General features: G+C 45.4%; 3 protein-coding genes across 3 annotated transcripts in view; 1 reads left to right on the forward strand and 2 right to left on the reverse strand.

The window, feature by feature from the left end:
* Positions 1-13,235: 13,235 nt before the first annotated feature.
* Positions 13,236-53,771, reverse strand: LOC130474910 (1-phosphatidylinositol 4,5-bisphosphate phosphodiesterase zeta-1-like). Its single transcript, XM_056846602.1, has 13 exons — positions 53,650-53,771; positions 53,089-53,257; positions 50,647-50,878; positions 44,232-44,433; positions 41,700-41,844; positions 39,723-39,875; positions 37,022-37,216; positions 35,397-35,553; positions 32,602-32,718; positions 27,915-28,087; positions 22,017-22,149; positions 18,562-18,711; positions 13,236-13,324 (listed from the first exon to the last, which is right to left on the reverse strand). The coding sequence occupies exons 1-13, from the start codon at positions 53,769-53,771 to the stop codon at positions 13,236-13,238; spliced, it is 2,037 nt and encodes a 678-aa protein (XP_056702580.1).
* Positions 53,772-71,435: 17,664 nt separating this feature from the next.
* CAPZA3 (capping actin protein of muscle Z-line subunit alpha 3) lies at positions 71,436-72,323 on the forward strand. Its single transcript, XM_056846603.1, has one exon. The coding sequence runs from the start codon at positions 71,436-71,438 to the stop codon at positions 72,321-72,323; it is 888 nt and encodes a 295-aa protein (XP_056702581.1).
* An 11,567-nt stretch (positions 72,324-83,890) lies between these two features.
* Positions 83,891-144,179, reverse strand: part of LOC130474913 (1-phosphatidylinositol 4,5-bisphosphate phosphodiesterase zeta-1-like) — a 77,996-nt gene continuing 17,707 nt past the window's right edge. Inside the window, exons 5-14 of the mRNA XM_056846604.1 lie at positions 136,528-136,729; positions 135,030-135,174; positions 132,213-132,365; positions 127,654-127,872; positions 120,180-120,336; positions 117,590-117,706; positions 97,092-97,264; positions 90,725-90,857; positions 86,171-86,320; positions 83,891-83,979 (exon numbers count right to left, since the gene is read on the reverse strand). Coding sequence (XP_056702582.1) covers positions 83,891-83,979; positions 86,171-86,320; positions 90,725-90,857; positions 97,092-97,264; positions 117,590-117,706; positions 120,180-120,336; positions 127,654-127,872; positions 132,213-132,365; positions 135,030-135,174; positions 136,528-136,729 — 1,538 coding nt within the window. The remainder of the gene's footprint in view (positions 83,980-86,170; positions 86,321-90,724; positions 90,858-97,091; positions 97,265-117,589; positions 117,707-120,179; positions 120,337-127,653; positions 127,873-132,212; positions 132,366-135,029; positions 135,175-136,527; positions 136,730-144,179) is intronic.

The following is a 144,179-nucleotide window of genomic DNA, read 5'->3' on the forward strand; positions in this document are numbered from 1 at the left end:
TGCCCCGCCCCCCTACGGCTCTTAGCCCCAAACACCTCTGAATCCTAAACCATCATTGGCGAAAGAAAGAAAGAAAGAAAGAAAGAAAGAAAGAAAGAAAGAAAGAAAGAAAGAAAGAAAGAAAGAAAGAAAACAGACAAAGAGCAGAGATAATACAAGATTCTAGTCCCTATGGCTTTACAGGGGGGGAAAGTTAGGTCAGAGTCTCCGATGTACAATGCCTTCTATAATTTTATTCTTTCCCTTTGCTCTTATAACCTACTAGGGTTGCCAGCTCCAGGCTTGGAAATTCCTGGAGATTTTGGGGATGGAGCACGGGGAGAGCATGGTTTGGGGAAGGGAGGAGCCTCCGCAGGGTATAATGCCATACAGTCCAGCATCCAAAGCAGCCATTTTCTCCATTTCTGGAGATCAGTTGTAATTTCAGGAGAGCTCCAGGCCCCACCAGGAAGGTTGGCAACCCTACCCACCCAATAGTGCAGCAGCTTTGGGGCAAGGTGGGGCAATTACTTGAGAACACCTGAAGACCTGTCCCAGTGGGGCAGCTTTTGCTGTGCAGTGTTGTTCTACTAGGTTTATTAGTAGGGTTGTCAGGTCCCTCTTTGCCACTGGAGGGAGGTTTTTGGGGCGGAGCCTAAGGAGGGTGGGGTTTGGGGAGGGAAGGGAAGGGACTTCAATGCCATAGAGTCCAATTGCCAAAGCGGCCATTTTCTCCAGGTGAACTGATCGCTATCGGCTGGAGATCAGTTGTAATAGCGGGAGATCTCCAGCTAGTACCTGGAGGCTGGGAACCCTAAATCTATAGCATGCCTTGCTAAGGTCCTTCCCCTCCCCAAACCCCAGCCTCCCCAGCCTCCACCCCCAAATTTTCAGGAATTTCTTATCCTGGATTTGGCTACCCTGTTTCAGGAGCAGGTAGGCAATTTTTTTTCATCCAAAAGGACAAAAGAAGAGCAAAGCCCCCAAAAGTCTGAACAAATATAAATGTTTTGTTGTTGATTTGCACCAGTCTTGAATCTCCCAGGTAGTCTTTGTAAATGAATAGTTCATTGTCAAGCACAGAGACCACTGGTTTTGTGACCATCGCTCCTATAACAGAATATCCATGACGCTTAACCTCGTATAATAGACCTGACATAAGCTTGCAGTGTAGATACCCAAGAGGCGAGAGAGAACATGAAAGAAAAAGAATCTATAAATGCTGCTGTGCTTGAGTACTGAATTTCTCAGCAAGGAAGAGTGTTGTCTTGAGCAGTTTAGTGGGGAAAATTAAGACTCCTATATTGCAAGTTTTACTCAGAAGTGTGAAAATCCCATTTCTTCTCTGAGCTTTCTTGATGCACTGGCATGAAATACACAATAACGTAAAATTACTTTGCACGGCTTTGGGGAAAAAAACCATGATACATTCACGGAAGCATAAAACATGAATAGGAAACAGTGCTAAAATGCTCCTTCAGCAGTTCCGCCATGTGAATGATTGCAAATGGAAAAAGTTGTTTTCTTTGCATTAAGATTCAAAGGGCATTTTGAATGCCGTATTGCATTCCTGCAGTTATGGCTAGAGCGTTCTGTGAATGTGCACAGCAGCACACCCGTTCACGCACCCAAGTTTCCATACTGGCAGCTCACATTCTGCAAGCTGATTCTGCAACTAAGTGGTTTGGAGTGGTGGACTCTAATCTGGAGAACCGGGTTTGATTTCCTGCACCTCCAAATGAGTGGTGGGCTCTAATCTGGTGAACTGGGTTGGTTTCCCACCCTCCTCAGGCTCCCCCCACCCAAATTTCCAAGTATTTCCCAACCCGGAACTGGCAACCCTACATAGATTCCACCCTCCAAAGCAGCCATTTCATCCAGGAGAACTGATCTCTGTAGTCTGGAGATCATTTGTGATTCCAGGAGATCTCCAGGTCCTACCTGGAGGTTGGCAACCCTATCTTGAAAGCTCTGAGTCTTTTGCTGGCTGACACTACTCCATAAAACACACTAATCAAAACTACAGTAAGATACAAAAATTGTTTCCCTCCAAGTATCATGGATATGTAGTAGGGCTGCCATGTCCCTCTTCGCCACCGGTGGGAAGTTTTTTGGGTAGAGCCTGAGGAGGGCGGGGTTTGGGTGGGGAGGGGCTTCAATGCTATAGAGTCCACTGGCCAAAGCGACCATTTTCTCCAGGCGAACTGATCTCTACTGGATGGAGATCAGTTGTAACAGCAGGCAATCTCCAGCTAGTACCTGGAGGTTAACCAAACAAAAAAGGGCTCAGTGCTGTAAAGTTAGTTGGCAAAAAGAAAACAGCACACAAGTTGCAAATATATAGAATAACCACATATATTGGAAAAAAATAAGCAAAAAATTGTGAATGTGAAACCAACACCTAAGAAAGCATAACAACAGACGAACAAACAATATATCAGATTTCCAACCTATTGTAAAAATATATATACAATACAAAAGTAATTCATATGCAAAGTTTATGCTAAGAATCCACAAGTAGAAGAAAGAGTTGAGTTCCGTTGCGCTGTATAATTGACCAGTTCTGGTGCAAAAATGAACTAAGCGAAATATACAACCTTGTCTTCAAATTCAAGGTAACAGTAGGTTGGAAAAGAATGGGGATGGTACGTGTTGTCTAGATCCTTTTGATACACGTTTCGCAGTAGGCTTCTTCAGCACATGAACTGCTCCCTGGCTAGTTTCTATGTTGAGTGGAACATAAGCATTCTCTGAATGTGTGCTGTTTTCTTTTTGCCAAGTACCTGGAGGTTGGCAACCCTACTCTGTAGTGTGATAAGGATATTGAGAATTCTGTTAGATCACTAGCACATAGATGCATAAGAGCTCTGTGAGCGTCACCAAGGATATGATCGAGAAACTGGACCGAGTTTGAATCCCCACTGTACCACAGAAGCTTGCTGGGTGACCTTAGGCCAGTCACACATTCTCAGCCTCATTTACCTCACAGAAAATTGTGAGGATAAAATGGAGGAGAGGAGCACTATGTAAGCTGCTTTGAGCCTCCTTTGGGGAGACAGGTGGGGTATAAATAGGGTTCCCAGGTGCCCGCTAATGGTGGGCAATTGCCCGCTGATTCCTGCCACTGCTGGCCAATTGTCCGGCAGAAGGAGGCTGGCCAAAAGGGGGGAAGCTATAGAAACCATACAGTTTTTTGGGTAATCGCTATAGCGTGTGTCCCCCCCCCCCCCAGTGCAATGCTGGCGCTTCTGCATCGTACCAGAAGTGATGTCATCACGCGGGGGGGGCTGATCACCGCCCCCTATACCTGCCCCCCAGATCTCCCGCTAGTTGCCTGGAGGGACCTGGCAACCCTAGGTATAAATGAAGTAAATAAAAGTGGAAAGAGAACCTAAATTCAGAGATTTTCTTCCCCCTGTACAAAAACTGGTGCATGCACATTATTTAAAATTTACCTGACCATTCCCAAAGGGAAGGCTTTTTCTGTAACTGAATATAATCATGAAAGCCACAAGCTAGCAGTTTTTGGTTTCTCCTTGAAATAGCTTTTGATGCTTGGAGAACATAACTAGGCTTAATTATAAAATGTTAGCTCTGTATTCCCCAATATAAAAATCTGTAGAGAGTTGTCCGTGACAGCTTAGCCAAGAATGTGATGAATTCATAATAGGCCTCTCCTCACCTTACAGGTTTAACAAGAAAGAGCTGTGGTGGGAATCGGATGGCAATATTTTAAAACGTAATTCTCTCAGAGTTTTAGATCCTAAGTTTAGGATTCATTTGAGGATCGGCATCCCAGTTTTGGAGGTTGCTTGAAAAAGTAGGTTAATGCTTATCAGATTCTGGCAATCACAGGATGACTTTTTGAGCATGACTTCGGAGGACATTCCTTTAGAAAATGTCCTCCGCTGAGGATGGCTAGTCACCAGGCTCTCTGGCCCCACAAGGGTCTCTCAAGTGTGGGGCTTAAAGCCAACTGGTTTTGCCTCATCCCAATAGGCAACCCCTGGGTGTCTGTTTACCTCACCAGCTCCATCCTTGGCCTGTACTCTGGCATGGCTTAATTATGCCGGCACAGAGTATGCATGGCCCTGGGTTCACTGGGATCTCCTGTGCGTCCTCCAATTCCCTACCACCTACATTGCAGCATCTTGGCTGCCAAAGGAACTCAACCAGGACACCAGTTTTCCCACAGCCATCACTTCAGTGGCAAGTATTGCCCTGGCAGCCACAACTGTGCTATCGCAACTCGGTTGAGCAGCCCAGCTTTCCCTTGGTAGGGCTTCTGCTTACACCATTTGGTGTCCCGTTCTCATTTCTACACACAGCGCATAGTTAAATTGCGGAAATCCGTACCCCGGTATGTGGTGATGGCTTGGAAGGCTCGAAGAGGGGAGCGGACATGTTCATGGTTAGTTGGTGCTACTCGGGGACACGGCAAGAGCTGTTGTAGTAACCGAATGTGAGCAGCTCCTGCGGGGTTTGAGAGTGGGACTTGGAGTTCCACCTTTTCCTGGTCTTTTGAAAGTTGATAGAAGAGAGTTCTACGGATACCGTGGACCATTGAAAATACAAATCAATGGGTTCGAGATCAAATCAAGCTTGAACTCTCACTAGAAGCTAAATGTAGGGCTGTCAAAAAAAAATTCGGTACAGTTCGGATTCGGCCGAATTTGGCCCTTGTGGGTTCGGTACGTGCCGAAGTCCGAACTCCCCCACTTCGGATCCGTTCAATTCGGCGGGAATTCAAAGTTCGGAAAAAAAATTCGGCCGAATAAAGCCATTAAAAACACAACCGCGCCTTTCCGTGGCTCTGGGGGGGGCATTTTTGGGCTTAGAGGTCCCAAACTTTCAGCAGAGCTTCAAAGGACGTATATTGAAAGACTCCCCAAGTTTTGTAAAGATTGGGTCAGGGGGGGCTGAGATATGGGCCCTGAAAGGGGTCCCCCCCACCCTTAATGTGTATCTCTCCGCAGAGCTTGCCGCCCACGCACAAAGCTCCCGGCCCGACAAACAGCTGATGAGAGCAAGGGCGGGGCAGGTGCTAAGAACTTTGCAAAGCAACACAACGGCAGAGCAACCCCTTTGCAAACATGCAAAGGGCGGGGCAGGTGTGAAGAATTTTGCAAAACAATACAACTGCAAAGCAACACAAGCACGCAATGCAACACCTTTGCAACAGTGCATAGCAACACCTGATGCCTGGGAGTTTGCATACCATGGAAAGGGACAGAGGCAGCTAGCTATGCATAATGAGCAGGAGGGGGTGGAATTTCTCCTTTTGCATTGGACTTGGGACCAGGCAGATGCATTCTTTAAGTCACCATTTGAAAACCAGTTTTGAGCAAACATCAAAATAACCTAACTGATCTTATGAATGAGGAAAAACCTGAAGAATAAAAATGAAGCCCCCCCTCAAACCAGGGAGAGAGAGACTGAAGGGGGAACACACACCCCAGGCAGAACCGGCAAAAGCCCCCTTTGGCTTCCCCCCCCCACCCACAGAAACTGCTCCCTCCCCACACACACACACAGACTCTGCTTTCCCCCACACACACACACAGAAAAGAAAAAATATAGATTAAAGCCCCCAAAGGGGTCTTACTGTGGCTGTCTTCTGTTCCAGCAGGAGGGGCTGGGAGGCTGGGTAATCCAATATGATTCCATTTGTATCCAATATAAGATCCATACGTATGCATCTCTCGAGGGTGATCCATTCATCCCAATAGGGAAAAGGGAAAAGCCCATATCTCGGGGGGCCCTGACCCAATGTTTACAAAACTTGGATGGTATCTTAAAAAGCCTTGACTGAAGCTCCGCTGAAAGTCTGGGGTCGGCACACCCAAAAATGCGCCCCCTGCAGCCATGGAAAGAGAAAAAGGGGGGAGCCAATATTTCAGCCCCCACTGAACCCATCTTTACAAAACTTGGGTGGTCTCTTAAGAGGGATTCTCTAAAGCTATGACAAAAGTTTGGTGGCTGCACCCCCAAAAAAGCGCCCCCTGCAGCCACGAAAATGGAAAAGGGGGGAGAGGAAAAAGGGGTGGAGCCCATATCTCGGGGGGCCCTGACCCAATGTTTACAAAACTTGGGGGGTATCTTAAGAAGCCTAGTCTGATGCTCCGCTGAAAGTTTGGGGTCGGCACACCCAAAAATGCGCCCTCTGCAGCCATGGAAAGAAAAAAGGGGGGAGCCCATATCTCGGGACCCCCTGACCCAATGTTTACAAAACTTGGGTGGTCTCTTAAAAAAACCTGCCTGAATATCCCCTGAAAGTTTGGGGTCAGTACCCCAAAAAATGCGCCCCCTGCAGCCACGGAAAGGAGCGAATGTGCACAAGCACCCCCTCACACACACATGAGGATTTCCCTCTCTCTCTCTCTTTCCCCGGCCGGCCACACATCAGCTGATTCCTCCAGTACTCAATCCTGACTGATTGGCCAGAAGAAGACCCAGCTTGGCCACCGATTGGCCGGGGGAGGAGAATGCTGCTTACTGAAGGTTATGCTGCTTACTGACGGCCCGAATTGGCCGAATTTATTCGTGAACTCCCGAACTCGCTGAATTCGGCCCCCCCGGTTGCCCGCCAGTTTTGAGTTCGGTTCGTCCCGAACTAAAAACCGCCGAATCAAGGGAAATTCGGCTGATTTTCAGTTCGGGCCGAACCGAATTGACAGCCCTAGCTAAATGACAAAACTGAGGCTACTGTACTTTGGGCACATTATGAGAAGACAAGAGTCACTGGAAAAGACATTCATGCTAGGAAGACCTGAGCGAGGCTGTTAACCAGAGGACATTTTGGAGGTCATTAATTCATAGGGTCTCTGTAAGTCAGAAGTGACTTGATGGCACTTAGCACACGCACCCAGCGGAGCTCATCTTTGCATCCCCTCTGATGTCCTTCCTCCTGAATAAAGCTTCCAAAAGCTCTAGGCTTCAACTTGGGCCTTCCAACTTCTCTGCTGTTTGGGGGTGATGATTGCAGGGGGTCTTGAGAGGAGTGGTGAGCTCCAGTAGGTGATGATAGGGGGACATCTGTCTCCCAGGGTTGTGCAAACTCCATGGATAGTTGGATACCACTTCCCAAACTGGTTGTTCAGTATCCACCTCATAGATAGGGTCTCTAACCACCAGGTGGAGGCTGGAGATCTCCCGCTATTACAATTGATCTCCATGCGACAATGATCAGTTCACCTGGAGAAAACGGCCACTTTGGAAGGTGGACTTTATGGCATTATACTACACTGAAGGTGAGGCTGAGAAAGCTCGAAGAGAACTGTGACCAGCCCAAGGTCACCCAGCTGGCTTCACGTGTAGGAGTGGGGAAACCTACCTGGTTCACTAAATTAGAGTCCACTGCTCTTAACTACTACACCACACTGGTGTAGAATTATGTAAGCCACCCTGAGATTTGCATGAAGAAAGTACTAAATTCAATTTTCAGTTAAAAGGAGATCTGGGAAGAAGAAGGAGGTGGAGGAGGAGGAGAGTTGGTTTTTATATGCTGACTTTATCACTTAAGGCATAATCAAACCAGCTTACAATCACCTTCCCTTCCCCACAACAGACACCGTGTGAGGTAGGCGGGGCTGAGAGAGTGTGACTGACCCAAGGTCACCCAGCTGGCTTCATGTGTAGGAGTGGGGAAACAAATCCAGTTTACCAGATCAGAGTCCACTGCTCCAAACCACCGCTCTTAACCACTACACCACACTGGCTCTCTGGTAGCAGTTTATGTAAAAGACCTCTGCCTGAGGCCCTGCAGAGCTGCTGCCAGTCAGAGCAGACAATGTTGACCTTGACAGACCAATGGTCTGACTCAGTATAAGGCAGCTTCATGTGTTCGAAGGTGGGATAAAAGTGTAATTCATAAGAACAGATTGTGCATGTTGCAGTCAAAGATTGCCAAGGATCTGCTGTGCCTTTGATTGGGGAAATAAAAAAGATTGCTTGGGGTGGGGGTTAAGGTCGCTATTACCGTGTAGCGAAATTATGTCCAGTTAAACACAGGAAAGTGCTATCCACTGGGGAATGGTGTAATATGAACATTGTCATAGGCAATTGAATTATTTGTTCATTAGGACGTCTCTCCCCTTTTTACTCATGAGCCCTTCTGCCCCATTAACCGAAGCGCTTGCCTTAGAGAATATAAGCATACAGGAGGTTGCTAAGTGCACAGAGCAAGCTGCTAATCATGAGGAAATTATAATGGCTTTTTCACGGTCCATTGTCGTTTAGTTATCTTCACGGAATTACTACCCCTCTATTTGCAAAATGTCCCCATTAGCATGGGTGCAGACACGGCGTGTGCGTGTGTATATATTTTGCAGCATGCAATTGCCGCAGCGGCAAGGGCGCTAGGTACACATTGCACGCTCATCTGTATAACCATGCCCAGATACTGATCCTTAAACACAAAGCTGCTCCTGGAGTCATGGAGAAGTTAAAGTGGAGAGGCAGTGGGAGAGTATTCAACCGTATCCACACCTACTGGTTCTCCGTTCAAAATTGTGTGCGCACACAAACACATTGGCTGGTTCAAAAGGCATGTTTACTTTTCCAAAAACACATTTAGAATTTGCTGGAGGTAAGGCTGCCAGTTTTGGCAATAGGGTTGCCAGTTTTGGGTTGGGAAATACCTGGAGATTTTTGGGGCAGGGCCTGAGGAGGGCGGGGTTTGGGGAGGGGAGGGACTTCAATGATATAGAGTCCAATTGCCAAAGTGGCCATTTTCTCCAGGTGAACTGATCTCTATTGGCTGGAGATCAGTTGTAATAGCAGGAGGTCACCAGCTAGTACCTGGAGGTTGGCAACCCTATCTGCCAACCAATGAGAGACTGGGATGGGGGGACGGGAACATGGGTTCAGCTGTCAGAAGTGACATTGGAAAAACTGGAAGTGACATCAGCCCTGCCTAGAAATCACTGGAAACTCTAAGGTTTTACATACAGTTTCCAGAGAGGACTGACATCACTAAAAAAAAAAAGGGGGGGGGGGAGAAGAAGAAGAAGAGTTGGTTTTGATATGCCAACTTTCTCTACCATTTAAGTGAGAATCATGCTGGCTTACAATCCCCTTCCCTTCCCCTCCCACAACAGACACCCTGTGAGAAAGGTGGGACTAAGAAAGCTCTAAGAGAGCTGTGACTAGCCCAAGGTCACCCAGCTGGTTTCACGTGTAAGTGTGGGGAAACCAACCCAGTTCACCAGATTAGCCTCTGCCACTCATGTGCAAGAGTGGGGAATAGAACCCGGTTCTCCAGATCAGAGTCCCCCACTCCAAACCACCACTCTTAACCACTACACCAGGCTGGTTCTCCTTAGAGGGAAAACCCATAAGTGATGTCACACCAGAGGCTCAACCGCTATTTTTTATTTTATTTTTCTTACCTACTGGGGGATTGGCAATGCTACCTGGAAAGGACACCAAAGGGAGAAAACAACTGGGAAAGAGTGACATTCTCCATGATGCCCTAAATTCCAGTTCCTTTGCATTCAGAAGGTCCCAGATTCAGGGGCGGGTCAGCCATTAAGACCACTGGGAACACTAGCAAGTGCTTGATAAAAGTTTTTTTTTAATTGTTTGAGGGTACTGCTTACAATTGGCAAATAAATCATGAGAAGAAGAAGAAGAAGAGTTGGTTTTTATATGCCGACTTTCTCTTCCACTTAAGGAAGAATCAAACTGGCTTACAATCACCTTCTCTTCCCCTCCCCTCAACAGACACTCTGTGGGGTATGTGGGGCTGAGAGAGTGTGACTAGCCCAAGGTCACCCGGCTGGCTTCATGTGTAGGAGTGGGGAAAGAAATCCAGTTCACCAGATTAGCCTCCGCCGCTCATGGGGAGGAGTGGGGTATCAAACCCGGTTCTCCAGATCAGAGTCCACCGCTCCAAACCACCGCTCTTAAACACTACACTATGCTGATTAGAGCTAAGGTATGATACTACATCACTGATTTTGTTATGACCTACAGTCAAGCAATTAAAAACGTTCTGATTTTTAAAAAAATGGCTGGAAGTTGGAGACGTTAGACAGAATTGCCAAAATAATTGCCTTGAGTGCCATTGGCTTATGCAATGCAAAACTGTTGACATTGTAAAGATTAGTAAGCGTGGATTAGAAAGAGAAACAGAATTAAAATAAAGCCGAGTCCTTTAGCATTAACAAACTTGCTGGCTGCTTGCTACCCCCTGGACCTCTCTTGAAACAAAGCTGCCATCCAGCATGGAGAAATTAAGTTCCTGCTTGGCGATGTGGGTAAGAACCTACTTGAGCGTAGAGAATCTCTGTCCACTGATTTGAAAACACCAGGTTGCATTTCTGATATATACTTTTTTAAATCTTGCATATGTGAACAAACAATAAGATCACCCAGGCCGAAATTTCAATTACAGGTTTGGGAAGCAGGAAAGAAAGAATAAATTACTTCTAGAAATAAAGGGTGCTTGGCATCCAAATTTGGCTGTTTCTCAAAGTTCTTGCTCTTAAAGTTCAATAAATATTGATTTCAAATTCTTCTCGGTATACTGGGGTAGTGTGGGTTTTTCATTTTGGTTCCTTCAGGTGTGGTTTTCTTTCTTTCTTTCTTTCTTTTTTTCTTTCTTTCTTTTTTTTTTTTTGCTGTAAATAGTTATGGACATTTGTTTTCCAGTAGTGCCGTGGGCCTGAGACAGTTTCATATTGTTACTGCTGTATTGAGATGGAACAATCATTTAAAAACCAAAATAAGACACTGTAATTTTAGCCAGAGGTATGTGGTAAGGTGATCATATACATTGTGCCTCTAAATATCCTACTGCGGTAAAGGTAAATCACTCCTATTACAATTCATGCTAGTAACGGCATAAAGCCTATCGAAAATGTAATTCCCACCTAATGTTTTAACCATTTATTTTTTTCTTTACAAATCATGTACAAATTACCATTTAGTAACCAGTACACAATAACACATATCCTTCATAATAAATACACACAGCTTCCACGGGATTTAAATAAATAGTTGAGTCACCTGCTGTGTAGTATAGAAAGCCTGCTAGGTATCTTGAAAAGAGAAACTTTAGCCCATGCACAAGGGGTTTATTAAATGCTGAGCCAACCACTTGGGTGTCTTCCAACCAAACCTATTTTTCCAAGCAGTACCTGCTAACTGTTCCTTTTACTACCTACCATTTGCAAACTGTACCCATGTATTTAGAATATATTTGGATCCTTTCTGTGGCACTCTATCTTACATAGTTGTGTGGCACTTAAGAACTGAGATAGCTCCAAAAGGCAGCTCCAAGTAGTTTTGCCACTGACGCTTTCCTACAGGAAGGGCACTTTCACACAGTCCAAATAATCCACGTGCAATCCACTTTCAGTGCACCTTAACGATCATTTGCAAGTGGATTTTGCCAGTTCACACCGTAAAATCCACCTTCAAAATGCATTGAAAGTGGATTGAAAGTGCATTATTAGGGCTGTGTGAAAGTGCCCGAAGTGTTTTTTTCGTATCCTAATCCTGTTTTCATATGTTATCAATATTGCAATGGTCTTTTAAGCGTGAGGTGAAAGAAATGAGAACTTGAGAGAGAGTGACCACATAATTATGGGGTTTTTTTTCTGTATTATTTTATTTAAATTTTCAATATATAAAAGACAAACAAACTAAAATGCAACAGATCTAGGGTAACATTTCATCCTCCCAAGTACAGAAAGAAACAAAGAGGCGTTATAACAACCCATAAAACACACAAGGAAACACTTTCTGTCTTACTTTATTATCCCAAAACATTATAAATAATATTGTCGAAGGCTATTATAAATAATGCCCACATGTAAAAAAGTATCTTAATGGTGAAAACTATTTATCTGGGCCCTTTGATAATATGCTAATTTGGTTAATAAGGCAGTGTTCCATGCATGGCGGAATCACATTCACTCTTGGAAGGAAGGTTCTGACTTTTTCCATTTTGCTGTTGTTGCCCATTTAGAAGTGGTAAACAGGGTCAGCTTTGGTTAGTACTTGGGTGGGAGACCATCTAATGCAATGGGAAACCACTTCTGTTAGTCTCTTGCCTTGAAAACCCCGTAAAGGGTCGCCATAATCCGGCTGCGACTTGACGGCACTTTACACGTACACAAGTAGTCTGAAGACCAATCCTACATCTGAAAGGGCAGCATGACTTTTTACAGAACCCAACAGAATGAGTTTTAGATCGGGGGGGGGGGGTATATTACAACCAAACAGTGTGCTAACAAATGGAATTTTCGATTGCCGAAAGGGATGGATTTTAGACCATGTACAAAACATATGTCAAAAAAAATGTGCCAGTCATGATTCATATCACCAACACTGATCTCATGTATGTCTTATGGAAAGGGAAACACAGTCAGATTACTTCCTTAAACTTCATCAGAGCTAATTTTAACAAGGGAAAAGCTGGGTAGGATTCTACAGCTAAATAAACTATCCCAGGAAGGGGTCCGTGATGCAAGATGCCTAAAGAAGAAGAAGAGTCAGTTTTTATATGCCAATTTTTCTCTACCTTTTAAGGAGAATCAAACTGGCTTACAATCTCCTTCCCTTCCCCACACCAGACACCCTGTGAGGTAGGTGAGGCTGAGAGAGCTCTAAGAGAGCTGTGACTAGCCCAAGGTCACCCAGCTGGCTTCATGTGTAGGAGTGGGGAAACCAACCCAGTTTACCAGATTAATGTCTGCCGCTCATGTGGAGGAGCGGGGAATCAAACCCGGTTCTCCAGATTTGAGTCCACTGCTCTTGACCACTACATCATGCTGGCTCTCAAAGAAGCCAATGTGGCTGCATAAAAAAATGAAGTGATGAGCTCAAAATCAAAAGGGACATGTACAGGATATAGCCATTGATTCCTCTTCTTTCCCCCCTCTTTTTTAAAAGAGGGGTTTCTTTCATTTCTCTTTCATTTCTCTTTGTAGAGAAATCAATGCACCAGCCCTTGCAGCTGTTTTTATGTTACGCACACACAAACCACAGAGTGGTGATCTAGGAGGACAACAGCGAGGTTTGGGAAGAAATTGCCTGCCTCTGAACATCTAGAGAGTGAAATTCTGCAGCACCTTCCTTAGCTTCTGAGGTCTGATGAGGTCGGCCAATACCATGCCGCCTTCGCTCCCACGTTACTTCTATAAGCCCTTGCAAATATTTTCTAGCACAGCTCGAAACAGTCAGATGCCTGCTATTTTGATCATGGTTGCTTTATTCAAGCGCAGCTGGGGAGGAGAGCAGCGAGGATCTTATCGCTCATGGTACCACACATACACAAACAGAGAGGCTGGAGCGAGAGGAACGCCGAGTTTGGAACACAACGGGACTTGGCGGTAACCTGTGAACGAACCACGACAGCTCGGTTAGGAACAGTGGCAACAGGCAAGCCGCATGCCAAGCTTATCAAACACAACTGAAACGACGATAAACTCCGAGGAAGGATTCAGACATTTTGAAAAGTTTGTGCTATGTGCTTCTCTTTTTCTTAAGGTTATAGTTTATTTTCAAGTGCATCCAAGTCTGGTGAAACTGAATACTGTATGTCATGTCATTCCGTTCCATGTACATTTTAAAAGACTGTTTCCTTTTATAGATTCCAGGCTGGGGGGGGGGCTGCAGTTTCCAATGGGAAAGGAGTTGGGAGGTAAGAGTAGGGTTGCCAGATCCCTCTTCGCCACCGGAGGGAGGTTTTTGGGGCAGAGCCTGAGGAGGGCGGGGTTTGGGAGGGGAGGGACTTCAATGCCATAGAGTCCAATTGCCAAAGCAGCCATTTGCTCTAGGTGAACTGATCTCTATGGGCTGGAAATCAGTTGTGATAGTAGGAGATCTCCAGGTAGTACCTAGAGGTTACAATAACAGATACACCTGTGCCGTATTTAACTACATTAAAGAAAATGGCGGCACGAGGGCTCAAATACAAAACCACACTGGAACTGAACAGAAATCATGTATTATGCTGAATAGCATTACCTCATGCAAAAACAAAACAGAAAAGAAACATGCTCAGCACAGGCATTCAAAACAAACATTCAATGTAACATAAACCAAGGAAGCAAAGACGCAATGGGGCAGAATGCTCCCAAAGTTCTCAATTGCAATCAAAAGTAAGCGGGAAAATCCTGTTATCAAGGTCCAAGTCTCAAGTCCTAAAAGTCCGTAGTAACAAAAGAAAGAAACAAAGGAGAACGTGTGGCTAGTCGTTGGTGCACGTTTCAAAGGCTTTCTTCAGCTCCAAGGTTTGCAAAGTTTGCAAACTTTAAGACAATGTGCTATTAGACGATTGCTCTTGGCTGACGGTCTTCGGGACAACTGGCTCACATCAAATTTTGGATTAAAAGCCACAGTTGCCTTATAATCCTTGGAGCTGAAGAAAGCCTTTGAAACGTGCACCAACGACTAGCCACACGTTCTCCTTTGTTTCTTTCTTTTGTTACTACGGACTTTTAGGACTTGAGACTTGGACCTTGATAACAGGATTTTCCCACTTACTTTTGATTGCAATTGAGAACTTTGGGAGCATTCTGCCCCATTGCGTCTTTGCTTCCTTGGTTTATGTTACATTGAATGTTTATTTTGAATGCCTGTGCTGAGCATGTTTCTTTTCTGTTTTGTTTTTGCATGAGGTAATGCTATTCAGCATAATACATGATTTCTGTTCAGTTCCAGTGTGGTTTTGTATTTGAGCCCTCGTGCCGCCAGTACCTAGAGGTTGGCAACCCTAGGTGAGAGGCTTTTTATGTCTTCCATAAGTACCCATATGCATTTTCACAGCAGGTAAAAAAAAAAACCACTTGAGAAGGGCTAAAAAGCCCCTGTTCCCTCTCGATTGCTTGTCTCCCCCAGTGGCTACAATCTATAAAAGGCTAAAACATGATAGACATTTTAAATATGGTCATGGAACTGTACTTAACATGGGGCGGCCCCCTAACCTTCCTGCAGTCTACTAGCAGGTTTGCTTCAGAGCCAGATGGACTCTTAAGTCACTTAAGTCTCAGTGAGAAAGGTGGAATATATAAATGAAGTAAGTATGTAAAAATGGAAGGAGCCCCATGGTGCAGAGTGGTAAGATGCAGTACTGCAGTCAAAAGCTCTACTCATGACCTGAGTTCGATCCCGACGGAAGTTGGTTTCAGCTAGCCGGCTCAAGGTTGACTCAGCCTTTCATCCTTCCAAGGTCAGTAAAATGAGTACCCAGCTTGCTATGGATAAAGTGTAGACGACAGGGGAAGGCAATAGCAAACCACCTCGTAAAACATAGTCTGCCTAGTAAACGTCATGATATGATGTCACCCCATTGCTCAGTAATGACCTGGTCCTTTACCTTTAAGTAAATAAATACATACATTCAAAGTGTTAGTGTTGACCTACAAAGGCCCATCTGATCTTTCTGCACTTTCTACCAGAGGAGTTCTGCATCTCTGCCAGAGACAAAGTATTTGCAGTATTGGTGCGTATAATGTGGAATGTGCTCCCCACCGAGGCTCCCTAGATGCACAAATTATGGTTTTTAGGTGCCAGGTGAAGCTCTTTTTATTCTCCCAAGAGTTTGAATCCCCTGCAATAATTATTGGGCACCATGGTGGAGGACTCTGGGGAGCCACTAGGATCTTGGCTGCAGCAGTGGAGGAGTCGGGGAGCCGCTCCAGGCTCGGAATAGTTCCCAGTCTCCACTGCTGCTGCCGTCAGGCTCTAAGGTGGGTGGTGGGGCCTGGAGACTTCCAGATCTGAGGATACTTACCATAAATCTAGTGATTGGAGCCATGAACAGTCAAGACAGATCTTTCTACAAACCTGAAAAACACCCTGTCTGCAGTAAAATCTGAAATCTAAAAAACAACAGCTTTGGGGGTTTTTTTTAAAGCCCCAAAATGCTAAAAGGAGCACCTGTTGCTTTAAAAAAACTGATGTGCCCCGTTGGTGTTGATAGGCAACCACAGCATTTTAAGTTTGGTTTCTGTTGGTAAAAGGTAGAGGGAGAGGGCAGGACCCTTTCCAGAGCTATTTTGGCCTTTGAGGGAGGACTCCTCAGGGCCAGGCCCGGCAGCAAACACCATGTGACTTGCTACTATGCGACTTGTATGACTCACTTGGGCCTGGATGCTTGCTATTATTCAACAGCAGCCACCCTATGAAAGCCAGTGTGGTGTAGCAGTTAGAGCTTCAGACTAAGGTCTGGGGTAAGGTTCAAATCACCAGTTTGCCATGGAAGAAGAAGGAGGGCAGAATGATATAAACTGCTTTGGTCCCCGATATGGAGAAAGGCAGGGTATAAATGAAGTAAATAAATAATAAATAAAGCTAAAGATGGGAGGCAGATAAAAAGTAGCTTGATAAATGGCTCAGAAGGCAACAACGAGGAAGGGAAAGGGGAGAGGATACAGAGGTTGCCAGGAAGAGGAAAAGAGGAAATAGTGCAGGGATGCAGGGGAAAGTCACGTGCCCTCCCACATGTCCTTGCGGGTTCCCTACCATGCAAATTGGCCTGGCTTGCTTCACACAACTTGGCCATAGTTTTCCCAGGCAGAGGCTGCTGTGGGGAGGGAAGGCTGAAGATGGTGGGGCAGATGAAGGAAGGTTATCTGTTGGATGGGATGGAGTGAAGGAAGCAAGAAAAGAAGAGAGGCTATGGGAGCTTTCAGGGAAGGGAAAGAGAAAATAGTGCAGAAGGGGGAAAAGAGAAACCCCCTGCAAGTCCTTGTGGGTACCCTGCTTGTAAATATTTTAAATATTCCAGTGGCAGCCACTATCCAACAAAAAATGAATGTGTGTTTTTAGGGGCATTTAAATCTATTCTAGATTGTGGCCTCTCTGCATTCTGCAGAATATACAGGGCATTCCATAGAAGATAAACTTAATTTACTTTTTGCAAAATAGAAAAATAACCAAGTTCTCCAACTTAACTTCTTATTTGTTTGGTTTTGTGATTTTGACAGATTAATTTGATTTAGTGGTTCTAGGAAATCATCCCAGCGTGTTATTTTGGTAATCAGCTCCCTTTTGTATTGCTCACTTCATATTGGTAGGTTTGAATGCGTTGTTGTTGTTTTTGTGTGTGTGTGTTGACTGGAGCATTGATAGTGATAAATAGATAGGGTTCCCTTTGATAATAATGTTCTTAGGCGCCATCTGACAGCAGATACACATTGTCATTTCGTCAGAGTCTAAATATTTCATGGGCGTTCGCATGGTGGTGAAATACAATTTAATCATTCCATGGATATTTTATTGTGTACTGTATGTTATATTATACTCATATTTTATTAACTGAGCTTTATGCCTGTTGCAAATTTGTGACTGCAAAAAATGCAATGAAAGATATGACTGATTTCTATCACACAAACTTTTACATCCTCCTAAAATGTTGCCATTACTTAAGATGCTACTTTTATATATGGTTCGGTGGTCTAATGTAATTCCTCTAAAGAAACTCCAGCTATTTGTAATCTGATTAACATTCTGCTGGATCCAGAGCTTTGCAAGCCCTTTAACGGATGCACGAAATTCTCAGTGCATGTTTGACGCAATCCAGAGGGCAGATGATTCGCACAACTGGGGATATATGTGCGAAATTGGCTCCAACACTACACCAAACCCGCTCTGTATGCACATCAAAATTTAATCACACACTGCGGCTTGGTTCAGCTATCATGAAAACCATGCCCCCCAGCCTTATGATTAATTTGTTGAAGCCAGGATTCACCTTACATCGGCCATTTATGCATGGGAGGTTTTGCCTTGGATTTGCCGCTCTCTAGATGAACCCTAACCCTAACCCTATCCCTAACCCGGCTGGTTGATAGGGGATCAAATACTTATTTCACTCATTATAATGCACATCAGTCACTGACTTTTGTCTTCTGGGTTTCTGGGGTTTTTCCTGTTGTTATTCTGTCTCTCGCAGCTACAATAGACCTACCATTAAAATTATGGACTGGTCATTTCTTCGTCAGAGGGCAAACGGGCAAATTCAGCAGGGGATCAAATACTTTTTTCCCTCACTGTAGATGATAATTTTTTTATGTCATCTACACTCTAATAGATTTAATGTGGTTGGACTGAATATAAGATTTTAAAAACACAATAACTTGGATCCACAATAACTTGGCTCCACCCCTAGATTTCCAGAAATTTGAAAATCCAAAGCTGGCAACCCCAGCTACTTGTCGTACTTCCTAGCTGGTAACCAGGTAGCTAGACAGGACCCCTTCATGACCCGTAAAGCTTGCTTAGGGGTTGCCAACCTCCAGGTACTAGCCGGAGATCTCCTGCTATTACAACTGATCTCCAGGCGACAGGGATCAGTTCACCTGGATGAAATGGCCACTTTGGAAGGTGAACTCTATGGCATTATACCCCATTGAATCCCCCCCTCTCTAAACCCCACCCTCCTCAGGCTCCACCTCCAAAATCTCCAGGTATTTCCCAAGCCAGAGCTGGCAACGCTACCTACAAAGCAGCCATTTTCTCCAGGGGGAATTGATTTGTGGAGATCAGTTGTAAAAGCGGGAGATATCTAGGCCCTACTCGGAGGCTGGCCGCCCTTCCAACGTACCAGTTACAAACTGCTTCTCTTACCTTTATTCATACTTGTAAATGCCAGAGTATATTGGCCAAGGAAATCATTGGCAATTATAGACATCTTATCTTCCACCACAAAGCGTACCAAGGCAAGCTCTGGTACCTGGATGTTAAAAGTGAATGTTTCATCCCATCTAGGATTAAAAGCTGAAACCAACAGGAACAAATTCTGTTAGAGAGACACTATTCTCTAAGTAAAACATCCACTTTAAGCGTCAGCTGAGATTCAGTTTGCTGGTGACACAAACAGACCTGCAGAAAGACCCAACCTATCACTAGGGTCACCAACCTCCAGATGATGGCTGGAGATCTCCTGCTGTTACAACTGATCTCCAGGTAACAGAGACCAGTCCCCTTGGGGAAAAATGACCACTTTGGCAATTGGACTTTATGGCATTGAAGTCCCTCTCCTCTCCAAATCCTGCCCTCCTTAGGCTCCGCCCCCAAAATCTCCAGGTATTTCCCAACCCGGAGCTGTCTGCCCAACCCACAACAAATGCCCACCGCATGTCAGAGCTTTTGTGGCTCTTTAGCAGATTTTTACCAAATTTTACATCTAGGATTGCCAAATCCCTCTTTGCCACTGGCGGGAGGTTTTTGGGGTGGAGCCTGAGGAAAGCAGGGTTTGGGAAGGGGAGGGATTTCAGTGCCATAGAGTCCAATTGCCGAAGTGGCCGTTTTCTCCGGGGAACTGATCTCTGTCAGCTGGAGATCATTCACAGTGGGTAGCCGTGTTAGTCTGTCTGCAGTAGCAGAAAAGGGCAAGAGTCCAGTAGCACCTTAAATACTAACTAAAATATTTTCTGGTAGGGTATGAGCTCATACCCTACCAGAAAATATTTTTGTTAGTCTTTAAGGTGCTACTGGACTCTTGCCCTTTTCTACAGCTGGAGATCAGTTGTAATAGCAGGAGATCTCCAGCTAGTACCTGGAGATTGGCAACTCTACTTACATCACAATAGGAAGAAGGAAGCCTGCTCAATTCCAATTAATACAATTTGAGGAAGTTATATTAAATATTTTGAAAATTGAAGGTATGGATTTTTACCGAAATACAATACATGGGAATCATCATACCACTGGCTTGTATCTTACCACTCTGCTCAGTAATGGTTCAGGCCTTCCTCCGGCTTAAGGAGCCTTCCCCTGATGGAAGGGCTCTTGCAGAAGTGCCACTTCCATCATCAGAGGTCGGCCACTTAGAGACAACCACTTCTGTCAGAGAGGTTTGTCACTGTTGAGAGAGATCACTTGGCTGTCTCTCCTTAGACAAACCGGTACTAGCTTATTTGACACAAAATTTCTAAAGACTGTGGAAGCAGGAACTCACACACAGGTTCCAATTTTATTTCTTTAATAGCGTGGTAAAGTGGTTAAGAGCGGTGGTTTGGAGCGGTGGAGTCTCATCTGGAGAACCGGGTTTGATTCCCCACTCTTCCACATGAGTGCTGGATGCTAATCTGGTGAGCTGGATTTGTTTCCCAACTCCTCCACATGAAGCCAGCTGGGTGACCATGGGCTAGTCACACTCTCTCAGCCTCACCTACCTCACAGGGTGTCTGTTGTGGGGAGGGGAAGGTGATTGTAAGCCGGTTTGAGTCTCCCTTAAGTGGCAGAGAAAGTCGGCATATAAAAACTTCCTCCTCCTCCTCCTCCTCCTTCTCTTCTAGGAGCTATTTCCCTCAGGGAAGGACTACTATTTTCACTTCTTTATTTCAGGATCCTCCTTGGTCCTTCCCTCTCCTCTTACTCTACTCTACTCCCCACCACCACCACCACCTTCCTATCTGACATTAGGGTTGTCAGCGCCGGGTTGGGAAATACCTGGAGATTTTGGGGCAGAGCCTGAGGAGGGAGGGGTTTGGGGAGGGACTTCAATGCCATAGAGTCCAATTGCCAAAGCGGCCAATTCCTCCAGGTGAACTGATCTCTATTGGCTGGAGATCAGTTGTCATAGCGGGCGATCTCCAGCTACTACCTGGAGGTTGATGCAAATAAAACAGTAGTAGGCAAAATTGAATAAGACAATAAGCAATGGATAGCAGGCAGCAAAACAGCGAAGGCTGTAACTATATTACAAAGAAATAAATGTACAAATGAAGCTAAGCAACAAGGGTTACAAAGCAAGGAAATAACAATGTCAAGAAAAAAATCAGCTGGAGTTGCTGATAATAAGTGCAAAAAAGTTCATGTAAGACATAGAGTCATATTTTAGTCAATATCAATGTCAATGTGTCTTCAGGCAACGGAGATACAGATGGTAACGCGGCTCCGGATGTATTCCAGCGTTTTCACTACAAAAGTAGCTTCATCAGCCTGATATAAAGATATATACACACAATAATACCAAATTACAAAAATACAAAAGAACCTCTATGATAAACTACAATATGCATAAACGTGCAACTTACCAAAAGGCTTAATATTACTATTCCTAGGATTAAAGTGGAGCTCCCTGACGGGCTGCTATCTTGATAAATCTTGTGTGGGAATGACTGTGAAAACATCTAGCTCAAGTATCAGGCTGATGAAGCTACTCCGTTGCCTGAAGACACATTGACATTGATATTGACTAAAATATGACTCTATGTCTTACATGAACTTTTTTGCACTTATTATCAGCAACTCCAGCTGATTTTTTTCTTGACATTGTTATTTCCTTGCTTTGTAACCCTTGTTGCTTAGCTTCATTTGTACATTTATTTCTTTGTAATATAGTTACAGCCTTCGCTGTTTTGCTGCCTGCTATCCATTGCTTATTGTCTCATTCAATTTTGCCTACTACTGTTTTATTTGAATCATTACTATTTACAGTAGAGTGAGTTATTGGCATAACTACCTGGAGGTTGGCAACCCTATCTGACATGCTCAACTGCCATTCCCTCAGGTCAACAGTAGAATTCCATTTGAACCCCCTGTCCATCAAGTTTCCCAGACTGGCATAAGGCATCTGCAGTTAGCTTAGGGTTGTAATAGCAGATCTCCAGCCACCACCTGGAGGTTGGCAACCTTAAGTTAGCTGTCCGTCACACCTGTGAATGTTACAGAAGGACCTCGAATGTTGCTGAGCACAGCCGTAAGGTAGAAGCTTCTGAATAGGAATCTGCAGAGAGATGGTTGATATTACCAGCATGTACTGGATATTTGCAAGGGAAAAGCTGTGGCTCAGTTACCAGACAGTGGCATTGAAAAACAATTCTCTCCAAAAGAGGGAAGCAAAAATGTTAGCATATACCTTGTGAGTCCAGTCCATCATGTATTGTCCCCCTCCAACTAGGAGAAGCATTTTGGAGGGTATTTGGGGTTAGGAGCAGGAGGTGGGGGAAACTACACTCTATGGACAGAATTCCCGTCCATCCACAGAAATCTCCAGTGGATCCAAGCCATAAGCATTTAATGTTATTGAATTCAATTCTCGGACTTCTCGTCCAGCCATAGATACTTCTGCTTACCGTTGTTCTTTATTACAGAAGTCTGGTGCTTGGCCATATCTTCAGGAACACCATGGATTTCTAGCTTGACTAAAGGATCAGCCTTATTACTCTTGGAAAGATTACTAGGAGGCAGCTGATGACCACTAATAATCTGCATAAAGACAATCATACATAACGTTTAATCTCAGGGTAGAATGGAGGAGAGGAAATCAATATAAATTGGTCTAGATTCCCACTGGGTCGAAAGGTGGAGTATAAGTGAAGTAAACAAAAACAACAAATAATTTGTTGCATATGGCAGCTGTGCGTTGCAAGGGAATGAAGAGCCTATTGTTCTTTAAAAAGTATTTATTATATTTAAACTATATATTTAAATTGTAGCATTTTCTCCAAATGGGAAACCAAAGCAGTTCACAAACTTAACATATACATTAAAATCAGCCACAATCACAGCCAAAAACAGAAATGAATGTCTCAGAATTTTAATAGCAGCTCAATCCAAAAGCCCACCTAAAAACCTCCTTACATTACTTCCTAGGGTTGCCTTAGTAAATGTCAGGAGATTTTTGAGGGTGGTGCCTGGGGCTGGGAATGGAGTTTGGGGAAGATGTGGCATCACTGCCTGGCAACGCTCTAGGAATTTCTCCTAATTTCTATGGCAAAGATCATAGAGACACAGGGAAATTCCTAGAGTGTCAGTACGGAGGGCATTCTTTCTCCTATTCCATTTCCTCCATTTCTCAAGGGCAGGGGATTGGGGCTGAGCTAGGGTTGCCAACCCCCAGATGGTGGCTGGAGATCTCCTGGGATTACAACTGATCTCCAGACAACAGAGATCAGTTCACCTGGAGAAAATGGCTGCTTCAGAAGTTGGATCCTATGGCATTATATCCCACAGAAGTCCCTCCCCTACCCAAACCCTGCTCTCCTCAGGCTCCACCCCTAAAATCTCTAGGTATTTCCCAACCCAGAACTGGCAAACCTAGACTGAGCATGGGGTTTACTAACTACATGCAGGCAATGACAACCTTATCACCTCTGAAATTCTAGAAGAAGAAGAAGAAGAAGAAGAAGAAGAAGAAGAAGAAGAAGAAGAAGAAGAAGAAGAAGAAGAAGAAGAAGAGTTAGCTTTTATATGCCGACTTTCTCTACCACTTAAGGGAAAATCAAACCAGCTTGCAATCCCTTTCCCTTCCCCTCCCCACAACAGACACCCTGTGAGGTAGGTGGGGCTGAGAGAGTTCAGAGAACTGTGATTAGCCCAAGGTCACCCACCTGGCTTCATGTGTAGGAGTGGGGGAACCAACTCGGTTCACCAGATTAGCATCTGCCACTCATGTGGAGGAGTGGGGAATCAAACCCGGTTCTCCAGATTAAAGTCCACCTCTCCAGACCACCGCTCTTAACCACTACACCACACTGGCTCTTATAATAGAGAGGAGAGCTGTTTAAACTTCCCTTCTTGAGTCCCTTTTCAGAGAAAGGCAGCCTAAAAATGCTCTAAAAACATAAATCTCCAGAGCCATTACAAAGACGGCCTATACCCAGGCTGTGATTGATCTTACTGACCTAAGTGGGGGAACATTCAGCAAAAGGTGTCATAATTGGCGCACTGAGCAATAATATTCCCAGTGTGGCCCACTGATCAGCCTCTGAGGATTCCCAGGATTCCACAAAACACAGTCTGAAACCACTATTCTAAAATATTCCATAAATGCAAAGTATTATGATAACTGGACACAGCATGAACCAGTTAGATATTTTTTTTTTAACTTTACATAACACAGGCAACGATATTTTCCAGTACAATTCAACCCAGGGACAAAGGTGTTTTAATGCTGCATAACATGGCTCTTCATGGTGCCATAATCTATAAAGCTCCCCACATTTTTCAGCATTACAAACATTAGCTATGCCAAGGAGATTATTGCGGCAGTGCTGATTCCTATAGAGTTAAATCTTACTTTGAATGGCAGCAACAGGAGACCTGCATTAACTGCCATGGAAAGAAGGGGAAACAGTCGGTAATGAGACAGGATTTAAATGCTTGAAAAGGAAATTGCTTCACCTGAAAACAGAGGAGGAGGAGAGGAGGAGGAGCTGGTTTTTATATGCCGACTTTATCACTTAAGGGAGAATCAAACTAGCTTAAAATCACCTTTCCTTCCCCTCCCCACAACAGACCCGGTTTTCCAGATCAGAGTCCACCACTCTGTGGGGAGGGGAAGGGAAGATGATTGTAAGCCGGTTTGATTCTTCCTTAAGTGATGGAGAAAGTCGGCATATAAAAACCAACTCTTCTTCTTCCTCTTCTTCTTCCAAACCCCTTCCTCCTCAGACTCCACCCCCCAAAATCGCCAGGTATTTCCCAGCCCAGAACTGGCAACCCTATTCCTCAGACACTTCTCAGGATCCTCAGTCAGAAGATCAATAATAGCAGAGAATATAAGGCAAAGCTAAAGCATTACACTTCCCTCCCCCAATACTTTATTACGAGCAAATTATTACGTTTTGCAAAGGCAGGTATTTGATTCAAGGTTGGGGTTGAGAAAACCAAATCAACCCTCCCGGATTAGACCAAGGACCCATATACTCCAGCATCCTTTGGATCCACGAGGACACAAAGCCAACGGTTGTCTCCTGATGCTGAGTCTCAGAATCTGTTGCTTAGAGGTGTCCAGAGGTGTACCTCTGGACATAAAGGTTCAATTCAGCCATTATGATGGGCCTGCCCAGGAATTCCATTTAATCCCCACTGATAGACCAGCCCTCCACAAATTCTATTTAACCAACGCAGATGGTCCTGTCGGCCATGAGTCCTATTTAACCATTGCAGATTGACCTGTCTTCCCTGAATTTATTCAATCCCCCATTGAAACTATCAATGCTAATGACCGCCATTCCATTTTATGGTGGCAAATTCCACATGTCAATTAGGAATTATGTGAAATAGTGGTTCCTTACTCTGGACATACTGCCAATCAAACCCCACCCCAATTCTAGCATTAGCAGAAGTGGAGAAAAACCTTTGGCTTTAACACCACTTAATACAACATTTAACTAAATGTTGGCAAACATAGGGAAAGGATTCTTATTCTGTATCTAGGCCAGGAAAAAAAAAAGCCCAACTTCTACAGAAAAATAATCCAAGCCCTACACCCTTTGTATTTAATAACCTGTCAAATGTCTATGATAACTATTTGCAGCTAGCTAGCCCTAGAATTTATAGTATTCCTGGTATTTTCAACAGCAAGCATAGGAAAGTACAAGGAAATATTGCAGGTAATAAATCATACCCATTTGATTTATTTTTGTTCTAACGGGCAATTTTCCAAGACTGTCTCTGTACATGAACACCACAGCTTGCCCTGAAAGATTTAATTCAATTTGCCATTTTTTTCCCTTTACTCGTTCACGGTAATGTCCTAAATTGTAGCTGAAAAATTACCTAGGTGCACTGAGATGCACGTAAATAACAACATCTTATGATGCTGTCTTGTAAGCAGATCTCAAAACTGTCTGAAAGGTCAGCTCAGTTCATGCATGCTACATATTGGCTACCATTGTCCCAATCCAGCCATATCTTACAAATAGGAGGGGTGATCCAGTGGCCGTATAAAGCACTCCCAGTCAGCAAAATGTTTCCCAGTGTACAACTGCCTTCCTGGACCAAACTAACAGCTCATCCCATGACAGACAGCTTGGTATAATGGTTCAAGCATTAGAAGAAGAAGAAGAAGAGTTGGTTTTTATATGCCAACTTTCTCTACCACTTAAGGAAGAATCAAACCGGCTTACAATCACCTTCCCCACCCCTCCCCACAACAGAGACCCTGTGAGGTAGGTAGGGCTGAGAGAGCCGTGATTAGCGCAAGGTCACCCAGCTGGCTTCATGTGGAGGAGTGGGGAAACAAATCCAGTTCACCAGATTAGCCTCCTCCGCTCATGTGGAGGGGTGGGGAATCAAACCCGGTTGTCCAGATCAGACTCCCCCGCTCCAAGCCACTGCTCTTAACCACTGCACCTCACTGGCTCTCCATTAAACATCGCAGGGTTGTTGTGTAGGGTTTCCAGGTCCCTCTTTGCCACTGGTGGGAGGTTTTTGGGGAGGGAAGGGTTTGGGGAGAGGAGGGACTTCAATGCCATAGAGTCCAGCTGCCAAAGAGGCCATTTTCTCCAGATGAACTGATCTCTATCGGCTGGAGATCAGTTGTAATAGTGGGAGATCGCCAGCTACTACCTGGATCTTGGCTACCCTATTGTTGTGAGGATAAAATGGAGGAGTGAAGAACATTGTGTGCCACCCTGGGCCCCATGGAGGAAGGATGGGGGGGGGAGATGTGATTGATAAGATAGACCAACATTCTCTTTCCAACAGTGACCACCAGAAGGTTACAAACAGGAAATGAAGGCAACTAGGAAGTGGCTGGCAACTGGTGGGAGTACAAGTGGAGGGGCATCAGCCAACACTGTTATGTCACTTCCTGGAAAATGGGAAGGGCCATCAGTCCATTCTAGGAATTTCCAGAAACTCTATGATTTTACCATAGAGCTTCTGGTGATTACTAGAGCGGACTGATGTCACTTCCGGGTTGTCCCGCAAAGTGATGGAACACTGCTAGCCAATAGTGACTTTTAAACTTTTTTTTCTTCTGAACACATGAAGCTGCCTTATACTGAATCAGACCCCTGGTCCATCAAAGTCAGTATTGTCTACTCAGACTGGCAGTGGCTCTCCAGGGTCTCAGGTAGAGGTCTTTCACATCACCTACTTGCCTAGTCCCTTTAACTGGAGATGCCGAGGATTGAACCTGGGACGTTCTGCATGCCAAGCAGATGCTCTACCACTGAGCCACAGCCCCTTCCGCTGGCTGCCAGAGTGGCAGCAGGAAACAGAAGGTGGGGATGCCCTGCCTCCAGCAGGAACCTGGCAGTCCTAAAGGCAACAGAGAAGAAAGGCAGCAGCCGCACACCCTCGTATTGTACTTGGACACAGTCGTTTCTGGTTTCTTTTTCATTTTTTTGTTTGTACTGTCTTTTAATTACTATAAGCTCTTTTGGGAGCCAGCTGTTGTCTGAACGGTGGGGCCACACACATAACAACCAGCCCTTTCCTGTTCTTTGTCCCCAGCACTAACTCAGGCCTCGGAGGAAAAGACATTCTTCCTAGCTATCATAACGTGTGTGACTTTTATCCTAGTTATCCTAGCTATCATAATGCCCTCCATGACTTTTATTATGCCAATGGTAGCCTCCGTATCTAAACCAGCAGTCATCACTCCAACTCAAAATGCAGCTCTGGTGGATGCAGTTGGAAAAGTGGACACAACTTCTAACACCCCTGCAGAACTAAGCAATGTGTGGCTACTCCCTTAGCACTACACAGCCAATTCTGTCGAGCTTTTAAGCGTGCCAGGCAGGGTTGCCAACTGCCAGGTAGTAGCAGGAGATCTCCTGCTAATTCAACTGATCTCCAGCCGATAGAGATCAGATCACCTGGAGAAAAATGGCCGCTTTGGCAATTGAACTCTATGGCATTGAAGTCCCTCCCCTCCCCAAGCCCTGCCCTCCTCAGGCTCCACCCCAAAAATCTCCCGCCGGTGGTGAAGAGGGACCTGGCAACCCTAGTGCCAGGAGGTGTGCACAGCCAGTGTGCACAAGCAATAAAGGAAATGGCTGCTCTCCCATGGGGCAACACAGTATCTGGAAGGAAGGATGCGGCAATAGACTAGAACTGCTCCATGATATATCGCTAATAATCTCTCCAGCATATTAGTGAGAAATTTCATCAGAGTTGGGGGATAGGGAAATAAAACTGATTAGGTAGTAACTGCTTTGTGAGTGGTGAGAAGATCAGTCCATTAATTCCAAAAAAAAAAAAAAAGATCCATGGAAGTTTTGGCAAAACCACCTTACCTTTATTGTCAGGGTAATTGGATTGTATTTCCCAACGACATCAAAAGGATTGTACTGTGTATTTCTCTTTCTCAGGTACTCTGGTTTTAAAAGGTAGCCAGAACCGCCATTGTCCATAAACTTCCCATTTTGTAGGTCCATCTGTGTTCCTGGCGTCTGGAAATTTAAGGCCACTATTGAGGGGGAAAACATATTTATAATTACATATATTAAAACTTTTCTTCCAGGCTGTACTTTGAGAACATATACTCCAGAAACGTTTAAGGGCCTTTCTGCACATGCAGAAAGCGTAGGGTTGCCAGGTCCCTCTTCACCACCGGTGGGGAGTTTTGGGGTGGAGCCTGAGGAGGGCGGGGTTTGTAGGGTTGCTAGGTGCCCGCTGGTGGTGGGCAAACCCCCAGTAATGTGCCCCTCTGCCCGCCAACCAGCTCAGGGCTGGCGGGCAATCGTGTACACACGTGCCGCCTTGCGAGGAGCCTTAGACCACTCAAACTCTTAGTTTGCTGTGGCCCTTTACCACTCAAACGAAGAGTTTGAGTGGTCTAAGGCTCCTCGCAAGGCGGCACTTCCGGTTGTAAACCAGAAGTGCTGTGTCGGCACGCACGCATGGACACACACGTGCGAACACAAGATCTCCCGCCAAAGGTGAGTAGGGACATTGCATCCCTAGGGGTTTGGGGAGGGGAGGGACTTCAATGCCTCAGGGATGCCTCAGGGATCTGTGTTGGGACCGGTGCTTTTCAACCTGTTCATCAATGACTTGGAGTTGGGGTTAAACAGTGAAGTAGCCAAGTTTGCAGATGACACCAAATTATTTAGGGTGGTTAAAACAAAATCAGACTGTGAAGAGCTCCAGAAGGATCTCTGCATACTGGAAGAATGGGCATTAAAATGGCAAATGAGATTCAATGTGAGTAAGTGTAAAGTGATGCATATTGGGACCAAAAATCCCAACTTCACATATACACTGATGGGATCTGTGCTGGCAGCAACAGACCAAGAAAGGGATCTTGGGGTGGTAGTGGATAGCTCGATGAAGATGTCAACCCAGTGTGTGGCTGCTGTAAAAAAGGCAAATTCCATGGCTATAATTAGACGAGGAATAGAGAATAAAACTGCTGATATCATACTGCCCTTGTACAATCTATGGTGAGACCACACTTGGAATAGTGTGTACAGTTCTGGTCACCACACCTAAAAAAGGATATTACAGAGCTTGAGAAGGTGCAGAAAAGAGCAACCAAAATGATTAGGGGACTAGAGCAACTGTCCTATGGGGAGCAGTTAAGACGCTTAGGGCTGTTTAGCTTGGAAAGAAGGCGGCTCAGGGGAGACATGATAGAGGTCTATAAAATTATGCATGGTTTGGAGAGAGTGGACAGGGAGAAGTTTTTTCTCCCTCTCCCATAATACTAGAACACGGGGTCATCTGCTAAAGCTGGAGGGCGAGAGATTCAAAACAGATAAAAGGAAATATTTTTTCACACAACGCATAGTTCAATTGTGGAACTCCCTGCCCCAGGATGTGGTGATGGCTGCCAGCTTGGAGGGCTTTAAGAGGGGAGTGGACATATTCATGGAGGAGAGGGGTATTCATGGCTGTTAGTTAGAATGGATACTAGTCATGCTGCATACCTATTCTCTCTAGTATCAGAGGAGCATGCCTATTACATTAGGTGCTGAGGAATACAGGCAGGATAATGCTGCTGCACTCGTCTTGTTAGTGGCTTCCTAGAGGCACCTGGTTGGCCACTGTGTGAACAGACTGCTGGACTTGATGGGCCTTGGTCTGATCCAGCAGGACCTTTCTTATGTTCTTATGTTCTAATGCCATAGAGTCCATAGAGTGGTTTGGAGTGGTGTACTCTGATCTGGAAAACCAGGTTTGATTCCCCACTCCTCCACATGAGCAGCAGAGGCTAATCTGGTGAACTGGGTTGGTTTCCTCATTCCTACACCTGAAGCCAGCTGGGTGACCTTGGGCTAGTCACAGCTCTCAGCCCCACCTACCTCACAGGGTGTCTGTTGTGGGGAGGGGAAGGAGATTGTAAACTGGTTAGATTCTTCCTTAAGTGGTAGAAAAAATCGGCATATACAACCCAACTTCTCTCTTTTCTCTCTTACTATCCTACTACGTCATTTCTGCGTCATTTGAAATGCCTTGTCAATGCTTATGCTTTGTTTCAGCTCCATTTTTAGATTTCTGCGTTGCAAGCCTGCCTTATTGTTTCGTTTATTGGATGTCCCCTTCTAATGACTGTATTTGACACACACTGTGTAATCTGCCTTCTCAGAGAGAAAGGCGGACTATAAATAAGTAACTAAAATTTACAGAACATCCTTTGCTGCTTCACCCATTCCATTCTGGTTATTGTGATGACATTTAGAAAGCGTCCCGTTTTCTGTAATGCAGGCCATGAGAGCCTTGAATGGCACTCAGTTAATAATCCTTTCATGCCAGGAAGGTACCCACTCCCAATAATGCTTCCAATCACAGCATTTGGTGCTAAGGAGTTAATATCATAAAAATGGATCAATTTGTCTTTTGTTACTGATTACACAGATGCCATTAAGTATGACCAATAATAAATGCAAACAAATGTCACATATTGGAGGGAAAGAGATTATTTCCTTTCCCTAGCACTGCTGAATGAAACAAACCATGTGGTGGCATGTAATAGTGTTGCTGCTAGAGTTAAACTATGAAGTGGAAGACCCAGGTTCAAGTCCTCGCCCTTGCCACATAAGCTTGATGGATGCCCTTGGCCTAGGCACTTTCTTCTCGGCCTAACCTCCCTCAGAGAGTTGTTATTTGTGAGGATAAAATGGACAACAGGAGCATGTTTCGTTTTTCATGTGGGAGAAAATGTGTTTATTATTTATTCTTTCGTTCATTCATTCATTCATTCATTCATTCATTCATTCATTCATTCATTCATTAGATTTCTAGCCTGCCCTCACTCGCCCTCACTCAAAGTAGGGTGTAACTATCTATCTAGTATAAGTATCTAAACTGTCTGAATTTTCATGCAGTGAAAGGGAAGGGAATATCAAGTAGCTGACATACATTTCTGGAACCAAAAAATCTGTTTGAAAGGTTAGTATTGCAGAGTTGCTGTCGCAGAATCATGAAAATGGTTTTGCCAGTGGTTTCCCCCACACACACACACTCTCAACGGTCTGTTTGTTAGCATCACCACAATCGTTAGCCTGTTTCTCACGGGTGTCACACAGATTTTTTTAAAGAATATGTTGTTTAAAATATATGATATATATATTCCAAAGAGAAGCTGGCACTCCCTGATGGGGACTGCTGGAGAGTCCCATGGTCTCATCATTAGGGTTGCCAACCTCCAGGCAGTAGCTGGAGATCGCCTACTATTACAACTGATCTCCAGCCGATAGAGATCAGTTCACCTGGAGGAAATGGCCGCTTGGGCAATTGGACTCTATGGCATTGAAGTCCCTCCCCTCCCCAAACCCCACCCTCCTCAGGCTCTGCCCATAAAACCTCCCGCCGGTTGCCAAGAGGGAACTGGCAATCCTACTCATCGTGACTTTCCTCTGTGCATTTGTCCTACCTGTGGGTTGGCTAATGGCAAGCTAAATGGTACTTCTCTGGGGGGTGGGTTTTGGCCCAAGCAGTTCCAGTTTCTTCAGCCAAAATCCATACATAATGGCTTGTTACTGACTTTTTTATTTGGCTGTAAAAGTTGTAGTGCATTATGCTTTCATACCGTTTTTATTGTAAGCTTTTATTTGGAAACTGCCTCAGCTATCCTTTGGAGAGGAAGAGTTAGTTTTTATAACCCCCCTGCTGCTTTACCGCAAGGAATCTCAAAGCAGCTTACAATCACCTTTTCCTCCCCCCCCCCCCCAATAGCAGGCACCTTGTAAGGTAGATGGAGTTCTGAGAGAACTCAAGGTCACCCAGCAGGCTTCATGCAGAGGAGTGGGGAGTCGAACCCGGTTCTCCACATTAGCGTCCGCTGCTTATGTGGAGGAGCAGGGAATCACACATAGTTGTACAGATTAGAGTCTGCCGCTCTTAACCACTATACCATGCTGGCTCTCAGGGTGGTATGAAAGGTAAAGTGTGCCATTGAGTCAACTGGTTTTCAAGGCAAGAGATGAGCAGAGGTGGTTTGCATTGCTTTCCTCTGCACAGAAGCCCCCATTTTCCTTGGTGGTCCCCCATCCAAATACTGGCCCTGCTTAGCTTCTGAGCTCTGACAAGGTTACTCCGGGCTATTATGGCTGCTGCCGTGTACATGTGTATTAAATAAATACATGATCAAGTTCCAGGGCAACCAAGCAAAAAATATATAGATTAGGGTTGCCAGTTCCTAGTTGGAAAATACCTGGAGATTTTTGGGGTGGAGCCCGAGGAGGGCAGGGTTTGGGGAGGGGGAACTTCAATGCCATAGAGTCCAATTGCCAACGTGGCCATTTTCTCCAGGTGAACTGATCTCTATCAGCTGGAGATCAGTTGTAATAGTTGGAGATCTCCAGCTACTACCTAGAGGTTGGCAACCCTAATGTAGATTGAGAGACGGGAAGAATCTGCTGAAGACGAAGGGATATGTACAGAGCTTTTAAGTTCGTTGACATTCAGGATACAGCTTCAACTGACGGAGTTAAATTGCCAGCAGACTTCTGTACTATGACGCTTTCTGAAGGCACTTACCCATTTGACAACCAACATTCCAGAATTCTTGGGGATCGTAATTGGAAGAGTCTGCCCGCGTTCCTTTGGGGTAAATCCTTGTGATGAATCGAACCGTGTGCGAGACAAAATGTTGGGCTGTAAAGAGAAATTTTCATAATCCTGTTACTAAGTAAAGCATTAAAAATGGCTGATCCAATATTTTTAGAAGTTGTACTTAAATGGAGAGCTAATTCGATGCGTAATTCTGACAAATCCACCGTGCAGTATTTACGACTGCTTTCCCCCCACAGTTTTTCCTTTTGGGTCTGTTTTATAACTTCATATTCAAAAGCAATGGATTTAAAATTAATAGGAGTTGTGGAATGCCACAATCGTCATGGCCAGCCATGAGGAGCTGCAGATGCTGCAACATGATATCGAGCATAGAATGCCACAGAAGAAAACACAGCATTTATTTTTCAAGATGCAAGGTTGTAGTCCACATGATTACGGGAAAAACTTGACACATCTAAAAACACTAGGCTTGATCCAGCCTTTCAGTCCCAGGGATAGGGTTGCCAGCTCTATGTTGGGAAATATCTGGAGATTTTGGGGGTAGAGCCTGAGGAGAGAGGGGTTTATAGAGGGGAGGGACTTCAGTGCCATAGAGTCCAATTGCCAAAGCGGCCATTTTCTCCAGGGGAACTGATCTCTGTCGCCTGGAGATCAGCAGTAATAGTGGGAGATCTCCAGCCACCACCTGGAGGTTGGCAACCCTACCCAGGGATCATGGCTAGTATCCCTGATTCAGAGGGCACTCAGATGCCCACCATGATTTGTCATCAGTGCAGATCCTCCATTAATTCCAGTTAGGTCCACAAAGCGGGGGGCGGGGCTGTGTGTGTGTGTGTGTTAAGTGCTGTCAAGTCACTTCCGATTCATGGCGACCCTATGAATCAACATCCTCCAAAATGTCCTATCTTTGACAGCCTTGCTCAGGTCTTGCAAACGGAGGGCTGTGGCTTCCTTTATAGAGTCAATCCATCTCTTGCTGGGCCTTCCTTGTTTCCTGCTACCCTCAACTTTTCCTAGCATGACTAGTGACTCTTGCCTTCTCATAATATGACCAAAATACAATAGCCTCAGTTTAGTCATTTTAGCTTCTAGGGTCAATTCAGGCTTGATTTGATCTATAACCCACTGATTTGTTTTTTGGGCAGTCCACGGTATCCGCAACACTCTCTTCCAACAAAACGTTTCAAAGGAGTCTACTTTCTTTCCGTCAGCTTTCTTCATTGTCCAGCTTTCACACCCATATATAGTAATAGGGAATACAATGGCATGAATTAACTGGGGGGCTGGGGGTACAAAATTCCCAGGGCTCAAGTCAGCTTGAAGTGCTCAAGTCAGCGGTGAAGTTAGAATCATCCTGCATTCAAAGGAACACACTTTAGTGCAGTTCGGCACTGCAGCCACTAGGGGCACCGGCCAGGTAGAGCAAACATGCTCTTCCTCGTCAGAGTTGGAGGAAATGTCCAGGACGTGGGAACCCTACTTTTATTATCCTTAATGTTTCAAAACATCTCAGAGCCGGTGTGGTGTAGATTAGTGTGTCAGAGTAGGATCTGGGAAACCCAGGTTTGAACCAATTCTTGGCCATGGAAGCTTGCCGGGTAGGGTTGCCAGGTCCCCCTTCAGAACCGGCAGGAGCTTTTGGGGGCAGCGATCTTGGACACGTGGCTGTGCACGGCGCATTTCTGTCACTTTCGGGTTTATCCCAGAAGCGCTGCATTGCTCGAGACGCTCTAGCACTCTCACCCCCAAAACTCTATGCACTGTGCTTGAACTTGAACAGCTCTAGTAAGGAGAATACACTTAGCACTCAATCACTGGCCCATCCCCCTTGAATTCCTGCAAATCATCGAAGAGCAAATCAGGTTGTTCTGGGGACATTAAAAGGTATTTGTCTCCAAAATCCTGTAGTTCTTTACCTCCAGTGTTTGGGGAGGGCATTCTAGACCATCCCCATCATGATGAGGCGCTTCCGGGATAAACCTGAAATTGACATAATCGTGCCACGCATGGTTGCGCACACGGGATCGCCGGACTGAAGAACTTCCATCATGTTCGGCCCTGTTAATTGGCAGCTCATTGCCCGTCAGAAACAGGCATATGTTAAGTCTATTGCTGGGTGACCTTAGGCCAGTCACATCTACTCAGCTTAGCCTACCTCACATGTTTGTGAGGATAAAATGGAGGGGAGCAGCGTGCTTTGAGTCCCTATTGGGGAGAACATAAGAACATAAGAAAGGCCATGCCGGATCAGACCAAGGTCCATCAAGTCCAGCAGTCTGTTCACACAGTGGCCCAACCAGGTGCCTCTAGGAAGCCCACAAACAAGGCGACAATTTAACTATGCGTCATGTGAAGAAATGTGAAGAAAGGGGGGGTATAAACAAGTTAAGCATAAACACAAAGTCAACCTAAATTCAGAGATACACACACACACACACACACCCGTGCAAAACTTTGTAGAAAAGTTCGCATAACTTGTTGCACAAGTAGAAGCCTAAAAACTTGAGAATATGTTGACTAAATTCAGCAGTTCCCTGAACAGGACTGGACTGTGTGGGGCAATCTTTAAAAATACTTATTTGGAAAGAAGTTTCATTAACATCCATTAGTCCTACTCCCAAGTAAACAGACTTCTGATCCAGCTGTAAAATAATATTTTGGAAAGCTCTCAAACCCATTGCGTTCTAGTCTTGTGATAACTTCAGCAGCTAAAAATGACAAACTTTTATTGTTGCCAAGTATCAAAGGTTCTACATTACCCATCTTGTTAATGAGCTTCTGGCCTTTCACTTCTCCTATGGAATTATTTTCATAAAACTTCTGCTTCTTTTTTGAATCTTCAAAGCTGGAAAACTTCCGGGATCTGGTGTAAATCACGAGTTCTGACAGCAGCATCGCCACTTGGACCTTTAGTTCCTGTGAACAAAGGGCAACAACTGTCAGGGCCCTGAAAGGTGGACGTGGGGTTGCCAGCTCCGAATTAGGAGATTTGGGTGGGGAGGGGAAGGGAAGGCGATTGTAAGCCGGTTTGATTCTCCCTTAAGTGGCAGAGAAAGTCGGCATATAAAAACCAACTCTTCTTCTTTATGGTTTTTTTCTCCAACCACCTGGAGGTTGCCAACCTCCAGGTACTAGCTGGAGATCTTCTGCTATTACAACGGATCTCCAGCTGATAGAGATCAGTTCACCTGGAGAAAATGGCCTCTTTGGCAACTGGACTCTATGGCATTGAAATCCCTCCCCTCCCCAATCCCCACCCTCCTCAGGCTCTGCCCCCAAAACCTCCAGGTGTTTCCCAACCCAGAGCTGGCAACCCTAGTGGAGCCTGAAGAGGTTGGGTTTTGGGAGGGAAGAGACTTCAATGGGGTATAATGCAACTGACTCCACCTTCCAAAGCAGCCATTTTCTCCAGGTGAACTGATCTCTGTTGCCTGGAGATCAGTTGTAATAGTGGGAGATCTCTAGCCACCACCTGGAGGTTGTCAATTACAAAAAAAAAAAAACAGCACAAAGGCTCACATTTGAACAATCTATTAATGAAACAATAGAAATCCTAACAAATTCAATACAACATTACAAACACACATGTCATATTGCAAATAGTGACAGAAACACCAACAATCCAATAATATGTGCAAAGTCTGTCCCAAAGGAAACAGAAAGATGATTCCGGAATGATCACATATACTCCATCAGATTCCTTGGAAGAAGATTGTGTGTTTCAGAACCCTTAGTGTCTTCTGTAAATTGTGGATAGAAGATCAGGCTGACGAAGCCTTATTTTTGGCGAAAACGTTGAACCCAAACCGGTGTGCCGGTTTCCTGTGTTAGTATCAGTCTGTTGACCAGGCTATTCAGCTCTTGAAGAAGATTTAAATGGACTATATGTGGTCATTCTGGAATCATCTTTCTGTTTCCTTTGGGACTTTGCACGTATCATTGGATTGTTGATGTTTCTGTCACTATTTGCAGTATGACATGTGTGTTTCTAATGTTCTATTGAATTTGTTATGGTTTATATTGGTTCATTAATAGATGGTTTAAATGTGAGCCTTCGTGCTGTTTTTGTTGTTGTTGTTGTTTTTGTAATTGACAATACTCATTACGACATAGGTCTCCTTGAGAGCCAGCATGGTGTAGTGGTTAAGAACGGTGGTTTGGAGCTGTGGAGTCTGATCTGGAGAACTGGGTTTGATTCCCCACTCCTCCACTTGAGTGGCGGAGGCTAATCTGGTGAACTGGGTTGGTTTCCCCACTTCTACACATGAAGCCAGCTGGGTGACCTTGGGCAAGTCATTCTCTCTCAGCCTCACCTTCCTCACAGTGTGTCTGTTGTGGGGAGGGGAAGGGAAGGCGATTGTAAGCCGGTTAGAGCTATGTTTACCTTTTTCTTCTTCTTTTGTGGTGGCTTCTGACCCAGGCCTTTCTTGATCAACAAAGAATCGTCGTCCTCCTCATCTGATTCTGAAGTATTTTCAGCCTCCTCTACCTCACCTTTAATGGCCTTACCCTTTCGTTTAATGGTGTCTTCTAGTGGCCCAACCTTCTTATTTTTTATCATTATTTTGAACTTCATTTCCTGTGGATGGGGGGAGAGTGACAACATTCAACACAGTGAACCACAGAATGGGAAGACAACGTAAAAGAAATCTAGTTCAGTGTTTCTCTGTACTCAAACTGTACCATTGTACACTGTGCTGAAGAACCATTGGTCACCCATTTTGAAACTCTTGAGACCATTCACATATTCTTCTCTGAGTCATTGACAACATAGAGCATTCAACATGCAGGTATGAATTAACCAGTTGGACACACAAGGAAGCCATAACTACAAGTAGGGTCAACCATGCTTGCTCTTTGACTCAGGGTTAGTTCTGCAAATCCCAGCATGGTACACAAAAGTACTATGGTGTCCACCAATGTGTTCCCTGGAGGCTCCTTACTTCTCTACTGCCCTACTTCCTGATCCCTCCCACAGTCTTTCCACATCCCTTCTTCTCTTTGTCCTCCTTCAGCCCATTTGCACGTCTTTCTACTATTTCCTTTATTACTCTTGTTTGATTCCCCACTCTTCCACATGAGCGGTGGACTCTTATCTGGTGAACTAGGTTGGTTTCCCCACTCCTCCACATGAAGCTAGTTGGGTGACCTTGGGCTAGTCACAGAACTCTCTCAGCCCCACCTACCTCACAGGGTGTCTGTTGTAGGAAGGGGAAGGGAAGGTGATTGTAACCAAGTTTGATTCTTCCTTAAGTGGTAGAGAAAGTCGGCATATAAAAACCAATTCTTCTTCTTGGCTATACCTACCCTAATCCTTTGGTTTGGATTTTACTTAAAAGGTAGAGAAAGTTGGCATATAAAAATCAATTCTTCTTCTTCTTCTTCGAATCATAGAGTTGGAAGGGACCACTAGGGTCATCTAGTCCAACTTCCTGAATAATGCAGGAAATTCAGAAATATCTTCCCTCCACACCCCCAGTGACCCCTGCTCCATGCTCAGAAGATGGCAAAAAAAAACAACCCTCCAGGATCCCTGGCCCATCTGGCCTGGAGGAAAATTGCTTCTTGACCCCAACATGACGATCAACACTACCCTGGGCCTGCAAGAAAGGGTCACAAGAACTGAACATTGACGCACACCTTCCTGCCCTCCCTTTCATAATCTGCCTAAGTTCACAGAATCAGTATTGCTGACAGATGGCCATCTAGCCTCTGCCTGAAAACCTCTGGCCATCTAGACTCTGCTTAAAAACCTCATGTCTTCTTTCCACTTTTTCTGCCCTTCTTCCCTCTCTGCCCTCAAATCACATAACTACAAGGAATGTCCGAACTCAAACATCAAAATAGAGTCCAGGATACATGTAAATATACTCCTTGAGACCGGAAAGATCCGTCTGATCCGATATCCCCAGAGTGACATCAAAAGACGCTGGACTCTCATCCAAGGTACAATGACCCTCCGATGGACAAACGTGGTTCCTGTGAACCCTTCACTGGGAGAGAGGGAGAACATCCATGTTCCACTCAACATGTCAACTAGCTACGAGGCAGTCCACTGTCCTTGTACTTATGTGATTTAATTATTGTATTGTTTCTGCATGTATGTATATTATTAAACATTTCTAACACAATAGACAATTTTGATAAGTATTCTTAGTGAAGTACTTTCTAATTGTACTTGCGTGAGTACCTGGAAGTTGGCAACCCTAGCAGGGGATCACCAGTAAGTTGTTATTATATGATTGTAAGTTTCTCTGGGGAAATACCTGGAGATTTTGGGGGTAGAACCTGAGGAGGGCAGGGTTTGGGGAGTGGAGGGACTTCGATGCCATAGAGTCCAATTGCCAAAGTGGCCATTTTTCTCCAAGTGAACTGATCTCCATTGGCTGGAGATCAGTTGTAACAGGGGGAGATCTCCAGCTACTACCTGGAGGTTGGCAACCCTAATAGAGGAACAAGCCCTGTTGAAGAAGAATCAGCATGGTCCCTGCAAAGGGAAGTCCTGTCTCACCAACACTCTGAGAATGTTGACAAGCATGCTGATAATGGTGAGCCATTACCAAAGCTTCTGACAAAGTCCCTCACCAAGAGTTCTTGAATCGGGAGATACCTTGTGATTGTGAGAATTAATCAGGCTTGTGCTCGCCACAGACAAATTCAAGTTACTTTGCAAGATCATAATGCATCCTTAAATTTATGACGCATCATACTTGGCTGGCCTCCTCCCCCTGCAATGTGGTATGCAGAACAAAGACAAAACTCCCAGTAATTCTGTGGCGCAGAGTGGTAAGCTGCAGTACTGCAGTCAAAAGCTCTGCTCACAACCTGAGTTCGATCCCGAAGGAAGTTGGTTTCAGGTAGCCGGCTCAAGGTTGACTCAGCCTTCCATCCTTCCAAGGTTGGTAAAATGAGTGCCCAGCTTGCTGGGGGGTAAAGTGTAGATGACTGGGGAAGGCAATGGCAAACCACCCCGTAACCAGAATCTGCCTAATAAACATCGGGAAGTGACGTCACCCCATGGGTCAACTTTACCTTTACCTAATTCCATAAAGCTTCCTAGCAAACATGCAAAAATGGGTTTTTACCTCTGGGGAAGGTAGCTCTGTTGGCATCTCATCATTAATTGTTGAAGTAACCAGTTGGTCCTTGAGAATAGCTTGCATGTAAGCTGCCATGACTTCCTGTTGCTGAGGGCTGCAGTGATTCTCCAGAGATAAAACAATGGGATAGTCCGAGGCCTAAAAATACAAAATAAGAGCTATAGATCCTCTGCATTATACAAGACATGCAAATAAAATGATGCAAAAATAAATGCAGGTGAGGGGAAGGAAGGGAAAGTACCTGTTGGTTACACTGTTCATTACCCTCCAAATTAAAAAAACCCTTAAAGGTTTGTGTTTTTTTAAGTCACCTGACTGTAAATCAGCTCCAGATCATATATCGGAAGGCTGGACAACCAGTTTATGATTTTTGAGGCCAATTTGGCATAAAATAATATATAATATATATACAGGTAGAGTATCCCTTATCCGGACATCCCATATCCACACTTATCAGAAAACCAGACCCTTCGGCCCAGCATTAGGGTTGCCCGGTCCCTCTTCACCACAGGCGGGAGGTTTTTGGGGCAGAGCCTGAGGAGGGTGGGGTTTGGGGAGGGGAGGGACCTCAATGCCATAGAATCCTATTGCCAAAGCGGCTATTTTCTCCAGGCAAACTGATCTCTATCGGCTGGAGATGAGTTGTAATAGCAGGAGCTCTCCAGCTAGTACCTGGAGGCTGGCAACCCTAGCTGGCATGCAGGCAGATCCATGCTGACTGCTTTCAGTGTTTCCTCTCGCCTAAAAAAATGTTTCCTCTCACCCTTTCTATTTGAACTTCAGGATCACACCAACTTGATACTATTGGAGAAAACATATGAAAGAACTTTTGCTATGACCATGTAGACATAGGATATTGATGTATAGATTGTAGAATATTTTGATATGTGATGTTATTTTGGTAGCTCACTAATAGATTATTTTTGCACTTTGATTATAGGTTGTGTCGCTCCTGTACTAATTTCCTAACTATATAGTACCTGGAGGCTGGCAACCCTAGCCGGCATGCAGGCAGATCAATGCTGCCAGCTTTCAATGTTTCCTCTCACCTAAAACAAAAACAAAAACCAGCGTACACTGCAGCATAGGTGGAGACTGATATCCTGCCGCTATTTGTTTCTTGTTGCTGTTGTTTAACAGCTGATACAGGTATCCTGGTGAGTTTGTTACACCTTTGCTTTCTGATGGTTCAATGTACACAAAATTATTTTTAAAATATTGTTTAAAATTAAATTCAGGTTATGTGTATAAAATGTATATAAAATATAAATGAATACAGGTCCCATCCCCAAGATATCTCATTATGTATATGCAAAAATTCCTAAATATTCCAATATACGGAAAGATCTGAAATGCGGACCACTTCTGGTCCCAGGCAGTCCTGATAAGGGATATTCAACCTGTGATATATTGTCTTGCCCATCCCAGCAATATATATATAAAATAGAGTTGGAAGAGACCACCAGGGTCATCTAGTCCAACCCCCTGCACAATGCAGGAAATTCACAACTACCTCCCCCCCACCAGTGACCCCCTACTCCATGCCCAGAAGATGGCCAAGATGCCCTCCCTCTCGTCATCTGCTTAAGGTAATAGAATCAGCATTGCTGACAGATGGCCATCTAACCTCTTCTTAAAAACCCCCAGGGAAGGAGAGCTTTTCACCTCCCGAGGAAGCCTGTTCCACTGAGGAACCGCTCTAACTGTTAGAAAATTCTTCCTAATGTCTAGACGGAAACTCTTTTGATTTAATTTCAACCCGTTGGTTCTGGTCTGACCTTCTGGAGCAACAGAAAACAACTCAGTCAGCACCATCCTCTATATGACAGCCCCTCAAATACTTGCAGTTTCCAAGTGTTGAAGTCCAACACTGAAGAGGAAAGAAGGCATCATGGAGAGTACAAAGCCCTCCCCCATTCCCAAAGGCACACAACTACATGCATGTTTCCTCAATGCACCTACCATAAAAGCATGCCTATGGATCACATAGATGACACTCTTGAAGGTGATTTTGCTTGTTAAGGTATGTCCATGATATACCACGGGCTCGTTGTCTGCTCCATCCCAGCAATCAATTTCAAGACAGCGGCATCCCTTATCGAGGGCACTTCACACACACAAAAAGGAATATCAATACATTAATTTAATCGTAGAAAAGAAAACAAAGTTGCACTTACCTGTAACTGTTGTTCATTGAGCGGCCTTCTGTGCAGGCACACGTTGGGACTGCGCATGCGCAGGCCGGCCACGGGAAAAGATGCTTAGCTGCAAGAAGGATCGGCTCCATGGAGCGCTCCCTCTCCCCTCCGTCAGTGCGGCCTTTCCCACCCCCAAACGGTCACATGATGGAGGGGGGGAAGGAGCACTCTTCCCTCAGTTCTCCAACCTGCCACCATGGAGCACCTCTCCAATGAATCGGAGAGCAGTCCCACAGCGGAGGAGGAGGGAAGGATGTGTGCCTGCACAGAAGACCACTTGATGAACAGCAGTGACAGGGAGGTGCAACTTTTTCAACTCAGTGGCATTGTGCAATCCCGCATTGGGAGAGTAGCAAGCTTGCTCCCCAGGTGGTGGGTGTGGGACTGGTCACCGGAATAACAATTTTAAGACTACTCGGTCCACGGCTGCTCCCTTGCTGGAATCATCTAGTCCAATCCCCTGCACAATGCAGGAAACTCACAACAACCTCCCCCCGCCACACCCTCAGTGGCCAGAAGATGGCCAAGATGCCTTCCCTCTCATCATTTGCCTAAGGCAGGGGTGGGGAACCTTCAGCCCGCGGGCCGGAAACAGCCCACGAGCTCATTTTATCTGCCCCCGGCCTGCCTGCCAAGGGTGAGAGCTCCACAGCCCACCTACCGAGGCCGGGAGCTCCACGGAGCTAACTGTCGCCAGCCAGGGCCTCCTCTCGGCACGTCGGGCTTTGCTGGAAGAAGCGCATGCCGGTTGCCAATAGGGTTGCCAACCTCCAGGTGGTGGCAGGAAATCTCCTGCTATTACAACTGATCTCCAGCCGATAGAGATCAGTTCCCCTGGAGACAATGGCCACTTTGGCCATTGGACACTATGGCATTGAAGTCCCTCCCCTCCCCAAACCCCGCCCTCCTTAGGCTCCATCCCAAAAACCTCCCGCCGGTGGGGAAGAAGGACCTGGCAACCCTAGCCCTGAACCTTCCTCCCCCTCCCAGCTTGCCTGTGTCTGTGTGGCGGGGCGATCCCCTGGCCTACGGTTGCCAGGTCCCTCTTCACCACCGGTGGGAGATTTTTGGGGCGGAGCCTGAGGAGGGCGGGGTTTGGGAAGGGGAGGGACTTCATTGCCATAGAGTCCAATGGCCAAAGTGGCCATTTTCCTCCAGGTGATCTGATCTCTATCGACTGGAGATCAGTTGAATTAGCAGGAGATCTTCTGCTACTACCTGGCAGTTGGCAACCCTACCGAACCCCTATGCCGCAGCCCAACACTGAGGGGGCGGCCGAGACTCGTGCCGCTGGGGCCTCGCCGGCCTGTGCGCTGGCCGCACCGCTGGCTCAGTGAGACCATGTGTGTGTGGCCAGGTTACGGTTGCCAACTGCCAGATAGTAGCAGGGGATCTCCTGCTAATTCAACTTATCTCCAGCCAATAGAGATCAGATCACCTGGAGAAAAATGGCCACTTTGGCAATTGAACTCTATGGCATTGAAGTCCCTCCCCTCCCCAAACTCCTCCCTCTTCAGGCTCCGCCCCCAAAATCTCCCGCGGGTTGCAAAGAGGGTCCTGGCAACCCTAGGCAGGAGGGTGCGTGCATGTGTGTGTGTGGGGGGGGAGTCGGGAAGGCTTCTCTCTTTCTCTCCCTCCCTCCCCTTGCTTTCCTTCCCTCCCTTCTCTTCCTTCCTTTTCTGCATAGCCTCTCCTAGGGTTGCCAACCTCCAGGTGGTGACTGGAGATCTGGCAACCCTAGCCTCAACCCCTCCCTCGCCGGGAGATCTACGCCTGGTATGGCCCCCGAATGATGTTATAAATATGCAAATAGCCCTTGGCAGGAAAAAGGTTCCCCACCCCTGGCCTAAGGTCACAGAATCAACACTGCTGACAGATGGCCATCTAACCTCCTCTTAAAAACCCCAGGGAAGGAGAGCTCACCACCTCCCGAGGAAGCCTGTTCCACTGAGGAACCTCTCTGACTGTTAGAAAATTCTTCCTAATGTCTAGACGGAAACTCTTTTGATTTAATTTCAACCCATTGGTTCTGGTCCGACCCTCTGGGGCAACAGAAAACAACTTGGCGCCATCGTCTATATGACAGCCCTTCAAGTACTTGAAGATGGTTATCATATCCCCTCTCAGTCTTCTCCTCTTCAGCCTAACATACCCTGATGGTAACAAAAATGAGGGACAGTATGCACGTCTCTCATTTTTGTTACCCAGATGTAGAACTTGGCTCTTATCCTTGTTGAATTGCATCTTGTTCACATCCTCCCCCCACCCACACCCACCCCAAAAAAGATATAAATACCTTGAATAGCCCCAGAGATGACTTGGTCCTACAAGCTGGTCAGATATCAGGTAGGTATTGTGTGAAGATGAAATGAAGTAATCACACAGTGGGTAGGTCATGTCTTGATAAACCTTTTTGTGCAGGGATTTAAACAGGTGGCATTCTTCTGAAAGCAAATATCGGACAAAGCCCTCGAAGGACATCTCTTTTTTGTTCTTTACTAAAAAGGAGAATTTTGCATGTTCAAGAGTTAACAGCATTAGGTTCTGGAAATATGCATTTTTTTGGCACTAAACCCAGTTTGGAAGCGTTGTTACATATATATATATGTCCCTTACCTCTAAATTAGAGCCCCGTGGTGCAGAGTGGTAAGCTGCAGCACTGCAGTCCAAGCTCTGCTCGCAACCTGAGTTTGATCCCAATGGAAGTCAGTTTCAGGTAGCCGGCTCTAGGTTGACTCAGCCTTCCATCCTTCTGAGGTCGGTAAAATGAGTACCTAGCTTGCTGGGGGTAAGGGGAAGATGACTGGGGAAGGCGCCGGCAAACCACCCCGTAAACAAAGTCTGCCTAGTAAACATCGGGAAGTGACGTCACCCCATGGGTCAGGAATGACCCAATGCTTGCACAGGGGACCTTTACCTTTTTACCTCTATATTGGCTCAGCCCCATTCTGAAGCTTAAATGTCATAATAGAAGGCATTAACCGCATTCCCTCATGTGCTCGTGACATTTTTTGATTCAGTGGATTTTGAACTGGGCTCCAAAGAGTCTCGTAGTGACTCAAAACCTTACCAGAGATTCCTCCATGAAAAGGACAATGAGAGAAGGCACCCAGAAAGATGCGGAGGGGCAGTGGCTCAGTGGTAGAGCATCTGCTTGGCATGCAGAAGGTCCCAGGTTAAATCCCCCGCATCTCCAGTTAAAAGGACTAGGCAAGCAGGTGATGTGAAAGACCTCTGCCTGAGACCCTGGAGAGCCGGTGCTGGTCTGAGTAGACAATACTGGCTTTGATGGACCAAGGGTCTGATTCAGTATAAGGCAGCTTCATGTGTCCAAAGATGGTTGGCTCACCACTGCCAATTGTCTTCTGTGATGTGCAGAATCATGTCTGTATTTATGGTTGGGTGACACAGTTCAAGGCAGCATGTTATAGCCTGGTCTCGTCAGATCTCGGAAGCTAAGCAGGGTCATCCCTGGTTACTATTTGGATGGGAGATCACCAAGGAATACCAGCGTCGCTAGGCAGAAGAAGGCACTGGCAAACCACCTCTGGTAGGCAGTCTCTTGCCTTGAAAACCCCATGTGTGTGTGTAAAGTGCCGTCAAGTTGCAGCCGACTTATAGTGACCCCTTTTGGGATTTCCAAGGCAAGAGACTAACAGAGGTGGTTTGCCAGTGCCTTCCTCTGCACAGCAACCCTGGACTTCCTTGGTGGTCTCCCATCCAAATACTAACCAGGGCTGACCCTGCTTAGCTTCTGAGATCTGACGAGATCAGGCTAGCCTGGGCCATCCAGGTCAGGGCTGAAAACCCCATAAGGGAGTGCTATAAATTGGCAGCGATTTGACAACACTTTACCCACACAAGCATCTCTACAAACCCCTTTAGTCCCATAACAACAACAGCAGTTGCCTTATAGTGTAGTGGTTAAGAGCAGTGGCTTGGAGCAGTGGATTCTGATCTGGAGAACCGGGTTTGATTCCCTACTCCTCCACATGAGCTGCTGGGGCTAATCTGGTGAACTGGATTTGTTTCCCCACTCCTGCACATGAAGCCAGCTGGGTGACCTTGGGCTAGTCACAGCTCTATCAACCCCACCTATCTCACAGGGTGTTTGTTGTGGGGAGGGGAAGGGAAGGTGATTGTTAGCTGGTTTGATTCTTCCTTAAGTGGTAGAGAAAGTCGGCATATAAAAACCAACTCTTCTTCTTACCTTAACTTACAATTTCATTTTCTTTGTTAGAGCCATATGTGGTTCTGTAGAAACACAGGATGGCGATCCCCTACACTAGAGCGTTGGCAGCTAGCTAGAGAAAAAGATCCTGTCCTGTTAAAAGTGGCTTAATGTATGGAAAGAGGCAGCTGGAGCTTTTCATGGGGTGGAGGTAAATAACCCCACCTGGTAAATTATATCCCTTTAAGCCTCTATGAAAGAGACAGGGTACTTTTCTTCTTCTTCAGGAAGCTGGCAATCCTGAACAAGAACCCTGTGAGGTAGGTTAGGCTGAGAGACTGGCCCAAGGTCACCCAGAAAGCTTATGTGACTGAGTGGAGTTTCAAATCTGGTTCTCCCAGATCCTAGTCCGACATTCTAACCTGTACTCTATGCTACCTCTTGAACCATACCAACCATACTTTTTTTGGAAATAAATCCCATTTAAACCAGCGGTACATGCTTCTGTGTGAATATGGATAAGATCAGACTGTTAATTTCTCTCTCACGCTCTCTGTCTTTCGCATTTTTTCCCTTGCATTGCAAAACTGAATTATAAAAATATAGATTTAGTAACTGTAATTTGAATCCTTGAGTACACGCTTCTCATTTCCCTCCATTTCCTCCATTCGTTGTGATTCATGTCTGCCTAAGCCGCTTTGGGGTCCGAGACGTGTTTATTTCCGCCTTTCGTAAAGAGCTTAGCATATTTTTGCTGCTACCTAAGTACATAGTAATAATAACAATAACATAGATCATACGCAACACAGAGCTATTCAGGACTATTATCCAAGGTTCCACCTCTTACAACCATTGCAATGATGTATTTAACCTATAAATATCATTCAAAGCCTAGGGAGGCCGGATTGTTTCCAATGCTATTAGACACTCAGAATGCACAGGCCAGAGCCTGGGAACCTCATAGGGTTGCCAGGTAGGTCCCTCTTTGCCACTGGCAGGTTTTTGGGGGCAGAGGCTGAGGAGGGTGGGGTTTAAGGAGGGGAGGGACTTCAATGCCATAGAGTCCAATTGCCAAAGCAGCCATTTTCAACAGGGGAACTAATCACTATCAGCTGGAGATCAGTTGTAATAGCAGGAGATCTCTAGCCACCACCTGGAGCTTGGCCACTGGGGATCATAACTGTTCTTCAACCACCATTTTCCCTCTAAAGTTTGAGGCATGTATACAATACCATAATGCAAGAGGCTGCTACTGAGCCTTCTATCGACCATGCTGGGGATGTTGGCGATGATACCGGTGCACTGTGCAGACACGATGCCGGCGCACTGTGGAAGGCCAGCCATGACACCGCAGCCCATCCCCTCCCCCCATTATGTTCAGCAAGTGGAGCAGCATGGCATGGCATGGGTGTGTAGTCACCCATTCTTCCCATCCTGGACACCCCCAAACTTGCACTCTCTTGCACGGACAAGGCTCACACCCTCCCAAAGGTGAGTGGTTTGGACTCAATTCAAAATGTGCACTGTTAGGGGGAAACGGCAGCAAAATAATACATGTGTGTGTGTTTTAGCACTAGGTTTCTCTATATCTGTATGGATGTAGGGCGGATGAAATGTAACTAAAATGAACATTTGTAGAAACGGGTCCCTTGACAAAATTCACATTGATGTGAAACAAAGAGACGTTTATAGACATGCAAGTAGTTCTGCTAGGAGGGTGAGGACTAATAGTTCTGAGAGGAGAGGGGTATTCATGGCTACTGGTAAAAATGGATGTTTGTCATGATGCATACCTGTTCTCTCCAGGATCACAGGAGCATGCCTATTATATTAGGTGCTGTGGAACACAGGCAGGACAATGCTGCTGCAGTCGTCTTCTTTGGGGCCTTCCTAGAGGCACCTGGTTGGCCACCGAGTGAACAGCCTGCTGGGCTTGATTGACCTTGGTCTGATCCAGCTTGGCCTTTCTTATGTTCTTATGACTGTGATACCCAACTGGTGCTGCTGTGCCAGTCAGTTGGCTGCTTTCATATATGGGTGATACACTGGCATCGTCAGCATGCCACTCCATGTTTGGTGGGCTTGGGCAGCAGTGCTGTGGATGCCACTGCAGTTTCTATGTACTCAGCACCTTGGAGTAGGGTCTGTTTTCAAAAATATCTGTTCTCTGTCACAGACAGAATAGGAAGCTGATCAGCAATGCTGGCAATATGCTGGTGAGGGTGACAAGTTAGCATCTGGCATTGGGATGGTTCTGCCCCATTTGACTAGCCTTTGCATCTGGAGAATTTAGTTAGAAATAGTGACCAGGTGCACTTGAAGCTCACTTATCTATTTCTTACTTTCTTTTGTTTCAGCTATTGGTCGACATGGAATATGTGGATCACTGACACAGTAGTGTGAAATGAGGAACTACAAAGATTAAGACTGCGGTAATAATTAAGAGCCCTGACCTGGATGGCCCAGGCTAGCCTGATCTCGTCAGATCTCAGAAGCTAAGCAAGGTCACCCCTGGTTAGTATTTGGATGGGAGACCACCAAGGGAGGCCAGGGTTGCTGGGCAGAAGAAGGCACTGGCAAACCACCTCTGGTAGACTCTTGCCATGAAAACCCCAAAAGGGGTTGCCTGTGACTTGACGGCACTTTACACACACACACAATAATTAAGAAATTCAAACAATTAAAAATAAATAAACGCAATTCAACAAAAACACAGAACAGAACATGCCAACTTACAGAAGAAAGAACTCATGTTAAACATAATGAATGTTACATGGAATGACAAAGATAATGGCAAAACAAACAGGAACAGCTGGGAAGCTGCTAATTTTTTTTATTTGGATTTGGTTCATGTCTACATGTTATGTAGAACACACAAGAATTCAAAGGCCATTTATGCATGGCTGTTTCCTGGCGGTCACCCTGCCGACTACTTCACGGCTTTGATGCATACAAAGTAGTGGGGCCTGACCCATATGCCTGCTTGCTCAGAAATAAGTCCCACTGAGTTCAATGTCATTTACTCCCAAATACAGCATGTGCAAAATTGCAGCCTCGGCTGAATATAATTTATTTATTACATTTACAAATCACTTCTCAACTTAAAAAAAAATCCTAAAGTGGCAAAAAAAAAAAAAAAAGTAAACATAAAGCCAACAAAGAAAACACAGTGAAGCCCGGCAGCCCATTCCTGAAAGGGGGGGGCAGTAAGGCAACAGGCTGGGAGCAGAGGCTTCCCAGACACCAAAAATAAAATAAAAGGAATTCCCTACTGGCGTGGCTGCGCTGGCAGTGGGGTCAGCACAGCTCCACAGCTCACCAACGCCAGCGTGTTTGCCCCCGCGATGGCATAAGTGCCCCTTATCCCAGATTAAAGGGGCACTTATGCCAACGTGGGGTCACACCGGCTCCTAAGGAGCTTCGCCCCCCTCCCTTTAGGGTTGCAGCCTTAATCCTACACAGGTTGCAATAATAGCTGAGGAAAGCAACACTGCTTTTTTTTTTTTTTAATGTAGGTCACTTTTTCCATTGTTTCAAAGAGAACAAACAACTTGACAATTTATCACAATTTGAAGAATTCATACGCCACGTATGGATTAGGATTTCAGGCTGCCTTTATATATAATGGCCACGATCCAGGAGAACAGCACAACAAGGTGTGCTACGGCAGGCCACACGTCTCCCGCACATGATGTGATCCGGAGGAACAATACAGGAGGGAGGAAGGATGCCTGCACCAAATAAATACAACAGTGGCACCCCTACTTTTCCCTAAGAGGTGACAGCGGCTGAAAAGAGAAGGTAGCAGTGGCAACGTTCATCTTGTTACATGTGCCAAAGCGGCCCACAACCACCAGATACACATTACACTCCCACATGCTAAATGCAAGGCCTATTTCTCCCTCTTGCTCTCACTGGACATTTCAGAAAATGCTTGGAGTTGAAGGGAGGGGTTTACACAGTATAAAAATACATCCTAAAGATACATCAAACAAACAAAAATATCCATATTTACTACTATTTTTACATATTTTAAACAAATATTACCCGTCTATACTTTTTTTTAACATATTTTAATACATTAAAAAGTTTTACAACAGGGGTCCCCAACCTTTCTGAGCCGGTGGGCACTTTTGAAATTCTGACATAGGGTGGTGGGCGCAGCCACAAAATAGCTGCCTCGGGGCAGAGCCAGCCACAACATGACTGCAACGGATTACCTTCAGCCACACAGTGAAGATCCTTGTGTTAGGCTGGCAGCTGATGCCAAAGCAACGTGGAAAAAAAAAATCTGCACAGCCAATCAAATCAATGGCCAATCAGAAGCCTTGCTGGGCAAAAGCCACACGTGAGCCCACCCACTCTCTTAAAACACTTTGGTGGGCACCAGAAAAGTTATCGGCAAGCGCCATGGTGCCTACGGGTACCATGTTGGGGGACCCCTGGTTTACATATTTGCTTAATCTTCAAGTGATCACAATAGTTACTGACCATAAGATGCCAGTATCAATTTAATTATGACATTAAAGTTTTAATGTACCTTCTGCTACAGGTTCGTAAGTGTTAATTAGTGCAATGGCTCGTTTTTCACCAGCTCCAAGTTCAAACTGTTCCTTTCTAAGAAATTCAGCTAGTTTTTCTGCAGGTAGGGTTTTCTTGTTAGGCGAATAGGTACAATAGAGTTCATGAAATTCAGGCCTGTGCATGATCGCTCGATAAATTGCCCTGAAATCTTCCATGGTAATAACTCCAGACTTCAGTTTGTCATTTTTCTAAAGAAAAAAGAAATAAGTATAAATTCAATTGTATTTATTTTATTAAAATACTCACAACCCTGCCTTTCCTCATGTCTCAGTGTCGCTTACAAGTCATGTTTAAACATTTTAATAGGCCTTGACAAATTTTCTTTGGCCCCAGGAGCCAAGCCAAAAATTTAGATGCCATTTTTCAGCCTTCGGGTTTTGTATTTTAATGGAGAAGAAGAGTTGGTGTTTATATGTTGACTTTCTCTACCACTTAAGAAAGAATCAAACCGACTTACAATCATCTTCCCCTCCCCTCCCCACAACAGAAAAACTGTGAGGTAGGTGGGGCTGAGAGAGCTCTAACAGAGCTGTGACTAGCCCAAGGTCACCCAGCTGGCTTTGTGTGCAGGAGTGGGGAAACCAACCCGGTTCTCCAGATCAGATTCCACCGCTCTAAAGCACCACTCTTAACCACTACACTACGCTGGCTACTGCAACTCAACTCGTTGAGATGGCTCAATGAAATTTCTAGGTGCCACAGTGACCTGGGATTTGTCAAGCCCCAGATTACAATTTAAAACCAGTACAATAAAACACCAGACACCCTCCCTCCCGGACCAAAATTGCATATGGCAGTATTAATTTAGAACTAAAGGGGTGAGCAGGAGAATCCCTGAGCTTGTCTAAGAAATTAAGCTTTCATTTGAAAATAAAGTTGTCACACAAAAACATGAATCTGCCTTATACTGAATCAGACCCTTGGTCTACCAAGGTCAGTATTGTCTACTCAGACTGGCAGCGGCCCTCCAGTGTCTGAGATGGAGGTCTTCCATATCACCTACTACCTGTTCCTTTTAAAGGGAGACGCCAAGGACTGAACCCTGGGACTTTCTGCATTCCGAACAGATGCTCTATCATTGAGCTACGGCCCCTCCATTGCAAGCCCTCATGACTATGAAGAGAAACCTATACAGCAGAAGAATGTTAGGAAGGGAGAAGCCAGTTGGGAAAACAGAGAACTCTAAATTACAGCTTGGAACTCAACTCCATCTTGTTCCTACAACTGGAATTACACTTGGGAGCAAAGGTCTTCCCAGGGGGAGCTCCCCCCGCTTCAAACCAGAACTTTTTGATGTTGTGAATGGTGAAGGCATCCAATGACCCATCTGTCTCCAGGAGTAACAGAGCACCCACCATCTGATGCCCACTGCCAAGCCAAATCACCCTCCCTTCTGCTTTCTATCTTTCAACCACGTGCAGGTACAGCCAGGGCTCACGTGAAGCTGCCTTCTACTGAATCAGACCCTTGGTCCATCAAAGTCAGTATTGTCTACTCAGACTGGCAGCTGTTCTCCAGGGTCTCAGGCAGAGTTCTTTCACATCATTTGCTTGCCTAGTCCCTTTCACTGGAGATGCCAGGGACTGAACCTGCGACCTTCTGCATGCCAAGCAGAGGCTGTACCCCTGAGCCACAGCTCCCTCCCAGCCCCTCCATCTGAAAGGTTTTTAACTGTCTCAATCATAAATTGTTTCAGAGCTTAGCCATGCTGTTCTGCAGTAGAACGGCTAGATTTAAGTCCAGCAGCACCTTCGATACCAACAAGATATAGGGCAGTATGAGCTTTTGAGAGTCAAAGGCATCTGACAAAGGGAGCTTTGACTTTGAAAGTTTACATCCCAAAAATCTTGTTGATTCCTGAGGTGCTACTGAACTGGAATCTAGCTAGCATAAACTGTTTCATAAAGAGGAAACACTACCAAAGGGCAAAAATAAACCAAGGAGACAGATGTGTCTCATGGCAGAGTAAGTACTTCTAATTGAACAGTAATGGGGAAATTTGCCCATGCAAAATAACTCTCTGTTCAGGAAGAACTGAGAATTTTAAATTTGGCATGTGATAAATTTACTTTAAAAGCTATGGAGCACTGAACACAAATGTGTGTGTGTTAAGTGCCGTCAAGTCGCTTTTGACTCATGGCGACCCTATGAATGAAAGTCCTCCAATATGCCCTATCTTTGACAGCCTTGCTCAGATCTAGCAAACTGAGGGCTGTGACTTCCTTTATTGAATCAATCTATCTCTTGTTGGGTCTTCCTCTTTTCCTGCTGCCCTCAACCTTTCCTAGCATGACTGTCTTTTCAAGTGACTCTTGTCGTCTCTTGATGTGACCAAAATATAATAGCCTCAGTTTAGTCATTTTAGCTTCTTGTTTAAAAAATATAAAGCATTTCTCACCTTGAACAGCTTTTTCACGTGAACATAGTCATAAGAGACATTAAAGTTATTGAGCAGTTGCAAGGTCTGGTCTATATTGATCTTGCCACACATAAACTCAGTGGTGATTTTGTCTAAGAACCATGTAAATAAGAGGAAGTTGAGGAATTTTTGAACAAGCAGAGGCTGTCTTCATAATGCAGATACCCGTATATACTCGAGTATAAGCCGACTTGAATATAAGCCGAGGCACCTAATTTTACCACAAAAAACTGGGAAAACTTATTGAGTATAAGCCTAGGCTGGGAAATGCCGCAGCTACTGGTAAATTTCAAAATAAAAATAGAAACCAATAAAATTACATTAATTGAGGCATCAGTAGGTTAAATGTTTTTGAATATTTATTTCAAAGAAAAACAGTAAACTAGCTCTGTAAGTGGAAAAGGGGGTCAACAAAAACAATATGGTATCAACAATAACTTTAAAAGCACAAAAACCTTAGCTCAATCAGCAACCAAGCTAAAACACAAGAGTTAAAATCCTTCAAAACTGGATTCCTCCTCATCATCTGTATGTCCAAACAGAGCTTCAGCTGTAGCTGGTGTGAGGTTATCAACATAGACATTGTCATCATCACTGAGTTCGCAGTCATCACCATCCCTGCTGTCGTTCTCATACAAAGCGCTGTCTTCACTGCCATCCATAGCATTACTAATGCCACATTTCTTGAAGGCGCGTTACACCATGTCCTCTGGAATCTCTTCCCATGCATCACGAACTCACTTTGCTATCAATTCTATGTCGGGCTTCATCAGATTTCCAACTTTTGTCAGTCGGGCTTGACCAGATGAGATCCATTCATGCCACATCTTTCGCACATGGTCTTTGAAAGGTTTATTTAAACACATATCTAGGGGCTGCAATACAGATGTAAGCCCACCTGGAATAACGGCCAGAGTAACTTGAGAAGACTTTGCCAATTTTTTTATGTCATCAGATGTGTGGCCTCTGAACATATCCCAAACTAGCAATGATGGTTTTTTCTTTAAGGCTGCTCCTGGTCGTCCGTTCCAAATTTCTTCCAGCCATTTTTTAGTCCCGTCTTCATCCATCCAGCCTTTAATATGTGCGTGCACTGTAATTTGTGATGGGAATTTGACCTTTTTAGGCAAGGTTTTTCTTTTAAAAATAATGACAGGCCGCAGCTTAGTTCCATTAGCCAAACATGACAGAACGACTGTGAAATGGTTTTTTTTTTCATTTCCTGTGGTTCTGAGTAAAATAGTTTTGTCTCCCAAACTTGCCACAGTTCTGTTGCTTGGAAGATCAAAGGTCATAGGTGTTTCATCCATATTCCCAATATCTCCCAGGTCATAGTTATGCATCCTTCTTTGTTTTATGATGAATGAATGGAATGACATCACTTTTTCATCAAGGTCTTTTGGCAACTTCTGTGAAATCTTTGTTCTTTGCCGCAAACATAGGGCAAACCTATTCATGAAGCGGGTACACCATCCTGCTGACGCAACAAAATTCTCAATGCCTGGTGCTTTTAATTTGTCGTCTTTAGCCATTTGAAGGGCACGTAAGCGAATTCCCATGCAGCAACCATTTTGACGACACTCCATAACCCATTTATGCAATTCAGTCTCTAGAGCCCCATATGAAGTCGTTAAACCACGTCGAGCTTTTTTTGCCTTTGGAATCTTTTCCAAGTCAGCTTTCTTTTTCCGCCACTCCCTCACTTGTTTTCCGTCAACACAAAATTCCCTACTTGCAATACTGTTATTGCTTTCTTTTGCTCTTGACTCAACCTTAAGTTTGAAATTAGCTTCGTATGACCTGCGTTTTTGTTTTGGTCCAGGATTAGAAGTATTGGGATCCATTTGTAACAGGATAAAAAAAAGACTTTGAAAAAGGTGTGCTAACGCAACACATGCAATAACACAGTGCGTACACAATGCAGCGGGTATATTATGAGCCCTAACACAGGCTGCTCTATGCAAGCATAGTCAACACTGGGTCCAGATGGGGGTTAATAAGAAAATAAAAAATAAAAAATAGCAGACTAAGTACTGTAAATAAATATAGCAGACTAAGTACTGGGTGTACGGCGTGGCCTTGGAGGCTGGCAACCCTAGCCCCGCACGGCGTACTTGGGGCAGGTCTTGCCTTCACATGCTCCGGGTGGCGGCAGCATCTCCAGCGTTGGGCGGCTCCTGACGACCCCGCCCCTCCCACGGCGCAGAGTCTCCGCGGTCCCGCCTGGTCCACAGGGGGGCGCCTCTCCTCCCGGGGTGTCCGGGTCTCCGCGGGCGTTGCAGGGAGGCGCCTCGCCGGGCGGCGGCATTGTCCTCCTGCCGGCCCTGCCCCCAGCCGCTGCGTCCGGGCCTCCCGTGGAGCTGCTGCCCAGTAAGTGCAGCCGGAACGGGGGGGGGGGGTGCCGGCCGCCGACCCAGGACAGTGGGACCCTCATTCGAGTATAAGCCGAGGGGGGCTTTTTCAGCATAAAAAATGTGCTGAAAAACTTGGCTGATACTCGAGTATACACGGTAATTGTTTTATGTTATGAGACAATTCCCATGAACAAAATAATAATTTCACGTTACCCTACGACCAGTACCAACTGGCTTGAGCATATTGAACTAGACGAGGTAATACTTAGTAAGTAGGCCAAAACGGACTTAAATCCTAGAATCTCATCGAAGCTCAGTCAGGGATCCAGTTCCCAAAATGTCTACAGAACAGCAAAGCTCTATGGAATGGCTAAAAAAAGTAAGAAGGCGATTTGTCTTTTTCTTTTACAGATGTTTACTAAAGCAGCAGTAGTCTTTCAAAATGTTAAGAAGATGTCACGTTTCTTGCAAGGGAAACTTTTCATAATACTAAAAGTGACACATTTCTGAATAAGCCCTTTGGTTACAAAAAATGGGTGCAGATTTTCCTATATTGGCACTCTCCTGGAGTTGGAACTCTTCTTAATAATAATATGATTTGCTTATTTACTTGCACAACATAACTATATATTATACACACAGTTTATTTTTACTGTAAGTCATCTTGGATGCTCTGTTTAAGTAGAACAGTGAGGTGCAAATTACATGGATGTTTTAGTGTATTCATGTATTTGCACCTCACTGTTCTACTTAAACAGAGCATCTAAGATGACTTACAGTGAAAATAAACAGTACAACAAAATAACATAGAATATAAATATGAAAAGTAGCACAAGGAGATCCTATTCCAACGCACAAGGTTTAGGTGTCAGGTACCTAGAATCTTTCAACCTTAATTCCCCCTTGTTAAAACATAAGTAAGAGTAAACTACCCTACCAAGTTGCTGTTGAGAGCCAATCGATAGTTTGTAAAGCTCAGCAAACTGAAAATGGTATATGAATGAAGCCAATAGTATCTTTAAAAAAAAAAAGCTAATAGTATCTTATGCTAGTTGATGGACCGTTCTGTTGGAAGACGGTCCAGGCTACATGTAAGCTTGCTTTTTACATGGACACCTGTCCTCTGGGTGACCACCAGGCATCTTATATATTCTTCCAGAAATCAGAGGAAGGTGACTGGAGGCTTATTGTGCCTCAGGAATGACGGACCTGAGGAATCAACGCTGATTCTTTAACCTTAGGAAGATCATGAGAGGGAGGACACCTTGGCCATCTTCTGGGCATGAAGTAGGGGTCACTGGGGGTGTGGGGGGGGAGGTAGTTGTGCAGGGGGTTGGACTAGATGACCCTAGTGGTCCCTTCCAACTCTATGATTCTATGACCGCTCTCCTGTGCAAAGGAACCTTTCATTGGGGGAGGAGTGCACACAATCTCTCACATTTTCACCTGGTTTTTAGGAGTTTTTAGTCTGCTCCTGCCCCACCCCCATAAAATCTACACACTGCATTTTTATGCAGGTGCGTTTTTGAGAAGTCATTCATATATTTCTAAGCAACTTCAAAACCTGCTGACTGGGAAGCGGGATGTCAATTCCATGTCATGGTTATTTCCTCCACCAGCAGGGAGATTTCAGCAAGCTGTTGCGCGCTTGTGTGTATACACAAGCCCCCCCATTTTTTTTTTACTTTTAACCCCACCCAGTTCAGTGCAGTGTATTGGGTTTTTGACAGTACCCCATAGATCTCCCGGTAATAATTGGCTTCCAGACTGCCAGGGAAGGAATTTCTGCCTAGCTACAAGCCTGCTCTGTGCACTGGGTCACTGGGCTAAGAGCCATAGAGTGTCAGAGTGAACGATAAACAATGATAGGAGAAACTGGATGAAACGGCAACTGTCCTGAGTCGCCTTTCTGTCTGTAATACAGTCAGAGATGCATCCCTTGTGGATGTATCGCCATAACTTGAATTTGGATCAATCTCTCTTCCCCAGTATAATCGGGACTCAGGGATTTCTGCCCATTAGGGCCTCTGAGTCAGCAGCTGCAAACAAACGGTTTCCTTGATCACGACCTTGGGTCTCCCTCTCCCCCGCGAACCCCTGTTTGACTGCGGCAGGTTCTCCCTTTGAGCCTCACAACAGCCTTGCAAGGTCGATCGGGCGCCCAGAGAGCGGGGAAGCCACGAGGCTCGGGGCCGAAGGGGGACTGAGACGCGGACCTCCGCACTCCACACTGCCAAGGCAGACAGGGACACTCCCTGAAGGGTTGGGGTTTTTTTTGGGGGGGGGGGAAGGGAGAACCTCCCCTGTCCCTGCTCTTGGAGTAAGGATATTTGTTCTCCATGGCGCCGCCGTCGTGGTGGTCGCCTCCTCCTCAGCATGGCCCTCGGCGTCTGCTCCTCACTGCGGTGGTCTCGGCAGCTCCCAGCGCGGCATGCCCTCCCCAAGCACCCACCCACCCATCCAGGCGTCGCCCCCCTGGCGCGCGCCACAGCCCTCTACCGCCGGGCAGCAGGCGCCCCGACGGCGCGCGCTGCCGCCACGTGGAGGGGGGTTCCGTGACGTCACAAACACCTGGAGGCGGGAGGGGGAACTCCCCGGCTCCCGCCTGGCCTTGTCCCCGCCCCCGGCCCGCCACACACACACATCCCCCAATCAGGCCAAGGCGCGCGCCGCTCCGCGTTCCCTCGTCCAATCCTAATCCTGCCCGCGTCTCTTCACGCCCCGCCTCCGTGATCTCCGAGGCCGTTCTGCTCCTCCTCCGGCTCCCGCGCCTTCCTGGAGTTTTTGCTTGAGCCGGTTGCCCGCGTTTAATTTGTTTCAAGCTTTGTACGGCTTTGCCTTAAGCCCTGCGAGGCTATTAGTGGGATTTAACACGTTTTTAATTTTATTTGGTTGGTTTTTGAATTAATGCAATTCTTGGGCTGAGACAATTTTTGTTTTGATATTATTTTGTTATTTGAGCCATAACCTCCAGGTATTCGCAGGAGATCTCCTGCTATGGCAACTGATCTCCAGCCGATAGAGATCAGTTCGCCTGGAGAAAAATGGCCGGTTTGGCAATTGGACTCTATGGCATGGAAGTCCCTCCCCTCCCCAAATCCCGCCCTCCTCAGGCTCTGCCCCAAAAACCTCCCGCCAGTGGCGAAGAGGGAACTGGCAACCCTAGTTGGGAAATACCTGGACGTTTTGGGGCGGAGCCTGAGGAGGGCAGGGTTTGGGGAGGGACTTCAATGCCAGAGAGTCCAATTGCCAAAGCAGCCATTTTCTCCAGGTGAACTGGTCTCTTATCAGCTGGAGATCAGTTGTAATAGCGGGAGATCTCCAGCTACTACCTGGAGGTCGGCAACCCTCCCTGAGGAGAGTAGGGCTTGGGGAGGGGAAGAACTTCAGTGGGGTATAATGCCATAGAGTCCACCTTCCAAAACAGCCATTTTCACCAGGGGAATTGATCTCTGTTCCCTAGAGATCAGTTGTGACAGCAGGAGAGCTCCAGACACCACCTGGAGGTTGGCAACCCTAAATGACTACAGGAATCCATTCCCCTGGTGGAAATGGCTGCTTTGGAAGGTGGACTCTATGGCATTGTACCCTGCTGAGTTGCCCCCTCCCCAACCCCCTCTCTCCAGGCTCCACTCAGAAATCTCCAAGAATACCCTAACCCACAGTTGGCAACCTTATCTCTGGGGTGGGTAGGGGGTCATGCAAATCACTATTCATGCACGGTGATGTTTTTCTTCACACAAGCCCTCTTTTAAAAAAATTCTAAAGTTCACACTTTGTTGGACATGTCTTTATTTATATTAGTGATTTAAAATACTTATAAAAGGTAAAGGTAGTCCCCTGTGCAAGCACCGGGCCATTCCTGACCCATGGGGTGACGTCACTGAAACAACTTTTAAAATGCTTAATATACATCAGGGTGTTAGGAATTTGAAACCAATGTAAGCAATCACTGGGGTGAGGTCTCAGTTCAATAGCCGAGGATTTGCTTGGTATGCAGAAGGTCCCAGGTTCAATCCTTGGCATCTCCAACTTAAAAGAATCAGAGAGCAGGTGAAATGAAAGACCTTTACCTGAGACCCTGGAGAGCTGCTGCCAGTCAGTAGAGAATACTGACCTTAGTAGACAAATGGTCTGATTCAGTATAAGGCAGCTTCATGCGTTCTTACAACCACAAAAGCAACAACATCGTGCCAAAACTGCTCACAGAATGAAAGACGAACTGTTCCACCAAAACAAACCCACTGGCAGTCCAATGTTACCTTAACAGAAAGCGCTGGCAAACGAAATTGATTTATAGCAATTTAAAGCTAGCAAAGTAGACGTCACACCTCCTGGCTCCTCCAACAAACTATTCACATGTGTTGGTGAGCCGGTTAGGCTGATCAAACAGTCCCGAGGAAGGAAGGAAGGAAGGAAGGAAGGAAGGAAGGAAGGAAGGAAGGAAGGAAGGAAGGAAGGAAGGAAGGAAGGAAGGAAGGAAGGAAGGAAGAAAGAAAGACCTTAGGAGTAAGGGTTGCCAACCTCCAGGTGGGGACTAGCGATCTCCTGGATTTCCAGACTGCAGAGATCAATTCCCGTGGAGAAAATGGCAACTTTGGAGGACAGGCTCTATGGTATACCATAGATTCTAGATAAAATCCCCCCACACACACACAAGCACTGCCTCCAAATCTCCAGGAATTTCCCAGGCCGCAGTTGGCAACTCTTATTTTACCAGGAGTGGCACAGAATGGAGCCATGTGCTGCAACTACACCATTCCTATGACATCCAGTGTGGCGTAGTGGTAAGAGTGTCAGACCTGGGAGAGTTCACCACCCAGAGTTGACAGCCCTGCATAGGATGGGTGCAGCTATTACATGAATGAACATAAGAAACTGTCTTGTACAGAGTCACAGAACTGGCCCATAATGTGAGCTCAGGCAAAATAAGGCCTTTCCCAGCATATATGATCCAAGATCCTTTTTATCTGGAGATGCAAGGGCTGAATGTGATTTACATGATCACTGGTTTACCTATCACAGGATTGTCTACTCTTACTGCTGGTAGCACTCTAGGATCTCTGACAGAGCGAGCAAGATAGAATCATAGAGCTGGAAGGGCCACTAGGGTCATCTAGTCCAACCCCCTGCACAATGCAGGAAATTCACAACTACCTCCCCCCCCACACCCTCAGTGACCTTTACTCCATGACCAGAAGATCTTTATCAGTACCTGCCCTCTAAGATCCTGTGACTGAAAATGCTTGAACTTCTCCTCTAGTAATTCTGTCTACAAGTGAATTTACGTTTTTGGAAACATAATGATGAGTTGTTATCAGCAATATAGGTCTTTTAACAAAACGAAAATTGGAGTTCTCAGAGGCTGAACATTGATTCCAACTCATAACATTGGATGAAACTTGAAGGAGCAATTATTCCAAGCCCAGGGTTCAACAGCTGCTAAACAAAGGCATTCCCAGCATGTGTTAATCCGTATGGAGGAACATAAGAAGAGCTTTGCTGGATCAAGCTAAAAAGTCTATTTAGTCCAACATCTTGTTTCCGTGGTGACTCTTGGAAGCTCTCAAAAGCGGCATGCAAACAACAGCCTTCCCTTGTTATTTGATATTTGGAAGTACCCTGCTTCTTAACTTGGAGGTTCCATCTTTCCAATCCTTCATTAGTTTGTCCACTCTTGAAAGCTATCCAAGACAGTCTCCAATAGTACCATTTTGTGACAGCACATTCCACAAGTGAATTATTCATTGTGACAGGAAGCACTTAGTTTTGTTTCTCCAGAATCTACTGCGTCAGTTTCACAAGGTGCCCGAGTTACCGTATCATGGTAGATGGAAGAAAAAAAAACTCTATCTGGTTTTTATCTGGAGAGCCAGCATATTGGAGTGGTTAAGAGTGGTGGACTGTAATCTGGAGAACCGGGTTTGATTCCCCACTCCTCCATATGAGCAGAGGACTCTAATCTGGTGAACTGGGTTGGTTTCCCCCCTCCTACACATGAAGCCAGCTGGGTGACCTTGGGCTAGTCACAGTTCACTTCGAGCTCTCTCAGCCTCACCTACCTCATAAGGTGTCTGTTGTGGGGAGAGGGAGGGAAGGAGATTGTAAACCGATTTGATTCTCCTTAAAAGGTAGAGAAAATTGGCATATAAAAACCAACTCTTCTTCTTTTCTAAAGCATGCATAATGTTATAAACTCATCTTGTCCCTTCTTTAGATGCTTTTTTCCTCTTCTCTAATCCCTTTACAATAATAAATTGTCCCCTTTCATGTATTTTGCAACTCCAGGATTTTAATCACATCTGTACAGTAACAAGTGTGGCCAATCTTGCCTGTACAGCTGAAATATCATGACGTCGATCAAGCCCGAGAAATCTTTTTAGACAGGATCCAGAAGTTTGTAGCAATAACAATAATTACTTAATTATGCAATTTGTTTTATTACTGTTATCACATTATATCTCACAACTCAACATGATGTCCATGGCTGAATGGGGATTTGAATTCAGTTCCAAGAAAAAACAGTGTTGCATCTGCTAATAAACCACAAAAGCTTTGCTAACCTCTAGCACAAGGGCTGTTTGCCTCTGTATGGGGCTGTAGAGAGACTGGTGAACCACTAGTCAGTTTCTGATGAGCCATCGTCCACCTGTTGGTTGCTGCATTAGTTGGATCTTCATCTGATTCCACATGGCACTTAAACTGTTATTAAATAAGAGTTCATAGTCAGGATCTCTTAACAGTGAAGTCATAACTAATCGGTGCTAACTGATCGTTAATATCTACTCTTGCTTGGTAAATCAGGAGTTCTAGGGAAAAGAAAGTCGATTTGGAAGGGTCAGACCTCCCCAGCCCCAGGCTACTTCATGCATTTTAATTTTGATTTGTAATCAAGCCTTTTGTTCTGCATCCATCATTCCCAACCATGTTTAGACCTTTTAGGGTTGCTGAGAACATGGGTTGCAGTGAATGTCTTGTATTGAGAGCCAGTGTGGTGTGAGAGCCAGCGTGGTGTAGTGGTTAAGAGCGGTAGTTTGGAACGGTGAATCTGGAGAACCGGGTTTGATTCCTCACTCCTCCACATGAGCTGCGGATTCTAATCTGGTGAACTGGATTTGTTTCCCCACTCCTGCATACAAAGCCAGCTGAGTGACCTTGGGCTAGTCACAGCTCTCTTAGAGCTCTGTCAGCCCCACCTACCTCACAGGGTGTCTGTTGTGGAGAGGGGGAGGGAAGGTGATTATAAGCCGGTTTGATTCTTCCTTAAGTGGTAGAGAAAGTCGGCATATAAAAAACAACTCTTCTTCTTCTATAATTTTCAGTCAAGTATTCAGATCATGACCATAGTCTTTAGACCACGGACCTAAACTATCATACCATGATAACTGCCAAGTCTAACAGGTGGTCCTCAGCAATCTACTTCAGAACACATCATTAACTAAATGTCTTGGATGGGAAATCTGAGGAATTGGTTAATCAGAAGTTTAGATAAGCGGGAGTGACCCCTGGGGTGACATCACATCACAACGTTTTCTAGGCAGACTATTTTAAGGGGTGGTTTGCCATTGCTTTCACCAGTCGTCTACACTTTACCCCCAGTAAGGTGGATACTCATTTTACCGACCTTGGGAGGATGGAAGGCTGAGTCAACCTTGAGCCGGCTACCTGAAACTGACTTCCGTTGGAATTGAACTCAGGTCGTGAGCAGAGTTTGGACATCAGTACTGCAGCTTACCACTCTGCGCCACGGGGCTATTAGTGCTTTTTATAGAAGATAACAAATACTGACTCTAAGGGACCCATATTCAGTTCAGGTAATCAGGGGACCTGGTCAACCAAGGTTCAGCTAATGGAGTGCCACTGAAATTCTCCATTAACTCTGTCGTAGCATATATGTGACAAGGTACTCCAACATGGTAGAGATTTTGTTGAGATAGATTGTGATAAATCGAGATCTTGTGGATCATAAATTAGACACACACACCAAGTTCAAGACATAAGACATAAGAACATAAGAAAGGCCCTGCTGGATCAGACCAAGGTCCATCAAGTCCAGCAGTCTGTTCACACAGTGGCCAAACAGGTGCCTTTAGGAAGCCACAAACAAGATGACTGCAGCAGCACCATCCTGCCTGTGTTCCACCGCACCCAAAATAATAGGCATGCTCCTCTGATACTAGAGAGAATAGGTATGCAGTATGACCAGTATCCATTCTAATAGCCATGAATACCCCTCTCCTACATGAATATGTCTACTCCCCTCTTAAAGCCCTCCAAGCTGGCAGCCATCACCACATCCTGGGGCAGGGAGTTCCACAATTGAACTATGCGTTGTGTGAAAAAATATTTCCTTTTATCTGTTTTGAATCTCTCGCTCTCCAGCTTTAGCAGATGACCCCATGTTCTAGTATTACGGGAGAGGGAGAAAAACATCTCCCTGTCCACTCTCTCCAAACCATGCATACTTTTATAGACCTCTATCATGTCTCCCCTCAGCCGCCTTCTTTCCAAGCTAAACAGCCCTAAGCGTTTTAACCGCTCCCCATAGGACAGTTGCTCTAGTCCCTTAATCATTTTGGTTGCTCTTTTCTGCACCTTCTCAAGCTCTGTAATATCCTTTTTTAGGTGTGGTGACCAGAACTGTACACAGTATTCCAAGTGTGGTCTCACCATAGATTTGTACAAGGGCAGTATGATATCAGCAGTTTTATTCTCTATTCCTCGTCTAATTATGGCCAGCATGGAATTTGCCTTTTTTACAGCAGCCGCACACTGGGTTGACATCTTCATTGAGCTATCCACTACCACCCCAAGATCCCTTTCTTGGTCTGTCACTGCCAGCACAGATCCCATCAGTGTATATGTGAAGCTGGGATTTTTTGCCCCAATATGCATCACTTTACACTTACTCACATTGAATCTCATTTGCCATTTTAATGCCCATTCTTCCAGTACGCAGAGATCCTTCTGGAGCTCTTCACAGTCCGATTTTGTTTTAACTACCCTAAATAATTTGGTGTCATCTGCAAACTTGGCTACTTCACTGTTTAACCCCAACTCCAGGTCATTGATGAACAGGTTGAAAAGCACAGGTCCCAACACAGATCCCTGAGGCACCCCACTGCTCACATCCCGCCATTGTGAGAACTGACCATTGATTCCTACTCTCTGCTTCCTATTTTTCAGCCAGCTCTCAATCCATAAGAGGACTTGTCCTCTTATCCCATGACTATGAAGTTTGCTTAGCAGTCTTTGGTGGGGGACTTTGTCAAAAGCTTTTTGGAAATCCAAATGCACAATATCCACAGGCTCATTCCTGTCCACATGCTTACTGACGCTATCAAAAAACTCTAATAGGTTAGTGAGACAGGACCTACCCTTACAGAAGCCATGTTGGGTTTTGCCCAGCAGACGTTGCCCTTCTATATGCTTGGCAATTTTATCTTTAATAATGCTTTCCACTAATTTACCCGGAACAGACGTTAAGCTAACTGGCCTGTAATTTCCTGGGTCCCCCCTGGAACCTTTTTTATAAATGGGTGTTACATTGGCCATTCTCCAGTCCTCTGGTACAGAGACTGATCGAAGGGATATATTACATATTTTTGTTAGAAGTTCAGCAATTTCCCATCTGAGTTCTTGAAGAACTCTAGGATGAATACCGTCTGGTCCCTGTGACTTGTTAGTTTGCAGTTTGTCTAGACCAGGGGTCTCAAAACTGCGGCTCCAGAGCCGCATGCGGCTCTTTGGCCCGTTGAGTGCGGCTCTCCTAACTTGGTTCGGAGCCCCTGCTCTTGCGCCCACTCGCGCTGGCAGCCGGGCTGTGGAGCCGGCGCGCCTGAGAGAGAGAGAGCGGGTGAGTGGGCACGCTGTCTCTCTCCCCCAACCCCTGCCGTGGAGAATGGCCGGGTCCCCCTTTCCCTTGCCCTCAATGGTTGGGAGGCTAAAGCCTCCCCTCCCCTCTAGCCGCACGATTGCTGGGCGGGCGGCTCAGCAGTTCCTGCCCCCCCCCCCCGCCTATCAGCTGTTGGGCAGGGCGGGCTTCCTTTGGTAGACCTGGCCTCCGGCTGAGTCCCATTGGGAGGCCATGTCTACCCACTGGCTTTCTTGGCGGTAGACCTGGACCTGGAAAAGTCCCCCTTCAGAGGCCAGGTCTACCAATTGGCTTCTAAGGGCCTCTGGAGGCCAGGTCTACTGCCAAGAAAGCCAATGGGTAGACCTGGCCTCCCAATGGGACTCAGCCGGAGGCCAGGTCCACCAATAGGCTTTTATGGCGGTAGACCAGGCCTCCAGAAAAGGACTCCGGACGGGGAGAGGGAAATGGTAGGGATTTACAATTTAATTTTTATCAATAAATCAGATCACTATTAAGTATGATATCAAGTTTTATTCAGTGTACCTATAGTTTAATTAAGACTTAAATCTTTAATTAAAGTTTATTAAGTTAATAAACAGTGTAATAAACAGTTTAAGTTTAAGAAATTTGGTTCTCAAAAGAAATCTCAATCGTTGTACTGTTGATATTTGGCTCTTTTGACTAATGAGTTTGCCGACCCCTGGTCTAGACGGTCTAGGTCTTCCTGCCTTCTTACCACTATTTGCCTCAGTTCCTCATTTTCCCCTCTCCAAAATCTCTGTTCAGGAGAAGGAATCTTCCCTGTATCTTCAACAGTGAAGACAGATGAGAAGAATTCATTTAGTTTTTCAGCAATCGCTTTATCCTCCCTTGGAGTTCCTTTACTCCCATTGCCATCCAATGGTCCAACTGCTTCCCTAGATGGTTTCCTACTCCTAATATACTTAAAGAATTTCTTATTGTTTGTTTTGATGTGTTTAGCAATAAGCCCCTCAAAATCTTTTTTTGCATCTCTAATTATCTGCTTGCATTTCCTTTGTGCAAGTTTGTGTTTGCTTCTGTTCGCCTCATTTGGGTCTCTGAAGGAAGACTTTTTTTCTCTAATTGCTTCCTTCACTTTACCCGTTAGCCATGGTGGTGACCTCTTGGACTTATTATTACCTTTCCTGACCTGTGGTATACAAGCTAGCTGAGCCTCTAGTAATGTGGACTTGAGTAACCCCCAAGCCTTTTCAAGAGATTTAACCCTCTTAACTGATCCTTTCAATTTCCTCTTTACCAGTTTTCTCATTTTAGAGAAGTTCCCTCTTTTAAAGTCAAAGGTAATTGTATGAGATTTCCCAGTCACTTTCCCACTTACATCTAAATTAAATTTGATGCCATTGTGATCACTATTTCCAACTGGCTCAACTACATCCACATCCCGCACCAAGTCACCGGCAGCACCACAGAGTATTAAATCCAGGATTGCTTCCCCTCTGGTTGGGTCTATGACCAACTGTTCGAGGGCACAGTCATTTAGGATGTCTAAAAATTTTATCTCTTTGGCTTGTCTGGAGCTTACATTTATCCAATCAGTATGAGGGAAGTTGAAGTCTCCCATTATTACTACTTCATTACCTTTACATGCTTCCCTAATTTTATTCTCCATCTCAAGATCACCCTGAGCCATTTGATCAGGGGGCCGGTAGAACATCGCCAGTACTAAATCTCCTTTGGGGCCCGGAATCGTCACCCATAAGGATTCTGTGGACGAGTCTGCCCTTTTTATGGTCTCTAGCTTATTAGACACTATGCCTTCCTTGATATACATAGCAACACCCCCTCCAATACGCCCTTCCCTGTCATTTCTATACAGTTTGTAACCTGGGATGACTGTATCCCACTGGTTCTCTCCCCTCCACCAGGTTTCTGTAATGCTCACTATATCTATGTTTTCTCTTAAAACCATGCACTCTAATTCCCCCATTTTTGCTTGGAGGCTTCTAGCATTAGCATAGAAACACCTCCACACTGTTTCTCTCTTTTGACTTGCCTGGCATGTGCCTTTGGGCATCTTTAAGTGGCTATCCATCATTTTTTTCCCATTCTCTTTCATGTCCAAGTAATTCCCATGTGGGCAATCTGAAGCAATTTTCCCTTTGTCCGTATGCACTGAGTTTGCCAGAACAGGATGCTTCTCAGCTCCTGTCGGCTTTCCCCCCAGGTTCAGTTTAAAAGCTGCTCTGCCACCTTTTTTATATTATGCACCAGCAGTCTGGTTCCATCCTGGTTCAAGTGGAGCCCATCCCTTTTGTATAGGCCCGGCTTGTCCCAAAATGTTGCCCAGTTCCTTACAAATTTAAAGCCCTCTTCCCTGCACCACTGTCTCATCCACGCATTGAGACTCACCAACTGTGCCTGCCTAGCTGGTCCTGCAAGTGGAACAGGTAGCATTTCTGAGAAAGCTACCTTGGAGGTCCTGGCTTTTAGTCTCCTGCCTAGCAACCTAAATTTGGATTCCAAGACCTCCGGACTACATTTCCCCACGTCATTGGTGCCAACATGCACCACAACCACTGGCTCCTCCCTGGCACTATCTACCAGACTACCTATATGACGGGTAATGTCATATTACAACCTTCGCACCAGGAAGGCAAGTCACCATACGGTCCATGCACCCGCCAGAAACCCAGCTATCTACATTCCTAAGGATTGAATCCCCCACTACAAGAAGCCCCCCTCCCCTCTGAGGCATATCCTTGGTACGAGAGGATATCTGTTCATCCACCAAGGAAGAGGTCCCTTCTATGGTACCACATCCCCCTACCTCAGTGAGATGGTCTCCTTCCCCAAGGGCTCCATCATCCATAACTGGCAGGTTGCTGTCACCTTGGGACTGGGATGTGACTATTTCATCCCCGGAGTCCTTAGTCACCTCTCTCTCTGCCTGCCTCAGCTCCTCCAGTTGAGCTACCTTGGCCTCAAGGAAGTAAACTCGCTTCCTGAGAGCCAGGAGCTCCCTGCACCGAGCGCACACCCACGACTTCTGTCCAGCAGGCAGATAATCATACATGTGACACATATCATACATGTGACATACATGTGACACATTGCTTTCTTCCAGTAAATATAGAGGTTTAAAGGTAAAAAGGTAAAGGTCCCCTGTGCAAGCACCAGGTCATTCCTGACCCATGGGGTGACATCACATCCTAATGTTTACTTTGTTTACAGGGTGTTTACAGGGTGTTTTTCCATTGCCTTCCCCAGTCATTTACACTTTACCCCCAGCAAACTGGTTATTCATTTTCCTGACCTTGGAAGGATGGAAGGCTGAGTCAACCTTGAGCCAGCTACCTGAACCCAACTTCCATCGGGATCGAACTAAGGTCGTGAGCAGAGCTTGGACTGCAGTACAGCAGCTTACCACTCTGCACCAAAGGGTTTACTATATCAAAAAGAGGATAAACTTGGAATATAAATTAATAACTCATATCTACAATTTGTTTCCTAAACTCTTGCCAGCACGTGGCTAACAGGTTCTGTCTTAAAACACAGTAAAGAATATAGTTAACATTATCTACTCGAGGAAGAAGTGAAAAGAAGTAATCTCTTCTTAACCGAAATGGCAGTTCAAAGGAAGCTTCTAGGATCGCGCCAGAACATCACATGACCAATAGCTCTTGATCTGACCACTCAACACTTGCCAAGTGGCTAGCACCATCCCCCTGAGTCAATGTTAACCAAAACACAAACATTCAAGTCTTTTTGTAATCCTGGCAGAGACAAAACTCATAGACTAATTCCCAACAGATTTGATCCCTCAACAAAAATGTTGCTAGATAGCAGCTTGCTGTGCCAGTTAATGTATGAACAATGGTAACCCATAGCCACCAAACCAGCTCACCCTCAAAGTCAACAATGAGCCAACAAAGGATGTTTCACTGTCGCAACAAAGCGGGTGCCCGCAGGTGACTCGGCCAGATAGGTACATGCGACAGTTTCCTGAGCTCTGACATAAACCAGGCAGATCTGTGGTGCCACTGCTGAAATATACATAACTGGCCAAAGGTGAGATGGGGGTAGACTTAGAAATGGCCTACTTATGCAGCGTGTTAAAGGTGCTGAAGCCACCAAAGAGACAGCTACGCCGAAGCAACATATGCTCCTGGACTGCTAAACTGCCCGAATGGAATTGCAGTTGACAAACAGTAGGGCAGGACGGCGCTGCCCTACTTTCCTTTGCATTAAAAAGGTGTTGCAGGTAACAGCGGCATGTCCTGCTTTGTACGTTTTACAGTTAGACATACCTTTAGGAACAGGGTGGCAGGTTTTACTTTTTTCAGCTTTAGATAAATATTCTTTAGTAGGACCGAGAAGAAATGGTGCCAAAGGACGTATCCCAATGACTGTTTGCGCAAATTATTTGGCTACCTATGTGAAATTTCCCATTGTATTGCTTGAATAAACCTGATTAAGCCTTGCCTGGTTATCTGTAGACTGGCAGTACCCTCTGATCCACAGCCATTCATGGGGGAAACGCAGGAAGTTTGAACTGCTTCAAGTGATAAAGTTACCTGGCAACCAGCACAGTGTAGCGGTTAGGAGCGGTGGACTCTAATCTGAAGAACCAGGTTTGATTTCCCATTCCTCCACATGAGTGGCAGACTCTAATCTGGTGAACCGGGTTGGTTTCCCCACTCCTACACGTGAAGCCAGCTGGGTGATGTTGGGCTAGTCACAGCTCTCTTCAAGATCCCTCAGCCCCACCTACCTCACAAGGTGCCTGTTGTGGGGAGAGGAAAGGAAGGCAATTGTACGCCGGTTTGAGTCTCCTTAAAGGCAGAGAAAGTCAGGGTATAAAAACCAACTCTTATTCTTCTTCAGTTCTGTGTGTTCAGAGCCAGCATGGTGTAGTGGTTAAGAATGGAAGTCTCTAATCTGGAGAACCGTGTTTGATCCCCCACCTTCACATGAAGCCTGCTGGGTGACCTTGGGCCAGTCACAGTTCTCTCAGATCTTTCTCAGCCCACACAGAGGCAGGCAATGGCAAACACCTCTGAATTTCTGTTGCCTTGAAAACCCTACAGGGTTGCCATAAGTCAGCTGTGACTTGACGGCACGCACACACATTCACACCCTCCCAATTCTGTTGTTGGTGTGGCCGGTAATAGGTCCATTGTGGTGTAGTGGTTAGTATGTTGGAGTAGGATCTGGGAAACCTAGTTTTGAATCCCCACTCTATCATGGAAGCTTGCTGCTACCATGGAAGCTCTCGGGCTAAAACAGGGTTGCCCTTACCTGTAACTGGTGTTCCTCTTCAGTCTTCTGTGTAGTCCCACACTGGGACTGCGTGCACACGGGCCAGCCTACCCCAAAGCATTGTTGTGAGGATAAAATGGAGGAGAATGTGGTAAGCCTCTTTGAGTCCCCTGTTGGCAAGAAAGGTGGGTCATAAATGAAATGAAATAATAAATTAGTGGCTGATGTAGCATGTTCAAAGCACATGGCATGCTGATTTCTGCAAGTGTAAAAATCCTAAATTAAGCTAGACTCTAAAACTTTGGAAGAGAAAATTAAAAGAACATGTTTTGGCAGTGTTATCAGCAAACTTTCATGTGTGTTGGTTCTCGTAGGTTATCCGGGCTGTGTAACCGTGGTCTTGGTATTTTCTTTCCTGACGTTTCGCCAGCAGCTGTGGCAGGCATCTTCAGAGGAGTAACACTGAAGGACAGTGTCTCTCAGTGTCAGGTGTGTAGGAAGAGCTTAACCCAACCCCTTTCTGACTATATATTACTCTTCCTACACACTTGACACTGAGAGACACTGTCCTTCAGTGTTACTCCTCTGAAGATGCCTGCCACAGCTGCTGGCGAAACGTCAGGAAAGAAAATACCAAGACCACGGTTACACAGCCCGGATAACCCACAAGAACCAATGAACTCTGACCATGAAAGCCTTCGACAATATTTTCATGTGTGTGTTTAAATCCTAGGCACATTGAGATGGAGTACGCCCCACTGAACAAACTCTGGAAAACCCTGTAATTTCTTTGAGCAGTTTCCAAAATCTGGGTGTTTAGTGCTTTTTTTTTTTTTAATTGATTCCATCTTCAGCACTTCAAACACAAAACCATAATGTCCGGGGAAGATGAATTATCTAAGGAAGAGAAAATCGGAATGATCTGCGGATTGCTACGTCAGGCCCCTCCGAATGAATTCCATCACATCTTTGAAGATCTCCGCATTCTGGTTATGGATGATCAGTTGATGAGGACTGAGGCCGCTCAGGAGTGTGCTTTTCACAACAAGAAGAACTTTAAAGCGGTGAAATTGCTAGGTGGACATTCTCTGCTGACTCACTTCAATGATCTCAGAGGGAATCGCTTCTTTGATCCGCAGAGCGCCTTTTCATTCAGACACGACCACCTGAGTGGAAAAACGGATAAATTTTTGCTTCAAGGCTCCCTAGGAGATGACGCAGAGCTATGGAGATCGACCCTTAATGTTGTTTTAAAGACGTACATGAATAATCATTTCCCCTCCGGAACTTGCTGTGTTTTTAGAAAAGAGCTCAAGAGCAGCCCTTATTTTGTGGTCTGCATCGAAGCTCATCAGTATGAACGTTCAGCGTTCAATGGCATCTGGACTTCAGAGTGGACCTTTGCCTTCACCCCACCTAGTACGGAGGTCACGGGGAACTATCATATGCAGATACACTATTTCAAGAAAGCCAACTGGCACTTGACTGTCCACAAAACCGTGGAGAGATCCATGCCCTTAATTAACCGCGTCCAGTTTGCCATGGAATTCCCACAATTCATTGAGGCCGAAGACAATGTCTTTCAGCTCAGTTTAGAGGAAAACCTCCGGGAACTGTCAGTGGATCTATGGAAAACATTACGGAGGAGGATTCCTATCACTCGGACAGTCATCAGCTGGGATGAACTGCTGAAAAGTGAGAGCGACACGGTGAAAACGACTGGAAGCGCTGTATCGTTAAGCATGCTGAAGGGTCTTGAATGAATGAAATATAGGGCAAATAAAACAACACTCACTGAGTGCATTCCCTTTGATTCACTTGATTTATTGACTGATGGTTCTTGAGAATGTGCACCCTTTCTGCACAATGAATAGTATCCAGGTCAAGAGAGAGCCAGCGTGTTGTAGTAGTTCTCTAATCTGGAGAACCGGGTTTGATTCCCCATTCCTCCATAGCTCCATGTGAGCGGCAGACTCTAATCTGGTGAACTGGGTTGGTTTCCCCGCTCCTCCACATGAAGCCTGTTGGGTGACCTTGGGCTAGGCACAGCTCTCTTAGAGCTCTTTCAGCCTCACCTGCCTCACAAGGTGTCTGTTGTGGGGAGAGGAAGGGAAGGAGATTGTAAGCCAGTTTGATTCTCCTTAAAAGGTAGAGAAAGTCGGCATATAGAAACTTATTCTTTTTAAGAACATAAGAAAGGCCCTACTGGATCAGACCAAGGCCCATCAAGTCCAGCAGTCAGTTCACACAGTGGCCAACCAGGGGCCTCTAGGAAGCCCACCAACAAGACGACTGCAGCAGCATTATCCTGCCTGTGTTCCACAGCACCTAAGATAATAGGCATGCTCCTCTGATACTAGAGAGAATAGGTATGCAGCATGACTAGTATCCATTTTAACTAATACCCATGAATACCCCTTTCCTCCATGAATATGTCCACTCCCCTCTTAAAGCCTTCCAAGTTGGCAGCCATCACCACATCCCGGGGCAGGGAGTTCCACAATTTAGCTATGTGTTGTGTGAAAAAATACTTCCTTTTATCTGTTTTGAATCTGTCACCCTCCAGCTTCAACAGATGACCTCGAGTTCTAGTATTATGGGAGAGGGAGAAAAACTTCTCCCTGTCCACTCTCTCCAAACCATGCATAATTGTATAGACCTCTATCATGTCACCCCTCAGCCACCTTCTTTCCAAGCTAAACAGCCCTAAGTGTCTTCCTCTAGGCTGGAGCATATTTTCACTTCATCTCCTTCTTTCACTGTGCGGAGCAAAACATGAGAATCCTTTGTGAAGGGAACGAGCTTCTTTCTATCATGTGACAACAAATTGTGGCTGCCCACTTTATGCCACAACAAAACATATCCCAAAGGTGTTTATTCATACCTTTAATATAGGTGCTTATAAATACCTTTAACACAATCTCATAAAACAGCTACCACTTTTCAAGGTTTTTCTTCTGGGTTTCTAAAAATGTTACAATTAAGAATCTCAAAAGGGGCCATGGCTCAGTGGTAGAGCTTCTGCTTGGCATGCAGAAGGTCCCAGGTTCAATCCCTGGCATCTCCAGTTAAAGGGACTAGGCAAGTAGGTGATGTGAATGACCTCTGCCTGAGACCCTGGAGAGCCACTGCCAGTCTGAGTAGACAATACCGACTTTGATGGACCAAGGGTCTCATTCAGTATAAGGCAGCTTCATGTGTTCAAGCTCAGCACGGTCAGTCCTGGTTAGTATTTGGATGGTAGACCACCAAGGAAGTCCAGGGTTGTTCACCTCTTGCAAGTAGGGGATGGGAAAGATCTCAGTCTGACACCCTGGAGAGCCACTGCCAGTCTGAGTAGACAATACTGACTTTGATGGACCAAGGGTCTGATTCAGTATAAGGCAGCTTCATGTGTTCAAACCCTATGGGGTCGCCATAAACTGGCTGTGACTTGACAGCGCTTTCCACCACCATGGAATCTCCAGTCATAGGAGGCCCCACATGTAGTCTGGAGCCCCAGAGATTGGTCGCCCACCTCAATGAGAAGCCACATCCAAACATCATCAAGGATACCTTTCACAGCCCACTGTGAACAGCACAGAAACGTTTGCCAGCAGTATTCGGCTGAGCTGTGTTCAGTTAGATGAAGAAAAGTGATACCCGTAAGGGAACTGTGTAGTATGAAGATTGTCTTTGACAATTGAATTATTTATTCATTAAGATTTTTTTTCCCCTTTCCCCATCGGCACTTCGGCTCCATTTGCTGGAGGGTTTGCCTTGGAGACTGTGTGCATAAGGGAAGCCACAAAACGTGCAGAGCAGGCCACTAATCACAAGGATATTATAATGAGTTTTTTCATGGTCCATTGTCGTTTAGTTATCTTCATGGAATTGCTACCCTCTATTTGCAAAACGTTCCCATTAACATGAACGTTTCAAAGACATGTGTATATATCTTGCAGTGTGTAATTTTCCAAAGGTGGCAACATTTCTTATGCAATAGGCAGCGTTTCTGGATTGGTAGACAGCTACAGTATAATCTAGAGTTAAAGTCCACCTCAAGGCATTTGACATTCATCAGGCTAAGGTATTCAACTGCTTGAAATTATAAAAAAGGGTATTCCTGAGAGCATGAGAAGAGCACTGGAGGATCAATTAGAAGACATGTCTAGTCCAATCTCCTTTTCTTGACAGTGGCCAGCTAGGTGTTTTCAGGATGCCCAGAGATCTCCTGGAATTACATCTGATCAGACTATAGACATTAGTTTCCTGGAGAAGATGGTGGCCAACCAGTTGGGAGGATGAGCTCTTCCAGCATGTCGAGCGCATGCAGACCAAGAGGGGTGCGTTGCTGTAAGCAGAGTAGGAGGGGGGAAAAGCAGCTCTACTGCGGTTCATCCCCCATCTCCTGCTGGGCAGCGTGTCCCCCCGCCCATGACAACCACCAAAATGACCTCTATCTTGGTGCCTCTATCTTGAAAAACAGCTCCCCTCAGACCCCCCGATAGCTTCCCCATAGGCTATAATGGAGCTGACTAATTTCAGATTCCCGAATAAAACCCGGATCCAAACACCATACCGGTATTGGGATCCTTAAAAATTGGCAGTACTTATATTTTCCAACTCCAGTCTGAATCTTAAAAATACCATTATTTTTTAAAATGCACGCCCCTATTAGATACTAGACGACACACTGTTTTGCACATAGAAAGCAGTGGTTGATTCTAGAACACAGTGCAGAGAACTACATTTTTTTCCCCTAGCCAAAAGACAATAGTTTGAAAGCACACAAATCAAGCCTAAGGAGCTTATAGCTCAGAAAGCTGTTGAAACGGGAGGATAATTGTAATGCAGGAAGAAAAACAATTCAGATGAACTAGAATGCTTTGCAGTGCCAAAAATGCCTGGCTGTTACTGCCATTCTGGTCCACTCTTGGAAGTGAGCCACCATATTGCCTGGGGAAATTAAACTCTCCCTGATGAAGAGAAGAGCGGGGGGGAGCTACTTGAACACAGACATTAATATGCCTCCACAGGGCTGGGAAAAGCCAAAGCTATTCACTCTGCAAAAAGAAAACTGGCCGCAAGAAAATACAAATCATAGGAGACCAAGGTTAGAATTGTGGCTCTAGGATGTCAAGAGCTAGAGAAGTAAATTATTTGTGTCTCTCAAAATACGCACGGCCCTGTGGTATCTCTGTGCGTGGGGAACGTCCGCATGAATAGACACCAGGGCCTGAAGCCTTGAACAGCACAAACCCTGGATGGTTTTATTATCTCTGGATCTATACAGGCATATGGAGGGAAAGCAGCATGGTATAGTAAAATCTTGTCAAATTTCGGAAGCTAAGCAAGGTCAGCCCTGGTTGGATTTGGATGGGAGACCACCAAGGAATACCAGGGTTGCTGTGCAGAGGAAGGCACTGGCAAACCACCTCTGTTAGTCTCTTGCCTTGAAAACCCCAAAAAGGGGTCACCAAAAGTCGGCTGTGACTTGACGGCACTTTACACACACACATGGGGTTTTCAAGGCAAGAGACTGCCTACCAGAGGTGGTTTGCCAGTGCCTTCTTCTGCCTAGTGACGCTGGTATTCCTTGGTGATCTCCCATCCAAATAGTAACCAGGGATGACCCTGCTTAGCTTCTGAGATCTGACGAGACCAGGCTATAACATGCTGCCTTGAACTGTGTTACCCAACCATAAATACAGACATGATTCTGCACATCACAGAAGACAATTGGCAGTGGTGAGCCAACCATCTTTGGACACCTGAAGCTGCCTTATACTGAATCAGACCCTTGGTCCATCAAAGCCAGTATTATCTACTCAGACCAGCACCGGCTCTCCAGGGTCTCAGGCAGAGGTCTTTCACACCACCTGCTTGCCTAGTCCTTTTAACTGGAGATGTGGGGGATTGTACCTGGGACCTTCTGCATGCCAAGCAGATGCTCTACCACTGAGCCACGGCCCCTCCGCTTCTAGAAGGTCTTTTATGCATGGCTGTTTCCCTTGCCATCACCCCTCCAACAACTTTGGGTCTTTGTTTGGGTTATGCGTGCTGTTTCCAATCGTCAGAGAGGTCGCCTCGCTCTCCCTCTGCATTTCCCCACATTTCGCCGGCATTTTCAGGGGCCTGTTTTATCTCAAATTTGAAAACGCAGGCGAAACACCGGGAAATGCAGGGGGAGAGCGAGGCGACCTCCGATGGTCAGAAACGGCACGCATAACCCAAACGAAGACTTGAAGTCATCAGAGGGGTGATGGCAAGTGAAACAGCCATGCTTAAAAGGCCTTAGTCTCTTGCTCTGAAAACCCCATGCGGGGTAACCATAAATCGGCTGCGACTTGACGGCACTTTATACACGCATGTACAGGCATATAGCTAAGTAATCCCTTTTCCTCTTCCTAGGGTAATGCCTACAAGAAGACCTGAAATAGGATACCTAGGATCAAGGAATGACTCTATCATCAATACCACATGCCCCTGGCATCCATCTGTTGGTTGCTCTAAAACTTCCCGACCCCAAAGCTCAATAAATATTGATTCTCAGACTCTACTCCGTTTATGGTCTTTGTTTACTTACTGTCTTCGACTGTAAATATATGTGTGGGGTGTTTTTTTTTTCCAGTAGCGCTGCTTTTTGTGAAAATTTCCCTCCCTTATCCCCATGATGAGAGATTCCTAATTTCAAACTACCCAGGCATAGGAATTTATGCATGAGAAAGGTATTAAATAAGAAGATTAAAATGGAAAAGAAGTAGCTGCTAAAAGATAATCAATCATACTAGGCACAGCATCCCATTTTAAAACATGCCGAAAATGTCACTGCGGCCTAATGCTTATTCTGTCCTTGTGTGTGCCTTAAGCACTCTTCCTTTCTCTTAATTTTATCTCACATCTGTAAAGTTGGCAGATCTCATTATGTAAATACATCCGGGCAATGAATTTGGCTAATGTGTCCACTAAATTTTAGAGGCATTTTTTTTCCTTTCCTTTTTTCCCCCACCACTTTTTATTTGCATAAATAATCAAATATGTTCTGTGCTCTGAGATACTCTACTTCATTAATCAACGTTCCCTTATCTGTAACTTTCAAGTAACAAGGAGAAACAGACCACAATCCAGCACACAGGGCAGCCAGCCTGGGGTAGTGGTTAAGAGAGGTGGACTCTAATCTGGAGAGCCGGGTTTGATTTCCCACTCCTCCAAATGAGTGGCGGACTCTAATCTGGAGAACAGGGTTGGCTTCCCCACTCCTCCATATGAAGCCTGCTGGGTGACCTTGGGCCAGTCACAGTTCTCTCAGAACTCTCTCAGCCCCACCTAGCTCACAAGGTGTCTATTTTGGGGAGGGGAAGGGAAGGCGATTGTAAGCCACTTTGAGACACCTTCAAGGAAGAGAAAAGCAGGGTATAAAAACCAACTCTTCTTCTTCTTAAATCCTTTGGCTTCTGTCCTACCTAGATTTCCATGAGCACAAGAAGGGGGATCCCCTTTTTCTTGACACGCTCCCACAGGAGCCATTTCTGGGGGTCCCTTGTTTCCCAATATTGGGGGGCTACTGTGGGGTGCCTTGGGAGAGGGGATCCGGGTTTGCGGACCCGCGGGGGGGGAGGAGTGGAGGGAACAAGGGGCTGGAATCCACTCACCAGCGGCCGCAGCCGATCCGGGCGGCGGTGCCGCTCCAGGCGGCGGGGTGACGGCATGGGTGGGCCAGGGGCCCCCGGCCAGCCCCCACGGAGGGAGGGGGCGGGCCAGGGTCCCACGTGCGGTGGCCGGGAGGGACAATGGCGGCCGCCAGCTCCCGTCCACCCCCGTGGCCGCCCCCTTATGGTATTTCGGCGGGCTCTGCAGGGGGTCACGGGATCCTCCCCAGTCCAATGGGGTCTGTGCCGGCCAGCATGCTGGGGGGATAAAACGCGGCCCCACCCCTGGCCGCGGCCACTCTTTCCCCTCCACGCCGCTTGTCCCGCCCACCCTCCCCTTGTTTTTGGGGTTTGGTTGGGTTATCCGTCACAACTAATGGTTGGTGGTTTGGGCATGGGGCCGGATCCAGTTTGGGGGAAAGACGGCCTGCGTGCCCCGCTTCCCATTCTGGGGACCCTAATAAGGGGTTTTGGGGGGAGGCCAGGAATGGTTAAGCCTGTCTCGGGGGCTGCGGTTCGGCCTCCTCCCAAGTGGCAGTGGACCACACAGTTGGCTGCCGCCCACGTGGGTCCCGGCATACTGCCATCTCAGGCTGCGCCCAGCAGGCGGGTTGGGCACAGGGTGTGACCAGCTGACAGATGGGTCAGCTGGTCCCTGGATCCCGCCCCTCATGCTTGCCAATGCCTAACGCTGTAATCAATAAAGTTGTGGCCTGTTTATTCCAGCTATTGCGTACTTGTCATTCTTGGGTAAGATCACGCCTTTCGGTAATCCAGGGTATGGGTAGCCCCTGGGGTGGCCGTGACCCCCTTTCCCCCCATTCCATTCCCCCCCATAGAGCTGGGGCCGCAATCAGTAATAATCATGCCCTCCCCCCATGCCTACAGAAATCGAGGCAGGATCACCCAACCCATTGATTGACTTCGCCTGTCTGAAAAGCGGCCTATTTATTTAGTTAAAAAATGTATATGCTGCTTCTGTAAACACCTGCTCAAGGTAGCTCACAAAGTAAATGATACAATTAAACAATCTAAAAATGCAAGTCATAAAAACAACCCAGAGCATTTAAAAAGTATAATACTATAGCCTAAAAATGATACTCATGAAACTGTCCTAAGGCTTGAAGCACACCATAAAAACAGCTACAAGGTATATGTGATAGTGTTGCCTACTCTGGATTTGAAAATACCTGGAGATTTGGGTGTGGTTTGGGTAGGGTTGCCAACTTCCAGGTACTAGCTGGAGATCTCCTGCTATTACAACTGATCTCCAGCCGATAGAGATCAGTTCACCTGGAGAAAATGGCCGCTTTAGCAATTGGACTCTAGTGCATTGAGGTCCCTCCCCTCCTCAAACCCCGCTCTCCTCAGGCTCCGCCCCAAGAATCTCCAGGTATTTCCCAACCCAGAGCTGGCAACCCTATCCATCCCCAAATCTCCAGAAGTTTCCCAACCAGGATCTGGCAACCCTACTGTCTTGGGTCTTCTCCATCCGTAAGGGTTCTCTCCCAGCTGGAAGCAATAAGGAGACCTGTAATTAAAGCTACCAAGAGTTTTCTGTCTGCTGGCTATTGAGCAGAACTGAAGGGAGATCTGAGACATAAGCTCACTCCTATCCACCACTCCTCAGAGGATATTACACCATACAAGACATTAGTACATAGGGTTGCCAGGTCCCTCTTCACCATTGGTGGGAGGTTTTTGGGGCGGAGCCTGAGGAGGATGGGGTTTGGGGAGGGGAGGGGCTTCAATGCCATAGAGTCCAATTGCCAAAGCGGCCATTTTCTCCAGGGGAACAGATCTCTATCAGCTGGAGATCAGTTGTAATAGCAGGAGATCGCCAGCTAGTACCTGGAGGTTGGCAACCCTAATTCTTCAAGTAGATACATTCTTGTGTCTGGACTAAGTTTACTGCAGATTCACATGCCCAGGGGGTTGCCAGCTTTTAATCTGGCCAAATAAGAACCATCCTGCTCTTATCACACCACTGGGGCAAAATGTGCTCTAGGCACTTTTTGCAACCAAGTATAGGCATGAATATCTAGTAATATTGTAGCTAATAATTAAAATAAAGCAGAGCTGGAAAAGAAAGTCATTAGAGCATAATATTCATTAGAGCCCCATAATATCCCACAAAGCAATTAAGGTTTTCAATACGGGTACAGCACATAAACCGACAACATTAGGCATTACCTTCCAACAAAATAGTAAGTCATATTCTAAATATTAACTTGCAACTTTACATATATATAGATATGTCTCACTATATTATGTTTATCACAATCTAATTTGGGTCATAACTGTGTGTAATAAGAAGAGAAGAAGACAAGAAATGTTGAAAACATCCAATATTATTTTTAAAAGGCAGTTTTTAATTTTTAGTAAGTTTACTACAATATATTCTGGGTGCCAAGGAAGAAAAACAAACAAAAAAACAAGAAGAAATTTTGAATGTATTGTATATAATTCTTTTTTATCTTTTCCTAATTTTCCCCCTCCCCTTCTCCCTTTCTTTTTGAATTATCTTTTTTTAAAATAAAAAATATTCAAAAAAATTGCTTCTTATTTCTTTTTTTTAAGTACATTTGATATTGCTCTTTACTGCCAGACACATATTACTATATTATTTCCACCTATTGCTATAAAACAGGGATATCATTGATTGTTCGGTCTTTCCAGAAACAGGACGAATATCCATAATCTTTCTGCAGATTATGACTGGAGACCCTGACATATGATGAACCCCTAACTATTATACACTGGTGTTTGTGGAGAGACCCCATGGGTGAATCATAGAATCATAGAGTTGGAAGGGACCACTAGATCATCTAGTCCAACCCCCTGCACAATAGAGGAAATTAACATCTACCTCCCCCCCCCAAATCCCCAGTGACCCCAAGCCTCCCCCTGCCATGCAGGATCCCACAATCAAAGCACTCCCGACAGATGGCCATCCAGCTTCTGCTTAAAGACCTCCAAAGACCACCCTCCGAGGCAGTGCATTCCACCATCGAACAGCCCTCACCGTCAGAAAGTTCGGGTTCAGCTGTCCCTGTTTTTGTCCTTCTTTATTCTGCTCCCAATTTGTACTTAGGGTTGCCAGCTCCGGGTTGGGAAATACCTGGAGATTGGGGGGGGGGGAGCCTGAGGAGGGTGTGGTTTGGGGAGGGTCGGGTCTCCAATGGGGACTAGTGCCACAGAGTCTACCTTCCAAAGCAGCCATTTTCTCCAGGGGAAATTATCTCTGTCACCTGGAGATCAGTTGTAATCCGAGGAGATCTCCAGCTACTACCTGGAGGTTGGCAACCCTATTTGTACTCCAGCTCCTGCACATAGTCCATCTCTTCTGCTACCCTATAAATCTTCTGCAGGCCATTTGGAATTGGGCCATATTGCTTCCCAGAACTTCACATTTAAAGACAGCATCCTGAATTCCTCTAGTGGGCAGCTTTTTAATATTTTTTTCTGTATTTGGTAAAAACAAACAAGAACACATTTCCCAAGCTTTTACTTTAGTATTTAAAAGAGGCTCTGGAGGAGGACTATTTGGATTAAGGCCATGGTGCTGGGTTAACTCTTCCTTCTGCGCTGTTTCTCTTATAAAAACCCTCTCTCTCCTAGTTGGCTGTTGGGGAAAAGACAGGGACAACGAAAATGTGTCAGTAACTACCCTATTTCCCCAGATTCTTGACTCTGATCCAATTAGGGCTCCTGTAGCTATTATCGTGTGAGAGCCTGCATAGTGTAGTGATTAAGGTGTCAGGCTAGGATCTGGAAAACGCAGGTTCGAATCCCCACTCGTGCCATGGAAGCTTGCTGGGTGACCTTGAGCCAGTCACACACTCCCAGCCTTGACTCAGGCAAGTGTTTGGATGGGAGACCTCCAAGGAATACCAGGGTCATGATGCTAGGGTTGCCAGGTCTGGGTTGGGAAATACCTGGAGATTTGGGGGGTGGAGCCTGAGGAGGGTGGGGTTTGGGAGAGGAGGGCCTTCAAGGGGGTATACTGCCATAGAGTCCACCTTTCAAAACAGCCATTTTCTCCAGAACTGATCTCTGTCATCTGGAGATCAGTTGTAATAGCAGGAGATCTCCAGCCACTACCTGGAGGTTGGCAACACTATGTGACGTGGAGGCAATGGAAAACTACCTCTGAACGCCTCTTGCCTTGAAAACCTTACCGGGTCACCATAAGTCAGCTATGACTTGACAGCCAAAAAAAAGTTGTTATCTTGATAGATCTATATCTATTGTAAACGTAACCGATCCTTTATAATGCCATAGATAACACTATCAGCCAGCTGGGATACTTAAATGGAACCTTTCCCTTCCGTGAGGGGCCGTGGCTCAGTGGTAGAGCATCTGCTTGGCATGCAGAAGGCCCCAGGTTCAATCCCCGGCATATCCAGTTAAAGGGACCAGGCAAGCAGGTGATGTGAAAGACCCCTGCCTGAGACCCTGGAGAGCGGCTGCCGGTCTGAGTAGACAATGCGGGCTTTGATGGGCCGAGGGTCTGATTCAGTATAAGGCAGCTTCATGTGTGTTCATGTGTGTGTTAATAGATGCTGAGGACAAAAAGGGGAAAGGCCATCATAGTTACACCCTGCTTGCGACTGCCCAGGGGCAGGTGGCTGGCCACTGTTGGAGACAGGTTGCTGGGTTGGGTAGAACTTGGTCTGATTCAGCAAGGAAGTTCTCGTGTTTATATAGTGGTATGGCTTTTACATGCCATAACCTAGATGGCCCAGGCTAGTCCCAATCTCATCAGACCTCAGAAGCTAAGCAGGGTCAGCCCTGGTTAGTACTTGGATGGGAGACCACCAAAGGGGTTGCTATGCAGAGGCAGCAGTGGCAAACCTCTGTTTGTCTCTTGCCTTGAAAAGATTGCCATAATGCAAGACCGAGAGATGTTCCGCCAGCCCTATGGTTGAGGACAGCGACGTTTTCCATCTTGGCTAGCCTCCCTTCCCTCTTTTACCCTGTCTTAGTTTATATTGTGAGGAGCCAGCGTGATGTAGTGGTCAACAGCAGTAGTTTGGAGCGGTGGACTCTGATCCGGAGAACCGGGTTTGATTCCCCAACTCCTCCACATGAGTGGCGGACGCTAATCTGATGAACCAGTTTCCCCCTCCTCCATATGAAGCCAGCTGGGTTACCTTGGGCTAGTCACAGCTCTCTGAACTCTCTCAGCCCCACCTACCTCACAGGGTGTCTGTTGTGGCGAGGGGAAGGGAAGGTGATTGTAAGCCGGTTTGATTCTTCCTTAAGTGGTAGAGAAAGTCGGCATATAAAAACCAACTCTTCTTCTTCTTAGATATACTTACCCTAATCCTTTGGTTTGGCACCTGCCATTGGAATGATTCAGGGTGCCATTATAACTTAGAATTTCAAAATGTTGAGAATTTTAACTGAACTTGTGATATGTGTTAAATTATTGCAATATGTTGTGAGCGGCCCCGAGTCCGGCATTGCCGGGGAGGGGCGGGATATAAATCAAGCCAACAAATAAATAAAACCATTTGGCTGTGACTTGCCGGTCCTTTCCACCACCATGGCCTCTATGTGCATTGAATACCACCGCCCTATGCAAGTCAAACTGTTTAAAGAAGAGGGTAGCACTGTTCAGTCATGGTTGTTTTATTGGGGAAATAGCCAGATGGGGTGTGTGTAGGGGGGGACACACACACTGTTACCAAACATTATTGCTGAAAGTACGACACGTGCACAAAAAGCGAAGCCGGGCTCAGGCTGACGCCCATTTTGGAAAAAAGCGGGATATGGCGGTACCCTATAAACAAGGCATAAGTGGAGAATTAGTAGATGACCTTAAAAAAAAACATATCAAAGTTTCCATATACATGAATACGAACCCATATCTAACAAACAGCTCAATAGCCTCACTAAACGGAACAGGTTATAATCGAGAACATTGTTGTGGGAGAAACCTGTTGCTCGAGGAAAGGAGGGACTCAGAAGGAACAGCACATTCCTGACCTTTAAGGGCAAAAGCCCTTAAGAGGCCAGGAAGGCGCTGTGCCAGCATTGGGGCCCTCCACATGGGCGTCTGGGCTACTTACGCCGCCCTGGGACGCTGGCAGGGCCTTCCACCAGTGTCCCACCGGCGTAAAGGCCCGCACTATCATCCCGGGGGGTGTTCCAGCATCCCAGGAGGCGTTCCCAGGGCGTTCTGGGAGGAGGAGCTGCCGTTAGGCAGCCTCCTGTCCCTGTTCGCCCGGGTACGCCGGCGGCGAGAGGAGCGTGGCTGAGCCTGTTTTTGAGCAGGCACAGCCTCGCTTTTCTCAATGGGGTGAAAAGGCCTCGTATTTTGGGGGCCGCGGTACAGCTTAGGAGACTGTGCTGTGGCACCTCCTCCCCGCCGTCCCCGGCCGCTGCGAGCTCAGGAACGGGCTGTTAAATTCATCCCTGGAGTACACACCTTAACTTTCTCCTTTTTTAATTAGTTTTTAATGTTTTTAGTTAAATTTAATATTAATACAAAAGCCACCGTCACAGCAGCAATTTACAAATAACTACCAGGCAACTGTCATCTGTTTGGTTTTGTACGAACGATTGGAGTATCTAAGTAATTCTTAAAATGTGAAAGAAAATGAACCACAGAAAATGAAATGGAGGATCTTGTGGAAGAATGCTGGATTCCATTGCTCCCCGCCATCCCCATGCAGAACACCTTTACTTTCTCTTGTGTCAGGGAATGGCTGTGTTTCACTGTTACGGGAAAAGGTGTCCTTTGCGCCAAAGCTGGGTTGGAACAAAATCCCTGTTGCTGTTTCTTGACGCTTCGATGCTACCGACAGAATCTTCCAGGGGTAGAAGGGAGCATAGATTCCCGGCACATAAACAACCTGTGCTCCATTGGGTCTTTGTAATATATGGGCAGTCCTTCCGTTACCCCAGCATGCCTCTTGCTAATAACATAATCACCCTTTGTAGTTTTGAGTTCTACAAACTTGTACTCCGCACATCCGATATCTCTTTGGGTACTTCCTACACGACAACTTGGGTGTAGTACGTTGTTAAAGCTAAAAACTCGTGTTTAGGTTGTGCAAACAAATCAGGCTTAAACGGAATCTGAGGTATATTTTCCTGATTTTGGAACTTTGCTGTGGATTTTTTTTTCCAAGAAAGGAGGAGGTTACAAGCTAATTTCTGTGGGGATGAATTTACTGAAGCCTAAATTAACAAATTCTTCAATGAAAGCCTAACCATTCTTCATTGAAAGCCTAACCATCTAACTACCAGAAGGTACACGCAATGTGTAACCCTAGGGTTGCCAGCTCCGGGTTGGAAAACACCTGGAGATTTTTGGGGCGGAGCCTGAGGAGGCCAGGGTTTGGGGAGGGGAGGGACTTTCCACAGCTAAAATCAGCAGAGTGGCTTGCAAAAATTCCAAAAGAATTCCATGCCCAGAAGATGGCCAAGATGCCCTCCCTCTCATGAACTGCCTAAGGTCATAGAATCAGCATTGCTGACAGATGGCCATCTAGCCTCTGCTTAAAAACCTCCAGGGAAGGAGAGCTCACCACCTCCCGAGGAAGTCTATTTCACTGAAGAACCGCTCTGTTAGAAAATTCTTCCTAATGTCTAGACGGAAACTCTTTTGATTTAATTTCAATCCGTTGGTTCTGGTCTGACCTTCTGGGGCAACAGAAAACAACTCGGCGCCATCCTCTATATGACAGCCCTTCAAGTACTTGTAGAAGGTTATCATATCCCTTCTCAGTCTTCTCTTCAGGAGTAGTACAGTATCACAAATTAACACCAGGCAAGTCACGTGGTTGGGGGGGGGGAATTAATACGAGGGCATTTACTTGAACAATTTTGCTGTCAGCCATGATAGAGTGCTATATGTTGATTGCCACTAATTCCAAGTTCTGTTGCATATAATAATAGTGAGGAGAACAATTTGCCAGTGAAGGTATGGAAGGGCTTTGTTATGTATGACAATAGCTAATGAGTACCTTTGTTCATGCTTAAAAGCGGTAAAGTATATTGGCCGAGGAATTCATTGGAAGTGAGGGAGATCTGATCTTCTACAACGAAACGTACTAATGCAAGTTCTGGAACCTGGACGTTAAAAATGAGTGTTTCATCCCACTTAGGACACAAAGCTGAAAATAAAGAGAGCAACATGAAATAGGCAATGATCTCTTCAAAGAGCTTTGGCGTGGTAATTAACTGGGTTTCCATTCACTGGCCTGTGAGCATAAAACCACCTCTTGGCTACATTTCTCTTTGCCCACAATAGGATGACTCTAGAGTTGCCAGGCCTCCGCTGGCAAGCCCTGTTGCCCAACGCCACTCAGAGCAACAGCAGGATACAAATACCTAGAAGTAACATAGGGTAGCTCTAGGAATTGCCGGAAACTCTTACGGTTTTTCCATGGAGTTTCCAGCAATTTGTAGAGCTGCCCTTTGTCATATTTCCTTTCCTTTTTATTTCAGGCTCATCTGACCAAAGGTCTTGAGCACAACATACATAGGATAAAATAATCTTAACATTATGTGATGTTAAAATATACAACCGTAATAACTTTAAATTCTTAAGAAAGCTTAAAACACTTTAAGATTAAGGTAAAAACAACATTAAATGGATTACTTTACAGGCATAACAATATCTACAATACAATAACAATATCACTACTTAAACGAATAATAATTTAGCTTTGTCGTGCCTTTAAGGAAACTATTATTATCAGGTATTTCGCAACACATCTGGTTATTTCTGGGACAGCATCACCCAACAGAAATGGGGCCACCCAAGAGTCAACAAGAAGATGATATCTTAATAGAATGGGAGCAATCCAAATGGCCCTGGGTGCAGCCCACAGATCACAAAATAAGAGAAGGTGATGCTCCTGATGTACAAGCACATAGCCTATCTGAGAATGGGATTTTGTCAGATCAACTGCTCAGTTCAGCTGTCGGCAGGACATTCGGTCTGGCGAGCGTAAAAATTATCTTATGGCTAGGAATTGTAAGAAATCTCAAATATGAAGGGAGGGTGGTTGGTGGAGAAATTCCTAGCGCAGCAGCAAAGCACACTCGTCTTGCCCGACTCAATGTACTCACTCGGTCAAGGTCTGCCGCCCTTGTAATAAATAACTTCCTCGCTTCCTGAATGCCTATGTTGCTAAGGTTTGAAAGGGAGAGACCTAGAGTTCCAGTCCTACTGTCCACATATCTCAGCCATTCACTTCTAAAGTTGTCTTCTTTTAGAAGGTATAGAAACCCCGCACCCCTGGGCATTTGTCATATTTCCATGCTTCCTCTTCAGTAGGCTTGATGGCAAACAGTCATGGCAATGTGATAACTGCTTTATTTATTTAGTGTCAGGAGAATAGGTGTGTTGGTCTGCAGTAGAAAAGCTAGATTCGAGTCCAGGAGCACCGTAAAGACCAACAAGATTTTCGGGGTATGAGCTTACAAGAGACAAAGCTCCCCTCGTCTTCGAGAGTCCAAGCTCCGTTCATGTATCTAACAAAGGGAGCTTTGGCTCTTGAAAGCTTATACCCCAAAAATCTTACTGATCTCTAAGGTGCTACGGCTTTATTTATTTAGAAGAAGAAGAGTTTTTTTTTTATATGCCGACTTTCTCTACCACTTTCTGGGCGAAACCTCTTAGGAGGCGGAGTGACCCCGCCGCCCGTGTAAGTGCATGTAAAACCATGATTACACACTTACGCTGGCGGCGAGGCCAGTCCCGCCAGCAGCCGAGCGCCACAGGACCGTGCCTCACCCCTCCACTGGTGCGGCCTCTCAGCCATGGTGTAGAGAGGCAGCACTGGCGCAGGGGGGTGTTCTGGGGGTGGGCTGGGGGGAGGAGCCGCTGGTTAGGTGGCTCTTTATCCCAGTTTCGGCCGGTTACGCAGGCGCTGGGAACGGTGGTGCTGCATTTGTTTCTGAGCAGTTTCCTATGGGGCAAAAGGCCCCGGTAAAACACAAAAAAGCCGCGAAATGGTTTTTTGTTTTGTTTTACGGCATATGGGAATTGGCTTAGGAAGAGGCGCCGCTGCGCCTCTTCCCCGCCGTCTTTGTACGCCGCCAGCTCAGGAATGGGCTGTCAAACCGGCTTACAATCACCTTCCCTTCCCCTCCCCACAACAGACACCCTGTGAGGTAGGTGGGGCTGAGAGAGCTCTTAATAGAACTGTAACTTGCCCAAGGTCACCCAGCTGGCTTAGGAGTGGGGAAACAAATCCAGTTCACCAGATTAGCCTCTGCCACTCATGTGGACAAGTGGGGAATCAAACCCGGTTCTCTGGATCAGAGTCCACCAAACCACCGCTCTTAACCACTACACTACACTGGCTCTCTTTACCCTCTTTCCTGATGGAAAGACATCACTCTAATGCATTCCAAATGAGTTTTCTTTTAGGATTGGAGTGGTACACTGCCATTGTTTCTCTCCAATTTGCACAATGATGTGCCGTTTCAAGCAATAAACCACAATGAGGTGAGTCGCTTAAAATGACCCAATTGATCTTAATTCCACCCTCAATTTAAAACAAGTTTCAAAAACCACTCCAGGGGTGGGCGGGGGAAAGAGTCCAGGTGACAGCCTGCCAGGCAGGTGGTGTTTTTTAGTTATAGAGCTGAAGGACCAATTCTCACTAAGCCTGAGGGGGGGGGAATGTTCACAATGCAGCCAGCCCGTTTCCATAGTGGATCAAATAACGTATGTTCGTTCATGTCACAAGAAAAAATAGAGTTGTTGGCTGCCTGAAGGGGGAAAAAAGGTCTTAATAGAGGCTTAATGGGATGTTATTTACCGGGTGATGTTATTTACCACCATGCCATGAAAAGCGTCATATGCCCATTTCCACACATTAAACCTCTATTAAACATCTATTAAAGAGGCAGGGCATTTTCCCCCCCAGCCTGCTGGCAACCAAGGACAATGCAAAAAAATCCTGAAGGATGAGAAGTCTGGTACTTAGCCACCGTGGTGAAGTGGTTAAGAGCGGTGGTTTGGAGCGGTGGAGTCTGATCTGGAGAACCGGGTTCGATTCCCTACTCCTCCACATGAGCGGCGGAGGCTAATCTGGTGAACTGGATTTGCTTCCCCACTCCTACACGTGAAACCAGCTGGGTGACCTTGGGCAAGTCACACTCTCTCAGCCCCACCTACCTCACAGGGTGTCTGTTGTGGGGAGGGGAAGGGAAGGTGATTATAAGCCGGTTTTAGTCTCCCTTAAGTGGTAGAGAAAGTGAGCATATAAAAACCAACTCTTCTTCTTCTTTCTTTTTTTCACATTTGTTGATGTTATACACAATCTGAAATGCTGGACACCATATACAAGGTGTGAGCCGTGAGCCATGTTTTAAGACGTGTGGACTAACTATTGTAACATAAAGTCAAAGTCACACAGAATAAAAGGCTTTTATATATATTTTTATACCGTGTCCAACGTTTGTATATGTCAGGATGTGTATTGTAAAATTATGTATGTATGACCACTAGGGTTGCCAACCTCCGGGTAGTAGCCGGAGATCTCCTGCTATTACAACTGATCTCCAGCCGATAGAGATCAGTTCACCTGGAGAAAATAGCCGCTTTGGCAATTGGACTCTATGGCACTGAAGTCCCTCCCCAAATGCCACCCTCCTTAGGCTCCACCCCCAAAACCTCCTGCCAGTGGCAAAGAAGGACCTGGCAACCCTAATGACCACTGAGGAAGGCCCCTAAAAGGCTGAAATGTGTCTGGTCAGATTTTGATCATTTTATGTACTAACATCAACTGTCATGTGTTGGTAATATTTGTAAATATGTTGGTGCGCTTTAGGAAGCCTGCATTTTAGGCCCTATGTTTTAAAATACAATTGTGCACAATATATAATAAAAATAGATTTACTGGTTGTTATATTAGATTGTGTTTAGCTCAACCCCTTCGTTTTCCCCTTCCACTAACTCAGATTCCTTAATTTTTTGTGTTTCAGCACCTGTTTTCTCCCTTTTGTAGCGCAGACTAAAACCAAGCAGCAATACAATCAAACCAAATCACTTCCAGCTCCAAACATTGTGTTCTTCTCAACAAAGGATACACTTTCCCCCCGCTCTCTCCTGCAAAACACTCCTGGCTTCTACCCAAAGAGCCGAAGTTGGGAGTTTACAGAACAGAAGGCAGGGCGTTTGAACACCGAAGTATTGGGTCCATCGGATCTGTGATCTCCCTGAGTGCTCGGCTCCAGATCAAAGCCATTAACTGTGCCGCCGGATAAAACCCACATTTGTACGGCACAAACCGATAGGGAGCGAAGGAGAGGAGAGACCCACCGTGAATTCCGATGAGCGGGCGTTTTCACTTAATCAAGGCTCAAATAATGGGAATTTCTACAATGCAACATTACAAATTCCTTGCATGTCCTTCCCGCTTCCCTGACTGATTCATGCCTTGCTGCTCCTAGATTCTTGTTCCGTCGCCAGAGGAGCAACTTTGATAAGCTGTGTCAGGTAATGAGCTGAGTTCCTAAATTGTCGAGGCCTCGCACGATCAATAGACAGGTGCACTTACCGTTGCCCTTTACTACGCAGGACTGTTGCTTGGCCTGGTCTTCTGGAACGCCATGAATTTCAACGACCACCACGGGATCTGCCTTATTGGTCCGGGAGAGGCTACTAGGTGGTAGCTGATGGCCGCTGATCAGCTGTGCAACCGAAAATGACACAATAGGTTTCGACTCAAGCTACCCACCAAAATTTCTACTTGTTTTGGTTATCTATCATTTTGCAGGAAAATTGTCTCCCGTAGAGTGAAAAAAAGGTACGCAATCATTATTTACCTCAGCTAAGGGTGGGGGGGAAGGCCCTGTACATAGGGTTGCTCCAGGTACATAGGGATGCTCCAGGTAGTAGCTGGAGATCTTCTGCTATTACAACTGATCTCCAGCTGATAGAGATCAGGTCACCTGGAGAAAATAGCCACTTTGACAATTGGAGATTTTTGGGGTGGCGCCTGGGGAGGCCAGGGTTTGGGGAGGGGAGGGACTTCAATGCCATAGAGTCCAATTGCCAATGTGGCCATTTTCTCCAGGCGAGCTGATCTCTATCGGCTGGAGATCAGTTGGAAGAGCAGGAGATCGCCAGCTAGTACCTGGAGGTTGGCAACACTATCTGTGTCTGATCATCCACTTCGCCTCTGAGAGAAAGGGCACACAAGACAGAGCCTCAGCAAAAGATCATAGCTGGCTTCTCTTCGCAACAAACAGGGCAGGAAAAACTATTTGAGTGCAATTTTTTAAAAATGTAATGTTATTATAATGCTGACTGGGCAAAGCAAGATCACTGTCACACGTGTACAAACATGGGGCAAAGCATTTACTGTGTAACTAGATGAGGAACTACAGCACTGGTATTTAATACCCTGTCAAACCCCTTTGATGACTAAATAGCATTTGCAGGAAGCTAGTCTCAGCAACTGCGATATTCAAGGTATTTACTTCCCACTGCAAGCCCAGGAAGGTGGAAGAAAATATTGCAGCTAATAAATCAAGTAAGCGTGATTTATTTTTGTTCTGACTGGCAATTTTTCAGCATCGTTGTGAGTGTCGCAGCTTGAGCAAAAAGGTCTAATTCGCTAGGATTCCGCACACAAATGATATGTATGTTGTCACTGAAGAGTGAGAACATTGATTGCAGCATAAAGAAAATGATAACCGGACAAAGAATGGGGAGATAAGAACATAAGAGAAGCTCCATCTGGTCCAGCAACCTATTTCACACAGTGGCCAACCAGTTCTTCTGGAATTCCAAAAACAGGGCATAGATGAGGCCTTCCCTTGACACTGCCTCTTGGCACTGGTATTGAGAGGTTTACTGCCTCTGAATATGGAGGTTCCATTTACCACCACCCACCTTCTTTACAAAAGTTTGGACCCTGGAGACTCAGGCCTTTTATGCACGGGAGTTTTACCTAAGGTTCATTGCTCACTGGACCCACACTATCCTGTTGGGAATCTATGCACCAGCAGCCTCCAAGCTCAAATCAGGAAGCATTTGAGTCCCTGCCCCTTGAAATGCTGCTTTGTCATTGGCTGTAGTGAGAGAAATGTCCCTCCCCCAAGCTTCCGTGTCCCATGCTTTGCCTTATGCATGGGGATTGAACAAGGCTGAGCTCAGGGGAGATGGAAGAATCAGGTTAATAGAAGGGATGGGAAGTCCTGGGATTTGTGAGGGCTGGCAGCAAGGTCATCTCTAATGGACAGAAAACTCATGCATAACTCCAAGGAACAACAGAGACAGACCAGGGACCAACATGAGTGAAAGCACCCATGCATCAATGACCTCAGTGACCCACCACACTGTCCAAAGGTGTTTCAATGAGGGAACTGAGACAGTTTCTGTGACCACCCCAGTCCAGTACAAGACAACACATGCCTCCTCACCAAAACCCCGCCAGGCTCCAGAAACAGTGAAAGGATTTGACCCTTACCGAAGAACTATCCCACAACAAAATCCTGGAGAACAGTGATCAGTTCCCCTGAAGAAAATGCCTGCTTTGGAGGATGGACTTTATGGCATTATACCACTCTGAGGTACCCCCCTTCAACTCCATCCTTCCCAGGCTCCACCCCCAGGAATTTCCCAACCCAGAATTGGCAACCCTAATCTATATCTAAGTGATGGCCTGGATAGCCCAAGCTAAGCCAGTCTCTTCAGCTCTTAAAAGCTAAGAAGGGTCAGCACTGGCTAGTACTGGGCTGGGAGACCAATGACAAAGAAGACGACGAAGAAGAAGATGAAGAAGACGAAGAAGAGTTTGTTTTTATATACCGACTTCCTCTACCACTTAAGGAAGAATCAAACCGGCTTACAATCACCTTCCCTCCCCCTTCCCACTCAGACACCCTGTGAGGTAGGTGGGGCTGAGAGAGTGTGACTAGCCCAAGGTCACCCAGCTGGCTTCATATGTAGGAGCAGGGAAGTAAATCCAGTTCACTAGATTAGCCTGCACCGCTCATGTGGAGGAGTGGGTAATCAAACCCGGTTCTCCAGATCAGACTCCACCACTCTAAACCACCACTCTTAACCACTACACCATGCTGGCAAGCCACCCCTGAACGTCTCTTGCCTTGAAAACCCTATGGGGTCGCCAGTAGTCAGCAGCAACTTGACGGCAAAAAAATAAAAAGTGATGACATAGTTTGGAAGCTATGCCAAGTCCCCTGCAAGAGCCAGGCAGACCTTCTCCTGGTCGACGGATGCAACACACTACCTCAGGTTCCCCATCCCTGCTCCGATCCTGTGTACGCATCCCTAGGATGGGAAGAAAATTCCCAAACTGTGTCTCCCGATGCAGTCTCGGATAACCGCCTTGTTACAGGCTTTGACATATTAGAACACATGAACTGTGGAATTAGTGTTGTACATATGCAGAAATATTCAATGTAAAACCAAGCTACACATACAAACTACAAACTATACAGCAGAGGCTTAAATTTCCTTTTAAAAGGAAAGAAAGCCTGGATATTCTTTGCCAGAGGCTTATGTTTCTGAATTACTCTGTCAAAGATTTCAGTGTCAGTGCAGATTTGCTTGCTGCATTTTCAGCCTTTTTCTATGACCTTTCCCAGCCTTTTCAATGGCTAGAGAGCAAAGCCTTTGCAGCACTTCCTACATTCTTTAAGCTACAGAGCAGAGTGTAGCTTAAAGGCACTTCCTGCCTTTCCAATGACTTCAAGTGCAGAAATGCTCTCTACTCTCTATACTCCAAGGGTATATGATGCTGACAATGATGTAATGATGAAATGTAAACAATATATTGTATTTTATGATTTAAACATGAAGACATGATGCTAGAAATTAATGAATAGGTTCAATCTCAACGTATTTTTCTGGAGATGAGAATGATGATAAAACTGATTATATAAAGTATAACAAAACTCAAAACTGCCTGTCTAAGAAATAGTATGCTTAGCCTCCTGGAAGTGGAAGTCCAAATATGGTAATCTAAAGGGAAGCCACGGAGCATGTGCAGTACAACTGTAACCTGCTCAAGTTTAAGGTTCAAGGTCATTGAAGGTGACTTAAACAGTGTAAATACAGACAGGGTAAGGGCCAGAACTTCAGACATCTAAGGGAGGCTCAGAAGATGGTATTGGTATGTATGGCTTTACAAATATATTATTCTAGAATGTGAATTAGATACTTTGAACTAAATCAGACTTCTTTAACTGTTATATTTTAAGTATTGGATTTTAAAACTGAATAGTATGTAGAACTTGCTTGCTTTACTGTATACATTGATACTGAATTTTAAGACTTTGTAATATTTGCATATACACAATTACATTGGAGCACATCAATAAAAAGACTTACTTTTTAAGTGAGTAAAGTAGTTGAGTCCTGCTTAGTAGGTGACTAACTGAATAAAATAACATACCACTTCTCAGGAAGGGGTCGATTCTAAGAGCATAGTCACTTGAAAGGCACTGACCCATTCGGCCTCTGCATTTCATAATGGCCCCATTTGTTGGTGTGTACAAAGCCATGCATACGGGTCAGAAGTCCCCTTTAATTATAGCTAACTATATCTAATAGGATAACCAGATTTAAGCAAAAAGTAAAAGTAAAAAGAATATATACCACCAATGTAAATATTTGTGTAAAATTACTCACTGACTACCAGATGGAACTTTACTTAATTGGGTGCACATTAGATTAATTTGTCTATGAAACATGTAATGTGTTTACTGATTATTTACTGACTGTCCTTTGACATATAACGATTTCCCTTTCCCTCCTTCCTCATCTCAACTCCCTTTCATTTTTATATTTCTGTACCCTAAAAACCCATTAATAAAAAAATATTTTAAAAAAGAAAAGAAATCCCCTTTAAAAGCTATGACAGATCATCAGATCAAAAATAGCAAAACATGTTATTTTATTGGCACAGGAAACCTGCTGAAATGTTGCCTGGGTGATCTATTGCATTGTGTCATGTACTTATCAAGAGTTTGGGCTATAGACGCCAAGAAAGCACCTGTAATAATTTTTTAAATGTTTTTAAATATTAAAGAATTAACCAAGAGAATGATGGTTGTGGGAAGTGCTATTAAGTGGCAGCTGATTTATGGTGACCCCATAGAGTTTTCAAGGCAAGAGACGAACAGACGTGGTTTGCCATTTCCAGCCTTTAAGATCTCTGCTGGCAGCGACAGACCAAGAAAGGGATCTTGGGGTGGTAGTGGATCGCTCGATGAAGATGTCGACCCAGTGTGCGGCTGCTGTGAAAAAGGCAAGTTCCATGCTGGCCATAATTAGACGAGGAATAGAAAATAAAACTGCTGATATCATACTGCCCTTGTACAAATCTATGGTGAGACCACACTTGGAATACTGTGTACAGTTCTGGTCACCACACCTAAAAAAGGATATTACAGAGCTTGAGAAGGTGCAGAAAAGAGCAACCAAAATGATCAGGAGACTAGAGCAACTGCCCTATGAGGAGTGGTTAAAACGCTTAGGGCTGTTTAGCTTGGAAAGAATGCGGTTAAGGTGAGTCATGATAGAGGTATATAAAACTATGCATGGTACAGAGAGATTGGACAGGGAGAAGCTTTTCTCCCTCTCTCATAATACTAGAACGCAGGGTCATCTGCTGAAGCTGGAGGGTGAGAGATTTAAAACAGATAAAAGGAAGTACTGTATTTTCTGGCTACTTTTTAACCCAGGAAAATCTTCTCAAAAGTCGGGGGTCGTCTTATACGCCGGGTGTCGTCTTATACGCCGGATGCTGAATTCCGAGCCGGACTGGAGAATCTGCCTGGGAGCCGCCTCCGCTCTGTCCATGTCTGGCAGAGCAGGGAGGGGAGGCGAGCCCGGCGAGGGCGCTCACTGCCCAGCTCGGAGTCGGAGCCAGGTGCGCCGGGGTGCACGGAGGGAAGTGCTCGGCTGTGCTCCAGCGGCAGCGCAAGGCAGGCATGCGGCTGGCTGGCCGGCTGGCCGGGGCTGGGGTGGCCACTCTCTTCTCCTGACACAGGGTGTTTTGGCTGCCACCTAGCACACCCAACATGCCCCCTTTCCTCCCCGGCCTCCGCTTCAGCTTCTGTCTTTATGGGCTTCCCTCCCCTCCAAACCCTCCTTTAGCCCCGCCCTCCACGGGCCGTCGGCTCAGTCCTCCCCTTGCCTTTAGCCTCGCCCTTCTCGAGGGCCCTTACTCTCGCCCCCGTCCCCCTCTTCTTCCCCGCTCCCTTCTCCCCTCGCCGACTCCCCCTGAGAGCCACGTCCCGTCGCTCCGGGTCGGCACACACTCTTCCATGCCGGGAGGTCGGCCCCCGGCCTCCTCCTGTTCCTCCCGCCCCGGTAAGTGGTGTTGTTTCCCCGGGGGTTGAGCTGCCCCAGGAGGACCGGGGGTGGCCGCGGGGTTGGGGCGCAGTCCCGAGGGCCGGCCCCAGGCTGCGGACTCGGGACAATCCCAAACTCTATATTTTAACTGTAAAAATGGGGGGGTCGTCTTATACGCCCAGTCGTCTTGTACGCCAGAAAATACGGTATTTCTTTATACAACACATAGTTAAATTGTGGAACTCCCTGCCCCTGGATGTGGACTGATGGCTGCCAACTTGGAAGGCTTGAAGAGGGGAGTGGACATGTTCATGGAGGAGAGGGTTATCCATGGCTACTAGTCAAAATGAATACTAGTCATGATGAATACCTGTTCTCTCCAGGATCAGATGAGCATGCCTATTATATTAGGTGCTGTGGAACACAAGCAGGATAATGCTGCTGCAGTTGTCTTGTTTGTGGGCTTCCTAGAGGCCCCTGGTTGGCCACTGTGGACAGACTGCTGGACTTGATGGACCTTGGTCTGATCCAGCATGACTTTTCTTATGTTCTTAAATTCTTATGTTAGAATGTTACCAATAGACTAATAAACTTACCGAGATTGTAAGCACAGCAGGACCATGGTTCCCAGTTATACTATTCGGGTTAAACTGCGTGTCTCTATGTCTTAGGAATTCCGGTTTTAATATATAACCAGCACCACCGTTGTCCAAAAATTTCCCATTTACAAGGTCCATGGGTACTCCAGGTGTTTGGAAATTTAAGGCCACTGTAAGGGGGGGAAAGCATTTAAGTGTATAACAATAGAAAATAAATCATGGGAATTCTATCTATCTATCTATCTACCTACCTACCTACATACCTACCTACCTACCTACCTACCCATCCATCCATCCATCCATCCATCCATCACATTTTTCATTATCCCACCAAATTATGAGTGAGCTAATTCAATAAGCTGTGAAGAAGAATGGGCTGTAGACAGTTGACAGATAGGGTTGCCATCCTCCAGGTGGTACCTGGAGATCTCCTGGAATTGCAACGGATCTCCAAATGACAGAGATCAGTTCCCTCAAGCAAACGGCTGCTTTGGAGGGTAGATTAAATGGCATTATAACCTGTTGAGCTTCCTCCCCTCCCCAAGCCCCAACCTCCCGAGTCTCCACCTCCAAAGTCTCCAGGAATTTTCCAACCCAGAGTTGGCAACTCTATTGCCAGAAGAGTTGGGAAAGGGATCTCTATTCGTTGTGAGCATCCCATTTTTCATTCTGGTAAACTGGTTTTGTAGTCTTCGTCCAACCAGACATGAAAGTCAGGCAACAGAAATGCGTATATGTACCTTGGGAAGTAATATTTATTTAAATATTTGTATCCCACCTTCCTTCTGACTACGGAGTCTCGAGGTGGCATAAACGCCATTCCTGAACCCCCACCTCATAGGGATGTGTTGGAAAGGGGCAGGGTTTGCTGCAGCAGGCAGAGAGAGCCAGCGATTCTGAAGCAGTCTTCTTCATGACAGAGTTGCCAGGGAAGGCCATATAGGAGCCTGCATTTTTCTCACAGTGGCATACAAAAGCCACGTCTCCCCCAAACCACTTCCAACTCCTTTGAAAACGTTTGTCTGTCTCCAACCAGTGTGGTGTAGTGGTTAAGAGTGGCAGACTCTCATTTGGAGAACCGGGTTCGATTCCCCACTCCTCCACATGAAGCCTGCTGGGTGACCTTGGGCTAGTCACAGCTCTCTCCGAACTCTCTCAGCTCCACTGACCTCACAAGGTGCCTGCTCTGAGGGGGAAGGAGAAGTGATTGTCAGCCACTTTGAGACTCCTTTCGGTAGAGAAAAGCGGGGTATAACGACCAACTCTTCTTCTTCTTCTTCCATGGCAGAATGGGGATTTGAACCAGGGTCTTCCAGATCCTAGTCCAACACTCTAACCACTTAGCGTTGCCAGCTCCGGGTTGGGAAATACCTGGAGATTTTGGAGGCGGAGCCTGAGGAGGGCATGGTTTGGAGAGGGGAGGGACTTCCATGCCATAGAGTCCCATTGCCAAAGCGGGCATTTTCTCCAGGAGAACAGATCAGTTGTAATAGCGGAAGATCTCCAGCCACCACCTGGAGGTTGGCAACCCTATAACCACTGCACCACGCTGCCTCACACTGCGGTGCTGGTTATAACTGTAGTGTTTTGCTCTCATAGGACTAGCTATCCATTTGGGTCCTTCTTTTTTGCCATCTGTGCAAAAAGCTTAGCTCTGCATTCTGCCCTTTACAGAGGAAAGGACTGAAAAGCCACGGCCCTCAAGGTCACCTCTCATGACTTTCCCTAATGAAGTACGTTAGATACCCCATGGCGCTTCAATAAAGGGCTCTGCCTACCCCTAGAACTCTCCCTGTCTTTCCGCACAGTACGTAATGTGCCTTAGAGAGCCAGCGTGGTGTACTGGTTAAGAGCGGCGGGCTCTAATCTGGAGAACCAGGTTCAATTCCCCACTCCTCCACATGAGCGGCAGACTCTAATATGGTGAACCAGGTGGGTTTCCTGCGCTCCTCCACATGAAGCCTGCTGGGCGACCTTGGGCCAGTCACAGTTCTCTCCGAACTCTCTCAGCCCCACCTACCTCACAAGATGGCTGTTGTGGGGAGGGGGAAGGGAAGTTGATTGTAAGCCGCTTTGAGACTCCTTACGGTAGAAAAACAGTGGGGTATAAAAACCAATTCTTCATCTTCTAATGTTCATCACAGTGTGATAATGAGTGACGGCATTTTGCATCTTTTAAAATGAAAACCGGAGAGGAAAAACCACACTGAAAGGTCAGTATAGCATCTGCATTACCCTATACCACCATTTCAGTTTGCAGAGCTGCTTTGGTGAGCTAAAGAACATCATCCATTATATTTCTACCAAACAAGTTGTCGGGGTTCCTTTTTATTGTTTGTTTGAAAAATATTTACTGCAGGGTATGGTTTACTGTCTCCAGAAGTTATTTCCTGAAATATTTTTTGAAACTGAAGGCAGTTCTGATTTGTTTGTCCAGACACACACTTCTGCCTTCGCAAAACAATACGAACAAACCCCATCCATAACCCTCATTCTGCTTCTTTATTGTCAGCCACACTTTAAAAAACAACAACAACCCATCAATCCACAAAAAGTACAGAGAGGGGGCAGCCATGCTTCTTATCGTTACTATTCTATACATGTCTCCCCTCTGTTGCACTGTATGGTTGACAAAGGGTTAGTAGGAGAAACGTTTCCAGCAAAGAGGCACAGTCTACCATGTAAATCCTGCCAGGGGCAGAGGAAAGGAGGTGCTCGGTGAATAATTTCAATGCTCTTTTCTGCTTTTGTTTTTAAAAGCTGGGGTGTGGAATTAAAATATGACTCAACTCTAAAACGCACTGCAGATTCGTAATCTAACAGGAATTTAACAGGAGCACAGTCCAGTATGAAACAGGAAAAGCAAGCTGTCAGAACCAACAACGTGACGATTTCTAATGATCAGCAAACCTTATTCCTGTCCATGCGTAACTTCCTTTAGATCTCTGATTTCTCCTTGTCTCATTTCTCCATGTCATTGGTTGATCTGCTGTGATGTCACAGTGAGCCTGTGATATTCTCCAAGTTAGCTAAGTGTCCTCAGTAGGGTTGCCAGGTTCCTCTTCGCCACCGGTGGGAGGTTTTTGGCCTAGTTGCCATATAGGGTTGCCAACCTCCAGGTGGTGTGTGAAATAATAGTATCAAGCTCACTAAGTTATATGCAAAAGTGTGATTATATTATATACAAGTGCAAGGAGCCAACAATGATAAGGATACATACATGAACATATATACAAAGATAGAATGTAGCTAGCAAGCTACCAAACAAGATGGTCAGTTTCAACAATTTCAACAGTTTCAACAATTGTCTTTCAAAGGTAAGTACAATGACTTATTCTATATATTTCTTTCCAGGGAAGAAGATGGAGCCTGGAGCAGATAGAGGCACATCAAAGCTGGAAGCGCCCTCCGAATGGTTTCAACGCTTTCACTGTTAAAAGACAGCTTCCTCAGCCAAAAGCCTCAGGATGTTTCTTCTTATAATCACAATGTATTAAGAAATATATAGAATAAGTCATTGTACTTACCTTTGAAAGACAATTGTTGAAACTGTTGAAATTGTTGAAACTGACCATCTTGTTTGGTAGCTTGCTAGCTACATTCTATCTTTGTATATATGTTCATGTATGTATCCTTATCATTGTTGGCTCCTTGCACTTGTATATAATATAATCACACTTTTGCATATAACTTAGTGAGCTTGATACTATTATTTCACACAGCTTGTCTATTTAGTATCGGTGCTTTATTTTTGCTAAACCTCCAGGTGGTGGCTGGAGATCTCCTGCAATTACAACTGACCTCCAAGCGACAGAAATCAGTTCCCCTGGAGAAAATGGCTGCTTCGGAAATTGGACTCCATAGCTAGGGTTGCCAACTACCCGGTAGTAGCAGGAGATCTCCTGCTAATTCAACTGATCACCAGCCGATAGAGATCGGATCATCTGGAGAAAAATGGCCACTTTGGCAATTGAACTCTACGGCATTAAAGTCCAAATCGCGACTAACAACTGGAGCAGAAACTCTTTTCTTTATCGATAGATCATGATCAAGGTAAGCATCTATTCCTAAGAAAGTTCAAGAGGATGACCACTTTACAGGCAAAAGCATAAGCAAATTGGCATCAGGATCTTGCAGAAGTTTTACACAATGACAACGCGATATTGCACCAAACTGTAACCAACAGAAAAGCAATCTATACTTCCTTCTTAACATACTTTGGAAAAGATGACTATTTCTGGGCGTGGAGTAGGGGTCACTGGGGGTGTGTGGGGGAGGCAGATGTGAATTTCCTGCATTGTGCAGGGGGTTGGACTAGATGACCCTGGTGGTCCCTTCCAACACTATGATTCGATTATTCTAACTTACCTATCTCGCTCTACTAGCATAGGAAGAATAGCTGACTGCTATATTTAAGAAAACAGAATATGTGTTAAAGGTTAGTTTGCACTATGATGTGAGGAATGCAGACTTTTGGAGACTTCATGAAAGCACAGATTACAGTGCTGCATCAGCACTAGGTAGGGTTGCCAACCTCCAGGTACTGGGAAAAATCCGGACAGCACTCACAAATTATTATATAAAGGTATAGCTTTATCAAAGTGTGAAGTGGTGCAAAAGTGCAAAATATATACAACGATAACGAAGATACACATACAAAATAAATAATAGAAGTCCAATATGATGTCAAGTTCAAATATAAATGTCCAAAGGCACAAGGTAAGTAAATATCCTGAAGATCAGGTAAGTCAATGTTTATAATCCAGTATGGACTTCTGTTGTACTTATAGACAGCTGAAGGAGCAGATGTCCCAGGCGAAGGGAAGGTGACTAGCTGGAGATCTCCTGCTATTACAACTGATCTCCAGCCATTAGAGATCAGTTCACCTGGAGAAAATGGCCGCTTTGGCAATTGAACTCTACGGCATTAAAGTCCCTCCCCTCCCCAAACCCTGCCCGCCTCAGGCTCTGCCCCAAAAATCTCCCGCTGGTGGCAAAGAGGGACCTGGCAACCCTATCTATAGCATTGAAGTCCCTCCCCTCTCCAAACGCCACCCTCCTCAGACTCCATCCCCCCCTTCCCCCAATCTCCAGGTATTTCCCAACCCAGAGCTGGCAATCCTATTGCCATATGCCAGTTAATGGCAGTCAATTGCTCAACAATTACTGGCCTGCCCCCCGTCCCTCAGGTGAAAGGGGGGTGATCTGCGTGTGTGGCAGCGCACGGCGAAATAATGTCCCTTCCAGGTTTACCTCAGAAGTGACGGGGACACATTCCTTCAAAAACTGTATGGCTTCCATAGAGGGTTTGTGTATGTGTGTGTGTGTGTGTTTTGAGGGATGTGCTAGACCATCCCTGTGGCATCCAGGGTAAACCCAGAAGGGACATTATTGCGTGTGCATGCTTTGTGTGAGCGGATCGCTCCCCCCCACCCCACTACAAGCAAGTTCCTGCTGATAGCTGGTAGGGACCTGGCAACCCTACTTCCAACTAGGATTGCCAACCTCCAGGTACTAGCTGGAGATCTCCTGCTATTACAACTGATCTCCAGCCGATACAGATCAGTTCACCTACAGAAAATGGCCGCTTTGGCAATTGGACTCTATGACAGTGAAGTCCCTCCTCTTCCCAAAACCCACCCTCCTCAGGCTCTGCCCCAAAAACCTCCCACCGGTGGCAAAGAGGGACCTGGCAACCCTACTTCCAACAGGCATGACAGGGAACCTTGGCTCATGACCTATAGATTACTCAGATGCCATTATCCCTTAGTATATACCAATGACATTATCAACATGAAGGCAACTGTTCCTAATTAATTCAAACTGTATTTGAATTACAGTTTGAATTACAATTTGAATTGGCTTCTGAATTACAGATGATGTAGCATCCCTAATTAACTCAAATTTTGAATTAATTATATAGTAGAAGTAGCAGGCTCCACCCATCCCACAGTGTCTGATCTGCTTTTTCGATTTAGTCACAAACGGCAAAAACCCAGTCACAGTGAGAATATTCACTGCAAAGACGCTGGCGGGAATATGTAAGTTATGCAGAGATGTGCCGATCTGTTGTGCAAACATTCAGAATTGCCATATGAGTCCTCCTCGCAGTTTAAGTCATAAAGCACTGGTCTTTATCTTGAACACAAAACTGTCAGAATTTCCTTTCTCGGGAGCGGCACAGCGATCTGTTGTTTTGCTGTTCCAGTTATGGAAATAAAGCAGCACGCTGCCTAGAACAGGACATTATAATTCTTGAAAAAGACTTTCCTGTGGTAGCTGGTCTAAAAAGGAAAATCTTCCCTCTTCTGGGATGATGGTACTTCTTTTTCAGAAAATTCATGCATTACCACGGTAAAGTGGAAAGAAAGGAAGGAAGGAAGGAAGAAAGAAAGGAAGAAAGAAAGAAAGAAAGAAAGAAAGAAAGAAAGAAAGAAAGAAAGAAAGAAAGAAAGAAAGAAAGAAAGAAAGAAAGAAAGAAAAGAAAGAACAACATGCATAAAATAGAACAAAAAAATTTTTTTTAAGCAAATGAGCTTGATGCTTTGCCAGGGAGAAATGTAGACCTAAAGATGTATAAGTTAGGCCGAACAGGTCCCTCTTCGCCACCAGCCGGTTAGGGTGAGGGACTTTAGCACTGGGGAGAGAGGTTTAACTTCCTCCACATGCCAATGTCCCAATAGAAATCACCACTCCCGCCCAGAACTAGGGAAGACCAGTGGATACCCATATATTTTCTATATCAGGAAAAATAGCAGTGCTGGGAGGATACCGCCTTAACACAATTCCTCCTGCTCCCACCCAAGGCTGCCATTTATAGAAATTTAAAGAGATGAGAGAGTCAACTCAGATATCTAGCATCCTGCCCCCAGAAAGGCAGTATGCGAAGGGCAGATCTCCTGACTTTTAACAATAGCAGGTTGCTTTTGTTTTGTTTTTTTCATTCCTGAATCTACCAGAATGGCATAATCTATGCAACTATTAAAGGTACAGGAGTCCTGCTCTCTGCCCTCTGCCTAGGGATGCTAACTGCCTGGAGAGAGAAAAAGCCCTGTCTCTTTAACAGAGGCTTAGTGAGATATTATTTACCAGGCAAAGTCATTTAGCCTTGAAAAACTTCAGCTCTCCACTTCCATACATTAAGCCTCTATTAAAGGAACAGGACATTTTTTCTCCAGGACTGCTGGCAATACTACCTCTCCCTTTAATCTAATTATAATGGAGCGAAAAGCCAAAACTTAGAGCGTAATGATAAAAAAATTAAAAGCGGGCCCCACCTAGTAGTTAAAAGTAAGTGAAAAGAGATTCAGCCTCACTGCCTTAGAGATTCAGTCTTCAATAATGCATGCTAAAAGAATCCCTTTAACGATCCTGTCACATCAGGAAGACTTCCTGGAGCAATGGGCAGATCAATATGGATAATGATAAGGAAGGGGAGACATTTTGAACTTACATTGGATTTATGTGTACTGGCTGTAAAAACGCCACAATGTTAAATAAGTTTAAGAAGACAACCCCATTTTAAGTTGTAAAGTTGACATGTAAGTAAAATGGAACCATCTTGTATCCAGGCAGAAAAACAGAACAGCGTCGTGATGGGTAGAATGGCCAGAGGGGGAGAGAGCGCATGTTGCGTCGGGACTATAAATTGAGCTGTGCTGCGCCACAGACTCCAGAGACAGCACCCTGGTGCTTTCTCTCCGTGAACTGCAGTCATGTATCCTGAAAAAAACTACTTGCTACTAGCTGCCTTTGTTCGACTGATCTTTGATCCGTCCATAACAATAAGCAGTGGAACCTCCAGAAGTTGTGGGTCAGAACACCAAGTAGAGTTGCCAGGTCTAATCCTGATTATTGCTGCTAGTTAGTAGACCGGTGGGGGTGATGGTGGGGGAGTAGGGTTGCCAACCTCCAGGTACTAGCTAGGTAAGAAGGCAGCACGTGGCTCAATATTCAATTCAAGACAAAACCAATGGGTTAATTTATTCAAAATGAAATCATTCAAAAATCAACCAACAAACCAAAGTAAAAGGTAAGAGTGTTAACATCACACAATTCGCCTCGCAGGGCTTAAAACAGGAGCCTCGCAGGGCTTAAGGCAGCACCTCTGAACACACAAAGGGCTATATACTTCAATGTATCCAAAAGGCTATAACATGTAACGAAAAGATACAATTTCAAAGCAGCCCAAAGGCTTATGAATATATAATAAAGAAGAAAGCAACCAAAATCCTGGAAAGGTCCACTGCAAGAACACGTCTCGAATTCTTCATCAGCTTGCTGACCCAATTAACATGAGTTATGTACTTCAATATCGCGAGACTCACAATGATGAGAATGTTCCCATTCTGTTGCACAAGAAGAATATAGAAATTCAATAGGGCAAAAAGCTCACACTCGGTAAGCATCCGCTTCGTGAATTGTGTGATGTTAACACTCTTACCTTTTACTTTGGTTTGTTGGTTGGTTTTTGAATGATTTTGAATAAATTAACCCTTGGTTTTGTTTTGAATTGAATATTGAGCCAAGTGCTGGCTTCTTACCTAGCTTTCACTATTTTCAGCATAGGTTCTTTTACTCCCTAGTTCACTAACCTCCAGGTACTAGCTGGGAATCTCCTGCTATTGAAGCCCAAAATATAGAGCGGCAATAGGGTTGCCAAACCTCAGGTGCTAGCTGGAGATTTCCTGCTATTACAACAGATCTCCAGCACACGCACGGATATACGCGGACAGAAGATCGGGGAAGAAACCTCCCGCCGAAGGTGAGTAGAAACCTGGCAACCCTACTGAGGGAACTTGTGTACTCCAAAAGATAACACAGCAAGACCCCAATCAGGGCAAACCAAACAACAGTACTTCAAGTACGTGGGACACGTAAAAAAGGGTAGATATAGAGTTGCCAGGTCCCCCTTGGCAACCGGCAGAAGGTTTTAGGGGCAGAGCCTGAGGAGGGTGGGGTTTGGGGAGGGGAGGGATTTCAATGCCACAGAGTCCAATTGCCAAAGTGGCCATTTTTTCCAGGTGAACTGATCTATATCGGCTGGAGATCAGTTGTAATAGCAGGAGATCTCCAGCTAGTACCTGGAGGTTGGCAACCCTAGGTAGATAAGGCTCCAGATCAGGGGCATTCACGTTTTTTCGATAGTGGGCAGCATGATCCAAAATCCACCTGTGTTAGGGTTGCCAACATCCAGGTGATGGCTGTAGATCTCCCACTATTACAACTGATCTCCAGGTGACATAGATCAGTTCCCCTGGATAAAATGGCCACTTTGGCAATTGGCTCTAGGGCACTGAAGTCCCTTCCCTCTCCAAACCCCACCCTCCTCAGGCTCCACCCCCCAAAATCTCCAAGTATTTCCCAACCTGGAGCTGGCAACCCTAATCTGTGTACTGGCCACATGAATTGTTTGCTGATGATAACAGCTTCGCTATGAAATCTCGCCTGCTGTTCAAAAATATGGATTTTTTTAGTAGTAACACAAAAGCAGTAAAAAACAAAAACAGTTAATCAACTTCATTTGTACAAAAGGGCACAGCTACAAGCCCACTGCTAGTCACACTGATCAATTTTGATCACATCAATAAGAATACTGGCGTGGTATTTAATAGACTGAACTATTCTGGAGAACAGTGCAGTATATTCAGTCAGGGTACGTCTCCGTTCTGACTCGAGGTTTTCATCACTGAAGGTCACTCTCCGCTTCGATTTCAGCAGTTTCATGAAAATAATGGACTTTCATAGAACCCAAACATTGCCCAGAGTTTGGCTGTATAACCTGAAATTTTAGGATAGTTCTGGGATCCATATAATCATCTCCAAAATGCCATACATACTGTATCTTCTTGGGGGGGGGGGCATAGATCATTTGCAGCTCAATCAAACTGATAGGGAGACACTTGCTCTGTAATTCTCCATAACACCCCAGTTGCATGCTGTAATTGTAATGGAATTAAACTTCCTCAGCTCAAATTTCTTTTTGGGTAAAAATCTCAGGTGAGCTGCACCCCAGGGTCAAGCAGGCTGCATGTTGGTCTCCTTGACTCCACAGGGACCATACCAAGAACCGCATATTCTAAAGTTTTGGCACCACCACTGAGAATAGGGTTGCCAGGTCCCTACCGGCAGGAGGTTTTTGGGGTGGAGCCTGAGGAGGGCGGGGTTTGGGGAGGGACTTCAATGCCATAGAGTACAAATGCCAATGCGGCCATTTTCTCTGGTGAACTGATCTCCGGTGAACTGATCTCTATCAGGGGAATCAAACCCGGTTCTCCAAATCAGAGCCCACCGCTCCAAACCACCCCTCTTAAACACTACAGCACGCTGGCACCTGGAGAATGGCCTCTTCTAACAGAGGGTTTGCTTCATGCTGGAGGGGGGCATCAGTCCTTTAGATATGCATACTAAATTGATGCACTTTCATCACAAACATTATGAGTAAAAACTACTGGAGGGGGAGAGATGGGGAATTTATCTGCATAGGCATTTGCAAGCAGGTGGCGATGTGAGCGTTTGGCTCAAATTATGTCTGAAGAAAAGTTGAGGCCAATCACATTTTATTGCTATGAAGCCAATTTTCATTTGGAAAGCTAAAGGTTTCCATTACTTTAAAGCTTTTAATTGCTTTCTTTATTCCTGTATAATTGCAAGCTTTTGTAACTGTGCCGCAAAAGCATTTTTAAAATTATTAGAAATCATTCGTTGCCCATTACCCAATTACACCGGAAAACCAAGAGAATATCTTCTAGGTGCATGTGTGTTGGAGGAGGGGGGATATCACTGCTAAACAATTGCATATAATTATCTAAATTGGTGTTTTACTGAAATGGCCGCATCGATTTCATACTCCCACTTCTGCTTCAAAGAAATGCCTGAAAGAGACTCAGGGAGATATTATTTTTTTTAACGTAACCGAAAATGCATCGTGTTTTTGACAGCACATAGCCTTCAGTCAGCTTCGTTATTTCCCTCTTGCTAAAGTGGGCCTTTAATACATTAATTAAGGAAATGCGATAATAAAATCCTTAAAACTGTCAGGAAGACTCGGGGGAAGGTTTAATGCCCGAAATCATTTTAGCTCCTTATTAATTACCTAGACTGGATTTCAAGATCACTATGCCCTCTACGAGCCTGTGTGCACCTTGCATTTTAGTAACTCAAAATGAAGCTTAGAATAATATCCTCGTAGACCACCTCTGTTAGTCTCTTGCCAAGAAAAACCCAAAAGGGGTTGCCATAAGTCAGCTGCGACTTGACGGCACTACACACACACAGAGAGAGAGACAAACTCAACAGAGTACACATTCCTTGCATCTTGGCTCTTTGGTAAAATAGTGATTTCAAGATCACTATGCCCTCTACGAGCCAGTGCAACTTGCATTTTAGTGACTCGAAATGAAGCTTAGAATAATACCCTTGTAGACAAACTCAACAGAGTATACATTCCTTGCATCTTGGCTCTTTGTTAAAGGTTATAGACCAACTCTTTTGTAAGAGATAGAGGTAGGGTTGCCAGGTCCCCCTTCGCCACTGGCAGGAGGTTTTTGGGGCGCAGCCTGAAGAGGGCGGGATTTGGGGAGGGGCATCAATGCCATAGAGATCAATTGCCAAGGCGGCCATTTTCGCCGGGTGAACTAATCGTTATTGGCTGGAGATCACCTGTAATAGCAGGAGATCTCCAGCTAGTACTTGGCGGCTGGCAACCCTAGATAGAGGGCCAAATTCGCTAATGGAAGTAGGATTGTCAACTCTGGGCTGGGAAATTTCCAGAAATCTGGGGCAGAAGACTGAGGGGTGGGGAGGGACCTTCGATGGGTATAATGCCATTGAGGGGAAAATTACAGATTTTAGTTGGGTTCAAAGAAGAGGTCCAAATCGCGACTAACAACTGGAGCAGAAACTCTTTTATTTATTGATTGATCATGATCAAGGTAAGCATCTATTCCTAAGAAAGTTCAAGAGGATCACCACTTTACAGGCAAAAGCATAAGCAAATTGGCATCAGGATCTCGCAGAAGTTTTACACAATGACAACGCGATATTGCACCAAACTGCAACCAACAGAAAAGCAATCTATACTTCCTTCTTAACATACTTTGGAGAAGATGACTACTTCTGGGCTTGGAGTAGGGGTCACTGGGGGTGTGTGGGGGAGGTAGATGTGAATTTCCTGCATTGTGCAGGGGGTTGGACTAGATGACCCTGGTGGTCCCTTCCAACACTGTGATTCTATTATTCTAACTTACCTATCTCGCTCTACTAGCATAGGAAGAATAGCTGACTGCTATATTTAAGAAAACAGAATATGTGTTAAAGGTTAGTTTGCACTATGATGTGAGGAATGCAGACTTTTGGAGACTTCATGAAAGCACAGATTACAGTGCTGCATCAGCACTAGGTAGGGTTGCCAACCTCCAGGTACTAACTGGAGATCTCCTGCTATTACAATTGATCCAGCCAATAGAGATCAGTTCACCTGGAGAAAATGGCCGCTTTGGCAATTGGACTCTATGGCATTGAAGTCTCTCCTCTCCCCAAACCCCTCCCTCTTCAGGCTCCGCCGCAAAAACCTCCCACAGGTGGTGAAGAGGGACCTAGCAACCCTAGCACTTGGTCAAACGTTCCCCTCAATTTTTTACTTGGCCTTCACTGACATTGCTATACTATGGCTCATTCACATTTCACCTTTTCCCTGCATCATAGAGTCCTCCCTCAAAAGTGGCCATTTCCTCCAGGGCAACTGGTCTCTGTAGTCCAAAGACCAGCTGTAATTCACGAAAAACCCTAGGCCCCACCTGAGTGCTGGCGAGCCTGGCTTTTGAGCGTAACAAAAATCCGAGAGTGGAGTAGGGATGTCAGGTCCCTCTTTGTTACAGGCGGGAGATTTTTTGGGGCGGAGCCTGAGGAAGGTAGGGTTTGGGGAAGGGAGGGACTTCTGTGCCATACAGTCCTATTGCTAAAACTGCCATTTTCTCCATGGGAACTGATGTCTATCAGCTGGAGATCAGTTGTAACAGCACTTTACACATGCAGCATGCACATAGCAGTAGGGTTGCCAGGTCCCACTTTATTACCGGCAGGAGGGTTTTTTGGGGGCGGCGCCTGAGGAGGGCGGAGTTTGGGGAGGGGAGGGACTTCAATGCCGTAGAGTTCAATTGCTAAAGAGGCTATTTTCTCCAGGCGAGTGATCTCTGTCGGCTGGAGATCAGTTGTAATAGCAGGAGATCTCCAGCTACTACCTGGAGGTTGGCAACCCTACATAGCAAGTCATAAGCTCTTTTTGCATTTTTGTTATTGCTGCACTTCTTGTGTTTTTAATCGACATCATTGTTTTGCTTTATGGCTTTGTAAACCCCCAGAAGGGCTGTTTTTTATTTTGTTGCAAAAAAAAGAAGAAGCAAGAATAAATAGGCTAAATAAATGGGTAATATCAAAGGCCCACAAGACCTTTGATAAATATAATGACTATCCTTTTTATTTTTAAAAAAAAAAACCTGCAGTAGGGCTTTCCCTCCACTTCAAAAAACACCCAGCTCAACCAAGACTGCAGTGGAAATGCCTCGGACTCCGCATTCTAGCATTCCTGCACTCCCAGCATAAACAGCAAGTACAATAAAGCTCCTATTTAATCCATGTATGCACATGACTTCAACAAGACTCAGCCGTGGAAAGGGGGCAGGGACTTTTTGCTTTCCCAGGCTCAGCTCTCTTGGGACTCTTCTACTTTAGAAAGATTTCTTTCAACAGAAGTAAACATACTTTTACAGAAACTGCGAAGCCCTCAGTAGACCGTGGTAAACAGCTGACCTAATTCATGAGCCTCCCTGTACCAAAGGAATCGCTGGGGAGGCTGGATATCGGTGCACTGGCTCTAGAAAACATCCCTTTAAATGCTCGGCTGCAAAGGAATTTCATAAGGCATATTTCAAGCTGCCCCTGTAGCTTCTCAGAGTCGTGAGCATGGTGAGGAGGGACATAGGCATGCATTGTGAGAAGAAAGTGGAGACATTCATGGACAGCATGTGAACAGTGCATGACACGGCCCCTTGCCCTACTGAGGATGCACCATGAATCATGGCCAACTCGACATATCATATTGTGCCACTGTGTGTGTGAAGTGCCGTCAAGTGGCAGCCGACTTATGGTGATCCCAGCTTGGGGCTTTCAAGGAAAGTGAGAAGCAGAGGTGGCTTGCCATTGCCGTCCTCTGCAGAGTCTTCCTTGGTGGTCTCTCTTCCAAACACCAAACCTGCTTAGCTTCTGAGATCTGACGAGATCAGGCTATACCATGCCGTCTTCCCTCCATATTGTGCAAATATTAGTATTACTCTGCTCTGGTTAGACCTCACCTAGAGTACTGTGTTCAGTTTTGGGCACCGCAATTTAAGTAAGATGTAGACAAGCTGGAACGTGTCCATAGGAGGACAACAGAGATGGTGAGGGGTCTGGAGACCAAGTCCTATGAGGAAAGGTTGAAGAAGCTGTGGGTATGTTTAGCCTGAAGAGGAGAAGACTGAGAGGTGATATGATAACAATCTTCAAGTACTTGAAGGGCTGTCATACAGAGGAGGGTGCTGAGTTGTTTTCTGTTGCCCCAGAAGGTAGGACCGGAACCAACAGGTTTAAATTAAATACAGTTTTTGTCTAGACATTAGCAAGAACTTTCCAACAGTTCGAGCGGTTCCTCAGTGGAACAGGCTTCCTCGGGAGGTGGTGAGCTCTCCTTCCCTGGAGATTTTTAAAAAGAGGTTAGATGGCCATCTGTCAGCAATGCTGATTCTATGACCTTAGGCAGATCATGAGAGGGAGGGCATCTTGGCCATCTTCTGGGCATGGAGTAAGGGTCACTGGGGGTATGGGCGGGAGGTAGTTGTGAATTTCCTGCATTGTGCAGGCAGTTGGACTAGATGAACCTGGTGGTCCCTTCCAACTCTATGATTCGATTGTTGTTGTTTTGTTTTGTTTGCTGCTGCTAGAAGATGAGCTGGCAGGCAGATCAGACAAAGACCAGTGGATTTCCCAAATCAAAATGGAAACCAACAGGACATCTCTGAGCTATGGGAAGGGCTGTAGCTCAGAGGGAAGGGCCATAGCTCAGTGGTAGAGCATCTGCTTGGCATGCAGAAGGTCCCAGGTTTGATCCCCGGCATCTCCAGTTAAAGGGTCTAGGCAAGTAGGTGATGTGAAAGACCTCTTCCTGAGACCCTGGAGAGCTGCTGCCGGTCTGAGTAGACAATACTGACTTTGATGGACCAAGGGACTGATTCCGTAGAAGGCAGCTTCATGTGTTCATGTGTGTTCTCTCTCTCCCCCCCACCTCTCTCCTCTCATCCCCATACTCTGTATCCAAGTCAGTCTCAAAGCTGCGCCCACTGGTGATCGTCAAGACAGTCGATGGTCAAGCTAAAGGCTCCTTTTTGTTTGTTTTTGAGTCACAACTCAGGGTGAGGTCATAAGCCTGACCTTAATACTAGCGACACTGGCAGTCCTTATTAGATTTTGCTAGTCATGTTACAAAAGGAAAACACTAGATTTCTTACCTGTAACCATTTCACGTAGAGTGCAGTCACACAAAAGGACTGTGCTCATGCACAGGTCACAAGACGAAGCCTTCTAGGACTAGGGTTGCCAGCCTCCAGATGGGGCCTGGAGATCTCCTGGTTATTACAACTGTTCTTCAGACTACAGAAATCAGTTCCCCTGGAGAAAGTGGCTGCTTTGGAAGGTGGACTTTATAGCATTATACTTTGCTAAGGTCCCTCCCCTACCCAAAACTAGGGTTGCCAGTTCTGGGTTGGAAAATACCTGGAGATTTTGGGGGTTGGAGCCTGGAGAAGGTGGAGTTTGGGGAGGGGAGGGACCTCAGCGGGTAATGACGCCATTGAGTCTTCCCTCCAAAGGAGCCATTTTCTCCAGGGGAACTGATCTTGATTGTCTGGAGATCGACTGTAATAGCGGGAGATCTCCAGGTGCCACCTGGCGGTTGGCAACCCTACCCAAACCCCACCCTACCCACAACTCTGCCCCCATATCTCAAGGAGTTTCCTAACCTGGAGTCGGCAGCCCTACCTGGGACTCAGGGAGGTACAAGAGGTGTTCCCACCCATCTTCACTCAGGAAAGAATGCCATTTCACCCCGTTGCTTTCCTGATGCTTCCTCCTTGTAGAGTTTAATTCTGGCTCACAGTTATTGCTACTTAACTATTTGGAAGCTAGCCTAAAGGATACGTGCTCTGTAGTATAAGCAACATGGGTAGCTCTGAGCTCAATCAAAGTTAAAGTTACTTTAAGAAAACCTAAAACCATGGGCTGAAGGGAGTTTCTGCCTTAAGGACACCCTAGGTCCGTGTTGGCGAACCTATGGCACGGGTGCCACTTCCGGCACGCGTAGCCCTTTCTGCCGGCACGCACGGTTCCTCCAAGCCGCTGGCCTTTCCAGCTCTGCCCCACCCCGGATGGGGGAGGCTGTAGCCCAGGGGTGGGGAACCTCCGACATCATTGGCGGTGGCCCCCGGACTCTCCCACAGAAGCTGCCGCCATTGCCACCGCTGGAGCGTGCGCGGCCAGCCAGGCGGGTGGGAGAGCGGGGAACAGAAGCCGAGCGCTCACACTCGGCATAGCCGGCGGCTTCTCCGGCGCCCTCTGGGCCTGTGCGGGCGGAGAGGCATGGCTGGTCGGTGGGTGCAAAGGAGGCGCCCTCTGCTCCACCCTGCTCGCCTCTCACAAGCCTGCCGCCGTGCCCCACCGAGTGGGTCTGTGCGGGCGGAGGGGCATGCAGTCCTATTCCACCTTTGAAGTGCCCACAAGCTATCCTCCAAACACCTTTCCATTTGTCTTGATATGTAGAGAGAAAACACTAAGGAACTAGTTGCCAATCTCCAGGTACTAGCTGGAGATCTGCTATTACAGGTGATCTCCAACCAACAGAGATCAGTTCCCCTGGAAAAAATTGCCACTTTGGCAATTGGACTCTATGGCACTGAAGTCCTTCCCCAAACCCCATCCTCCTCAGGCGCCACCCCAAAAACCTCCCACTCATGGCGAAGAGGAACTTGGCAACCCTAGCCTCTCCCTCTGGGCCCCCTCTGGGGGTGGTATTCAGGTTAAATTGCCGCATTGGCACTCGGCGATAAATAAGTGGGTTTTTGGTTGCAGTTTGGGCACTCGGTCTCTAAAAGGTTTGCCATCACTGCCCTAGGTTAACTGTAGCCATCTTTGATTTCTGTGGACACATGGACACATAAATAGGTTGGGACATTCCAGGTTGGGAAATACCTGGAAATGTTGGGGGTGGAGCCTGAGGAGGGCGGGGTTTGGAGAGGGGAGGAACTTCACTTCCATAGAGTCCAGTTGCCAAAGTGGCCATTTTCTCCAGGGGAACTGATCTCTGTCGCCTGGAGATCAGACACAATAGCAGATCTCCAGCCACCACCTGGAGGCTGGTCACCTCTACACATGAAGCCACCTTACACTGAATCAGACTATCAGTCCATCAAGGTCAGTATTGTCTAATCAGGCTGGTGGCAGATCTCCAGGGACTCAGGCAGAGGTCTTCCACACCCCACTCCCTGATCTTTTTAATCGGAGATGCCATGGACTGAACCTGAGACCTTCTGCATGCCACGCAGATGCTCTACCACTAGGCCACAGACTCTCCCTGATGAACTTGCATAGCAGCTGTGCTTGGAGGAGGAGTTGTTTCGGAGAGGGGACGAGCTGTAAGGAGGCTGTGGTTGTGGAGAAGAAGAAGAAGAAGAAGAAGAAGAGTTGGTTTTTATATGCCAACTTTCTCTACCACTTAAGGAGACTCAAACCAGCTTACAATCACCTTCCCTTCCCTTCCCCACACTCTTAATAGAACTGTGACTAGCCCAAGGTCACCCAGCTGGCTTCGTGTGTAGGAGTGGGGAAACCAACCCAGTTCACCAGATTAGCCTCTGCCGCTCATGTGGAGGAGTGGGGAAATAGCATGCCTATTATTTTGGGTGCGGTGGAACACAGGCAGGATGGTGCTGCTGCACTCGTCTTGTTAGTGGCTTCCTAGAGGCATCTGGTTGTCCACTGTGTGAACAGACTGCTGGACTTGATGGGCCTTGGTCTGATCCAGCAGGGCCTTTCTTATGTTCTTATGTTCGTAATCAAACCTGGTTCTCCAGATTAGAGTCCACGGCTCCCAACCACCGCTCTTAACCACTACACCACGCTGGAGCTTCATGACTGTATGTACTTGGCAGCTTTTGTGTGCGCGTCTCAATTGCCGCATGTGCGAGGAGCTCCTGCTGCCCATCCATCTGAAAACATTTTCGATTGCGTGGGAATCGATCATTTGATTCGCGCAGCAAAATTGCAGCTACTTTCTTACTATGAATGAATACTGATTAAGTCATTTAGCACTATTGTTGTGGGTTCCTGTTTCTCTAGCGCCAAGGTAATATCTCCGAGAGCCATTCTGAATTCTCTAATCTTGTTTCTGAGTTGTTGTTTTAATTGAGTGTGTCAAGAAATGTAATGCGAACGGTAACATTCTATTTAAATACTCACCTTGAATTTTCTTCTGGCGGATAAATCACTGCTTTCCCCATCCAACTTCATAAATAAAAGAAAAGAATCGCACGGCTATCCTAACCTGTTTGTTTCCACAACTATACTGCAGTTGTATGTGGGTGGCATACTAATAATTTTGCGTCGAGTATGTAAGGTCCTACTGTATACGTTTCATTACTTTAGAAGGATTATATTTCAAGGGACATAGCACCCAAAAAGTGTGTGTGTGTATATATCTTCTTTTTTAAAAAACAAACAAAAATATGTTTATTTATCCAATGCATTTTGCATTCTGCCTCTCAATAAGGTTTCTGAGGAGGTGAAGAGATTAAAGCGTTTAAAAATCGATAACGCACAATAAAATGTAATCAATAATACAGTAGCATAAAACTTAAAATCCACAGCACAAAGACTAAAGCTGCACTCTTACCTATGAGTAAGACCCACTAACTGTGGAATCCTCTTGGGAGTAAGCCCCATTAAATAGACCTAAGTAAGATTCCAATTAGACCTGCTTAGGATGGCTCTGTAAATATATTAGGGCTGAGTGAGAAAGCCCAAGATCCGGGTAGTAAGAGACTCACAGTGCAATCCTACACTCTTCTAAGCCCATTCACTGTACAAGAACTAAACCCAATAGAAAATCCCTCTTTCGCAGCCTTGAAACTCACCAGAGGCCCTTGGGTTAGTTGCTCTCTCAGCCTAACCTACCTCACAGGGTTGCGGTGAGGATAAAAGAGGGAGCAGAGAACAGTAGAAACAGGTCTGAGCATTTAGAGAAAGGGAGGCAAAACATGCAATGGATAATTTTCTGATGGCTTCTTTCGAACTCTGTGAGGGTCTGGCAAACAATGGGTGGCCCATGGGGTTGCCAACCTCCAGGTGGTGGCTGGAGATTTCCCGCTGTTACAACTGATCTCCACGCAACATAGATCAGTTCCCCTGAAGCAAATGGCCGCTTTGGCAATTGGACTCTATGGAATTGAAGTCCCTCCCCTCTCCAAACCCCGCCCCCCTCAGGCTCCACCCCCAAAATCTGCAGGTATTTTTCAGCCCGGAGCTGGCAACACTATTTGTCAACCTCCAGTTGGGGCCTGGAACTCTCCTGGCATTACAGCTGATCTCCAGACTACAGAGATCAGTTCCCCAGGAGGAAACAGCTACTGAGGAGAGTGAACTCTATGGCATTGTACCCTGCTGAGGTCCCTCCCATCCCCAAACCCTGCTTTTCCCAGGCACCCCCTCAAAAATCTCCAAGCATTTCACAACCCAGATTTTGTACTTCACCAGTTTAATTTGGATTTATGTGTATAATAAGACATTCTGATGCATATGTCTGACAAATTCCACAAGTATCTGTACAGATCTTCCTTCCCAAATTAAGTCTAAATTTGTAGACAAGTTCATTTAATACAAAGAAGCATTTTCAAATCCATGAGATTGATATATAATATAACTAGTGTCCTTTCTATAAAGTGAAGACGTCCCATTTGTCTCAAGTATGTGTTTTAGCTCAGCTAGGTAGATGCTTCCAAATTGTGGGCATTTGGCCGCAATTAGTAATTTCTGGTAGATAGATGTGCATGACATGAAAATACTTTGGCCCAGTGATCAGCCTAAAGACTACATATGAACTAGTTCAGAAATCCACATAAATGTAAGTCTATTTACATCCCCTTGACGTCAATGTGAGTTTGCACCGCCGTGTACTCAATAACAAAGAGTTTGGAAGGACTCCATTTAAACTACTGAAAACGTATTTCACTAAATGTAAAGGGCAATGCAGTAGATTAACAAAAAGTTAAATTACATCTCAAATATATATATATATATATATATATATATATATATACACACACACACACACACACACACACACACACACACACACATACATACATACATATACACATACACATATCCTTCTGATCTTAAATCACCTCACCTACCTAGCTGGCACCCGACATTCCAGAATTCTTGAGGATTGTAATTGGAAGAGTTTGTCCGGATCCCTTTCGGATATATCCTTGTAATAAATCTGCAATTGTGTTGGATAAATTCAGTACCTGCCAAGAGACATTTTCATATGCATGTTATTAATAGCGGCATGAAAAATAGCCCAACTGATATAAAATCCATGATTTTGAACTTCACCAGTTTAATCTGGATTTATGTGTATAATAAGTCATTCTGGTGCATATGTTTGACAAATTTCACAAGTATCTATACAGATCTTCCTTCCCAAATTAAGTCTAAATTTGTAGACAAGTTCATTTAATACAAAGAAGCATTTTCAAATCCATGATATTGATAGATAATATAACTAGTGTCCTTTCTATAAAGTGAAGATGTCCCATTTGTCTCAAGTATGTGTTTTAGCTCAGCTAGGTAGATGCTTCCAAACTGTGGGCATTTGGCCGCAATTAGTAATTTCTGGTAGATAGATGTGTGTGACATGAAAATATTTTGGCCCAGTGATCAGCCTATCAGAGGCAAAACTTGGCTGTATAAAAATGTTGTACTTATTGAAGGGCCTGGTTGTCTTATAGGAGTCCAACGAAGACAACTAGGAGGAGGTTAAAATGAGCAACAGTTCTTTATTTAGCTAAACACAGACCTGGGAGTGAAATAACCCACAAATAAGATACAGAGTTAGGGCTGTCGATTCGGTTAGTCCCGAACCGAAAAACAGCCGAATGTCCTCCGATTCGGCTGTTTTTCGGTTCGGGAGGAACCGAACTCAAAAAAGGCGGGAATTGGGGGAGCCGAATTCACCGACTTTGGGGGTTCGGCAAATAAATTTGGCAGATTCAGGGTTCAGGGATTCCCCTGAAGGCGCGCGGGGTGTGTGGAATAGATCTGCGCCTCCCGGCTGGGAGGCACAGATCTGTTTAAAGGCCCCCCCCCCCGAGCGCCTTCAGGGAAGCCCCCTGAAGACACGCGGGGGGGCGAATTTTTTCCCGAACTCTGGATCTCGCCCGAATTTCGGGGATCCGAAGCGGGGGAGTTCGGACTTCCGCACAGCCTGAATCAAAATGGGCCGAATTTTGCCGAATCCGAATTTTACCGAATTTTTTTCCCAACAGCCCTATGCAGAGTTACTCACCTGAGAAACAAAGGAAGCTCAGAAATATTTATGCATTTGCATGGGGCAGGCCCATGGCTGCTGACAAGCTGATACACAAAAGCACCAATGCACATTAGGTGTCAACTTCACTCTAATTAGCATAACCTATAGATATTGGCCAAAGGCTGTCTCTCAGTAAGTGCTAGGTCTTGTGATCTTAGTAACTAGAAATCACATTCCTAAAGATGAAGGTAATTTAGAGCTCTCTACTGGTGAAAGGCCGTACCAAGCACAGAGAGCATGATTTGTTGGTTCATGGCTCCAGGATGCCAACTTCCCAAAGCTTCCATCTGTGTGCGTATAAATACATAGTGTTCTAAACCAACCCTTATATCTGGGCATTACATTATTAAGTTTCTGATTTCTAGAGGTCTGGTTTCCATAATTGTAAAAGCAGGATTTAAAAAATGAAAGTAGGGACAAAATTCTAAATGATCTTTTACCTGCATCCATGCCTTCTCACGCAAGGGTTGCCAGCCTCTAAAGCCTGGAGATCTCCCAGGATTGCAACAGATAACTACACTACAGAGATCTGCTCCCCTGGAGAAAATGGCTGCTTTGGCAATTGGACTCTATGGCATTGAAGTCCCTCCCCTCCCCAAACACCGCCCTCCTTAGGCTTCGCCCCCAAAACCTCCCACTGGTGGCAAAGAGGGACCTAGCAACCCTATCTGGGTTGTAGGGTTGCCAGGTCCTCTTCGCCACCGGTGGGAGATTTTTGGGGCAGAGCCTGAGGAGGGTGGGGTTTGGAGAGGGGAGGGACTTCAATACCATAAAGTTCAATTGCCAAAGCAGTCATTTTTTTCCAGGTGAACTGATCTCTATCACCTGGAGATCAGATGTATTAGCAGGAGATATCCTGCTACTACTTGGCAGTTGGCAAACCTACTGGGTTGGAAATAGGGTTGCCACCTCCAGGTTGGAAAATACCTGGAGATTTTGGGGACGGAGCCTGAGGAGGGCGGGGTTTGGTGAGGGGGGACTTCAATGCCATAGAGTCCAATTGCCAAAGGGGCCATTTTCTCCAGGTGGACTGATCTCGATCGGCTGGAGATCGGTTGTAATAGCAGGAGATCTCCAGCCAGCCACGACCTGGAGGCTGGCAACCTTTTTGGCAACCCTAGTTGGGAAAGGCCTGGAGATGTGGGGGTGGAGCCTAGGGAGGGCGGGATTTGGGCAGGGGTGTGACCTCAGTGGGATAAAATGCAATAGAGTACCTCCCCCCGCTCTCTGTCATCTGGATATCAACTGTAATTCCAGGAGATCTCCAGGCCCCACCTGGAAGTTGGCAAGCTTTGTACAAGGACAGGCTGCTCCATAAATGGTATTGATAATTCTGATGGTTCAAACAAAGGTGTGTGGGGGGGGGGGGCAACGAGATCAGCTTTGTCAGGGTGAACTTCAAGCATTACCTTGGAATTTGGCAGCCCTTCGGGCTTTCCCTTCACTCATAGAGTGATTTTCATAGAACTTCTGGTTCTCTCTGGAGTCTTCAAAGCTGACAAATGTCCGAGATTTGGCATAAATCACAAGTTCTGACAGAGCCAGGGCAACCTTCACTTTCTTCACCTATAAACAATACAGGAGGTTATTCAGCATGCGGCACAATAGTCTTTTCAGCTTCCCCTCAATATGTGTGTGTGTGTGTGTGTGTGTGTGTGTGTGTGTGTGTGTTAAGTGCCATCAAGTTGCTTCCGACTCATGGCGACCCTATGAATGAAAGCCCTCCAAAATGTGTACCAATATGTATACCAGCTGGAAATAATGCCACATGATTTCCGATGGTTACTGTAATACAGGGTTCACGTGGCTGCTTTTGAAGGCAGTGTGGAAGTTTTAGTTTAGTTAGGATGTGTCCCCTGCCTGTTTACGTGTGGTGAAATCTGTACCCAACTATAGTGGCTTCTAGGTTGTTTCTGGGCACAATTCAAATTGCTGGTTTGAGGTCGAAAACCCTGAATGGCTGTGCCCTGGGATATCTGAAGGTCCTCACAGAGACTCCTGTCTGCTCACCTGAAGACCTTACTTCAGGTGACTTGCCTTCCGAGGTTAGACAGGTGGCAACTGAAGACATCCTTTTCTATGCTGGAGCCACACCTTTGGGACCTCTCCCAGACTATTGAATGAAAAAAAACACATCCCACAAAATTCACTACGGATGACTAAGGATGCCCGGTCCCTCTTTGCCATCGGCGGGAGGTTTTTGGGGCGGAGCCTGAGGAGGGCAAGGTTTGGGGAGGGGAGGGACTTCAATGCCATAGAGTCCAATGGCCAAAGCGGCCGTTTTCTCCCGGTGAACTTTCTATCGGCTGGAGATCAGTTGTAATAGCAGGAGATCTCCAGCTAGTACCTGGACATTGGCAACCCTACAGATGACCGTAACAGAACCCAGGGGGTAAGCAGAGGATAGAACACAATTGGCCAGAACTGGGGAAGTTCTGTGGGTAGGGTAACAGCAAAATGTTGGAAAACCACAGAACATTTAACACTACATTCTTGCTATTCTGAATTGTGGCAAATAGCTATGGCAGGAAAATTGACACATCCGCTTAGAGTGGTCAAAGGTAACGCTAAAATATCAGATTTCTATGAAACGTGGCATGTTTTTATTTCACGCACAGATCAGAAAGGTACTCAGCATCTATCTAAGCCCTTCCTCAGATTATGGAAAATGAATTAAGTCCGAAAGGTATAAAGAATTTTTTAAAAACCCAATGCCATCAATGAATTCATCCCTCATCTGTAATTGTAAGATAAACTGGAAAATGAATTAAATACTAAGCCCTCTGTCAGTATTTTTAGGGTGTTTTTTTTTTTACTATATCGTTTCTATGTTTGTTTTTAAAAAAGATTTGTTGTAATTTTTGTTTGTTTGGAAGGTGGTTTTCTGTTTGGAAAATTATTATTTTTAAAAAGAAAGAACCCAGGGAGTAAGCAGAGAATAGAACACAATTGAAACAGAACTGGGAAGATCTACTTATCCCTAGACATCCATGAATGTAGAAAGATTGAAAAATGTTTCTTCTCAGCCTTTTGGCTAAGATCAAATGTAGTGTAGTGTAGAAGTGTGATGTTCTTAGACACAGTTGTGTGGTTATAGCAACAGTAGGGTTGCCAGGCAAACTGGCAACCAGTGGGACTTTTGGGAGTGGGGGACATGCCATTCAGAGTGGCAGCGGGCCACAAAGGTTGCCACCAACCCTAAGCACTACCTGCTAGGAGTAGTAATATGGTAGGACAGGAAATAGAAGGGAGGAGATTTGGTCTGGGCTTAACAATGGCTTGCTGAGAGACGCAGCAGTTGTTATGCCTGCTTAAGCTTTATGATAAACTTTGTAACTTAAATTATACTCAGCATGAACAGTTTCGAGGAAAAGACTGGGGTAGGCATTTGCTAGAGATGCTTTTGATGGTACCATGTTGCAGAACTCAAAGGCTGGGCTAAGAGCCCATTCCTGACTTCTGAGGACGAAAATCCTCAGGAGGCCAGGAAGGGGCTGCCCCGGCGTTGGGGTTCCCTGCACCAGCATCTGGGCTACTTACGCCGTAAGTGGCCCCAACACCAGTGGGGAGGCCTGGGGTCTCACGGCACTGCCGTGGCAGTGCTTCCACGGGACGCCAGCATCCCACCGGTGTAAAGGCCTGTGCGGACATTCCAGGGAGCATGCCGGTGTCCCGGGGGTGTTCCGGGGGCAGGGCTGCCTTTAGGCAGCCTCCTGTTCCCTTTAGCCCCAGGTACACCACCAGGACAGACAGTGAGGCTGCTTTTTAGCAGGCACAGCCTCACTGTTTTCAATGGGGCGAAAAGCCCCATTTAAAAAACAAAAAGCCTTTAAAAGGCTTTTTTTGAGCTTTCGGCAGCCAGGAAACTGGTTAGGAGGCGGCGCCGCGGTGCCTCGTTCACGCCGGCCCCGGCCGCCAACAGCTCAGGAATGGGCTGTAAGAAGCCAACTAGATCCTATGCATGGCAGACGCATTGCAGCTCATGAGCTGCGCATAACTCTTCAGCAAATGCAGTCAAGAAAGGAATGAAATATATCTATTCTCGCTCAGTCTCCGTCTCATATCCACTGCCTGAAGTAAACATCCTGAGCTAGAATTTGAGTCTGAGCAGTTAATAAAGTCAACACATCGACAAGTTCTGAAATCTTGAGAAAGCACTGAAAGCAACCTAAATAGGAGATAAGCGCAAGAAGTGTATACTATGCAGTGCAAAATTTATATATTTATTTGCTTCAAGTGTTGCACCTGTCACATGTAAAATACTTATCAAACAACATTTTACATAGAGTTAAGGTAAGAAACTGAGAAATGGGAGGAACGCATGGAAATGTCTTGATGATCATATACATTAATGTATGGGTGCTTTTATACAGCCTCAGAGGAGCAATTGGCCACTGGCTTCAGGCAAGCAGCAATTTCCCAGCATGATCAGCGATAAAAGGCCCAAAGTTCCCCCATTACAAATGATAATCGCTATGGGTTTGGCTTGGCTTCATTCAAATGAACATGTGCAGGTTGTAAAGGTGCCCGGTGGAACCAAACCTGAGGAAGTTGCATGGTAAAGGAAGGGCAGAATATAGGGTTGCCAGGTCCCTCTTCACCACCGGCGAAAGGTTTTTGGGGTGGAGCCTGAGGAAGGCGGGGTTTGGGGAGGGGAGGGACTTCAATGCCATAGATTCTAATTGCCAAAGCGGCCGTTTTCTCCAGGCGAACTGATCTCTATCGGCTGGAGATCAGTTGTAATAGTAGAATGAGAGGTAGAATTCTGACACTGAAGAGCTATGTCCTATGTGACGCATCTGTTTTTCAGCAGTCAGAAGCTCTGACAAGGTAGTTTCACAACAAACATTCACTAAGTACAGTCAGATAGTCAAATCCCAGTGTCAAGCATGACAATAAAATCAGCCCATTCACAAAACACATCCCATTTTCAACAGATGCAAGAGGAAATAAAAATGTCTTACACCCCAGCAAAACATTAAGAGGGATGCCTTCCACAGCTCCTCGGAGAGGAGGTTCTGAAAAGAAGGGATTGCCATGCAAAAAAGCCCTGGTTCCGTCACCACTATGGTTGCCAGGTCCCCTCTGGCCACCGGCAGGGGGATGGGGGGTAGGGTTGCCAGATCCAGGTTGGGAAACTCCTGGAGGTTTGGGGGTGGAGCCTGGAGAGGACAGGGACCTCAGCATGGTACAACATAGAGCCCGCTCTCCAAAGCATCTATTTTTCTTCAGGGTAACTGATCTCTGGAGGTGAGCAGTAATTCTGGGGGATCCCCACGTCCCACCTGGAGGCTGGCCTCCCTAGTCAGCACAAACGTTCTAATTTGGCAGGTTGATGGATTTGCCAAGGGGATTTGCTGTCACAATCCCAGTCAGCGCGCAGGCATAAATGGACTGATTGTATCAATCAGCTTCAAGAACGGATGAATTCTTATTTGAGGAAGGAAATTCCTGGAATATTGTCAAAGGCTTTCACGGTCAGAGTTCATTGGTTCTTGTGGGTTATCCGGGCTGTGTGACCGTGGTCTTGGTATTTTCTTTCCTGACGTTTCGCCAGCGGCTGTGGCAGGCATCTTTACAGGAGTAACACTGAAGGACAGTGTCTCTCAGTGTCAAGTGTGTAGGAAGAGTAATATATAGTCAGAAAGGGGTTGGATTTGAGCTGAATCATTGTCCTGCAAAAAGTATCAAAGGTAATGTGCTAATCATTGTCCTGTAAGTATCAAGATAATGTGCTAATGAGGGTGTGGTATGTTAATATGGAGCCATTGTATCCTGAAGTGATCTGTTAACATGTGAAATCCAAAGCTAATCTGCATGGCTACGCACTTGACACTGAGAGACACTGTCCTTCAGTGTTACTCCTCTGAAGATGCCTGCCACAGCTGCTGGCGAAACGTCAGGAAAGAAAATACCAAGACCACGGTCACACAGCCCGGATAACCTACAAGAACCAAATTCCTGGAACATTCAGCACTTCTTCCCTGGAGGTTTCTTTGATTAAGGAGGATCCTTTGAGGTTCAAAACCTTCCCTTCACAAAAAATGTATAACCTGTTATTACAACATGAAACGGAAACAGAGCAAGAAAAAGACTGCATGATAAAATGGATGCAAAACGTGGGAGGAAACATACATGAGTCAGAGGGAGAACTTATGGACTAAATAAATTAAGTTTACAGAATGTCAACTCTTAAGAGAGAATTGGTATAAAATGTTTTCAAATGGTATATCATGCCTAAAGATCTAGCAAATGCTAATAAAGACTTTAATGGGAAATGCTGGAGATGTCAGAACACAGATGCAACATTTTATGAGATTTGGTGGACATGTAAGAAAGGTAGAAAATATTGGATAATGATACATGAAGAGATGCAAAAGATGTTTACATTTTAGTTTGAATTGGATTCGAAAAGTATGCTGCTATTATATTGCCAAGCAATATACCAAAAATATATAACGAATTATTTAAGTATATGGTGACCGTGGCAACAGTGTTATACGCAGCAAAGTAGAAAGCAGAGAATTACCCAGAACTGATGAAATGGTTGAACAAACTAACAGAATATGCAACGATGGCAAAATTAACATTAACAAAATTAACAGATGTTAAATAAATCTAAATTGGAATCAATATTAAATATGGGAAACAAAGGTCAGGTAGCAAGAATGTATAAATTTATTATTGAAACAAACTTAGAACAAGAGAGGATTAAACCAGTTATGATAAAATGGATGAGAGATTTGGGGTATAATATTAATCTTGAGGTTGGGAAAGATTATGGAAGATAGAATTTAAATTCACAATCACTAATGAAATAAGAGAGAATTTATATAAGATGTTTTATAGATGGTATATTACACCAGAGATGGTTAGTAAATTTAAAGGGGGAAATTCTGATTTGTGTTGGAAATGTGGATTGGAAAAAGGAACTTTTATTCATGCCTGGTGGGTTTGTAAAAAAATTAAAAAGTTTTGGAGAAAGGTAGTAAGGGAGACTAATAATTTGATTGATACCAAAATAAATATGGATCCAGCTTTTTGTTTATTAGGAATCCCTAGAGATAATTTGAATAGGAATGATAGAGTCATATGTCAATATAGTTTTGCAGCAGCAAGGATTATTACTGCAAAATCCTGGAAGCTTGTAAATAGACCTCTAATTAAGGACTGGAGAGAAAAAATACGGTTTTATATGCGGATGGCTAAATCAACAGATTCCCTACATGGGAAAGATATGGAAGAATTTAAAACTATGTGGTCAAAAGCCTTCGCATATTGGGATAAGCTGGTAAAAATGAATTTTACTAATATAGGGAACGAGTTGTAGATTCAATTTTTGGTAATTTAGATTATTGCTAAAATAATGTATTAATAAACTGTTTAGACACTTCTCCGGAAGTTCAACACAGTGGTGGGAGGGATTAAGGGCACTGGTGGAGGGTGGTGGGAACAAAATAGGTAGGATAAATATAATAAAAATGTAATGATTGTATTTTCGGTTTTTTTAAAAAAATTATATATATATCATTCTTATTATGTAGTTTTCTATATTGTTATACTTTTTTGTTTGTATTATTTTTTCTTTATGTTTGAAAATATAATAAAAATTTAATTTAAAAATTGATGTAGGAAAGAGATTACGATGGAACAATGGGAAAATCTTTGGACAAGATCTATAAAATTCACGTAGAATAGGTAAGAATAATGAAGTGTAGAATACATAGGTGTATTATTAAAAGCACGAATCAGTAATGTATAATGAGCTCAAACCCAACCCCTTTCTGACTATATATTACTCTTCCTACACACTTGACACTGAGAGACACTGTCCTTCAGTGTTACTCCTCTGAAGATGCCTGCCACAGCTGCTGGCGAAACGTCAGGAAAGAAAATACCAAGACCACGGTCACACGGCCCGGATAATCTACAAGAACCAATATAGCTAAAAATTAAGAATAATGTTTGATTAAAGTGGCATATGTTTAAGAACAAATATATTATTAGATATGAAAATATATAGAGAGAGATGTCATTCACAGAAGTTAATAATTGAAATGTAGATGCAAATTAAGCTCTATGTGCAATATAATAATTGTTGTTTAAACATTTATATGTTTTTGTTTGTTTATGTTTAAAAATACTAAAAATATATATTAAAAAAGAACCTTCTCTTCACTAAAGTCATACTGCAATTCTGAATGCATCATCTTGAGCTAAATGTGTAAATTGCTCAGGATTAGAATTCTCTCTATGTCCCAACTTATCCGGAAAGTCGGTCTTGTGGGGTGGAGGAGTAACTGGGAAGAATGCTAGGAGTTTGTCTAATAAGTCAGTCATCTCAGTTAGCCGCCCTTCAATAAATTGGACCGTTCCTGCCATCAATAGACTTGGTTCCGAAAGGAAGGTTAAGTAGAAGTTCAAAATATTGTCGAAGGCTTTCACGGTCAGAGTTCATTGGTTCTTGTAGGTTATCCGGGCTGTGTGACCGTGGTCTTGGTATTTTCTTTCCTGACGTTTCGCCAGCAGCTGTGGCAGGCATCTTCAGAGGAGTAACACTGAAGAGACACTGTCCTTCAGTGTTACTCTTCTTAAATAGAAGTTGTTAGAGTTAATTTGAGGGTCTGTTGGCTGGGAGGCCATACTGAATGTGGGAATGTTTTCCAGGTGAGTCACGTCGGCTTCTGCTTCCACTTCAGCTTGGGCTAGATCTTCTGCCGATTCTGTTAGTACCTCTGCTTCACCCTCCTCTCTTTCTTCCTCCAAGAGAGCAAATCTATTGTCAGTTAGAAAATCCTGGAGTGATAGTGGAGGTCTTGAGAGGGAGGGTTGAGGGGCAAGGAAGATATCCATTTTATACTGCTGATGTCAAGCCATACTTACTTTTAGTTTCTTCCGAGGCGGACCGATAGATTTCGAACTTGACCGTCTCTTTTTGAGCAAGGGCTCCTTGCCGGAAGGTTCGTCATCAAGCTCGTCGTCCGAGGTTTGGGCCTCTTCGAATTCCCCGGTCTGACCATGGATGTCTGTGCCCACTCTTCCAAGGGTTTCTTCAAGCGTTCCCAGTTTCTTATTTTTAATAAGTATTTTGAATTTCAGGGCCTGCAATAAGGAAATAATTCACATTAAGGACCATGAATTATAACAGCCAAAAGGTGGGTCGTGATCTCAAACGGGGCAGTCTTTCAAACCAAAGCCATATATAGCGGATGACAATCCAGTTCCTTCTCAAAACGCTCAGGAGGAGGATTTTTCCCCCCCGTTGATCACAGAAATACCCTGTGACTGCCTGGAAAATAGTTCTTTAGACCATAATTTCCTGTTTTCCGTTCATATTCTGGAAAGCTATGATGATAAGTTCAGGCCAGGCAGGCAGCGCAATCCAAAGGGGGGGTAGATAGACGGCGGCCAGGAGCAGCGCTGCCGCACCACCGCTGCAAAGGCTTCCCAGCTGCCAAAAAGAAAATTAAAGCCATTTTAACAAATAAATAATAGGAAAATGCCCCCATAGACTAAAGCACCACCCAAAAAGGTGGTGGAGCAATGCTGCAACGTGAGGGGGCGTTCCCGGGCGAAAGGGGTTAGGAAGCTGCCTAAAGGGAGCTCCGCCACTAGGAATTATCCGAGACACCTCCCAGGATGCTGGCACGGGGTCTTGCGCCACTGGAACGCTGCCAGGAGGTGGCACCGGTGCCTGAGCCCTGTGCCACCCATGATGCTGTAAGTGCCCCCTTATCCTGGGTTAAATGGGCACTTACTCTGGCATGGGGCCCCACAGCTCCTAAGGAACTTCGCCCCCACCCCAGGATTGCAGCCTAAATTTCCTATGTTGAGGTTTTCCTTGAACACACCTGAAGCTGCCTTATACTGAATCAGAACCTTGGTCCATTAAGGTCAGGATTATCTATTCAGACTGGCAGTTCTACAGGGTCTCAGGCAGAGGTCTTTCAAATCACCTGCTGCCTGACCTCTTTTCACTAGAGATAGCAGGGATTGAACCTGGGACATTCTGCATGCCAAGCAGATGCTCTTCCACTGAGCCACACATCCCAATAGGTGGGGCTGCCTTATTTCCTGATGGGGGTTTTAAAAAATGAATGGAGAGTCGGGGATTTAATCATAGCCAAACCTGCCTCTGAGCCCAGGTGTCTACCTGCATTCTACTTTCTAAGAATTGTGAGGATAAAAAACAACAGTGGAATAAGAATCATTATTTTTTTAAGTGCAAAAGCATTTTTTAACGTATTTACAACGAACACTTTATTTAAATAAATTAACTGTCTTAATTCATAGATCTGCTAAAGGTGAATATGTTTCAGGGTCACTGAAAACATCATAACGTTTGGTGACCTTGAACAACCCACCCTTAAAACAGTTGGTAGAAGGAATGGTTATGGGGAGCAAATCAGGACTCTAAGCAGGGTGGGGTGCTGATTCTTTCCATCCTAGCTGCAGCCATGATTAAGACTGACCGATACCCTTTATTTCAAGAAACCTCTCTTTGCATTAATGGATTTTCTCCAATTTGGTGCCAGAAACACAGGTGTGGGAAGAGGTTTCCATGAACTGGGAGCTCAAAGGCTACTTGCAAGAAGAGAAATGCCCATACCTTGTCCTGGGGTAATTCCTGCCAAGGGATGCCAGCCTCTAGGTGGAACCTGGGGATCCCCAGGAATGACAGCTCATCTCCAGACTACAGAGATCAGTTCCCCTGAAGAAAATGGCGGCTTTGGAGGGTGGACTCTGTGGCATTGTACCCCACTGAGGTCCTTGTCCTCCCCAGGCTCCATCCCCAAATCTCCAGAGGTTTCCCAACCTGGATCTGACAACCCTACCCCCATCCCTAACCAGTAGCCAGGGCAACTCTACTTCCATTCCTGAAATTTACAAGAAGAAGCAGAAGAAGCAGCAGAAGAAGAAGAGTTGGTTTTTATATGCCAACTTTCTCTACCACTTAAGGAAGAATCAAACTGGCTTACAATCACCTTCCCTTCCCCTCCCCACCACAGACACCCTGTGAGGTAGGTAGGGCTGAGAAAGCTCAACGAGAGCTGTGACTACCTCAAGGTCACCCAGCTGGCTTCATGTGTAGAAGTGGGGAATCCAACCTGGTTCACCAGATTAGCCTCCACCGTTCATGTGGAGGACTGGGGAATCAAACCCGGTGGGGAATCAAACCCAGTTCTCCAGATCAGACTCCACTGCTACAAACCACCACTCTTAACCACTATACCATGCTGGCTCTGTGGAAGCTCTGTGCTGTAAGCTTCGTGGAAGCAGGGGCCTATTTCTTTTATGAGGTTTTCTTTCTTTCTTTCGCTTATTTTACTCCGTAAAGCATCATGAACTTCATTATCATCCCCATCACATTCCCCCAAGCTTGTCACGAGGAATGAGACAAAACCATCTCTTCTGGCCATCTCTTCAAGCCAACGCAAGAGTACACTGTAAGCGGTTTCTTATGGCGAGAGCTTAATCGTACAGCTGTGCGGCAATACTATTTTTAATTGCAAACAGGGAACAAATGGAACTGTGGCAAATTATGGATATAAAACAGAACTCCTGGGAAACGACGCTATCTTGACTGAATTGTTTGAGGGTTTTTTTTTTTTATTATTTCAGGTGAAAAAGGATTTACATAAATTTCACTGTGAATCGATTTCCTAGGAGGATGTGGGGGAGGCGACCAGTAAAGTCAGAATTCCTTCCTCTTGCCCAGTGTTCCTGCCTCCCCTGTGACATTGGTCAGGGATGGAACCGTACCCATTGCAGTTACCACAGCAACGCATGCAAAAAAAGCCCTCTTTTCTCCACACACCTCTCACTTCCCCCGTATTCGAGAGAAAATTTGGTTAGAGATTTGAAATATCCTGTTGTACGGATCTGATAAATGTGATTAAGCATTGCCTGGTCAGGAAACGTCAGGGAAGAAAATACCAAGACCACGGTTACCCAGCCCGGATAACCTACAAGAAACATTGCCTGGTTATTTGTAGACGGTCCATAGCTCTTCACGAGGGAAATTCGAGCTGCCCCAAATGAAAAAGTGACCTGGCACATTGTCATCAATGTGGACCGTTAACAGAATGCTTTGTGGTTGATGTACCACGTTCAAAGCACATGCCAAAGGATTTGTGCACTTGGTCATTGGTCTAGATGCCATATCCAATGATGCTATGAATATGGTCACCAGCCTCCAGGTGGTGGCTGTAGACCTCCCACTATTACAACTTATCTCCACACAACAGAGATCAGTTCACCCGGAGAAAATGGCCACTTTGGAAGGTGGAAACTATGGCGTTATACCCCACTGAAGTCCCTCCCCTCTCCAAACCCTGCCCTCTTCAGACTCCATCCCTAAAATGACTCAAACCAGCTTACAATCACCTTCCCTTCCTCTCCCCACAATAGACACCCTGTGAGGTAGGTGGGGCTGAGAGAGCTCCAAGAGACCTGTGACCAGCCCAAGGTCATCCAGCAGGCTTCATGTGGAGGAGTGGGGAAACCAACCCGGTTCACCAGATTAGCGTCCGCAGCTCACATGGAGGAGTGGGGAATCAAACCCGTTTCTCCAGATTAGAGTCTGCTGCTCTTAATCACTACACCCCGCTGGCAATAAATGCAATAAATAAATGATCAGGCAGGGAAGGACCTGTGTGAGTGGTTTGCTTACACAGGTCCCTCTTCCAAGTCTTCCTGTATGGGACAAAGTTCCAGAGAGGTTTCTCTGGTACTGCTGCAAAATGTATGCCTAGCTGGGACATGGAGCAGGACGGCTTGTCGCACAGTGGTTATCGCAGAAGAAGAATGTCTAGTCTTCTATGGCACATACCCTAAACTGTTTCCCTCCTCCATGGGTGTTTTGGGTTGGGTGGGTGTGCAGGGGAAATGTTTTCACGTAACAATTTTAGAATGGTTCAAGAGGAAATGTGTTGAGGAAGCAGAAGCTGAGATCTTGGGAGACGCCCAAAGAATTTCAAAAAGGCACGGTTGCAGCCTTAGTCCTTTTCTCACACATTGCCCTATTTAACAGCTAAAATTAACGTGGCGGAGCAGATAAATATAAGGGTTCTTCTTCCGTTCTCAGCCTTAAGGTAGCAATAAATCATGACTACGTATATTAGAAGATTCAAAAACAGATTCAGAAGTATAGCATTATGTGCTATACTTCATCTCTACGCTTCAGATTTTAGAAACATGGTTTTCTTAGTGTGAACACTAAGTTTGTGAACACTTAGTGTGAACACACTGTTTGTGTGACACTACCTTGAAAGGAATGCTTTTGAGGAGTCGGGCGATTAATTCTGTTTCATCAGCCCAAGTCTAGCAACGTTTTAATGGGGGGGGGGGGGAAATCACAACATTCTCAGGAGATAACCAAACCAACCACAAAGATTTCTTATTATTTTTTTAGCATGAGGGGAAAAAATCAATGTCATTACCTCAGGGGAAGGTAATTCAGTTGGCATCGTACCATCAATTGTAGAAGTAACCAGGCTGTCACCCAGAATACTTATCATATAATCTGCTATTACTTCCTGCTGTTTGGGGCTGCAGTGATTCTCCAAAGACACTATAACAGGATAATCAGAGGCCTGGAAGAACAATTTTCAAAGCTGTTATAACTCCTTTGCGTGAATGAGAAGTGTGTAAAACTAAAATAAAGAATATTACAAAAAGAAAGTGTAGATACCTATCGGAAAAGAGACAAATCAGTGCCTTGGCACCTTATAGACCAGATGATGGCTTATTACTATTGCCCCAGCATAGGGTTGCCAACCTCCAGGTATTAGCTGGAGATCGCTTGCTATTGCAACTGATCTCCAGCCGACAGAGGTCAGTTCCCCTGGAGAAAATGGCCACTTTGGCAATTGGACTCTAGGGCATTGAAGTCCCTGCCCTCCCCAAACCCTGCCCTCCTCAGGCTACGCCCCAAAAATCTCCCGCTGGTGGTGAAAAGGGACTTGGCAAACCTAATTGGGGCTGTAGGCAGTGGCAGTCCTAGGACCCAGTGGGAGGATCTGTGCTGGGCGTAGCAAAGGAACTTCCACAGTCTTCCAGTTGTAGTGCTGGCCCTTGGGAGAGTAGCCTGGGCTGGCACCTTGGAACGCTTCTGGCTTGGAGGTTCCCGTGAATAGCTTGTGGGGAGGAATCAGAAGAATCCCCACCGGTCTGTGGCTTCACTTCGTGGGAACCTTCGTGGGACCACTGTCTTATATGAACACACACCTTTCAAAGGACTGTATACCTTTTGGACTGTATATGTTGGTTTCTGGACTGCTTTTGGCTGTTTATGTTCCTTGGTGATGTACACGTTGATGTTATCTGTTTGTATGACTAGTTGTGATTTGTATATCTGTGTAGCTTTATAAATTTTGCACTTGGTTTAATCTTTTCGCATCTATGCTGATTTCCAAACCTAGGTACTAGCATGTGTGTGTGTGTGTGTGTGTGTGTGTGTGTGTGTGTGTGTGTGTGTTAAGTGCCGTCAAGTCGCTTCCGACTCATGGCGACCCTATGAATGAAAGTCCTCCAAAATGTCCTATCTTTGACAGCCTTGCTCAGATCTTGCAAATTGAAGGCTGTGGCTTCCTTTATTGAGTCCATCCATCTCTTGTTGGGTCTTCCTCTTTTCCTGCTGCCCTCAACTTTTCCTAACATGACTGTCTTTTCCAGTGACTTTTCCAGGTACTAGCATAGAGGTGCCTTTTCCCTACACACTACCTGCAGGCTGGCAATCCTAGCCCGAATGCCAATATTGTGCACAGTTTTGAAGCCAGGTCGGCCCTGTAATATATGATCAGTGTTGTCACCCTAGTGGCCCAGTTTAGTCATTGTGGGGCGAAGTTCTTTAGTTCCAGTTCCTGGGCTGTTCCAAGATGGAGACCTGGCTGAGGCCTTATGTCGTACATCGGCAATAAATATAGTTATACCCACTCTGCTTGGCTGATTCAGACCCCCTATATTACACTGTGCATTGCATTACCCTGTTTCTTTGTCTCGCAGTCATTTATCATAGAACCATAGAGTTGGAAGGGGCCATACAGGTAGGGTTGCCAATAGGGTTGCCAACTGTCAGGTAGTAGTAGGAGATCTCCTGCTAATTCAACTGATCTCCAGCCGATAGAGATCTGATCACCTGGAGAAAAATGGCTGCTTGGGGAATTGGACTCTATGGCACTGAAGTCCCTCCCTTCTCCAAACCCCTCCCTCCTCAGGCTCCGCCCCAGAAACCTCCCGCCGGTAGCGAAGAGGGACCTGGTAACCCTACATACAGGCCATCTAGTCCATAGGGTTGCCAGCTCCGGGTTGGGAAATACCTGGAGATTTTTGAGGCGGGGTTTGGAGGGCGGGGTTTGGAGAGGGGAGGGACCTCAATGCCATAGAGTCCAATTGCCAAAGTGGCCATTTTCTCTAGGGTTGCCAGGTCCCTTTTCACCACCAGCGGGAGGTTTGGGCAGAGCCTGAAAAGGGCAGGTTTCGGGGAGGAGAGGGATTTCAATGCCATAGAGTCCAATTGCCAAAGTGGCCATTTCCTCCAGGTGAACTGGTCTCTGTCGGCTGGAGATCAGTTGTAATAGCCGGAGATCTCCAGCTACTACCTGGAGGTTGGCAATCCTACTAGCCCAACCCCCTGTTTAATGCAGGATCAGCCTAGAGCATCCCTGACAAGTGTTTGTCCAGCCGCTGCTTAAAAACTGCCAGAGAGTGGGAGCTCACCACCTTCGTAGGTGGCTGATTCCACTGTCAAACAACTCTTACGGTTAAAAAAATAATAATAATTCCTAATGCCATTATTGCAAGTCCTATCCTCTGCTGCCAACAGGAACAGCTCTCTGCCCTTCTCTAAGTGGCAGCCCTTCAAATACTTAAAGAGAGCAACCATGTCCCCCCTCAACCTCCTCTTTTCCAGGCTAAACATCCCCAACTCCCTCAGCCTTTCCTCGTAGGGCTTGGTCTCCAGGCCCCCGATCATCCTCGTCGCTCTCCTCTGCACCTGCTTGATTCTGTCCACATCCTTTTTGAAGTGAGACCTCCAGAACTGCAGCGTCTTGCTGCCTGATTCTGGGGAAAGCTGGTGGGCGCCCGTGCAGCGAGGGGACGGACTAGACGCCCTGTGATTCCTTCCAGCTCGACGATGCTGTCATTCGTCTTCATTTATTTTTAGCAGCAAAAATCATCCAAACCGCTGTGCCTGAAAGACGCCAGCTACCACACCCTATTATGACCCCTAACACCTTTATTACACAGGTACTCACCAGAAAGGCATACTTGTTGATCACCTGGATGACCATCTTAAAGCTGATTTTGCTCGTCAACGTATGGCCGTGATAAACGACAGGCTCACCGCCGGAACCATCCCAGCAGTCAATTTCCAAGCAACGGCAGCCTTTCATTAGAGCGCTTTAAAAATAATAATAAAGGAGGCGGGGGAGGCAGAAAAGCAACTGAATAACTTTTTTTAAAAATGTGTCACTATGTTAGAACAGATTCAAGCATGACGTGGTACGGTCCTGCCATGTATGTGTCCGATTAGGATATCAATGGTGTGGTCCAAAATATACCTAAAACTTAAGGAGAAGGCTAGATTGCAAGGCTGTTCCCTCATATGTAGGGCTGCTAGGTCCCCTCTCTCCACCAGCGGGAGGGTTTTGGGGCAGAGCCTGAGTAGGGCAGGGACTTCAATGCCATAGGGACCAGTTGCCAAAGCGGGCATTTTCTCCAGGTGAACTGATCTCTATTGGCTGGAGTTTAGTTGTAATAGCAGGAGATCTCCTGCTACTACCTGGAGGTTGGCAACCATAGTGTTTTTCCCACAAGGAAGGAAAATTCTGATATAAGGACAGAGCCCTGTAAGCGTTCTGAAGTGCTGAAGGGCTATACCACAAGAACGCCTGTCTGGATTTTTTTTTTGAAATTATTTATTTAGGTGTTTATCTGCTGCTTTTTTCTCCAATGGGAAGCCAAAGTGGCTTGTGACCTCCTCCACTTTATTCACACGACAACGACCCTGTGAGGTAGGTTAGGCTGAGAGTGAACAGCTCTCGAGATCCGCCCAGCAAAATACTGTGGCAGAGTGCAGACGTGAACTTGTTTCTCTGAGCCCCCACATCCAACACGCTAACCACTACACAAGACTGGTGTGCTGTTTTCTTATTAAAGGCATTCATGAGGAAGCAAACATTAATCCTTTTTTTTAAAGGTCTTTGCTTTTGTTATTATTTAGTGCAATTTCATTCCGCTTCTCCTCCTCTAGAAAGCTCCAAGTGACATCTATGATCTATGGTTCTTTCCTCTTTCATCATATCTGGATTATATCTCTGTGAAGTAGGTTTGGCTGAGAAACAATAAATGGCCGGGGTCCACCTTGTATGTTTCATGGTAAACAGGGATTTGGACTCTGGCATAATCTGATGCTAACCTCAGTCTATACTGAACCACACTGGTTCTCTTTATCTGTATTGCCAAAAGGTGAAGAAGAAGAAGAAGAAGAGCTGGTTTTTATATGCCGACTTTTTCTACCTTTTAAGGAGAATCAAACCAGTTTACAATCTCCTTCTCTTCCTCTCCCCGCAATAGACACCCTGTAAGGTAGGTGGGGCTGAGAGTCATAATTTTTATTAATGTCTCAAAATAGTCTTTTTTGTTTTTTTGTAAATGGACTAAAATATATATAGGGAAAAGCCATTTCACCGCTTACTTAAAAGATTTTAACTACTGCTTATTTTATTAAGATTTTTAAATGGAGGCAAATACCTTGCATAGCCCCACAGGTGACTTGGCCCTATTAGCTGGTCTGATATGAGGTAGGTATTATGCGATGATGAAATAAAGTATTCACATAACGGTCGGGTCATATCCTGGTAAACTGTTCGATGTTCGTTTTTAAATAACGCACCGTGTTCAGAACTCATGTATCTTAGAAACCCTTCAAACGTCATCTGTCTATTTCTTTTTGCTGGAAGCCAGAGCATTATGGAAGAAAATACAGTTAAATCTCCAACATTGTTATATGCAGGATTAAGAACAGTTTGAAAATACTCCACACTCTAATACAGTGAGCATGTGTGCATGTCAGAGGGTTGCCAACTCCAGGTTCAGAAACACCTGGAGATTTGAAGGTGGAGCCTGAGAGAGCGGGGTTTGGGGAGGGAAGGGACCTTGATAGAGTACAATACCATGAGGACCACCTTCCAAAGTAGCCATTTTCTTCAAGAAGATGCATAAATGTTTTGAATAAACATTGGTTTATGTAATCTGGAGATCAGTTGTAATTCCAGGAGATCTCCAGCTCCCACCCGGAGGTTGGCAACCCTGGTGCATGAACATGTCAAGGGCTTGAATTCTTCTGATTCCATCAATTATCTGAAAAGAAGGAATCACATAAGGTAGGTTATTTCAGGCTATCCAGCATTGTCCAATAAACTCCTTGCGGCATCTTAAAGAACACCTTCATTCTATTTCACGACAAGCTTTTGTGAGTCAGACCTCACTTCATCAGATGCATGGAGTGTATAATCATTTTGCAGACACTTTTGCAACCAAACTTACGAACAGGGGAAAGGGGGGCGGGAGAGAAGGCCTTGTAGCAGACAGGGGCTTGTTGTAAATTCTTTTAGGAATGCAACTGTGAAAGGAACTGGTTGGTATGGATGTGGTTGTTACACATCGCGGATGAGAAGAGCGGTCAGAGATCACAACTTGCTTAGAAAAAAGACAGACAGAGAGGCAGAGAGACATGTTTCCATAGAGACTCTCTCTTAATAATTACAGAGAGTATGAATTTTTATGACTTCCAATGGCGACACAGTATTGCGCTATCTATGCACCCATGGGATCCCTTCAGTGGGGGCTGGGTCAGTGTTGTGGCTTTCAGATTTTAATATTTCGGGTAGTTTAAAAAAAATTGCAGCCGCGTTGCAGCAGTTTTCTGGTGCACCATCAGCTTAGGCTGGTAGGTAGGCAGGTAGATAATTTCCACATTTAGACACCCTCCAGTTCTCAGGGAGCACATGAGGACATCCAAGTGATTGTCTAAGAAAAGTGGGGCGGGGGCTGAAACTGGGTTTTTCTTTGTTGTCTCTAACGTATTCAAAAACATTAAAACAGCACAATGGCATTTCCTAAGATTGATATATATAACCACATGCCAGACGCGTTTCGGCCTATTTGGCCTTCATCAGTGGTCAGTTGAAACCCATGTAAAACCTGCACACATTTACGGAAATATATACATATACAAACAGTTTAAATCAAACCAGGCACGTATATAGGTTGTATAATATATTACCAATTACTCAAACATCTGGTAAGATCGACTCTAGATGTAATACTGGTTTATATATGTCTCCCATATACGATGTGTGCAGTTATCAACCTAGTAAAGGAGGGATATGGACCCATGAAAGAGGAATGAAAAGGAGCCGAGAAAGCCTGGTGTTCACAGAATTGGGAAGTGTTTAGCCATCTTTCTCCCTACATAAAGGCCATTTTGCCTTTAATTCTGTTCTTTCCTTTGATTTCCAATCATGTTTTAGCCTGTTTCTCAAGACTGAGAGTCCTTTGGGAATAGGAAACCATCTTTTTGGGGAGAAATACTGCTCTGCACCTGAGCTCCTGGGATCGTGGGAGTAGAACTAATTCGAAGAAGAAGAAGAAGAAGGAGAAGGAGGAGGAGGAAAGAAGAAGAAGAAGCTTACAATCTCCTTTCCTTCCTCTCCCCATAACAGGCATCTTGTGAGGTAGGTGAGGCTTAGAGTTCAGAGATAACTGTGACTAGCCCAAGGTCACCCAGCTGGCTTCATATGTAGGAGTGGGGTATCATACCCAGTTCACCAGAATAGAGTCCGCTGCTCTTAACCACTACACCATGGTGGAAATTCTTTGCTTTATTGCGAAGTGGCAGCAGAGATCAGAGAGCTGGGCTCCTAGAAGCAGAGCAAGAGGACATTTTGTCCCTCTTGACAAGCAGAAGGCGCATTAGGGCAGCAGCAACTTTCCCAGCTAGCGTTTGAAGGGTCAGGAATACCCCTGCCCAGCACGGCTCTGCTATATACACTTTTGTTTTATCAAGGGGCAAAGAGGACAGTCAACCTAGCGTGGTATTTTCAACTGCATACTAAAAGCAATAAGGGTGACTTGATTTCCCAAGTATCTGCACAAGGTTGCACCAGGGAAACACCAAAGCGCAACTGAAGGGAAAACGTCAGGAGATTTTCCGTCTCGACCAATACGGAGACGCAGGGCTCTGCCCCGCTGGTCTAGGACCGGATACTGCTTTAGTTTTTGCATTACAAGTCTCTGTATCACAAGCAACCAAATCAGACGATACAATAACAGCCTTCTAGTTTAATTTCTGGGGGTGAGCTTTCGTGAGCCACAGCTCACTTCTTCAGATTCAGATACACTCTAGCAGGATCTGAAGAAGTGAGCTGTGGCTCACGAAAGCTCATCCCCTGCCAGAAATGTTGTCAGTCTTTAAGGTGCCACTGGACTCTTGCTCTTTTCTACTGCTACAGACAGACTAATATAGATAGTTTAGTTCAGTTAGTTCAGTTGGGATTTTAGATTGTTTTGACTTGATTTGCTTTTGTATTTTATATATTATACTTTGTATTTATATGATGCTAGCTGCCCTGAGCCCAACTTGCTGGGAAAGGGTGGGGTACAAATAAAAATTATTGTTGTTGTTGTTGCATTAAGGTGAGGTAACCCAGAAGAGTCACGGAAGGTTCCTGAGAGACGAAATATCCAATCTTTTCTTCTATATTTAACAATATTGATTTCTAGAAATAACTGTTACTGGGCAGCAGGGCAAGAGAATATGCACAGAAAAAGAAGAAGAGTTGGTTTTTATATGCCGACTTTCTCTACCGCTTAAGGCAGAATCAAACCGGCTTACAATCACCTTCCCTTCCCCACCCCACAACAAACACCCTGTGAGGCAGGTGAGGCTGAGAGAGCGTGACTTGCCCAAGGTGAGTTGCCCATGTGTAGGAGTGGGGAAACAACTCCAGTTCACCAGATTAGCCTCCACTGCTCATGTGGAGGAGTTGGGAATCAAACCCGGTTCTCCAGATCAGACTCCACCGCTCCAAACCCCCGCTCTTAACCACTACACCACACTGCCTCTCCTGCTCTTTCAGTGTTGCACAACATTTCTTTTTTTCCTGTAAAGATCATGGTTTATATTATGCATCCATTTTGGCTTGCAAAGGGTTAGGTAACACCGATCGTGAGCCTTACTATTTTTTCAGCATATATTATGCTCTGGCGTCCTCACTCTCTAGAGCACAAAAAGTATCCCAAGAGTTACCCTCTTAAGACGTTAAGACGTTTTAATAAGGTGATGCCAAAAGAGAGTTTGGCGAGTTGTAATAGTGGTTAAGTAGGAGACAGAATGTTATGGGAGTATGTTTTGTTTGAAAGTTAAGATGCCACAGCCCCTCCATTTGCCAGATGCTATAATTCTGTTCCAGCCAATGAGTGGCTGGCAGGCATGAGGACTCACACAGGGTTACCCAACTTGAGTGGAGTTTGGCTAAGTGTTCCCCCTGCCTCTCTCAGGTTTCATATCTGCTGCAGAAATGAGGCCACAACCAATATTTCTCCTGCCGTCCTCCCTGACTAGTGTGAATAATTCATCCCTGTCCTCTTTGTAACATTTCTCTCTAATATCCAAAAATGTACTTGTAGTCAGCTTTTACTATGCCTTCGATTCCTTGGGCTGATTTGAAATGTCCCTGTATCATGCTCCTTCTGTCTTTTTTGAAACTCTTTTTATATTTTAATTGTTCTCTTCTGAACTTTCTCCAGATTGAAGTGTGTGTGTGTGTATATGTATGTGTATATATATATATATATACACACACACACACGTGTGTATGTGCATATATATATGTGTGTGTGTGTATTGAGAAGACAAGACTCACTAGAAAAGACAATAATGCTAGGAAAAGTTGAAGGCAGCAGGAAAAGAGGAAGACTCAATATGAGATGGATTGTCTGTCTGTCTGTCTGTCTATCTATCTATCTATCCACACTGCAGTAAACTGGATTAGAAGCAACTATATCTATATCTATCTACATACATATGCACATACACACTGTACACTTAACTGGATTAGAAGCTACCTGCAATCCAGTACTAAAAGGTTACACACCTAACTAAGCCCATTGACTTCAATGGACATAGAAGGGTGTAACTCTGTTTAGGATTGCACTGTTAATTGCTTTTGATCTATAAGAAAAGTCATTAACAATTGTGGCAAATAACAGAGATGATCCAACTGGTGATCCATTCATTCAAATAACTTAGCCATACCACAAAAGGCGTGAACAGCAGAGGGCATTAACAGAGCACTCCCATACTATTGTTAATACACTTCCTACCTCCTAGCAGTACAAGCTATTACAGGCACCCCAAAGTTCAAGATGGAGTCCCTGAAAATCCTAATTGAACACCTATTGTATTTGCTTATCCTTTCAATTTTTTGTCATTACTTCTAAACGGACTACAGATAACCATCTGTTATGTGGAAGAATAGATGTCTTCTGTGTATGTGTGTTACGTGCTGTCAAGTTGCTTCCGACTCATGGCGACCCTATGAATCAGTGTCCTCCAAAACGTCCTATCATTAACAACCTTGCTCAGGTCTTACAAAATAAGGGCTGTGGCTTTCTGGATAGAGTCAATCCATCTCAGGTTGGGTCTTCCTCTTTCCTGCTGCCTTCAACTTTTCCTAGCATTATTTTCTTTTCCAGTGACTCTTGTCTTCTCATAATGTGACCAAAGTACAATAGCCTCAGTTTAGTAACTTTAGCTTCTAGGGACAGTTGAGGCTTGACTTGATCTAGAACCTAGGTGTCTTCTAGTTCTCCTAAAATACGCACCCTATATTTCAACCATCACTCTTTCCAGTTGCCTCTGTATGGTCTTGAGTGCTTTTAGTCTATTCTCATCTGGAAAGAGGAGTGAACACCTGATCATATTCCTTCCTTCCTTCCGTTTTCTTTGCACCACTTCTATATTTTTACGAAGTGGACATTGTTAATATTTTTGTTTCAATGAAGCTAGCCACAATGATTTCAAAAACTCTTTGTGTGATAGAGGATTCCAATCTAACTAGGTTTTGTTTTCTAATGCCTATAATTTCAGATGTAACAACACTGGATTTCATCTGTGATTTCATTGCTTGGCTCTTTAGAAAACCTGCTTTAGACTAGTTTCATGCCATCAATTTTCTTGATCCAATACCATCTGGCATTTGGCCCTATGTCAGGCACCAAGAATGTGTGGGCATGAATCAATGCTCTTGGCCTAGAGCTTGGTAGGGTGAATTATATCCTATTGATCTAAATAATTTTTGACTACAGTGGATTGTGAAGAGCTAATGAGGTGCCTCCCTTATCTTCTCCTTCCCTAGGGCCCACATGGCCTGCCTTTCTTCATTGGAATTCAGAAGAATATAAAGGATTTCCAGGTGGTCTCCCATCCAGGTATTATTGAATTTCAGCAAGATTACTGTGTTTTCTTCTGAGCAGATCCCATCATGATCTGTCAGACTAAACTCTAAGGGTCAAATCATGTTACACATTATTTCCTGGTGATTTTAAAAAAATCCTGTGAGGACGCAGTGGTCCTTAACCCTTTCCTCTACTGCCATTTTCTAACTGTAAAAAAACCCAGCCCTAAGTTGCTTGTCCCACTGGTAGAAAAACTGCAGTGAAATATTCAACAGGGACGGGTTTTCCAGCTAGAAAACGACAGAAGAGGAAAGTATTAGCTCCCCCATTCTCATCACTGAAAAAGTAACCCTGATGAGCCACATTTCCAAAAAGTGGGAGTCCTTTTTCTATGAACACAAAAGAAAATGTAGCAGTTTGACCCTTAGTAACTTTATCAGTGCACCATTACACTGTCTCTCACAAATTGTTAGCTGACTTGTCTATATCTTGGTTTATTAGAATATTTTTTTAATCATGCATATGGAGGGATGTACTTCATGACAGTCTTACCCTGGAGACTTGGCAAAGTTTAAGCTTGAGTATTTGTCAAAAGACCACCTTATTTTGCCTAGTCTTTGGTGACAATGTTCACATAGGGTGAGGTTTCAATGCCTGGCATTATCCATTTTATTAATTTTGCTATTTTGTCTGTTGTTTTCCAAATACTGTGACCTGCCCAAAGCCTCGGGAACAAAACAAGCTAACCATCTAAGTCAAACTATCGTAATCTAGCAATACAAAACATTTTGAGTGTGTGCCAGCAAGTCACAGCGGATTTATGGCAAACCCCGTAGCGTTTTCAAGGCAAGAAACATTCGGAGGTGGTTTGCCATTGCCTGCCTCCGCGTGGGCTGAGAGAGTTGAGAGCACTGTGTGAAATAAGAGGGGGATCTACAAATTATCCAGTGGTGCTTTTCTCATCCATAATTTCTGACAGCCCTTTTTTATCCTGAGGAAATAAGTAAACCATCGTTTGAAACAAAAGTTGCTCCAGTACAATAGATAAGGGCAAGATCCATCTCATTCTGCGTGTGCAGCTGTCAGATCTGTGCTTGTAAAACAGGAACTCCCCAGGATTTACAGTACTATCCTAAACAGTGACACCTTTCTAAACACACTGACGTCAAAAGGCTTAGAAGGGTGCAACTCTGCTTAGAATTGCATTGCCAACTCCTTGCAGCACACCCAGCTCATAGAATCATAGTTGGAAGGGGCCCTACAGGCCATCTGGTCCCACCCCCCTGCTCAACACAGGGTCAGCCTGAAGCATCCAGCCACTGTTTGAAGACTGCCAGAGGACAGCTCCTGTCCCTCCTCTAAGTGACAGCCTTTCAAATACTTAAAGAGAATAATCATGTCCCCCCTCAACCTCTTCTCCAGAGTGAACATTCCCAAGTCCCCCAGCCTTTCCTCACAGCTGTTACCTTTGATGGAGGGCCCATACATTTCTCATACAGAGAGTCTACAATCTTGCTTCTCCCCAGAACATCATGCAAGTTACACTTACCTGTGGTCTGATGGATTGGGCTGCATATTTCACTTGGCAGCAATTCCCATTTAAGGAGCTTCTTTCCAAGTAAAGTGTCTTAATCCTGAATGAACACATGGTTGTTCTCAAATATGACAGGTTCCCCAATCACTTCTATGCGGAGAAACTCATTTTGTGCGTGCTGACGTTCAGAATCAGGGTAACCATCAGCAAATATAAATTTATATGCCTCTGAGTATTCTTCAATTTGCATTGACCATAAAACTGAAAAACCTTCCTCTACTTATGTACTTATACAGAGCCTGGTCACTGCTTACTGCAATATTGACACCTCAGGACTCTCAGATAATAGCTGTTGTCAATCAAGAATCAGCAGTCAAAATCCATTCAGCTCATGTGGTTGATGGCTGCA

The sequence above is a fragment of the Euleptes europaea genome, chromosome 3, assembly GCF_029931775.1.
Source record: "Euleptes europaea isolate rEulEur1 chromosome 3, rEulEur1.hap1, whole genome shotgun sequence".
In the NCBI taxonomy this organism is placed as follows: Eukaryota; Metazoa; Chordata; class Lepidosauria; order Squamata; family Sphaerodactylidae; genus Euleptes; species Euleptes europaea.

Bases quoted from the DNA above. Each gene is read 5' to 3' on its own strand.
- LOC130474910 (XM_056846602.1), bottom strand. From the start codon at position 53,771: ATGGATGGCAGTGAAGACAGCGCTTTGTATGAGAACGACAGCAGGGAT. The intron at 37,217-39,722 runs GTAAAAACCCAT...CCCCATCCACAG, and splicing joins CAGAGCTACCTTCCCCAGAG to GAAATGAAGTTCAAAATAAT. The intron at 28,088-32,601 runs GTAAGTGCCTTC...CCCCCTCAATAG, and splicing joins GAATGTTGGTTGTCAAATGG to TGGCCTTAAATTTCCAGACG.
- CAPZA3 (XM_056846603.1), top strand. From the start codon at position 71,436: ATGTCCGGGGAAGATGAATTATCTAAGGAAGAGAAAATCGGAATGATC.